Consider the following 143,777-nt stretch of genomic DNA (forward strand, 5'->3'; position numbering starts at 1 on the left):
TTCCTGCCGGAGATGCGAATAAAAGAGAAGCAGAGCAAAGTATCTGCATTTTTGTTTATATACATTTTTTTAATCTACACTAGTTCATCAGCACATTCTGAGGCATATTTACAGCCAAGATGGTCATATGGGCATGAAATATCGTGGCTCCCAAGGTGGTTTGATTTTTATTTAAAGGACTGGTTCTTCATAATATTTTGATTTCCAACCGCTAGATGAGCAACAGTATCTCTCAAAAAATTATGTCAAAACATATTTGTAAATCTGAAAACTTGGCCAGGTCTCCCAAGAGACTGGTGGAAGAGTGAATTGAAGCTAGCCCCAGCGCCGCTATGCCATGTGAGCAGCTGGATTAGTGAGCCAACATGGGACCCCCTCAAGAGACCTGGGGGTATTTTACACACTGACTGGAGCTGTGAGTGGTGGCGAAGTGTCATTTCACCTCTTAGTAGGGCGGTGCCCTTATTCATCATTCAAGTATATACAATCAAATGCAAAAGGTTTTGCACCAATGGTCACGTGACATGCTTTGATGAAAATGAGTGAACACATCCCTCCCAGAGGAGATTGTCTCAGTCTTAGATCTGAATATTAATGAAGGATGAAGAGTAGATCAACATCAGCATCTCACTGTGAGAAGTTCTGGTGATGAGGGAGAAAAGTGCGAGTTCTCCTTCTGCACTGACAGGCTGTTGAAAGGGTTCTGTGATCTAGAACAGAGCTGTATAAGAAAACAGTGAGATCTCACACTTTTCTTATGGACGTATTGTTCAGCTGAGACTGGGCTGAGACGTGTCAGACACACAAGAGTTGAGCCTCATGTGGGACTACATTTCGGTCATAGTCAGAAAAGCTGAGGCTTATTTCTCAGGAGTTTCAGAAACAGGAGAAAATGGCTTAAGTCTCCCTCTGATTTCAGACTGGACTTAACAAGGAGATGGACTTGAGATCAAGAGGAGATCTTGTTTAGGACATTTTTATTCCTCTATGTCAAGGGTGTACATCTCCGGTCCTGGAGGGCCGGTGTCCAGCACAGTTTGGAGGTTTCCCTACTCAAACACATCCACTTTACCTGGATCAGTATAATCAGGTGTGTTGGAGCAGGTAAATCACCAAACTGTGCTGGACACCAGCCCTCCAGGACCCGAGTTGTGGCCCCCTGCTCTAGGTTCACAGAGAGCACTCTTGTGCACAATTACTGTTTGCTGAATTCAACACATTGAGCCAATAATAAAACATGAAAAGTCTCTCTCTCTCTCTCTCTCTCTCTCTCTCTCTCTCTCTCTCTCTCTCTCTCATGTACACACAGGAATGTCTATAAGGACTACCGTCAGCTGGAGTTGGCCTGTGAGAGTCAGGAGGAAGTGGACGGCTGGAAGGCCTCTTTCCTGCGAGCTGGTGTTTACCCAGAGCGCGTGGTGGTGAGCTGTCTTCAGTGTGACATCTGCTGCATTCAGATGGAATATTTATAGGATATTTGTCTGCAATTCTTTAGGAAATTTAGGGAATTTTTATATGACTCATTTTTAATGGTTTAATAACACTCCGAATAAATGGAAATCAAATAGTAAAAATAACACTATAGCATCTGTGAAGTCACTGTTGTGATGTGGTTACTGATTAGGATTTAGCTAAACGAACCCAAAACAAATAAGCCCAGTTTTATTATAGTGCATGCATGCATAAATCTGTTATTCTTGCATCATTATGCACCAAATGACTTGCAAATATGTGGTTGTGGAAGCGCTTGTCTGTCTCTCTCACTTTGTACTGTGTTTCGTTTTCTTGGCGACCCACTAGGAGAAGGATAAGGTACGGTTTGATTAGCCTCTCACACTGTTGTTACATCTCATTTCACTGCTCAGCACTCGTTTTTTTATAATCCATCAGTGAGATCTGGCAACCCAAAGCTTTGGGTTCCCTTCACATCACAGTGCAATCTGGAAATTCTGAGCTGTAATGCCCCTACAGACTGCATCAATACAAACTGGCAACCCCGAGCTTTACTCTTCCTAAATATAGCAGTACAACATATCTGGCAACCCAAAGCTCTCATTTCTCTTAATATATTAATGCAGTCTGACAACAGTGGACACTCTTTGGTGTTAATGTGCTTTTCAGCTCTGAACTCTTATTTTCTGTTCTTTGGCAACAACATCTGGCAACCCCAAGCTGCCATTTCCCTTCAATACCTCAGTTCAATCTGGCAACCCTTAGGGCTGCTTTCCCATCGGCGTCTCAGTACACTCTGGCAACCCCAAGCTCTGTTTTTCATCAGCATATCAGTACAATCTGGCAACCTCCAGCACTCTTTTCCCTTAATATGCCAGTGCAATCTGGCAACTCTGATGTCTGCTTCCTCTTAAAATCAGTACAATATTTAGTTTGATTTACTAATTTCAGACTCATAACTGGCAGGTAAGAAACTCAACCAAGAGCGAATGAAATATTAAACATCCACTTGTACATAAAATTAATAATCATTAGCAATAATAAATTAATAATTTTCTACATCCGGTTTTAAATGATTACGTGGATATTTATTTCAGTTGTTGATATTCATTAATCAGGACCTACTGGAAAAATCCCAGCTGAACTTGATTAGGTATTTATAAATATTTTTAAACAATTTATTACTTGTTACTTTTTATTAAGTAATAATCGAGGAATATCATAATAAAGAGGATTAACCAAGCATTAATTACTACCTACTTCATTTAAAACATAACGTAGACATTTATTTTTCCAAATAATTGTAAATAAATGTATTTTGTAGCTATTGGTATCAAATAACTAAATAATTATTATCTACCTAAATCAAATAATTAAACAATTGTGACTATTATAAATAATAATTTTTGATTATTGAAACGTCACCAAGTGAATCGTTAGTCATTTAAATGGTAGGGTTTTTAAATTTTCCGACTTAAGGTGTGTAATTATTATCAAATTCTGAACAATTGGTACCAAATTATTAAATAACGATTGAGCTGCTGTTTATTTGGGGCTAATTAGGCAACATTAAAACTCTGAACAGTGAACTTTTCTCTCTTCTCTCCACGTTTAGAGCGACACCAGTGAAGAGAACGGCTCGGACGGCTTCATGCACTCCATGGACCCTCAGCTGGAGAGGCAGGTGGAAACCATCCGCAACCTGGTGGACTCCTACATGGGCATCGTCAACAAGACCATCCGCGACCTCATGCCCAAGACCATCATGCACCTCATGATCAACAATGTGAGTGGCAGACGGCTGTGGGTGAAGGTGGAGAGTGCAGTGTATACAGCAGGACCTCACGTGGGGCTGCTTTAGGGCCCGTCTGTGATGTGAGTCACGGCACTGCACGTTAATCACGCCGAGACAGAGTTGGTGTGAGTCGGGGTGAGCGGCTTCCTTCTCTCTAATCTTCTTAAACGATCTCAGCGGTCAGTGTGCAGCTTAACTACTGCCCCTGGGCTGCTTGTTGATAAACAGCGTACATGCACCAGAGCTACAGGGGGCGCGGGTGCCGTCCTGAGCTGTTTACGCAAGGCTCCCGCACATCCTGACAAAGTCTTGGAAAGTCTTAAAACTGTTGCGAGACACTACAAGCAGAAATGGTGATTTTGGTCGTGTCAGTCTTCACAGAAAACTCAAGTGTTTATTTCCGCCTGTGTGGCCAATTTGCATCCACACACATCTAAGATGCACTTTCCCAGGTAGTTTACTGAAGGCATAGCAGGGCCCCTCGGCACAATTTACGCCAGATATGAATAAAAAGACTCTTATTTCTATAAAAAGAATCTTATTTGAATATCCAAGTATGTCCATTTTCTTTGTACCACTGACAGCATTTAGACAAACGGTCTAGAGCCCGTTCTTATTTCCGTCCATCATCCATCCATTTTCTAAGCCGCTTCTCCATCTGGGTCGCAGGAGCCTATCCCAGCAGTCACCAGGCAGAAGGTAGGATACACCCTGGACAGGTCGCCAGTCCATCGCAGGGCAGACAGACAGACACAGACAGTCACTCACACACACACTCACCCAGGGGCAATTCAGCATGTCCGTTTGGCCTGACTGCATGTCTTTGGACTGTGGGAGGAAACCGGAGAACCCGGAGGAAACCCACGCAGACACGGGGAGAACATGCAAACTCCACACAGAGAAGACCCTGGTCGCCCGGCCGGGGAATCGAACCCAGGCCCTCCTCGCTGTGAGGCGACAGCCCTCCCCACCGCGCCGCCGTGCCTTTCAGTCCATCATATTTCTCAAAATCAACTTTTCTCTACATTCATCATCAAACATCTCAGTGTCTTCAACACCTGCTTTCATGATATCTTACATACTCATTCCTAAGCATATTCTGAAGGCATTTCCAGAAGGATTTCCTAATATTATGCTAGTATTTATGCCAGATTTTGAAGTTCTGATTGACCTGAAAGATGTTTTATAATAACAGTGTACAGTGTTTTTCTGGTTAAGCAATAGAACAATGAGATTTCTACAGAGCCCCACTGGTGACATTCTGTATAAATAAAAATAATACGTGGCCACAACTTAGTAAGGCGTGGGAACGAGATCGTAATGCATGGCCACAACTTAGTAAGACACGGGAACGAGATCCTAATGTGTGGCCATGACTTAGTAAGGCGTCGAAACGAGATCCTAATATGTGACCACAACTTAGTAAAGTGTGGGAACAAGATCCTAATGCGTGACCATGGCTTAGTAAAGCATGGAAACAAGATCCTAATGTGTGGCCATGACTCTCATTCCCACCCCTTACTAAGTCCTGGCCACAACTTAATTATTTCATTCCCAATAAGTCATGGCCACTCATTAGGATCTTGTTCCCATGCATTAATAAGGCATAGCCACGCATTATTTTTATTTATAAGAGATGTCACCGGTATAATCATCATAAAAAGCAGTTGTCTGATTATTCAAATGGTCATGTAAACACCGTATTCCGATCTGGAAATCCGACTAAGAAATCCGATAAAGAGAGCTGGATTTTAGCTCAGTAATCAGATTTCTCAGTCTGCGCATGTGTGGAAAAAACTGCTGTAATGGAAAAAAGTGAGCAGCAAAACACGTTTGGAGCGACTCTGAAACCAAATACATGCTTGATGATGAAGGAATGAAATATTCTTCATCTTCGAGATGATGCATGTTCAGATTTTCAGGTAAAGCGCCGCAATGTTTAAAAAAAGCCACAGCATGAAGTTTGAGTTTTACATTCTGTTTACGTCGCGTCGTCTTGTGTGAGTTTATCGGCTGGTTGTAAAGCAGGAATCTGATTACTGTCTGACTCGTGTGGACCTGGAGTTTCCCCAGCATCTCATTACTCAAGTTCATGTAATCGTGCTGATCTGATTACTGATGAAATCTGATTTTCTGCTGTTATCGGATTATGAAGTGCATGTAAACGCACTCAGTGATGTTGAGGTCTGGACTCCGGGATGGGCAGTTCGTCGTTCTCTAGCTTCTTTGTTTGATTTTCAAATGTTCCTCTTTCCTCAGTGAGGTTCTTCTTGACGGCCACTCTTCCTTTCAGACTCATAGCGCTGACTCGTCTTCTCACAGTGGAAGGATGGACAGAAGCATGTGTGGGTTTTTTCTCTCAAGGATGAAAGCTTTAAATGCTGTTCGTCTCACAGGGACAGTGTTGGTGGTCTTCCAGGCCTTGCGGGTGGTTGTTAGGACTCCCATTTTCTCTATATTTTAAATAATATTTTTAAATAAAACTCCAGTTTTAGAAACTTTAGAACTTTGACTTTCTCCTTCCTTGTGTAAGTGGATTATCTTATACATATTCTCATCAGACATATCTCCTGAACAATTAGTAGCTTGTACTTTCAGGGCATTTTGAGTGGAAATTGATTAAATAAAGGATGGTCTCTGACTTTTGCACATTAGTACATACACATATATCTCTTTCTCCCTCTTGACCCTCTAAACAGACTAAAGAGTTCATCAACGCAGAGTTGCTGGCTCAGCTGTATTCGTGTGGAGATCAGAACACTCTGATGGAGGAGTCGGCAGAGCAGGCCCAGCACAGGGATGAGATGCTGAGGATGTACCACGCGCTCAAAGAGGCGCTCAACATCATCGGAGACATCAGCACCACCACTGTCTCCACCTCCCTGCCACCACCTGTGGACGACTCCTGGCTACAGGTGCAGCGTACCGGCTCTGGAGGAAGGTATGAGATCGTGAGAGAGACATAAAGAGAGATTCTCAGCAGAATCGTGTTCAGTGCCTTACTGTGCCTTAAAACTGCAAAACACGATGAAGTGGCGCCACCTGCTGTTGAAAACTGACTAAAGCTCCTTCTTGAACTTTTAAAGGAAAACAAGTTGGCCAAAAACCAACTACCAGGCCTACAAGTGGTTGATCAGACATGTTTGGTGTCCAACGTTTACTTCTTTAGTTTTACACTGGAGCTGATACTATCTGTCCAAAAGTTTGTGGACATCTGCTTATTTAGTGTTTCTTCTAAAATGAATGGCATTAATAGGGAGTTTGTTCTTTGCTGCAATAACAGCCTCTGCTCTTCTGAAAAGGTTTTACACTAGATGTTGGAACATTGCTGCGAGGATTTAACTGCATTACTGATGTTGGATGGTCAGTTCTGGATCACTCCAACCCATTCCAAAAGTATTTGATGTTCTGCTATTCCACAGCCCAGTGCTGGGGGGGCTTTGAGACTCCCCTCGAGCCTGGGCTCACTCTAGCCTTTTGTGGTCTACACAAGATTAAAAATAAAAGCAGAAGCCATGCTAACACTACGCTACCACACTAACATACTAGGGCTGGGCGATAAAACGATAACGATAATTATTGTGATCTAACTTTTCCTCAGTAGAGCCATAAGAAAGGAGTGGCACAAGCTGGACTCCTGTGTCAGAAAAAGGAGCACCTCAAAGCAGCTGAAGTCACTAAATATAAGGGCTTCAGATTACTTTCAGGCATATATCATGTACATACCAAAATCTCCAATGTACACGCCTAAATCTAAAGACTCTCTCTCTCTCTCTCTCTCTCTCTCTCTCTCTCTCTCTCTCTCTCTCTCTCTCTCTCTCTCTTCCTCTTCCTCTTCCCACTAGATCTCCAGCCACCAGTCCCACTCCTCAGAGACGGGCCCCTCCTCCAGGACCTCCAGCTCGCCCCAGTTCTCGTGGCTCCGCCCCTGGGCCCCCTGCTGCAGGGGGGCCGCCTGTGCCCTCTCGCCCTGGGGCCTCTCCCGACCCATTCGGAGGTCCACCACCTCAGGTCCCATCCCGCCCTAACCGCGCACCCCCAAGCGTGCCCAGGTGAGAGAAACAACCCACAATGTCTTAGCGCAGCTAAGCTAAGGAAAGCTGTGAAACTTTGTGATGATGTTGTTGAGAGGAGGTGCTGAATAAACATGCAGATCACTGTTTACTGTCAGTGTAATTAGTCCTGCCTAACGAGAAACTCCATCTGCTCTCAGCCGAGGAGTGTGAGACACCTCCGAGTGGAGCGGTGTGGGTGAGTGATGATATAAATAGGGCTATTCACCGGTCACCATTTCAACGTTTAAACGATAAGAGTGAACTAGTAATCATTAACTAACCAGCTTCTACATACAGTAGCCAAAATCCTTCTTAACAGTCATTTATTAATGCTGTTTAAACTGAATTCATTGTCTGTTAGTCTTACTTTTGGTGCATTCAGACATTCTCCTTAAGCTTGTGAGTTTCCTTAAATGTTGCTTAAATGTCCAATTAAGTAATTAATACAGGCGGGAGTTGTTACGGGATGGCAGGTGGTGGACCCGAGTGCAGAGGGGAAACCTGTGAGAAAGTGTCTTAAATGAATTTATTGAAGTGATCGTGCCATTGGAGTTGAGGAGACCCAGAGCCAGGCACAAACTGCCGATGTAGTGATTGGCAGTCCAAGGAGTTAAAACGGCACCACCAGGAAGCGCAGGTGAAGGGAAAACGCTTCAACGAATGGGAAATAAAAAGGTAGGAAAAAGGCAAACAAAGGGGATGCTGAAAGGCTGAGATAGAAAAGTGAAATAAAAGAAAATCAAAACACAAAAATGACTTCCTCTGTGATTATGAGAGGAAGGTCGACTTCATGCTTCACCTGTTCGCTCTTAGTGGAGCAAACGCCTTTTGTAAAGCGTGGAGCCGTTTGTTGCTCAAGCCTTCTTTTTGGGTTTTAAGTAGTTTTGGGGCAATTTATCTCATATTTTTTCCAGCCCTCTTTTCTTTTTTTTTTCCTTCTCTTTTCTTTTCTTTTCTTTTTGTTTAAATACCCAGCAGGGCTACGTACCGTACCGGTCACTCCTCTATAGAGGTCTGACAAAGGGCTGCTGTTTGCCACAGCCTTAAGTAGAGGAGTCCATAGGTGGGCTTCTGGGAATTCGAGTTCCCTGAACTTATGGCACATCACTGACTTCTCCCTCTGCAACATGACTCCTTATCAATACACTGTAGCGGTCCGAAATTATGTTTGTGCTTCTTAAAGCGGCACATCCTGGTTATCAAAGTTAACCTCTATTTTAACAAGCACAAGACAAGATTTATTCAAAGCCCACTAAAAGCTCCATGAGGATACAGCTCATCCAACTATAATGACCTTCAGTTGGGAATAATGGAGATATTCTGGTTTAATCTGCTCTTTACCCAGGCCAAAGACAGAAGGACAGGGTAGCAAGTGTCCCTAGCATAGATGGTAGACATGATATTCCATATTACATGAGTTTATTAGGTATGCGCTTTTTCTGTTACCATAGCGATACAGTAGACCAAACAGGTAAACAATACCATTTTGGACTATTTCTACTGGTGAGTCATTCTATGGAAATGTCCATTTTTGTGTCCCTGGCGTTTACAGATATATTACAATTGGAAAACATGTTTGGGTTACAATTTATTAATGACCTAAAATAAACCAGTAAGTTATTTTAACAGTTTCACCTTCTTGAGCCTCAATTTAGCAATATTGGTTTATAAATCGATCATATTGAACTCCAAGCAGAACAGAAGAGCTCGTCATCACAGTCATGTGAAAGGCTGAGGCCATAATTTGAGGTACAAAACATCTTTTTCTGCTATTTTAACTGCAGTAATCTCTACATGACAATGAAATACATGATTTAAATGACATAAAGAAAATAAAAGCCAAATAAATATTAGAAAACATATAATAAAAGTTGTGGTCCCCAGGAGTCGCGTCACTGGTGTGACTGTGTAACAAAAAAAAACTCTTAGTTTGAAATAAAAGTCACACCGATGACGTCACTCGACTTCCTTTGACCTGTTTTCTGAGGATCTATGAAGAAAAGCTGGTGGTGAGTCCACCGTGTCTCTCCGTTCTCAGAGATTCTCTCGTTCAGCTCATGATCTCATATGAAGCTTTTAGCTGACGTCACCGGTGTGACCGACTTTATTATTAGGTAATTGTGCAGAATATAAATGGATTAAATCGCATATTTTAGTGGATGTTCCATGACTCACAACAGGTTTGATGCTCTGCAGCAGCCGCTTTGTAAAGTGCACTTTCCTTAAAAATGTCACGGGTGTTACCTTTATTGTGTGTAACACCAATGATGATCGGTAACACCAGTGACTCCATGGTTAGGTAAAAAGGACGTTTCCGTAGAATGACCCTGGTCCATTCACTATGAAACGATGAGATTACAATGATTAAAACTACTACAGCTTTCTGACAGCGAGGTGTGAATGACTCTCTGAATGCACCATTAGTCAAACTTCTTTTACGGCTGTCGTTATCGTTCAAACGTTTAACCGCTCAAGCGTTCGGCCGTTTAGTGTCTAGTTTGTTTTCAACGTCTCGAGTATGAATGACTGAACGAATGAACTCACATGAGCACAGGTGCCTGAGCACTCAGTGTAACACAGCAGAGGAAAACCTTCACTAAGTTCTAATTACTCTGCTGTTAGTACATCACCCACCGTCACATAGAACCACAGAGAATGGCACCTTGACCTACTGCATTAAAGGCTGACCAATGGCACGAAATGAGTGTATGCCCAGTTAAAGTCACAGGGAACTTATTTATACGTACTTTAATCTCAGCCTATGGATTTGGCCAAAATTGTCCTCTTTCCATGTAAACTGTGAGGTCCTAATACTTAAGCAGTATCCTGACCAATCACAAGGCTGATGTGGTTTGTTCCACCAGCCCAGCTTTAAAAAAATAGCAAAACAAATTTCCTCCCGTCTCCCCATCAGTGTGCTTACATGCACTCAATGATCCAATCATCATCTGATTTCTGCAGTTATCCGATTGTTCAAATGGTCATGTAAACGCCGTGCTCCGATCGTGAAATCCGATTAAATTTTAGCTCAGTAATCAGATTTCTCAGTGTTTCAGTCTCAGGGTTTCTCAGTCTACGCGTCTGTGAATACAGATGGCAGTACCAGGTAAAAGCGAGCAGCGTCGAGATGGAGCAGAACACTTTGGGAGTGCCACTGAAACCAAATACAAAATAAAGGATTTAAATATTCATATTCATAGAATATTCATAGAATATTCATCATATTCTAGATGATGTGTGTCCATAGTTTAAGGTAAAGTGGCACAATGTTTTTTTCAAAGAAAGCCGCCGGCATGAAGTTTGAGTTTTACTTCACGTCGTCTTCTGTGAGTTTATTGGCTGGTTGCAAAGCAGAAATCCGATTATGATTGGATCAGTGCACGTAAACTTGATCGGAATACTGACAAAATCTGATTTTTAGTGGATTATTGAGTGCATGTGTTTGAAAAAAAAAACATATTCGGTGAAAGCTAACAACCAAGCGAAAGCTAATGTAGCAAACAAACAAATCTGGACAATGTAGAGTCCATTTCACTCATTTCTCTCTGCTTTGAAAATGCTGGTTGTGTTTAGTTCTGCTTCAGTGGCATTGCGGGCAGAGAGTGTCGGACTGAGGGCTCTTAATTATGCACAGTCATCTGAATATTAGGCCACACCCACACAGTATGGAAGTCTGGAGAGGCCATGAACTGCTGTGACAATTTTCTGCATCGTCCGCATTGTATCTTGAGATAACAAGATGAGTAACTCATTATTTCAAGATAACAATTTTGTTATCTTGAGATCACAAGATAATTAACGTGTTATCTTAAGATAACAACTTTTGTTATCTCGAGATAACAAGATAAGTAACTTGCTATTTCAAGAGAATAATTTTGTTATTTTGACATAACAAGATAAATAACTCCTTCATAAAGTTGCTATACTTAACTTTAAATCCAGAAAACTCCAACTACCTCATGGCCTCTCTGGACTTCCATATTTAGGCCATTATATTTCAATCTTTTTTTTTTTTGCTGGATTTTTGAGTAGATGTTCGATCATTAGAACAGTTTTAATGCTTTAGGCTGAGTTCCCTGGGACTTTAAGCAGAGAGAGCGAGAGAAAGATAAAGAGACAGGCTGATAACGATTTACTTCTGCCCTGTGGCCCTGTGTTGTTGTGGTGAAGCGAACTGGTCTCACACTAGCAGGGAAGCTTTCCTCCTGAAGTCAACACACACCACACCATGCTGCGCTCTGTTTTACACACACACACACACACACACACACACACACACACACACTTTCAAATACGCGCTCTAACTCTCCCTTAACATCTGTAGCAAGTGGTGAATCCCTTGAAATTGAATCAATTTTAGTCTAAAGCTTTGTTTACTGAATTACTGTAATTTGAGTGATTACCAAGATCTTTTTATCAGTTTTTGTATTAGTTTTAACAGTCAGACCATAGCAGTTCTGGAGTGATTCTAATCCAGTATGAATCTGCAGTGTGTGTAGTTTTACAGTTTTGTTTTGTTTTGTTCCAATTCATAATAAAACCTGCAAACAGACACAGACACGTGGTTTGTTGTTATCAAGTTTAGGTCATTATTTAGAGAGTCTTGTGCTGTTAACGCTGTCTGAGCTATCTGTGGGAAAATAACACAGAAAACTGATCCGGTAAGAATCACCCACTCAAATTCCAACAAACTGCTTACTTGGTAAACGTAATCAAGCTCTAGTCGTGTTTGTAACTCCGTTTAGTCTCTGTAGAGAAAACTTGACCCATATTTCTTCATGATAACGTCAGATGAATGTGAGCATCTACGAGTTATTAAATGCACTGTATTCAATAAAGTGAAGCCTTTGAAAAGTTCCTTTCACCACTTGCTACAAACTTGCAACCTACTGATCGCCAATTCTTACCAACAAGCTTACTCTCCTGTCCTTTCTAATAATCCATTAGCTGAACTGCACAACCTCCAAGATGAAAGTCAGATAGTTCTGGAGTCAGTAATGAAGTCCTCTGATGCTATTTTAGATCAGATTCATTGGCGTTTACAGACTTCGACCTGGAGGTTTTGCAGTTCAGTCTTGTTATCAGCTGAGACTGGAGCAGTGTTAATGTGCCGTGGGTCTCTCCTCCATTTAAACCGTCTCTCTTGCACATTCCCTCCTTTTTCCCTGTCCTCCACCTCCTTCCCCTCCTCACTCTGCCTCCACCCTACCTGTTGATTATGATTGCTTTTCACAGAATTACAATCAGTGACCAGTGAGGACCACCGCGTCTGGTATGTGCGTGGTGCTTGGCCCCCTACTCCGTGGCCTCAGAACCTGCCACTCGCTCGCTTATCGCTGCATGGCCGTCTGCCTCTGAGCCTCTGAGCCTTCCCTGAAGATTCACACACAACCAATTAGAGAGTCCTTCACACTGTTCACACATGCCAACAAGTGCAGTTAGCATGTGCAGAGCTGGAGGACTTTCTAGGAGTGGGCAGTTTACGAAATCTCTGAGACACTGTGAGCTCCGTCAGTGTGCCGCGCTTCAGAGTCACGGACTCAGTCATGTTAACTGAAGCATCTGTGCCAAAGCAACAGATGTGCTGTTCCATAGCTACTGCTGTCTCTTCAAAGGTTGGGCCAAATGTTAGCAAAAATCCCATTCAACACACTAATCAATACCCAAATTTAGTTATTAATCGTTAATTTAGTGATTAATTATGTTATTCATTTCAAATTCTACTCATGTCGGTCATGCCAGTGCGATAGATCTGATGTAATCCACTTTTTCAAGTATAAACGTTTGATTGATAGGCTAACCCGAACGTTCACCAGCTGCAGCTGTCTTAACGTTGCCAGCCTGCAAATCCTCTCTTTGTGTCTCCTGTTGAATAGATTGACTTTTTCGATATGGTTCAATGTAAAAACTCATATTTTCTGTTTTCTTGTAAAGTCGGTGAAGCTATGATGAGGAACATAGCGTCAGCAAAGGCCTTACAGCAGCTTCAGCTCTGCCAGAGTTGTTGGTGAACTTTCTGCCCAAACGCCTCGAGAACACGGCAGAAAACTCCCAAACTGAGAATCTGATATGTGGATTTTAAATATGTGGCGTATATTAGCATATATGAACGTTCCTTATATTTGACTGATATGGACACATATGTGACATGTCGGCTTATTTTCATATATGGGACGTATATTTCAGCCAAATATCAATTTATACAAACATATATTTGTAACATATGTTTAAAACGTATGTGATAGAAAACACAATTCATATATGAATGGATTATGTTCCTCAAATATGCCAGCAAGAGGATACTGGACCACTGTTGGCCCACTGATAGCAGAGCTGGCGGTCTGCTGGCGTTTCGTTCAGCGTTTCCTGGACGGCCCACCGGTGGTTATAGTAACAGGCAATAGGCAAAATCTTACTCATCATCGCTCATTTTCCATTTACCGTCCAATTGATTTATTTTTCCTCTCTTCATTTCTTTAGTTATACTTGGTAAATTGGTTTAGTGAGTAATTTTAATCTAGCACAGCTTCAGCAACAACATTTACTGTAAAAACATTTTATATTAGGCCAGGTCATCATTTCTTTTTTGTTGGTCTAAGTTTATTTTCCAAAATAAAAGTCTCTGTGCATTTAAAATCTGATGAGGAGATTAAAAACTAGTTTTTACTAGAACTAGACCTTCTATGCAGGACAGTAATCTGGGTGGTCCGAGGGTGGACCAGCGGTGGAACACAATCAGTGGGGTGCCGAACATATTAAGCTAGCGGACCGATATATATGCTCGCTGTATTTCAAAAAACCATAAAGCATAATCCATATATTATGCACACAGGTCCAACGTGTGTGTGTGTGTGTGTGTGTGTGTGTGTATATATATATATATATATATATATATATATATATATATATATATATATATATTTAATAGATAGATAGATGTGATTGTCTGTCTCATACATACACAGCATTAAAACATATGCCTAACCCTTCATGATATGTGTGCATATAGGCCCATATATCAGATTTCCACATGGGCTGTCATAGGAATGCAAAATAAGTATCATTTTAAATGAATTTAGACCTAAACTGGCATATTTCGATGGATTTTGAGTATCTCATTAGGTTGAATGGGATTTGGGCCAAAATTTTGCAAAGCGTCTCCAGCCTAATAATAGTAATTTATAACAATAGTATCTATAAAAGAGTACACTTTTGGGTGGAGCACAGATAGAACCGTTTTGGTCCCAGAGGGCCAAAGATGAGCAGTATGTCATTATTTAATTGCTTAATTACTAAACTTAGTAACCAAAGGCCGGATTGAATTGGGTCTAATTTAAAAATCACAGAAAAGAGCTTTTCTTTTTGAATGGTTTAAAAAGCCTGTCACACTATTGGTGCTTGAAGGACAGCACTGTCACATTCAGTACCAAAAGGCTGGAGGTGGAGACGGATTGATTAGAGTGAACACTGAGGTGTTTGAAGTGTCTTCACTAAAATGTGCCTCTGAACACTGAACAGATGGTGTAAAGGAGTGGTCCAGCATTCTTCAACCTAATCTCTGACTGCTGCATCCGCATCACTTTGTCATTTACCACAGACACTAATTGTGATGTGTTTCCGTTCACTTGCAGCCTTATAATAGACACCAATGGGAATTGTTTGAAATACAGTACATTGTTTATTAAATTCCCTGTCAAAATGGCTATTAAGCATATCACTGTTGTCTGAAGAAAACCTCGAAATCTCCAAAATGGAAACTTTACAGGAGAAAGAAAAAACTGACTTTACTTTTAATGGAAGTCAATGGAACCAGACTTTTTTCCCAAGTCATTTTGGGCCGTTTCTTTTGGTCCATTCATTATGAAATTTACACACAATGTAAAGAGCAACAGGCGTTTTCAGATTATGTCAAAAACAAAAAAAATAGAGCTTACAGATTTTCTTCTGACAGCAGTGATATATAAGAAATATATGTGAGGAGTTAAGATGTAAATCCACTTGCATGAGGAAGGAGAAAGTCAAAGGAAAATAAGAGGGAGTTTCTGAAACAGGAGCTCAACAGTGGGGCTCCTAACAACCACCTGGGAGACCTGGTCGACACCAACACTGCCCCCATCAGATAAACAGCTCTTAAAGCTTTCATCTTTGAGAGAGAGGAGAAAATCAAGCTGCTTCAGATCTGAAAACGTCCACAGCCATCCTTCCACTGCGAGAAGACAGCCCAGCGCTGTGGGTCTGAAATGGATGTGTAGTTAAGAAGCCTCTTTGAGAAAAGAAGAAGGTTTTGCTGCTGTCAGAAGAAAACCTTGTATCTCCACTTTGCGGTTTGTGATGTAATATACAATGTGAGTAAATTTCATGATGAATGGACTAAAAGAAACGGCCAAAATGACTTGGAAAGACGTCCGGTTCTCTTGACTTCCGTTAAAAGTAAAGCAGGTTTTTTTCCTTCTCCTACCATTTTGGAGATACAAGGTTTTCTTCTGACAGCAGCGATTCGCTAATCAAACAAAGAAGCTGCAGGAGTTCTCAGAACAATGGACTGACCACCCTCAGTTTCTCAAGGAAATCTGCAGACACACCTCCAAAGTTCAGTCTTAGAAGTTGGTTGCACTTTCCGTCCCAGCACATTTAACAGCGTGGCACAAGTGTCTGTGGTGATCTGTCAGATGCTTCAGATGCAGCAGATAGAGATTAGGTTGAAACACGCTGGACGATTCCCACGGCGACCCACTGAACGCGCCACATGTCTCAGCCAGATTTGGAATAGGCCAGTGAGCCTATTGGGTGTGTGAGAGTGTGTGGCCTGCTGAACCTCTCTTTCCTTTGTTGTAGCGAGCTCAAGTTTAGATCTACCTGACATTTACATTCATTCAGTCAGAATAAGAGCAGTCAGTCGTTCATGCTGTTCATTTCAGGTGCTTTCCCTCAGCCTCACTGCTAATCTTGAGCACACAGCAGGTAGATACAAACACGTCTACATCTCACATGTTCTGTCAGGACAAAGTTCCACCAGGTGCCGACCGTGAAAGCGAACCTCGCCGAGGGTCGGCTCTGTTCCGTCGGTTGTCGCTTGTCTTGCCATCGCAAAATCATCTGCATTTTGGTTGCTGAATGTTAAAACATCGTCCTGTTGTGTGCGATGTGTCCAGTGAACATTTCAGATATTCAGCAACGTCCTCACTCGACGCCATGCGATTCCCTGTTGTTCAGTGTCACATGCTAAAGAACATGCAGGGTTCTTGTTAACCAGAATAGATTTTGATTTTGGGTAAAAATATGAATCATTATAATGGATCATACTAATATTCAGTAAAGGTAGTGGCAGTTGATGCAGTAGGGTTTTATATATACATCAGGCATGACATTCTGACCACCTACATCCATTGTCCAGTTTATCAGCTCCACTTACTGTATAGCTGCACTCTGTAGTTCTACAGTTACAGACTGTAGTCCATCTGTTTCTCTGATACTCTGTTACCCTGTTCTTCAGTGGTCAGGACCCCCATGGACACTCACAGAGCAGGTACTATTTGACGTGGTGGTGATGTGTTAGTGTGCGTTGCGCTGGTATGAGTGGATCAGACACAGCAGTGCTGCTGGAGTATATTTCCAAAAGTATTTGCTCGTCTGCTTTCACATGCCTATGAACTTGAATGATATCCTATTCTTAACCCAGGCTCGTCCACCGGATTTCCAGACGGAGAAGCGTGATTGGTCACTCCAGGGAACACGTCTCCACTGCTCGAGAGTCCAGTGGCGGCGCTTTACACCACTGCATTCCACACTTTGCGTTGCGATTGGTGATGTAAGGCTTGGATGCAGCTGCTCGGCCATGGAAACCCATTCCATGAAGCTCTGTACGCTGTTCTTGAGCTGATCTGAAGGCCACATGAAGTTTGGAGGTCTGTAGTGATTGACTCTGCAGAAAGTCGGTGACCTCTGTGCTCTATGCCCCTCAGCATCCGCTGACCCCGCTCTGTCATTTCACGTGGTCGACCACTTCGTGGCTGAGTTGCTGCCGTTCCCAATTGCTCCCACTTTGTTATAATCCCACTGACAGTTGACTGTGGAATATTTAGTAGTGAGGAAATTTCACGACTGGACTTGCTGCACAGGTGGCGTCCGATCACGGCACCACGCTGGAATTCACTGAGCTCCTGAGAGCGACCCATTCTTTCACTAATGTCTGTAGAAGCAGTCTGCAGGCCTGGGGGCTCGGCTTTATACACCTGTGGCCATGGAAGTGACTGGAACACCTGAATTCAATGATTTGGATGGGTGACTGAACACTTCTGGCAATATAGTGTATACAGTAAGTGGAGCTGATAAAATGGACAATGAGTGGAGAAACAAGGAGGTGGTCAGAATGTATGTATATATTTAAAGTTTAAGAAGACCAAGTCATTTATAGTGGTTTGGTGTGAAATGCTCCATTCTAGAGAAACCAGACTTGTTCACAGTGGTGGTGATAGGAACCAGACATCTGAAGAGTTTGATGCTTCTAAAAGTTCCTCACAGAAAGTTGTTACATGAAATGGTGAATTGAATACATGTATTTACAATAGAGAAGGTTCTGGTCTGTGGGATTCACTTTCAATGTTTATCAAAAGAAAAAAATTTTTATGTATCATTCTTTCAACCTCGGATTTTTGGCCTTTGCTCATTTTCTGTGTAGAAGATATAAAATAACCCATTTTCAGAGCTTCACTCTCTTCACCCCCCACACATTTATACTACATGTGGTGCTGGGCTGAACCCGCGGGGGGTAAAAGTGTGGAGGTGCTGTGTCCTTCACTCTGTTCTCCTCTACATGGCCTGCTGTTAGTGTGAGTGAGGGTGGACAACATGGTCAGGCTGCTGACTGGCTACAGCTGCTAAAGGAGAAAACTACGCTGTTTTTTTTCTGGTGTTTTTACATAAATTGTTGTGGCTGTATTTATTCAAGAACAATAATGTGGTGGGTCCACCAGACCATGGAGTAACATCAGTTCTTCAGAGGCACATGCAGGATGTTCTAAGGCAAAAATTCTCCAAAGAAAACTTCAGATTGGCCATGATTTTACTACCATCAGCATTACATATCATAACTGAGAATATGTGTACTTGTTCACTGCCAATTTTGGAGGGTAAATAAAATGTCTGTATGTGCATTGTGGACATTGTGACCCCTGGTTCCTATCACCACCACTGTGAAGAAATCAGGGTCTGTAAGTTTGTCTAGAATGGGGCATTTCACATCAAACCACATTGCAGGGAAAGAAATTTGAAAAATCAGTGGACTTCCCCTTTGGGTCTGCTGTAAATGTCCTTTACAAAAAGCTGTAGGTTGTGTCCAAATCCATTGTCTCACATGTTGTGAAATGTAAATTTGTCCTGCATAATGTCCCCCATGGTCATAAACATGTTATGCGTCCTTGACTCATTCCTGTCTTCTCTGTGTCTGTGTGTCCCTGTTTCCATGGCAGCCGACGACCCCCGGCCTCACCCACCCGACCAATCAGATCCGCAGACTCCTCCCTCTTAGACTATTAGCCCCTCCCACCACCGTGACAGGCAGAGGAGACAGGCATGCCCACCTGGTCAAAACCCACCCTCCTCCTCTTCTTCAGACTGACCCCATTCGCTGTACCGCACTGCTACAAACACCAGTCCACCTTCACGCACTACTGAGATACAGAAACACAAGAGACTTAAACCCTCTGTCAGAAACGCCACGCATATGAAAGATTACTGCCCGACTGGCACTCAGTCCGGCTGATATTTAGGTCCCGCACATTTATCAGAATCGACTTTTTGTTGATTTTCTAAGCGAAAAAAGTAACACGTCCTCTAAAAGTAACAAACACGGCACTTTTCTACAGACGTCAGGGCACAATGTTTATTTATTATTTGAGTTATACTGAAAAATATAGCAGAAAATATAACATGAGCACAGGCGACGTGATGTTTCATGTTTTCCCACTGTGTTCAGTTCAGTAAATTGTGTAATAGTGCATTAAAGTTGTATATCTAAACGCGCAGACGTGTGTTGTCTGCAGAGGATATGGCAACTTATTTACATAAGATTAAGAGAAAAATCTCACTTGATCAGGTGTCTTCAAACTTTTGCACTGGACCTCAAGAGGCTTTATTGGTGTCAGTCATATGCCAGGCATCGCGTTGGAAAATACTGCAACATTACTTTAGAAGATTTATACTTTACTAAGGTATTATTGAAAATGAAAACTACGTTTACAGTTATATTAAAAAAAGAATTGGTAAACGTTTTGATTTAGAGCTTCAAAAGCGCTGAAAAATATCAGATACAGAGCCACGCTGGTCACATCCTGTATGAATAAAAATAATGCACGGCCACGCCAGTAAGGAGTGGGAACAAGTTAATTAAGTCATGGCTATGACTTAGTAAGGCATGGGAACAAGATAATTAAGTCATGGCTACAACTTAGTAAGGCATGGGAATGAGATCCTAATGTGTTTCCATAATTTAGTAAGGCGTGAGAACAAAATCCTAATGCATTGCCACAACTTAGTAAGGTGTGGGAACAAGCTAATTAAGTCATAGTTATGATTTAGTAAGGCGTGGGAACGAGACCCTAATGCTTTCCCACAACTTTGTAAGGCACGCGAACAAGATAATTAAGTCATGGCTACAACTTAGTAAGGCATGGGGATGAGATCCTAATGCATTGCCACAACTTGGTAAGGCGTGGGAACAAGATAATTAAGTCGTAGTTACGACTTACTAAGGCATAGGAACGAGATCGTAATACATTCCCACAACTTAGTAAGGTGTGGGAACAACATAATTAAGTCGTGGCTACGACTTAGTATGGCTTGGGAATAATATAATTAACTCATGGTTACGACTTACTAAGGTGTGGGAATTAGATCCTAATGCATGGCCACAACTTTGTAAGGGATGATCTCATTCCCAGGCCTTACTAAGTCGTGGCCGTGCATTAGGATTTCGTTCCCACGAGTTAATAAGGTGTGGCCACGCATTAGTTTTATTTATATGTGATGTCACCAGCAGGGCTCTGTAAATACCACTTTTTTTTTTTCTACATCTTTTTCTGTTTCACACAACGCAGAGCAGACAGTGTCAAACTGGCCTGTGGCTTCCGGTTTAAGGCTGGCCTGCCAGTCAGTACCTTGCAGTTCTTCAGCCAAAGCCAGTAAATAGTTAGTGTCCTGTCATTTACTCACAAACACAACAAAACCCCCCAAAATTATACATTTTACTTTCATTTGAATAACCAATTATATCTTATATCATGTAAACACTTGAATACGAATATACTCAATAGTCCTTCAGACCAGTGGTGGACGAAGTACACAAGCCATGTACTCGAGTTACAGTAGGTAAAATATTCCTCCAGTAAAAGTAGAAGTTCCTCCCTTTAGACCTCCACTTGAGTAGAAGTACAAAAGTATTTACCTTCAAATGTACTTAAGTATAAAGTAAAAGTACTAAAAGAGTAATTCTGGCTCTGATGTCCTGTTATCATTTTTATAACCAGACTGGCTTCATGAACTCATTTCAGGTGAAAGTCCTCCAGCGTCTCTCTTGGTAAACCAGTCTTTTAATAGAACGTCATTAATTAGTGACGCTGACGTCTATTAAAATGATCAGAAGCACAAAACACTGAAGGTAAACAGTTTCCATCAGGGAGAACCGAGTGGCTCTGAAATCACTTTTTACACACAAGCAAAGTTTCAGTTTCAGATTTATTTACAACTTAGTTCCAAGTTTAAGTTGAATAAAAACTGGCTTTAAACTCAGGATCACAGATGAGCTCCTTTACTATGTTGATCTGTAGGCGTCTGTTCATAAACATAAACCAGCCCAAACTCATTTACTATAAAATGAAATGGTGTTTGTAGAAATTCAGAAAAAAGCCGCGTCAGTCTCGACTGCATATGTGGACATATTTCTATATTGAGCTCTATTTACACAAAGTTAGGTTAGTTCATCATTTATGTTGAACAGACTCTCCCAAAGTTTTACGCTGCTGCGCTGACGTTGAACCGCGTGCTGCACTGGGTCGGTATGACCGACAGGTCAAAACCAGCTCTAAACAAAGTGACCGCTGGGCCCTGATTGGTGCTCTGGCTTTGCGCTTCTTTCGTTTTGACATGTTACGTTTTTATACACACAGAAACCAAAAGGAACCACAGATTTCTCAAAATGTAGGAGGAAAAAGTCGGATATTAGACTCTGAAATGTAGTGGAGTGAAAGGAAAAAGTCGCCCAGAACGGAGAAACTTCAGTACAGATACACCAAAAATACTAAAGTACAGAAACTCATTACATTTACTCAGTTACTCAGTTACTGTCCACCACTGCTTCAGACTGAGGGGTTTTACATCATGAAAGGTTCACTATTAAATGAGATATCAGTGCTGGTCATTGCTCGGGCACTAGAGCCTTTTGACACAGGGTTTAAGTAAAGCTTGATAAGGTCAAATATTCCAAAATGACTCCAACGTTTTCATCTCTGCTCATTCTACACTCACTCTGTGATCCTTATTAGGCTTTATGAAAGGTGCTAGGCCAGGATGGCATAAGCATTTAAGTCAAAATCCATCTTTCTGTTTTCGTTTTCTATCTGTTCCTTTGCCTTATATATGAATATGTTTGCTGTCCTTCATTTCTTTCCTTCGCCATGCTTTTCTACTGCCACTGACCAGTCTTTACGTTCTGTAGTGACCTCTTTTTCTGCTGTATGAAACTGCGACTGCATCAGGGGCCTTTCCTGAAGCAGATGCATTATCTCTCCAAAGTGGCACCTGGAGAATGAAGGATAACTGCATCTCTGGTTTTGGAGTGTGCCTTTATTCCCATTTCTTTCTGTCATGTTCTTTTGCTTTGTTTTGTTTTTTTGTCCTTCTGTTTCTCGGGCAGCGGTCCTTGAAGTCACAGGCCGGAAGACGACATCCAGCTATCGTGAAGGGTAATGAGCTTTCTGATGGTTTTGGTTTGAAAATACGAGCTCCGTCTGCAGAGCTGCGGACGCTTTTCTCTCCTGCTGGCTGCGAACTGGAAGCTCATTGTCAGCAGGTCGAGGAGAAGAAACTGACTACATGTGGTTTCTTTTCTTTTTCTCCTTTTCTGGCATTAGTATGTCAAAAACATTCCCTCAGAATCTGGAAATATTGATTTATTTACTCAAAATATAGATTTTCTCACAAAAGTGACTTATTTTCTCAAAATAATGATTTGCTATCTCATAAGAATAACTTATTTTCTCAAATATGTACTTATTATATGAAAATAATGACTTATTTTCTCCAAACAATAAATGAATACATTTTTAAATACTTATTTTCTCAAAATATTGACATAGTACATAAATTATATTGAGATACTATCTTGTAATAATCACTTTTTTTCTCAAAATATTGACCAAGTATCTAAAAATAGTGGCTTATTGTGTCAAAAAATTGATTAGTATCTAACTTTTCTTTTCAAAATTGTACTTATTATCTAAAACAATGACTTCTTTTCTGAAAATATTGATGAATCAATATTGATGATCTCAAAATAATTACTCTTTTTCTCAAATGATTAATTTAGCCTTTTGAAATGACTTATTTGGTCAAAATATTGACATAGTATATCATTATTTTGGGATACCATCTTATTATAATGACTTTTTTCCTCAAAATATTGACCAAGTATTTCAAAAATAGTGGCTTACTGTGTCAAAAAATAGTTTACTATCTAACATTTTTTTTCAAAATTGTACTTATTATCTAAAATAATTACTTATTTTCTGGAAATATTGAGGAATATCTTGAAATACTTACTCTTTTTCTCAGAATATTGATTTAGCCTTTTGAAATGACTTATTTGCTCAAAATATTGACATAGTGCATCATTATTATGGGATACTATCATCACTTTTTTTCTCAAAATATTGATGAGGTTTCTCAAAAATAGGGACTTACTATGTCAAAAAGTGGTTATCTCACAACTTATTTTATCAAATATTTACTTAGTGTATGAAAATAAGGACTATCAAAATAATGACTCTTTTTCTCAAAATATTGACTTTATCTCTGGCTTACTTTGTCATTATTAATAAGTTTAGTATCTCATAAAAATAAATTCTTTTCTCAAATATTTACTCAGTATCTGAAAATGACATTCTCGGAAAATATTAACTTACTACCTCAAAATATTTACTCTTTTTCTCACAATATTGCCTCAGCGTCTCAAAGTTATGACTTGTTTTCTTAAAATATAAAATACCGCTGGCTGAAACGCTGAAAAAGAAAAAAAAAAAACAGGTGATTTTTTCTCCTCCATCTGGCAGGAATGAGCTTCCATAAGATGGCAGTTTTGCCTCTTTGTTACTTTTAACACCGCCTGATGCTTTCAGCATGATGTTTTTATATCGGTCAGAATTTAACGGAATTTTCCAGTATTTTTCACCATAATCTCCGTCAGCCGTAGTGATGCGTTAAAACCACAATCGCTTTGAAAAGTTTCTGTGAACTAAAGGTAAGAACAGCACTGGTCATCTAGAAAAACACTTATTACAGACGTCTTTGGGCAGAAGCTGAATTCTGTATAGATTTATTCTGTTATTTAATCTATAATCTGTTATTATCTGATGTTTCAGAGATAAGGCCAGTTTTTCAGAGGGAATATTGAGGGTTGAATTAGCTTTTTTCACTGTTGCAGACTTTTGTATGGCTGTTAAAAACAACTATAGCTGAGCTGCAAACAGAGCTGTCAGATATTAATTATTATATCTGTCACTCACAGTTCAAAACTCAACATAGCTTGTTGTTTTGCTTAGTTATAGTCAGTAATGACGAAAAGAAAGTATCACTGTATCTGTTTTGCAATCATTTTAACACGTTTTTACTGTATTATGGATGTGTGTTGACAGTGATTAATTGACCTTCCTTTTTCTTCTTAATTATCATCATATTTATCATTATTGGAGCATTTTGCTGAAATATTTACACCAAAATGAAGAATTTTAGTGACACAAAGGAAAGAAATGCCATAATAACAGGCAACAAAGCTAAATCTATACAATGAATATGTATATTATTTTAATCCCTTTTATTACTATAATAAATGTTTTAATATTGACATATACAGCATGAGATATCAACATAACTCTACACTTAAGTAAGATTATTTTACATCTATTCATTATACCTAATATTTTGAATTTTGAGACAGTTGTAGGAATATTACATGATTAAATCACTTATTTCTAGATATTTTTACTCGTTTGAAGTAAATTATCTCACTACATTGGCAGACAATTTTGCTTGATTTTAGAAATATGCTTGAAAATTAATTGCACACATAGTGAGATAATTTTACTTGATAAAATCAATTAAGGAAAAGTGTCTAAAAGGTAATCATAAAATGTTACTATAAGCATCTCAAATCTGAATTGACAAGATGCCATTCTTTGCAGTGTAACTGCAATTAAACATATTTTAAATCTATTTAATATAGATTTATAGATTAATATAGATCTAATATTTCACGTTTTGAGACAGTTGCAGGAATATTACATGATTATATAACTTATTTCTAGACATTTTTACTCGTTTCAAGTAAATTACCTCACTATATTGGCAGAAAATGTTGCTTGTTTTTAGAAATATCCTTGAAGAAGAGCTAATTTTTACTTGCTAAAAAGTTTAAAATGTATAGAAGTTAAATAATCATAAAAATCTGAAATATTAGCTATATCGTATAGATTTAACAGCATTTTAATTGACGATATAATTCTTTGTAGCATAACTGCAAATAAAATTACTTTAAATCTGTTCAATATATCAAAAATTTCAAGTATTGAGACAGTCGTAGGTATGCTACATGATTATATAACTTATTTCTAGCCATTTCTTACTTGTTCAAAGTAAACGAAATCTATATTGGCAGAAAATGTTGCTTGTTTTTAGAAATATGCTTGAAGAAGAGCTAAATTATGTAGTGAGAATTGTAACTAGATAAAAATGACAAGTTAAAAATGTCTATAAGTTAAACAATCATAAAAATATTCTTATAACTGTCTCATTTTAGTTGCAGTGTAACTGTAAACGTAACTTGTTTACCCAAATTCAATGTGCATGCAAGCATTAGCCCCCCCCCCCCCCCCCGACAAAATGATTCATATGTTTAATGTTTGGCCTAAAGGCTTCTATTATAGGTGTTTATATATAGGTGTCTATTATAGGTGTCAGTGGATTTTAGCTCTTGTCTAAGTGCAGTGACCTGCATCTCGGTCATCGTCTGTGGTGATTAACGATACGCTCCAGGTGCAGCAGACAGAGATTAGGTTGAAAACCGGTGGACTGTTCCTTTAAATTCATTTGTCTTTGATCTGCAAAGTAAGGCAAGCACAGATATTAGGCTTAAAGGTTTGTCTTCCAGCCTTGCTGACTTTGAGGACAGCTCAGTTCTTATCAGCAGACTTCTCGTTTGTTTCGATGTTTACGCTTCTCTCTCTTTCTCCCTCCCTCCTTCTTCCTTTCGTCGCTCAGCTGGCCAAACAAGGGCAGCCCTTCACGCCCTGAAAGCCCTCTTCCTCCATCCGAATCCTAACCGCCCCAATCCCTCCTTCCCATCTCCTCCTTCTTCTCTTTCTGTGACTTAACTCTTGGACCCCCTCCGTGTTCAGCAGCAAGCAAACCTAAACCAAACCCCACCAGCACAACCGACAGGACAGTGGGGAGGCAGAGAGAGAGAGAGAGAGAGAGAGAGAGAGAGAGAGAGAGAGAGAGATGGACACCCCTCCTGTATCTTCTCCTCTCTTCTGGACCTACTGAAGGAGAGATGCTTTCCTCTTGATGAGGAGGAGAAGGAAGACCACCAGTGCACAGTGGGAGATGTGTTTGTTGTGTTCGTCTCTGTCCCAAACCCAAACTGATGTAATGTGTGTCACCAACTTCTGAACAGTGTAGGTGTTTAATCCTCTGGTAGAAATAGACTGAGTGATGCAACTGAACCTCTGTAGCTCTGAATTTCCTCATATATTCATAAATTCATTTCCATCTTCACCACCAGTGAAAGGAATACTTCAGCGTTTTTCTACCACAGTGATGTTCCTCCATACCAGGGGTCGGCAACATGGAGCTCTGGAGCCACATGCGGCTCGTTTACTGCCCTGTCGTGGCTCCACAGCTGAATCAGATCAGTAGGTAATAATAAAATAATCCTCCTTTAAATAAAAATAGTAAAATAAAGCTCTGCTGATCCTTCAACACAGTTTAACAGTAAACGGTCTTAAACGCTGGACTTAATGTAGATCTGCTGATTCACCCTTTATCCCTGAAGATCAGCTCAGACCGATGGTCACCATAGCAACACAGACAACAGTCCCGCCCAGCTAGCAGCTAAAAAGATGGCAAAGAGAGAGATTTAAGACGAACAAAGTAATCTGGACACTAATGGACTCCAGCTGGTTACAAGGAGAAACTGTCTAACGCTAAAAAGTCACGAAGCTGAAGTCTCGTTCAAATTACCCCGTTCCACCTTAAACGGTGCTGCAGTTACATTCCAGCTTCTCAAACGCCATTTAAGGCGGAATTGAAAAATTCGAACAAGAAGCTGGCAATTGAGAAGCGACTTCAGCCTCGTATAAAGGTTTTTTTGTGGAAAGGTTTCCTGCTGGAGATGTGAGAAAAGTGGCTATAGCTGGGATGTAATATTTCAAGGTCTACTTCAAGTTGCTATATTTGTTTTGGCATATTTCGAATAAACAATGTCCAGTCCGATGTTTTAACGTGGCCCTTTTAGTGGTTGAGTTTTGACACCCCTGGCCTGAGGATGACCAACACAAACCGAGCAGCAACAGATGAGCTGATATCTCTGACTTTACAACTACAAGGTGGACCAAGAAGGTAGGAGTGTCTAACAGAGTGGACAGCGAGTCCTGTGAGGATTTTAGCATCACACCTAATTTTTCGCTGCTGTGGGAAGAAAACCTCGTATCTCCATTTTCAGTTTTTGTCGTGATTTGAAAATTTCTGTTGTTTTTAACTCTGTGTGAAAATTTAATGAAGAATGGTCCAAAAGAAACGGCCCAAAATGACTGGAACAAAACTCTGGTTCCATTGACTTCCATTCAAAGTAAAGGAGGTTTTTTCCTCCTCCTGTAAAGTTACAGTTTTGGACATATGAGGTTTTCTTCCGGCATCAATTGTAATCGACTGTACAGCAGACAGAGGTTATGGACAATGCTGAAGTATTCCTTAAGCAGCCATCTCTTCTCGCCTGAACATCATTGACCCATTGGTGGAGGTTTTAGCTGCGAATGTGCGTTTACCCTTCGGACACGTCTCCACATTTCCACGTAGTGAAAACAGTATCTTTAGCGAGGCGGGATCTATATAGAAAGTGCAATACGTCCAGAGGTCGGCCCTTTTATGGTCCGGCCACCTTTCACGCCATTTAACCCCCTGTAGGCCTGAAGTTTGTGAAGGTGAGCGTACGTCTAGTTTATGTGGCTCTTGCTGAATCCGGATCATCCAACACAGTGTTGGCTGTGCAAACAAAGCTGAAGACTGTTGAAAGTCATGTTGGCCATCTCCCCACATTAGACTCGTTTCTTTTGCGCCGCAATCAGGCTCAAGATGAGGTCATCAGCGTCCGTCATGGATGCTTAACTTAAGTCCAGTCTATATCGTGATGTTTATGCAAACTCGTCTCGAACCTTATTTTGCCTGTTTGTAATTTATAGTGAACTTCAGGTTTTCATGGAAGCCCTTTTCCACCACTTAAACGGAGTCATCATAACAATGAGAAGGTTTCTCTTAATTATGGATCTCATAAATACTACTTAGCATCTCATAACGAGGGCATTATCTCATAGTTATGAGTCGCTAAGTAATTAAGACATACTAAGTCGTAATTATGATTTAGTATCTCAAAAAGATCTAAGCTCATTATAAGTCATTATTATTATTATTAGGTGTTAAGTCATAATTGAGATAGTACCTCAGTTATGACCTTACTATCTCGTAGTTATGACGCAACGCAGTAAGTCAATTATGAGACGATCTCACTGAGACAGCAAGTTATAATAATGGGATACTAGGTCATAATTGTGAGACATAATTAGGAAAAAGGATATTTTTATGACATCACAATTATGTATCTCATTATTGTGAGATAGCAAGTAGTAATTATGAGATATTTATGAGATGGTACCTCTGTTATGAGATGCCGAGTCATTATTATGGGAAACGTCATTTTTATGACTATAAAAATAAGATTATAAGTCATAATTAGGAGAAAAGATTATGACATCACAATTGTGAACATGTATCTCATTATTGTGAGGTGCCAAGTCAAATTATGAGATACTAAGTCGTTATTATGGGAACCTTTTCATTTCTATGACTTTCTAAATGGCGATTTTTTTTCCCTGGTGGCAGAAATGGGCATTCATTGGTTTTAAGAAATGGGCTTATATATGAATATATAAATATGTATCACTTTTGGTCTATGCATAGAGATCATGATCGTTTGGTCCAACGTTATCAGCTCTGTTCTTAAATAAAACAATCAAAGCCCTTGATAAAAAGAGTGGGCCGTGCGTTTGTTTGTTTGTTGTTGTTATAATAAGCCTGTTTGTACTCGTACCTGTTGGGCATGCCAACACAACCCTCAGTGGGTACCACTGTGCCGTACCAAGGCAATAGTAACAGTAACGTTTTCCCAAATTGTCCTCATTTCTTGCCGCCCCAAACGCAGCACCTTTCACCTTTCCCTTCAAACTGAGTCTCTCAGAGTCTTAGAAAAGAATTTATTATTTCGGAGTAAATAGTTTATCATGGACATATCTTAAGTGTTACGTATCTTCGTGGTGCATTTATGGAAATTGTGCTTCCACTGTTTAGAGACTAGTGTAGTCCACATGTATGATGACTGAATATTAAATTATTATGGGTGAATATTAATCAAGCATCTGAAAACAAGGGAGAAAATATGATTGGGAGGGGAAACGGGACCTCTGTTGCTGAAATGTACGTATTCACAGAGAACGTGAGTATGTAGAGTGCGAGAAAGACGCCAATGTGTGCTTCGGTCCTGTAACTTCTACTGTTGGGTGAACGATTTCGGTCCAGCAGGACCTGCTTTTACTTCAAGACAATAAAATTCAGTGTACCAAAACCGCACCGCTGTGGTTCATCACTGTTGTGATTATTATTAAAACACATGATTTGTGTATGGTGTGTACATACGCACACACACACACACACACACACACACACACACACACAAACACACAGTTGTCGGAACAAAACCTCATATCACGAAAATGGTAAGTTAATGGAAGCTAATGTAAGTCAATGCAACCAGAATTTTTTCCAAGTAATTTTGGGCAGTTTATTTTAGTCCATTCATCATGAAATTTATACCCAGCGTAGAGGACAACAGGCACTTTTAAATTATGTCAAAAACTGAAAAAACGTCAAAAATGGAGATACGAGGCTTTGTTCCATCAGACAGATAGACTAATATATTATATATATATATATATATATATATATATATATATATATATATATATATATATATATACACACACACACACATATATACACACACACAGATTCAGCTCCATTTCAAACTCCCTTATTATTGTCATCACTACTAATACTTAATAATTTTTTTAATACTTAGTTACTTCTAATATAGTGATCATTTTAAAAATAAAAATTCCAGGGTTTATTTTTATTGCCAACATAAAAACTGGTTCTAAATAATTTCTTCAGTTACCAAGAGGAAAACTCTTCAGCTAAGTTAGGAATACCAATCCTGATCCACACATATTGCAACTCTTGCAGTCGTATGCAGCAGTTTAAGCTCCGCTAGTCAAATTATTTTGTCGATTTTTCCAACTGAACATAAGTAAAAACATCCTCTGGAGAGTTTCACATGCTGGAAAATAAGAAAACGGGTTGAAATTTAATAAATAAACAGCGACTCTGCGTTGAATGCATGTGCAGAAGTGTGTTAAAATCTCTGGAAGATTTACAAAATTTTCACTTAGACATTTTGACCCAAACTGGATTTAAAATGAACACAAAAAAGTGCACAAGAATAAAAACAGGCTCTTATTTTGCTCAGGTTTATTTAGGAGGAAACCAAAAAAAAAAAAAAAAAAAAAAAAAAAAAAAAAATCACACCAGAAATACTTCTGCTGAAACGACCTCTGCTGGTCTGGATTAGTCCTTCATTGTGTTGCTATAGAACCAAAACTGATTAGTGTGAGTATTTATTCCAAATAAATAGAATTTCAGATTTCATTCGCCTTTTGAATCGTATTAAATCACAGACACCTCGCACCCACCCGCTTCCACAGTTTTCAATCATCTCTTCAGTTATTCCTCTTTATTCTACAGTAGGCAAAGGGTAGTAGTATTAATTTATATCCATCTCCCACAAACCAGTTCAAATGAATATACAGTATGTTACACAGTTACACTATTTACACATCTGGTACAAGCAACAACTTTCATTTCTTTGTGTAGTATGTCATTTTTTTTTTGAGAAGTAAAAAAAAAAGAAACAAGCATTGCTTTAAACCCTCCCGAGACAAGAAAGTTTAAAAGAACCAAGTTAAATAACGGCCAAGACAACGAAAGGAAAAGGAAAGATACGCTGAGAGCCCAGAAATAACCCTTTCCATCTTCTACACATTCACTTCGGACTCACTCCAGGGGTCCGCTGATAAAAGTGCTCGGTTTTAGCACGAGTCCAGCCAAAGGTGGACGAACTTTAGACCGGACTCAGTGTTCGGATATCCACTGAGGTCATCTCTTCCCCAAGCCCATTCACAAGTGCAACACCTTCCAGTTATGATTATTTATGCAACCAGATTAGGTTTCCTTCCAAGCGCCGCCCACAAACGCGCTCTTCTGCTAGACTGAACAAGCTTCACAGAATATCAGCAAATATTTTTATTCAACCTGTAGAGAAACTAGCCAAACGGCTCGGCTTCGGTCAGAACACGGTACATTAGAGCTTGAAACGCTTGACTGCTCCACGCTCATTTCTCAAATACGGATCACGTTCAAATTTTAGCTTCGGGCTCTCACAGCCAGAAATTTGACCTGCTTCAGTTTTACTCCTTATTCCACGATGCTGTTTTAGGGCCACTGTTAAAAAACCAAACCAAAACAAAAAAACAAAACAATAATAAACAGAATAATTTTTCTGAAATCTGATTACTGTCTGACTCGTGAAGACCCGGCGTTTCCCCAGTATCTGATTACTCAAGGGCATGTAAATGCGTTGATCAGATTACTGAGAAAATCAGATTTTCTGCAGTTATCGGATTATTAAATGCATATAAATGCACTCGTTATTTTATTCTATTATTGAAGTAACTTAACTGCCACCGCCGCTGAAAACGTGATTTTCGTCACCACTTTAGTTTCGGACAGACTTTTGTAGAGCACGGGCCACTTCTGGGCTTGGGTCATTCAAGTTTTGCAGAAAATGTTTTTCAGCCCTGGATTTGACTCAAAACTTGATCGTGTGTGGAATTTTTGGGGCCACAGTGTCAGGCCTGCTTAACACACAATAGAGCAGGAGTTTGCAGTCATGTAAACGAGCCAACGCTGGCACGACGGCAATTAGCTGCTGTTGTTTCCGACCAAAAATCATGAGGCTAAAAAAAGGACTTCTGCCAAGTTTGTCCCACCCGGATACAGCGGCTAGGAAGAAAGCATCATCATGTGGGCAGGGCATGGAAAGCTCAATCTCAGCTGCTCTCCTCTTCCACCTTATAAGAGTATTAATAACAAATGTTGTTCAATGAGGACATCTGTAATATCAAATCACCACAATTTAAAGCCATCAATACTTGCAAGTGCCTGCGAACAACTGGAACTTTGCTCATCTCTGCATTGAAGGGGTTTTTGGGCTCGTGCTTTGCCCAAGTAACTGGAACTGTTAAGAAATAATTAACTTGTAATATATATACAACTTTTACAGCCTTGTGCATTCATCACTTACAACTGCTCTACTCCCTACAAAGCCAAACTCTCAGCCAATGTGGATCTAATCGAAACATAGTATTGTTGGCATCATAGAGTTCACCACTAATAAAACACAATTTCTATATATAAAAAAGCAGCCACCCTCTAGAGTCATTGTATTCTTCTAAGGGATTAGGAATGGGAAAACTCCACTGTAGTTCACGGACATAAAATCAGGGCATCTGGGTTAGTTCATGTTTCTCATAACATTCTGCATATGACTAAAATATGGACAGCCTTTTGCAAGGAATTCATAATGAGAGGTTTTTACTGACTAAAGGTTGATGCTTTTTTGGGACCACAGTAAATGAAGTCACTTCGGTTTAAGGAATACTCCATCGTTTTTGAATCCGATCTGTAAGACTGCGTTCACATTACAAGCCTCGTTGCTCAAATCCGACGGTTCTCACTCGTTTAGGTGATATAAATCAGTCATTAATGTGACGAACCGTCCTGAACTGACCCTCATGAGCTCCTCCCACTCAGTAACGTCACACGACTGAATCACTGCATCATCAGTACAAACTAACGAGCAGAACGAGCTTCGCTGAGAAGATCATTAACTCTGATCAGCTCTCCGCTTCGTTATTAGAGCCAGACGGAGGAGGAAAAGGTGAGATGAGCTGCTTTTCCACCGTTTACAGGCTTTAACGTCTGTTCGGTGCTGCTGCCATGGTAACGCTGAATGATGGTGCACATAAAAGTCAATGTTAAGCTGCTTAAGCACCTGCACATTGGCTTCTGTTAGAAGTATTAGGGATGCACCAATATGGGAGTTGTGGCCTGATGCCAATATCTGATATTTTTAATGTGCATATGTGCCGATGTTGCTATATAAACATTTACAAAATACTGAAATTGGGACTGAATCTACCTGGATTAGCCTCAGAGAGACACATAACGTTTATTTCTATGGAGATTCAAGCGCAGTCAAATGAACAAAATGCAGGTTTTTAAGCAGAGCAACCATGTGACACCTAAAATTTCTGCTCATCCAGAGTACAATAAATATGTAATCAAATATCAGACTGGAATACCAGTCAAACGTAAACATCTAGTGATATATAGCATCTATGCACCACCAACGATTTCCAGCTCTCGTGACTGACAACCAAGCTGGACAATTAAAACGTCCAAAACACGCGTTCTCACCTTTAAGATGCACAAAAGAGGACATCTATGACTCAGAATCTGCCTACTGCGTAATGTTAGTCCATGTCCTGATTAGCCCGGATATGCTGTCTGGCTTGAGAGCATTTTGTAGCAGCTTAAAGCTTAAACACTACGTTTTTACCTGTTACAGCCGTTATTTTAACAAGGCATACCTACAGTAACAGTAGCCTTCAGACCACTTCACATGGTTAAACTTTAGCCCTTTTGTTATTTGAACAAATTTAAGAAGTGATTTATAAGCTGTAAACAAACCAGAGGAACCAGTTAGCTTACAAGTTTCTGCCCATAAAGCATGTTTATTTTCTTCGGTGTAAGCAGACAAGGCAGGCAATGAGATGTTAACACATAACCTGCCATGCTGAACCAGGTGCCACAAATTCAATTAAGACCATCCTCGGTTTGTCAGTGTTTGTTTGTTTTTCCTCCACATTTATCCCCCACCCTGAACCCCCCCGTCCCATCCCATGATAGTAGCATCAATCGCTGTGGCTAAGGGGCGCAAAAGGACAATGCTGCATTACACAAGCCTGAGATCTTCATGCATCACGTATCAAGTATGTTTCCAGTAAAAGGGCTTTCTGTTCTTTTCCAACTATAGCGAGATGTGCTAAAATGGCTTTCCATGATAATTTATCTCGTGCCACAAATGCGGTTGACAGACCAGGTTGAAAAACGCTGGCATATTCCTTTGAGGTTGTTTCTGAAGGCTTTGGACAGAGACGCCTGACGTATATGGAGTAATAACTCTAATGCCTGTCCTTTCAGCTCAGATTTACTTTTGCTCTCCATTATTCTTTACAACTTGCTAGAGTCTACAGAGTCTGTGCTTACCTTACAATTTCATGAATCACTCCTTCAAACTCAATGCTCTTTTTTAAATATAAGATTCATACACTTCATGACCTCCACATAGATCTGAGATGCTTTTAATAGAGCCCTAAAGCTAGATCAAACTTTCCTCATCTCCAGCAAATGTGCACATTTCAACATTTTCAATATGACCTCAAAAACGTCCTGCTCTCTTCATCTAACAGACACATACCGATCCTAATACTTCAGATAAACAAAAAAAAAAAAGAGCTAGCTGGGAAGTTAATGGCCCTTTGTGTATATAGAGGGATCTGACTTACATACCCAAGCCAATTAATAACGTTTCGCCAGTGGACAGATGACTTTTCTATTGCACCTATTGTCAAGAGGATGGAAACTGTAGAGAGGAAAGCGCATGTAGGAATATCAATGACCAGCACAGCACCTAAGCCTCAGGAATATGTATGAAATATTCTTCTTGTATTATGATAAGATGCCCACATCAACTAGGGCTAAGAGCATGGGAAGGAACAGAAATAAAGAAGGGTTCATGCCCACCACCAAACAGAGGAAATAAGAGGTGAATGAAAAGGAACGCACACATACGTACACTCTCACAGTCCAACTCCAGTCACTGCGTGTCTGTATTAGAAAAGCTTCCACAACAGACTGGAGAGAAGAAAAGCAGGGAATTTTGGGCCCATCCGAGAGCCACGGAGAAAAGGAGGGAGAGACATGAAGGGAGGTGGGACATGGTGTACTTTAGACCACCATGATTTTGACTTCGTCGTTCTCATCGGGTCTGTAGAAGAAGGGGATGCAGGGCTTCTCTCCCAGGAAGGGAGCAGGACGGGCCTGAGGGTTTTGGATCTCCTGGAGGAGCTGCATGATCTGTCGGGCCGTGCCGTCCTCCCTGGGTCTAAGCGATGGGCCTACAGGGGGCTCCGTTCCCTCAGAAGGGGCCATGCCCCCCAACTCTGTCCTGGCCTGTGAGTCTGGAGCCAAATCTACAGCTGTGCTCATGTCCATAGAAGCTAGAGGGAGAGAGAAACAATCAAGACAGAGGAAATAATAACTTCCAGGAATTTTGTTATTTGTCTACATCAGCTTCATAGTCTGAGTAGTGTTTAAATGGTTTATCTGATGTGTGGTGAATGTGCATGTGGACCCAACCATCATGCAGGACTGATTATAATGAGATAAAAATTCCATTAGTTGATATCAGCTGATATAATATCACAATAGAGGGAATGCCGTAAGATAATAAGGAGTTTAGGTGACAAAGGTGGCAGGGACAGCTACAACGGCTGGACTTGGCATTGGCACTTTAATTTAGCCCAAGACTAGGCCTAATCCATGTCTAGCAAACCAGTACGGTATGTTCGTTTATTGTCCAAATTAACATTTGTGTGAGCATTTTGGATGATTCATCTGCTTTAACCTCTGATGCCAATAAATCCTTAACATATTAGTTCCTTAACACAGACTAATTTTAGCAACCAAACGACTTACTGGCTGGACTCTAGTTTGTATTTGCTTGTGGGCACGCATACCTGAGCTATCCACAGCATTCAGCTCCATTCGCCTCTCTGCTGGTTGGACAAAGTCCTCTTCAGCATGAAGAAAGTCCGGATTATGGATAGCACTCATGTACCGAGTATACCACTCATTCCTCTCCCCAACCAAACGCATCACCAGGTCCTGCAGCTCTGCCAACTTCGCCTACAAATGTTACAGGTGATAGAACAAGCTTCACCTTTGAGCTGGTTTTAGATTCATTTCTTGTATTACTACATCAAAAACAATGAGCTCAACTACGGATCACGGTTTCATAAAAGTCCGGTAACATTAAATAATAACAGTACCTTCATCTCCTCCTTGTCTTTGGCCAGCATGTTGATATACTGCTCCTTCTCTAGATGCTTCTGCTTCATAATGGCTCTCTGGTTTTGATAGAGAGCAATGTATTCACCTGAAGGCAGCGATGGAGGAAAAAAATTAATAGAAAGCAGACTTATATATGCATATCTCAACCTTAGAAATAAAACAATTTTTAAATCCTCACCGATGGTATCAGTCTCTCCAGACAGCTGAATGCAGCGGTGCTCCAGTTCATCCACTCTCTCTTTCAGGTCCGCCTTCTCTTGCATCAGTGCTGTGAAACGGTCCTGGAGTCTCTCCATGGCAAAATGCTGTGCCTCATGGACCTCAACTGGTACACCATCAGAGTTCCCTACATACAAATTTCTAGTCAGACAAATATACCTCACCCCTCCATAATGTCAAATCATTCAAATGAAGAGCTCCACTAAATATGAATTGTGGTGTTCCCCAAGGCTCTATGCAGGGTCCTTACCCATTTCTGAACATGTGCTATGGTGATGGTGCTCATGGCTCATAGCAGCCACCTGCTGTAGGGCAGCCTGGTGCAGCCTCCTCTCTTCTTCCAATCTGCGCATAACTTCATCTCTCTCTCCTTCCAGATGGGACAGAGCAGAGTGCAAGAACTCCTCCTGTTGCAGTAGCGACAATTGCTTATGTTCATTACATTCAAAAAAGACATAAGAAATGTTTATGCACACAACATCTGGAAATTTAGATGTGACAAAATGATAGTCTTACCATCTCCTCTCTGCTTTCAAAATCCTCTGGAATGGCTATAGATGACTTCTGAAAGCTTTCTGGAAGTGAATGGCTTTCCACTCCATCACCTTGACAAACAGTAAGGACCCAGTCAGTATTATAAAAGGTTACATACTTCAAAATGCTGATCAGTGCCTGAACTCTGAGCGACTAACCTTGATCCCTGAGTGATATATTCAAAGCAGAGCTGTTCAGAAGCTCCTGAACTTCAGTTTTGAGCTGCTCATTGTCCTTGACCAGTTGATCAAGCCTCTCCTGCAAATGACATGGTTTAAAGCGGAGATCTTTAAATGAAATTCAATAAGGCCCAGTTACAGAAAACGTCCTCAAGCAAAGGTCCAGAACATCATAACGTCTAACTTGCATCATGATTCAGTGCCATATAGTGTTTACTGAAGTAGCCTAGAAGGAATATCAGCATCTTATGTTGTTGACAACTGAACGTCAAAGCAAATAAAGTACAATTCAGTGATATTTCAAAAATATCGTCAGTCTTCTCTTTTTAGATCACGCCACGTGAAATAACTTCCCTCTGACTCACTTTCTCCAACTGCCTGTCTCGCCTCGTTCCTCCCCTGTGTGCGCATAACTCACTTGAGTCTCAGACCTCATCGTAATGCACAGGTCTGATTGGCTGAGTAGCATCACGTGATATTCACAACGCATGCTATTAGTCTCCGAGTTTCGCAGGTTATTGAACTGGTACCGTAAGGACTAGAAATTAATGACTGATTAAAATAGCACCACCCAGTTTTTCAGTCATAGGATAGCGTTGGGGTCCAGACTCGGACCGCAGTCCACCTATTAGTGACCTCTGCTTTAAAGAATATCAAACATTATATAGGTTCTTATACCTGAAGTGCTTTATATATCTGAAATATATATACACTCACCGGCCAACTTATTAGGTACACCTGTTCAATTACTTGTTAATACAAATAGCTAATCAGCCAATCGCATGGCTGCAGCTCAGTGCATTCAGGCATGTAGAGGTGGTCAAGACAACCTGCTGAAGTGCAGGCTGAGCATCAGAACGGGGAAGAAAGGGGATTTAAGGGACTTTGAATGTGGCGTGGTTGTTGGTGCCAGACGGGCTGGTCTGAGTATTTCAGAAACTGCTGATCTACTGGGATTTTCACACACAACCATCTCTAGGGTTTACAGAGAACGGTCCGAAAAAGAGGAAATATCCAGTGAGCGGTCAGTTGTGTGGACGAAAATGCCTGGTTGATGTGAGAGGTCAGAGGAGAATGGGCAGACTGGTTCCAGATGATAGAAAGGCAACAGGAACTCAAATAACCAACCAACATCTCTGAGGAACGTTTCCAACACCTTGTTGAAAGTATAAAAATTGAGGCAGTTCATATATATTTTTTTTTTGTCATTTTTTTGGACCTAAAAATACCACAGAAACAATTATTTAAACCACTACTCTCAACTACTACTCATAATAATTAAAGTCCACTATTGTGTGGCTGACCTGGGCCTCCTGCAGTTGCAACTGGCTCTGCTCAAGCTGCACTTTGCCCTGCACCTCGTCATGCTGTAGCCGGTCCATGAGCTGTGTCTGCTGTAGAAACTGCTTGTGAAGATGTTCCCGCTCTGTGGCTAACTGCTGATAGCCAGCCGAGTACTGTTGCAGGTGGGCTAGATACTGATCTCGCTGCTCCTGGACGGATGAACACTCCTGCGTTCGCTCCAGTAGCTGCAGAAGGAGGGAGCATTCAGTTACAAAGGAGAGGAAGACATCTGGAAACTTTCAGAATGAAAACTGTTACTTTGGAAAGAAGAATTATTTCCTTTGAGAATTCATTAAGCTGTTTTTGTGAATCTAAACTGGGCAAGTAGCGAGTGATGGGTAGTATGAGTAGGTGAAAATACCGAGAGGGTATGCCAGGAGGCTCTTACCTGTTCTTTGGCATTGTGAAGGTTCTCCTGCAGCTGGCCCATCTTGCGGGCTATCTCCTTTTTTATATGCTGCTCAGACTGCAGCGCACTAGTGAGCTCCATGTTCTCATTGGTCTACAAAAAAGTAAGGGCAGGAGGTCACAGTCAGTTGAGCAGGAAAGGTAGCTTGAACATAATAATACATGAATGTGTGCATGCAAGGGATGGGTCTGGACATTTGCAGATATAGGACTCTTTAGTATTTACTTAGTATACTCCTTGTAATTGTAGAACTACAAAGTGCAGCTATATGGTAACATACTATAAAGGTAGAGCAGACAAAATGGACAATGAGCATAGAAACAAGGAGGTGGTCATGATTTTATGTCTGATTGGTGTATTTCTTTTATACTGTCAGGACTGTCACTGACAGTAAAACCTTATTTGATTTATCCAGGCAGGTTATTATGAAATGCAGTAGGTAACATTAATGATACAGTTGGAAATGTTTTGATGTAGTTAGTTCTGTGTCTAACCAAACATGTTCTGGATCTCTCATGAGGGTGAAAAGATATTTTCTATATTATCAATACTGGATTCTTATGAACATGTAAAAACCCAAATGGTCTGATGATTGAACACAAAGAAGAGCCACAGAGGCCACAGGCGCTGCATTTTCATTGGTCAAAATGCAAAATGTTTCGGGCCAGACCATCAAACCATGTGTGCTTTTGTTTTTTAATTCAAAACAACACGTTTCCTTGCCATTTGTTCAAAAATGGGACAGACAAATAGCAAAAACAGTTGAAATGCCTTATCCCTGAAGAAACACTCACTACTTTCCAAGACAGAAATACATGCTCACCAACTTGACGAAGCCATTTTGCAGCTCGGCCAGCTGGTCTTTGAGCTCTCGGTTCTGAGTCAGGGCTCGGCTGATGGTGGCCTTGTCACTCTGAACGTCCTCCAGGATGCGCAGCTTATCTTGAGCCTCCTCGGACGCCCGGTCTGCCTGCCTCTCTAGCTCCTCTAGCCGGGTCTCCTGCTCTTGCACAAGCCGGCTCAGCTGCTCATTATCCCGCACCTGTAATACGAGAGCAGGTGGCACTAGCCTGGGCAACAGAGAGCGAGAACCTGGCCTGATAAAAATAAACAAATAAACAAACTTCCACTCTATTTTCTTAGTTTTATCAAACAAGCCACACGGAATTTGGAAAAAAAAAATTCCAGAAATACTTTTTTCACTGATTCTCTATCAAAGACACATACTGCACCATTCAGCTTGTGTCAACCCAGGAGCTAGTTTTCTTCAAGAGATATAAGAAGCACTAAAGCTACACAATCTATTGTTTGTTAATAGTAATTATAATATTCGCCTGTATATCATCACTAAGCTCACAATCTTCGATGTGCAAATGAGCCCCCAATGAATCAAGGTGTCCTGCAGTTAAGGTGTGCTGCCAGTCAGTTTCACGTGAGTGTTTCTCATTCATGTAGTCCAACAAAAGTACATTATTTTGGTCAAAATAAGGCAGGCCAGCATTTAACCACAGCACATTACTAACTCAAAATACTGCCAAGCATATTGCAATCATAAGATGCAGCAATATAAACACAGCACTGTTACTGTTATTCTGTCCATATCATGGACCCTACAGTGCAGAAAGTGTACAAAAATGCAGGTAACTAGGTCTAATTTGTGGGTAGGAGGTGCTAACCTGTGCTTGGTACTGCAGGCTGAGTGCCTCCCGCTCCTCCTGCAGACTGCAGAGATTCTCCTCCAGGATCAGTTCTCTTTCAGACGGCCCTGAAGACTGAGATACTGCCTGGGTCTCCTGCTCCTGAGACAGAGCTGAGGGTGAGAGAGACATGGACAAAGTCGGTTACTACTCACATGAAGCATTATTTGTTCTTAGATATGTCAGTATTAATATCTTAGTCTTGTTATTCTGTTATTAATCTCAAGACCTATTATTCGGTAATTACTAATAAACATCAGGTAAGAATAAAACTACCACGCATGTTATGCAGTTGCCACAGTCCCACATTCATGCCCTAGAACGCGTGTGGTTTAAACCGACTTTAAGGCAAAAGTAAACTACAGTTTACATAAGCTGATCATAAGCCAGTTATGGAGGGAATGATTAGTGGTATAGCTATTCGGTACTAATTTGATGAGGCAATATGAAAGTATTGTAAATCAAGTAATGAACACAATGCCTAAATAAGAGGGATTACACATAATAGCATGGCGAGTGAGTGAAGAACAGAAGTATTAAGAAGACCTGCAGCGTTCTTCAGCTCCATGATCTGCTCTTGTAGTTCTTGAATCTGAGCAGCGCTCCTGTCCCTCTCCTCTGACATCAGTGACACCTGTTGACCACAGCCAGAGTCAGTCACTTAGTACAACACCTTGATGTGTAAATTTTCAAGATAATTTTTTTACTACATAAGCAGGACATTTTAACACTTGACAGACACGAGAGAAAAGTCCTCAAAAAGTACAAGACAGCTAAACGTTGATCAGTTGGGGTCTCTGGTTTAATATTAACATTTAATATTAATGTTTATCTGCTGGAAAAAAAATGGATCATACCCAAGGTATATCTAGATTCAGAAGCTAAAGCTCTACCTGATGTACCTACTGCTACCCATCCTTGGCTTATATACTATATTAAGCCTGTTTTTGTTTTTTACAATAAACTGATCATATAATAAAATTACATATTCAAGAATTTTACCTTCAGGTAATAAACTATTTCACTTTCCATTCTGAAATATGTAACTCCAACCATAAGTGTATGCCTGTTTGTGTGGAATTTCTCATGCTTGAGAATGCAGAAAAAATTTTATATGGAAAAAAAAAATATTTTTTGAATATCACTAATCTGAATTATTATGAAGAAAATTTATTATCTGTACATTTCACAAAATAAACATTAAAATACACTGACTTTTTACACAGTTCAAATGACAACTTGTTCCACTTCTTGAGATACTACTGTAATACATTTTGGAAGTATTATGTTGTTTCAAAATGCACTACAATACTTGTGGGTTTTACAGCACCAGTGCTACCTGCTCAAAAAGTTGCCATACAGTCCTGCACAAATGGAAGGAAATCTCCAATCTCCAAAAAGGAAACTTCACAGGAGAAGAAAAAACAACTGTTCTATAACTAATAACTTGTACTGGAAGTTAATGTAACACAACTCTTAAGTTCAAGCTCAAAAGATAACCAGAGCTTTCAACTCACACCAAAACAGAAGAAAAGTTTGGGCACCTCCTGTCAAATGAGATGCTTTGTTGATTTTCCGAGTGAAAATAAAAGTTTTTCTCTGCAGAAACTTTTCTCTACACTTCTGAACATTCTGCATTTTACTGTACAGTTACTGTTTATTTGGTAAAATAAAAACCAATAGCAAATTTTAAACTTTACCCCCCCGCCCCCCCACAATATGTAACACTAGTAATAGTTTCTTCCTTGTAGAGAATGTATGAACTTGTGTTCACGTTCAAAATCAAAATGCATCTCATTTGACCAGGGCTATTCAAAAGGTATGAAAACATGCTGCGTGTGCACCTGAGAGAGAAGCTGCTCTGTCTTGTCCTTCCACACTCGGCCCTCCTCTTGAATCTGTTCTGCATACTGGTCTCGCTCTCTCTGCAGCTGTGCTATTGACTCCATGAGCTACAACACACAGCAAGCACACATCACAGTTTTGTCTAACTGCTTACACTGGAAGACTTAGAATAAGACTTTTGAAAGCCTGAAGTGCAACACTCTCACATCTAAAGACAAGGTCACAGGTTTCAGTCACAAGGTATGACTGGGGATCTTGCAGCATCACTATTTGCAATACTGCAACTAGATTTCTGAGATTAGTCCCCTTCATGCACCTGGTGGAACGGTTACAAGCAGATAAACACTCTACAGTGGTACAGATGGGAAGACACGTTGGCTGGGCATGTAAAGATCTGGGGCTCAGCCAGGTTCACAGGCAGATCACCACCCAGAATCTTTCTGATTAACCTGTAAAATGTGCAGGTACTTGTTTACGTAAAGATTTACACATCATCAACAAAACATGCAGTGAATTAGTGTGGATCAGGTGTTATGAACTAAACCACAACAAAACAAGAAACCACTGTAACAGGAAACAAAGAAAAATGATGATTCCTTAATTTTGCCTTTTTTTTTTTAAACAGAGATTTCAGGCACTCACACATACATTTTTTCTATTCTCGTCACTATTTGTATGAGCCAAGACTAAAAACTTACAATAATATTAAAACACGGTTGATTTTGTCGCAGCAACAAGACAAGAAAAAGACTAACCTTAGCCAGCCATCCTGACCACCTCACACTTAACGATCAAACGACACGAGTGCCACGCAATCTAGCAAGACCCTCATGATTTTATTCCAACATTGGAAACTGATTGAAAATCTTTTGGTGTAAGGCCGGCATATCACAGACAAACAAACCTCACTCACACATTACTAACTCTACATACACACACCTGGGCTGTATGAACCTCAAGTTGATGCTTCTCTTCCAGGAGGAGCTGAAGCTGCTGGTGCTCAGAGGAAGGATCTGACTGATTGGAGAACTAGATAAAAGGGAGAAATTTACAAATAAGAAAAAAGGGAAAAAAATGCATATTAATGTCTACTAAAAATTGTACATGCACATCTACTTTGGTGAAAACAATAACTGTAGGGATGGACACTGAACAGAATTCAAATGTCTCAAGAAGAAAATAAAAGCACAAAGGCAGGGGTAGACACTGCCTACTGCCCACAACACTTCAAATTATGGCTACTATTATGTGCTTGTGGTCCAAGCGGCCACTTACCACAGATTTATTGCATTCTCTTTCCCTTGTTTGGTCAGACACAGAAATACTCACACAAATCAGATTTTCTCATAATTCTTTAACTGTAACTGCTATGATAGCAAGTGACCACGGTAGTCCCGCCTGCTGTCACAGATGCTGCTACATTGGAAAAAAGTTAAATAAACTGGCATTATACTGAGAGACTTTCATGCTGTAGCTAAAGGCTTCGCCACAGCCTTATTGCTCATTGCTCAAATTAGATTTTTTGCTCAAATCCGATCTCTGACATGATTGTTCTCACTCGTTTAGGTGATATAAATCTGTCATCAATGTGATGAACCGGCTCCTGAAATGACCCTCATGAGCTCGTCCTCCTCAGTGACGTCACGTGACTGAATCACTGCATCATCAGCACAAACTAACGAGCAGAACGAGCTTCGCTGAGAAGATCATTAACTCTGATCAGCTCTCAGCTTCATTATTAGAGCCAGACGGAGGAGGAAAAGGTGAGATGAGCTGCTTTTCCACCGTTTACAGGCTTTAACGGTGCTATTGGGCGCTGTTGTCATGGTAACGCTGAATGATGGTGCGCGCGCAGTGGAAAAAAAAAGCAAACAAATTTCGATCTGAGCGTCACATTCAGGTCACATGGCCATGAATCGGATACGTATCCGATCTAGGACCACACAGAAAAGTGGTTCAGGTCGGATTTGAAAAGATCAGATGCGTGTCCACACAGCCCTGAAAGCATCATGACCTGAATTGTGCCACTTTAGCCTGGTAACGTGAAAGTAGCCTTAGCCAAGGGCGGACCAGATCAATCCAAGATTCACTGGCTGCCCGTCCAAATGTTTAGACTTGTCTACCCCTGAACACAAGATTGACCATTTGTACAGCTGATACACTGGCATACTGGGGCAAAGAGGAAAAGTCATACTGAGTTTAACAGAATCTGCTGGTTTCTCACTTGTTGCAGCATAACATCTGCCATTTCCAGTCGTTTGCGGAGGTCGTCCAGCTCCAGACTCAAGGTGCTGTTCTCATTCATTTTCAGCTTGAGCTGCTCAGCCAACTCGGAGCTCTGCTGCTTCATCTCCTCACTTACATTACTGAAGGAGGACGGGAGAGTAAGACAGAAGAACGAAGAGAACAGAAGAGAAAGAAACAGAGCAATAAAGAAAGAAAGAGGGCAAGACAGACGAAGAAACAGAAACAGAAAGAGAAAGTGAATGAACACAGGGTTACTGATGCAAAGCGCTGCTCTTACAAAGCACCAAAAAGCTTTATGACTTCTAATTTGGCGCCCACTTGTGGAGAATGTTTAGCCTGCTAAATGCAAATGAGGGAGTTACAATCAAGCTCTATTAGGAACTGTAAAAGGACACGCAAGTGATGGAAATAAGAAGCTGAGAAAAGCAAAGAAAAAAAAAAAAACAGATAAACCCTTACTTCAATCTGAAGACTTCCAGTCGCAGGCCGTCCCGCTCCTTCTCCAGATCTTTATTCTGCTACTCAAGAAAACATAAAAACAAAAGAAACAGGTTTGCTTCAGATTTACCAACCGGAGTCAGACCCTGTGCTTATATCAGGGATGCTCTAAAACCGAGTAAATGAACCATGGAAGTGGTTTGTTTCTTCATTCTGTACCTTCTCAAACTGTTTTTGCTGCGTAGACACAGTGGATAAAGTTCTCTCAAGCTCAGATACTCTCTGTTTGCTGGACTGCAGACGATTATTCAGCTCCTCTGCTTCTCCTGGGAATTAACAGCCACATGTTCCCAAGTCAATTCATATAAAAATAACATCTGACTCCAAAATAAGTCGGATATTTCTGACCTACGCAGTAAGCAATCTGCGAATCACTCTCCCTACACTGCAACAACCCATCTTAGCCATTGTGCAGTCTACAAAAGCCACAGAGGCTCTTAAAGGAACAGTACAGTGAAAAATCCAAGTCACATAATGCTCCACTCACCCCATATCGATCCGTCAAGACACGTTTAGAGTCCAAATGATCAAATTTCAGCTTCTTTAATAAACACTAGACATTAACAGTCTTGGCTGACTGACGCAGGCCGAGATCGATGCAGGCTATTTTTTTTTTTTTAACCTACAATTTGTCTTGGCTGAGCAACATCTGGGGTAAAGTGGAGCACTGCATAATTTTGACTTTTTGATGAACGATTCTTTTAAATACACACTAATTTAGCAAATATTCAACACCTGCCCACATACACAGACCTACCTGTTTTCTGCCGTGCTGCCTGCTGTGTGTACGACAAGGCAGTCTGCAGCTCAGATTTCTCAGACACCAGAATTCCAATAGTCTGGATATGGACCTGAAACATTCAGCACAGTGAGTCCGGACGCCCCCTCTCGGCACCCCAACAAATTATTCACTCCTCTTCCAATTCGGTTTCCCATACAAAGCCTTCAGCCTTTTGTTATGAATTGTGCAGCACAAATGGCCTACACTCTATAAAGGAATACAAAGTGCAGCAGTTCTGTGAAGTCAGAGACCACCCTTTTAATTTCCAAAGTTCAAGTTATTTACTTTTCAGTGTCAAAAAAAAAAAGCAGAAACATATATTTAACAGAAAACTACACAGAAGCGTCAACAACTAGATTCTTTTTTGTTTATTTTTTCAGTTTTTCAAGGATATTTGCAGGGATATTTTTCCACAACTCCAAAATTCTGTCTTTGAAGCTGGCTGCATTTCCTGTTACTCGCAATCTAAAAACACCAGCTTCTCCGTTTCATATGGTCCATTTTCTTGACTTGGTAAAGACTTTGACAGCTACACATCCTTTCAGACCCACAGCGCTGAGTTGTCTTCTCACAGTGGAAGGACGTCTGTGGACTTTTCCAGATCTGAAGCAGCTTGATTTTCTCCTCTTTCTCATAGAGGAAAGTCCTGTTTATCTCAGGGGTGTCAAACACAACTACTAAGAGGGCCATATCAATAAATCTCAAATAAATTTATTAATAAATAAATATTAAATAATTAATTTAATAAATCCAGAGTACACCTACCGGTTATTTAATTTTTAATTAACATTTTGTTATAATCTGAACTGACCATGGTTTATTTAAAATATGCCCAAAGTTCAATAACATAATACAGGGATTTGTAGTAAGCCGTGAAATATTAGATAAATACTTAAAATATTAAAAGTTTAAATGTGCCCAGCAGCTCGGACTTTTAAACCTACCTATTTGCTCGAACTGGGCACTGGGCATCCTTTCTTTGCTGCAAGCTCATCAAAGCTTGGGCTCAATTTCTGAGCAGCTGAGCTGACGGTAAGTGTTCATACTGGCTGAACTGCAGTCGTTTGGTGATATGACTGGTGTGCAACTGTGTAGAACTGAGGTGTCACCGCTGTCTCACTGATTGCTGCTGGAGTGCACATTACACTGCAGTGCATAATAAAACGAGCTAATATTAACAGAAAACTTTAATACTTTTGCAGGCCGGATATGATTGCGTCACAGGTCTTATCTGGCCTGCTGGCCTCGTGTTTAACACATGGGGTTCATCTGATGGGGGCAGTGTTGGTGGTCTACAAGTTCTTGTAGGTGATTGTTAGGAGCCCCATTTTCTCTGTAACTTTTAATCAATTTAAAAAAAAAAAAAAAAAATCTCCTGTTTTTTCCTTTGACTTTCTCCTTATTCATGCAAGTAGATTATCTTGTATCTAATCTCAGAAATATCTCATGAAAAATGAATAGCTTGGACATTTTGACAGGAAATTAAGGAAATGGAAGGCAGTCACTGTAGATATTATTAGTTATGTCCAAGGCTGAATACAACAATCACCTAAATATGAAAAACTGTAATTCACACCTGCAGTTGCTCCCTCATAGCTCCCTGTTCCTTCGCAAACTTCTGCTCAAACTCCTTCCGCTCCTGAAAAGGGGAAAAAAGGACAATTTCTTACTTCATACCAAAAGTGTATTTGTTCTTTTTAGAGCTAACTTGCCCGTTCCTAATTAAATCTGACGTACTTCTACTGAAAGTCGACCCATTTTTCCACAAATCTGAGCTATAAACTATAAACACATGGCGTCTCCTCAGTGATCTGCTCTGTAAAAATCTTTTTTTTATTAAAATAATACAAAACGTGTACGATTTTTTGGCTTTCAGCAGTAAATTGTAAGCGTAGAGCAATGTGTGATCATAAAACACTTCATTTTAGGGGAGATTTTACAATAAACAAAAATAAATAAATAAATAAATAAAAATAAAATTTACATTTCATGCAGTTACTGAATAATGTGCCTTACGATTTGGTCACGTAAATTCAGATGGAAAAACCAAAACATACCACGCTCACTTACCTTCTGCAGCTGGTCCGACAGCTCTTGCGACTGCTTCGTCTACACACACAAAACACAACACCTGTTAGCATGAAAAGCTGTTAAAACAGGTTCAGGTTAAGACCAGCAACAGATCGAAGGTGGGCTTTGGCAGCTGACCAGGACACCTCCAGTATGTTGAAACGATATGAGCAGACAGGGGGATTAGTAAGGATTAACCGTAAGGACAAGCAAAGAGACAAGTTTTTAAGTCCATTCTGCAACAGCACGAGTCCAGATCTCCTGGATTTGCCAGCCTGACAAGCAAGCCAGTCAAACGGGATGCGTTTTAGATTTGTTAATGGAAAGTGACGCACTGAGCTGCATTAACTCAGGAAAAATGAGCACAAAACAAAAGATAAAAACAGAAAAATAACACAAAAGTGCAACGGCAATGTGTGGCCAGGCTTGTCAGCTACTTTACCAAGCTGATAGCTGGAGCTGAATTGGTCTGAGTGTGCTGAGTGTGTACACATGCAGCTACAGCAGCAGTCATGACAGCAGTGGCACAGCCAGGACTTCGTTTTGGTGGGCCTAGTTACAGCACAAGGGGGCCGTTTAAGAAGCTTTTTGCTCCAGAAACACTCCTATAATGCACATAAACACAACCATCAACTAGACTATGTTACTGCAGCTGCCACAACCAGGAGATAAACACAACTGACTTTGCATTTAAGAGCCTGTTTACTAGAGACGAACGACTACAGTGTCATTTTCAAACTGCGAGAGCTGCAATTTCAATCATATCCCACTATAATTCAGCATTCAGCCTTATATTTTTCCTTCTTCTTATTTTTCTTTCCACTTCACACTTCATGTACTAAAAATAGCCATAATTCAATTTACATAGCCATTTAGCTCTTCATCTTAGAATTAAAGGCTGTAGACAAATGATCTGATTGTCTGCACTGTACTGTGCCTCAGTTAAAAAGCACATACTACTTCAGTAGCTACATTTACAAGCAGCCTAATAATCCGTTAATAATCTGACTAATAGTTCAATTGGAATAGAATACGTCCATGTAAGCATTCGGAATGCAATTTCTATCCGACTGATCAAGGTGGGTAATCCGGTTTGGGCATATTTTAAATAAACCATGGTCGGTTTGGTTTATAGCAAAATGTTAATTAAAAAACCCGTAGGTGTCCTCTGGATTTATTAAATTAATTATGTAATATGTATTTATTAATAAATTTATTTTAGATTTATTGATATGGCCCTCTTAGTAGTTGTGTTTGACACCCCTGAGATAAACAGGACTTTCCTCTTTGAGAATGAGGAGAAAATCAAGCTGCTTCAGATCTGGAAAAGTCCACAGACGTCCTTCCACTGTGAGAAGACAACTCAGCGCGGTGGGTCTGAAAGGATGTGTAGCTGTGGAAACGCCCGAATCTGATTACATTCCCTATCGGAATGTTTAAGTACATTCTGGACGTGCAGAGCCCAAGATTTCTCACTCTGCAGTTTTTTAAAAACACTTGATTTATTTAGATTTTTCACCTGTGTCGAAGTAGAAACCTGCCTGTATGTGGTAAAAAGACGCTTCGTGGAGCATCGATCGAAGTTCAAACCACATCAACCTTCTATGCCGTGGATTCTGACGTGGAGGCATGTCATTTACAGGATTACTCACCTCATTCAATCGGATAGAAACTGTATTCTGAATAGTTGGATATTAACGGATTATTAGGCTGCATGTAAACGTGACAACATATATAACAACAAGCATACAAGAATTCAGAGCCGTCGCGAGGTCGTCTTGTATGTGTAAGTTACATGTTTTAAATATTACATTTTCAGTGGCGTCTGAGGATTTTTTTTTTTTTGAGCAGTCAGAAACATAGAGGGCGTGGCTTTAAGAGAGGCTTAAGCCATTCAGCCCCCCTGGCTACACCCCTGTATGAAAGTGCTGTAAGGAAGTATTGAAAGCTGGGTGTTGCATAGCCTGAAAAGTCATTAACAAGCAACATGGGCAAGACCCCAACAGTACACACACTACTACTAGACACACTCTTTGGGACACCCTTACCAGTGTCTCTATCTTTGCAGCGAGCTGGGAATTTGTTAGAGTGCTGGAGTCCAGAGCGGCTGCCAGCTCCTGGTTTCGAGTCTAACGTGCAGGCATGCAGAGAGAGAGAGAGAGAGAGAGAGAGAGAGAGAGAGAGAGAGAGAGAGAGAGAGAGAGAGAGAGAGAGAGAGAGAGAGAGGATGTGAAAGATTAAACAGATGGAGAAAAATGAAACAAACAAAAATTGAAACAAAACATCTCTCAGAAAAATAAAGCTATGAAAGCTATGAAGCCTAATTTCAATGATGGTACACATAATACATATAATAATGTATCTATAATGGTACATCTGTACTGTATAACTGATTACCACAGACAATAGTTTCTCTGTATTTAGCAAAGAACTGATAAACCTGTTTACTTAAAAGACAATCTTTTAGAAAATGCTAACAGGCAGGTGCTGGATCGGTGCTGAATGTCCTCTATTATAAACGCCATTTAACTCAACAGGTCTTCTGTTCATACTTCATATATTGTCAGATCAAAATCTCATAACTCCAAAATGGTAACTTTACAGAGGAAATATATAGTTTACTTTTAATGCAAGTCAATGGAACCAGAATTTTTTTCTAAGTAATTCTGGGCCGTTTCTTTTGGTCCATCCATCATGAAATTTACACACGGGGTAAAGGACAACAGGCATCTTCAAATGATGCCAAAAACTGAAAAACAAGATACGAGGTTTTGTTCTGACAGAATCGATATTTTCAACTTGAATACCTGTTATCTAAAGTGGCTGCCTGCTGCTTTCAGCTACAAGCTATTTTTGCTTTTTTATAGCATACAGTATCTAATACTGTGTCCTATACCGCATCAAAGTCAGCGCAGCCTTAATGAAGAGCTGGATGGGATTTTAGCAGGCTGAGAGAAATTTTGGGGATGTATTTTTTTTAAATATACTTGGGTGACTATTGACTTCTAGTGTTTTGTTTGTAATGTTAGCCTTGTAGTTCCAGCTCATTTACATTTACATTTATGGCATTTGGCTGACTCTCTTATCCAGAGCGACTTACAATTTGATCATTTTACACAGGTAGGCCAAGGCGGTGTTGGGAGTCTTGCCCAAGGACTCTTATTGGTATAGTGTAGGGTGGTTACCCAGGTGGGGCATTGAACCCCAGTCTACAGTGTAGAAGGCAGAGGTGTTACCCACTACACTAACCAACCACAGCTCAAAACTAAAGAAGCAAAATTTGCTTTTTTTAACCAAACCAATTCCTGGCCTTAGGTCATTTGACTAAGAAATGCTTCTGTGAGATATCCCATAAGTGACCATGTTCACTTTTACTGTCTGCTTATAAACCAAATGATTGTTCCAAAAAATATCAATATATAAAATAACAGCCTTTGCACTGCAAACTATTCACAGCCCTTCTCAACTAATAATGTGGAAGGAAGCCAGAAAGCAAATGTGGTTCAACATATTTTGGACTGTGAATGTGTCTTCAGGCTGGTGTGGGAGCCGCAAGCTTAGCGGGAGAGATCATGTGAGCGCTGGTGGTCCGGCCAGCAGCATTCCTTTATCACGCTGGCTAATAACAGAAGAACCATGTGTGTGAGCAGGGAATGAGAGAAGTGTACAAGAGTACAGTCCAGACCATACTCATCTTAAGGAATACGTACTCATCTTAAGGAATATACGTATTCATCTCACAACATATTTACCATAAAGCGAGAATGTTTATGAAAGACGAGAGAACACAGAGAAAAGTTCTGAGAGAACTCTATTGTCTTCTTCTTCTTAACAAGGTCACTAAAAAGTTCACTGTATATCACACAGTGCCATGAAAAAGCATTTCATAAGACTCTCTTTAGCCACTACTACACTGTCCTCGAAAAGCATTCAGTCTCACAAATACTGCTGAAAACCCAGAAGGGGGCAAATATTTTTTCACAGCAGTCCAGTCTTAATCATAACACCATTATTTTGAATAAAATGTTGTCTTAGACATATATATCTTAAATTAAACTCTTCAATGGACCAAAGCACTATTTGGATATTGTTTGTTTGACATAAAGAGGCTGGGCCATGTAATCATCGTATTTATGTCCTGCTGGAATCTATCATATTATTCTAATATCATAATTTCTGTGTACTTCTGAGTTCCCGTGTCAGCAAAACTTTTTTGTTTACCTAAAATAAAACAAACTGGACAAATAACCTCAGGTTATATTAGTTCCATGCAATTTTTTAAGTATGAATTCCCTAGAAATAGCATTTACTTGCATTCTCTGGGGCAACAATTAAGCTGGTATATACGTCAAATACACGGCAAACGCCAAAACATGTCAGAAACTGACAGAAAACTGACAGAAAAAACAGTTGTGTTGATTTTGAGTGCTAGATGTAAATTCCCAAGCTAATGACAATGCTGACGACACAACTCTCTTAAGACAGCAAGGTAGATGGCTGGGGTAAACTAAACTGCTATTAAATTAAATGAATCCTTTTGCCAGAAAGTTCTTCTCTAATGATTATTCTTTCAGCACAGGCGCAGCCGCAGTTTATCAATGTGATTATTAAGAAGCATCGGTTCCATATCAGGAGCAGAACACTATGGGGTATCAGCAGGCTTAAGCAAGTTAAGATCAGATCAGTGATCCTGCATTGTTTTATGCACTTTATGGCACTTTATGACTTCCACTTGCACTACTCACTGGAAATGATGAATATAAAGCGCTTTAAAACAACTTTGAAACAGATAACCATGTAATTTAAACTGAGATCTAACATCCGTGTGAATCAGTCATAAACATTACCGACCGTCTTGCGGTAAAAATACACGAACCCACCTCCCCGTGTAAAACTAATCCTGTCCAAATAGTACTATGCAGTCCTAAAATAACTAGCAGACAACTTAAGACACTATTTGGCTTGTGTTTGCACACAGAATCCTCTCTGCCTCGCCTTGCAGCTATTTCCATCCCAAGAACATGAACTGTCCTGCGAATAAGGTTGTCTTTCTAAAGCAAGACTATCCAAAGCTCAGTAGAGAGGAGTTCCTTTACATCTAACAATCTGCAATGTGAGCACTTGTGTTCACGTGAACTTACCTCCAGCTCTCTCTCATTAATGGGCAACGGGCCACTGTCCCCATTAACATATGATGATGGTGACTGGAGCACATCCAGGAAAAACAGCGGGCGAGATTATCCGAGACGAGGCAAAAGATAAAGGAACATAATTAGAACAGGGCCATACCACCTTCAAACTGTTTGAGAGCCTTCTTTATGATCCAAACCTTTCTCCAGAGCAATTATTTGATTTTCTAGAGTTAGTAATTAACCTGCCAATAGCATAATAAATATAACTTGAAGCAGAGCGAGTGGTGGAGACATGGAGGACGGACAGTGGCAAGGGCAGTACACTCTGACCGGAATGCTCACCTCAGAGAGGAGGCCATTGAGCTGCTGAGAAAGTTGCCTCAGACTCTCAGTGGATGACAACGGCCTGGCAGATGAGACCAAAAACAGAAAAACTGAACATGAACTTTCACCAAATATACACATCACAACATAAAGCAACTTTGCTGTTAGTTATGAAAGCTCATTCCCACTACATGGAGGAGAAAAAATGGTTATTGTTTTTATTCCCTCCTTCTCTATTTCTCAAAATAATGACAATGTCTCATAATTGTAACTGAATATCTCAAAACTAATGACTTTTTTCCTTATCATTCCAACTTGCATCATAAAATAACGACTTGGTAGCAGCGTTACGAAGCCTGGGCTGCAGCCGAGATGCATTTTGCGGCCGCTACGTCAAAGAAGGCCGTTCCAAAGTGAAGGACCCTTCATATACAGCCTAGAAATGCAGCCTATGTTCTGAGTTATTTCAAGAACACATCAGATGTAGAATTCCAAGCCTTCGGTTATCCACAGTTTTTTGCTCACAAATGGTGCGAAGAGGCAAAATAAATAAATAAATAAATAAATAGTTTAAAAAAAAAAAAACAGCACAAAAACGATGGAAAACAAAGCCGTTGGAGCAGAGCTGGTTTTAAAACGCAAGTTGTTCACATCCTTGAATTCGTCTTCAAATTATAAAGTGTAAAATGACTGATTTATGTAAGCGTTCGCCCATATATAGCATATCGTCCATGTATTGTACTTTATTTAGAAGTATTTACATATATCGCTGTCGTCGGACCAAAACTTTAGAGGAGAAGGAAAAAACCTACTTTACTTTTAATGCAAGTCAATGGAACCAGACTTTCTTCCAAGTCATGTTGGGCCGTTTCTTTTAGTCCAATCATCATTAAATTTACACGCAATGTAAGGGGTGACAGATATGTTCTAAACACGATAAAAACTGAAAAACGTCAATGATGGAGATACAAGGTTTTCTTCTGACAACAGCGATATGCAGTTTATCGTACTACATAAGAACATCTCCTCAATTTCCGTGAAGCATTGAGTTTGTTGCTTTTTCATTTCAACGGGCTCCATGTTCACTTCACCAGTACCCTCACGAGCTTGGCGCCGCTCTGGTGATGTGACCACGCAGCCTCGTTAGGACGGTCCCATTTGTGTGACCAATAGGCTACTAAGCAGGGATCTGTCCTACCAGTCCTACCGAGGACCCGCACTACCTCAGCTGCAGCCTAGGCTTTGGAACGCAGCTAGGGTGTCAAAATCAACTTAGTATCCCAAAAAATAATGACGATTGTGTCAAAAATCTTGCTTATTATCTCAAAATGTGACTTTTTTCAAAACAATATGTTCTTTAGATTCTGTTTATTTTCTTGAAATTTATTAACCGACGGTTTCAACATCTGACAAGTCAACTGAGAAATATATTGAGAAGTCATTACTTTGAGATACTCAGTAAAGTTTTTGACATAATGCTGCCAAAAACATGGCAGTGGAAAAAAAAACTTTTTTTTTTTTTTATACTTGGCAAAAATAGCATGGGGGCTGTCTGCTCCTCATTCTTTATTCTCTTGTCTCTGCTACTTCATAGGTCGGTAAATCTCTGACATAGATTAGATCAGTGCTTCCAAACCCTGGTCCAGGAGGACCCCCTGTCCCGCACGTTCTTGTATTCTGCTTCCGAAAGACACCGACTTCACCTCAGAAAGTGTTTGTTAATAAGTTTAATAGTTGGATCAGGGAGTGTGTGTAGAAGTGCAGGGCAGGGGGTCCCCCCCCAGGACCAGAGTTGGGAACCACTAGATCACATTACTTTATTTAAGGAATTATTAAATCTGTAATGGAACCTCAAACTTAACCACAGATCAAATAGATTTGATGACATCCACTGGATGCAGATATTTTCCGAATATTTCGGATTACAGCGGATTCTGACCCATTCGAATCGGCACCTTGAGATTGATATTTTGCACCTCTGCCTAGACAGAGTGTTTTCAAACATTCAGCTGGACGTCAGGCAGCGAACGATAAAGAGGCCCAGGGAAAGAATCTGGATGACACCTCACCTGTTTTCTTCCAGACCGTGTTCATCGCCATTGGCATCTAGGTCACAATTCTGCTGAGGACAGACAGAGGAACAAGGAAAAAACTGGACAAGTTAAACATGAGGCAGACTGATGCAATGTCAGGCAGACTGAAGCGTGAGGAAAATAATGCACCAACAAGCTGAAAAAGCCGGAGAGATAACATTATCTGCAACAGATAAAGCAACAACCACAACAAGAGTGCAGTGAGTCACACTAAACACAAGCTACAAACAATAAGTAATGACAGCTGAGCTGAAGCTATACTGTGTTAATTACAATGAACATCTGGACATGTGGCCATGGAAAGCCATTAATGCTCGTTTTCCACAAAAATTAGGCAGGGAAATTTTATTTTTTTTGGATTCAGTCGTCTCCAATTCCACCCACTGGTTAGGACTCCCCCAATCACACGATACCATCAGCACTAGGAGGGCGAAGGCTGGGAGGCTTCCTCCGAGTCCTGTGAAGCATCACAGCATCTTTTTGAACTGCGGGTCACGCAACGTCACTGGACAGCCGAACGCGCTCGGAGGAAAGCGCCAACCACCAGGCCTGTCACGTCAGCTAACAGATGCCTGTGCTGACTAACATCGCATTGAGTGATGGGGGAGAAGAGGGGGTCCATCCTACCCACCCACCCAGAGAACGAGGCCAACTGTGCTCTCTTGTACTCTCGGCCACAGACGGCTACAGAAAATATGTTATTTTAACTGTGATGGTGTTTTGTGATTCCACTTACATAGTTACAGAAGAGTTTCCACATATCAGGACCCCCTCATTGATGATCTGATGATCTACTGGGGTCTACAATCTACAGTCTACAAGGGATGATCTACTAGCAGGAGTTATTATTAGTCACTGAGCTTAACCTTTAAGCCGGAGCTCAGGTCAGGGTGAGGATGCAAATAACGGATTAACTGGCAACTAAAAAAAAATTTACTTACACAATAAATGTATCTAAGCAGATTATTAATTTTTAATGTCACTGGTTAAAAAAATATTTAATTTAACTTCATTTTTCATTAAACAACAGTTCCTATTTGAACAGACAGGTTTATCTCTTAAGTTGAGGACTATTTTTGAGTTGTAAAAATGAGGGCGCAATATGCAACTGGTTCTGTTTGACGGATCCACTAAAACATGAAAGAGAGCAACAGCACAACTACAATGGTGCATCACTCCGAAAGCAAACGAAATCACAAGAGTGTGCACATTACTGAGAAGGACGTAGAGGACAGCAACAACTTAGAGCTACTGAACTACACTGAGCTAAAGATGCCCTAGTCTTGGCATCCATGGTTAATGTAAACCTGGGCTCATAAGTTGGTATAAATGAAGTATTTTAAAGCGGCTTTGAACGTAACTCAGCCAAACCGTTTAAAGCCGGGGTTAAACTTCACGACTTTTACCCCGATTTCAGCCTCGATTCTCAGTCTTTTTGGGTCAGTCGGAGTCAACAATCGGAGAGAGAGTCGTGTGCGAGGGGCACAGACTCCGATTTTAGGCCTCCTGATCCCGTTTATCAAACGATTGCTTTTTCGACCCGACTGAGCGAATTCTAGTGTTAACCGGTCAACGACTCAATCTGAACGGATTCCTGCAACAGCCAATCAAAAGAGAGCACGCAAAAGAAGAAAATACAGCAAATAAACAAAGAAAAGCGTCGAAACGTCTCACATGCGGAGCGAAGCTTTTTAATGAGCTGAGTTTAAGGCAGAATCGAGTTTATGTACATTTAAAACGCTTTTAAAAAAAAAAAAAAAAAAAAAAAAAAAAAAAAAAAAAAACACCGGTCACATTTATAAATCTATGATCCACTTAAAGAGGTTTACTCGCTGCTTCTTTACTGCATCAGCGCAAACAGCAGTGAAAACAGCCGCAGCTGCTCCACGTCTGTTTATTTGGGTCTCCTAGTAACGGAAAAACATGAGAATTCGTGAGACTTTGTGCGAGTTCTGTGAGCCCCGATCGGTTTAGCAGCATCTTAAACGTTTAGTGTGCGATCCCCAATTTTACAGTCGCCTGAAAAACCTGCAAAAAAACAGTGTGACAGTGTGAGACGCCCAGTCTTTTGATAATCTGTTCAGACTTCTAAAGTCGTGCACCCAAGATTTTGAAGTTTTAGATCTTGAAAATTTAGGTCTTGAAATTGTTCAACGACTGATATTTTGATGGGCTGTGGCTTTGATCTGGGGCTTGCCGTTCAATGAATAATTGCTGACTAATGAGTAAAGTTCAGAAGATTGTTCAGAAGTATTTGCCAAAATTTGCATCCCTACACTAAAAGGGGCTTGAGGGTTCAACTTAAAGAAATTACTTTGTGTAGTAACAAGCAACTGAACTAGTTTTATTTAACTCTTAAAATTACACTGACTGAAAAAAAAATTCAATAAAAAAGTATTTATATACGTTAAATAAAACTATTTTATGCCACATAAAATGATTTTTAGGTTGAACTGACAGGCCATTTGTTACAGTTGGAACAGAATCAGGCTGTACAGAAAGACCTCCTGCCAGATTCAAGATCAGATCAAAACTTCAAGTCTGATTAAAGCTTAACCTTAGGCTATGTCCAGGAAACTGAGGCATGAGACAGACCTGCAGGGCTGTGTTGTCAGCGACACACTCTGAGTTAGTAGCAGCGGAGGTGTTAGACACAGGCGAGCAGAGGGCAGGCTCTGCGCTGGGAGCGTCCTCCTGCATCTGAGAAAGCGGAGAGTCCTGCGCTCCCACATCGCCACGGTCCTGATTTGACACAGCAACAGACACAGTGCTCAAACTGTAAGTGGTTAGTGTGTTAACACGATCAAAGCCGTTTCACCTGCTGTCTGTTTAATGAGATATAATTCACCAAGCTCTTAAAATGACAGCCAAATGCACCACATACACTGCACGAAATCTCTGATCTAAGCTCGTTCTCACATTACAAGCCTTGCTGCTCAATTCTGACGTGGCTCTATCTGATCATCCTGCCTTGGCAGTTCACATTCAGGTGTGTAAGTGACACTTATCTGCCATCAGTGTGAACATACATCTGTCCTCAGTGGACCCACACATGCACATATCATCACTGGATGATGACACAGCGATATGCTCGTGCACTGCAAAATAAGCTGTAACAATGCAACCTATTATATTGTAATAAACAGTTTTGCAGTGCATCGTATTGTACTGTGACTAGTATGTTAGTTTGTGGTTATATTGGCTTGAGCCTGTGTGTTAGAATGAAATGTTGTACTTTTATACACCGATCAGGCACAACATCATGACCACCTCCTCGTTTCTGCGCTCATTGTCCACTTTATCAGCTCCACTTACTGTATAGCTGCACTCTGTAGTTCTACAGTTACAGACTGTAGTCCATCTGTTTCTCTGATACTCTGTTACCCTGTTCTTCAGTGGTCAGGACCCCCATGGACCCTCACAGAGCAGGTACTATTTGGGCGGTGGATCATTCTCAGCACTGCAGTAACACTGACGTGGTGGTGGTGTGTTAGTGTGTGTTGTGCTGGATCAAGCGGATCAGACACAGCAGTAAAAAACAAGAAAGCGGTCATAATGTTATGCCTGATCGGTTTCTTATACAGTATTTAACAGTATAGTATAGTATATTACTAATTGAGCTGTGAGAAAGAGCTAAAAATACACATTTTAAGTGCATTTTAGTCTTAAGCAAATGAAAAAAGCACAAAAATAAAATCACATATTTGGGCAAAGAAACATAAAGAGGCAAACTTCTTGCTTTTCCACAAAAAAGGACAGAATGAATGGAAAAGATTAAAGATAACTAAAACTTAATGTGGTACAAATGGCAGCATAAACAGCACCTGCTCAAACCCAGAAACATTCAATACAAACCAAACTGCAAATCAAAACCATTCAGGGAAATGCTACGTTCACATGCCCTTGAAAAAGCAGAGACGTATTGGAGGTTTACAACATGCAAAAAAAAAAAAAAAACCTGGTCCAGTTAACTAAATTCGACACTAATAACATTAGTTCTCTGATGAGAAGCCTACAGTCGCAGTACAGCATGAAGGAATGGAGGAAAAAAAGACTGGGAGGGGGAGGAGGAGTGTGAGAGAGCAGCTCACCTGACTGCTGACCAATGGAGGGAGAGCTACTCCATTAGTCAGACTAAGATCAGACACCATAACATTCAGAATATTCTCAATCTACAGGAGAAGGAAAAGGAGGAGTGAAAGAGAGGGATGCATCTTAGTGAGTGAATGAGTAAGAGAGAGGTACAGTGAGAAACGTTAATTACGAGAAGGCAGGAAAAGACTTCATACTCCAGCATTTTTCAACCTAATGTCCATCTTCAGCATCTGTGACGTACAGTCAGGGTACCGGTTTACGTCCCACCCAAAAATGCGTTCAGTGCTTGTTGTTAAGACGTTGGACAAACTTTACACAACAACATCAACAAACATTCAAATTAATGAAAAAAAAATCTTGACAAAGAAATTAGTTTTAGCTCAGTACAGATTTCTCAGCACATGTATACTCCGATTTCTCAGTCTGAGCACGTGTGAAAACAGACCGCGGCACCGGAAATAAAACAGCAGCTTTGCCTCGTTTCTAAGCTCATTGTCCACTTTATCAGCTCCACTTACTGTATAGCTGCACTTTGTAGTTCTACAGTTACAGACTGTAGTCCATCTGTTTCTCTGATACTCTGTTACCCTGTTCTTCAGTGGTCAGGACCCCCATGGACCCTCACAGAGCAGGTACTATTTGGGTGGTGGGCCATTCTCAGCAGTGCAGTAACACTGACGTGGTGGTGGTGTGTTAGTGTGTGTTGTGCTGGTCTGAGTGGATCAGACTCAGCAGTGCTGCTGGAGTTTTTAAACACCTCAGTGTCGCTGCTGGACTGAGAACAGTCCACCAACCAAAAATATCCAGCCAACAGCGTCCTGTGACCACTGATGAAGGACTAGAGGACGACCAACACAAACTGTGCAGCAGCAGATGAGCTGTCGTCTCTGACTTTACATCTACAAGGTGGACAGACAAGGTAGGAGTGTCTAATAGAGTGGACAGTGAGTGGACAGTGAGTGGACCTGCTCTGTAAGGGAGTAAATGGAGCTGAAAAAATGGTCAAGGAGCATAGACATTAATGCTAATGTTCATAATATTATGCCTGATCTCTAATTGAGCGTTTGCTATACATGCTGAAGACAGAAATTAGGTAAAAAAAAATGCTGCAGTGGCCCTTAAAGTCATTCCTGGTCGTGTATTTATTTCCTCATTGTAACTTGCTGACATTTAAACTATCAGATAGGAATCCAGCAGAGAATGTCTTGTTCGCACAGGCAGAACTAAACTAACAAGATGAGCTGGCCATTTGAAATCAGTAGCATGACGGAAGTTAAAAAGTAAACAAATAAAAAGAAAAAAAAAATTGTTTCATAACCAGACCAGAGAACCTCAAACAGCGCTGCAATTCACAAAACAGCTTTATATGAACACTAACGGTCAATACGGAGAGTCGCTGGCTGAGACGTACCTGGTCTGGCGAGTGTCTGTCGGTGGACGATACATCAGCCTGGCTCGCTCCTTTCACCTTCCTCTTCTTCTTCGGCCCAGCACTGACTGAGGACGGGGCGCTCTTCTGCTGAAACTCTTTCAGCTGTTAGCCGAGACAAAAGAAACTAGTAGTTAACAGACATAAACACAGTTATTGGACAACAGGAATAATATTTATATATACTTATATAATATTTATAATATTAATACAGACTGTAAACTGAGCACAGTTTATTTAAAAAAGGTAAATATTCCCAGCTTTACTCTGTTCTCCTCCTACATGGCCTGCTGTTAGTGCGTGTGTGTGGCTGGACAACATGGACAGGCTGCTGACTGGCTATAGCTGCTAAAGTAGAACCCTATGCTGGTTGGTTCTAGGGTGGTCTCTAACGTTTGAGCAGTGCTGTAAATCATTAATGCATCCTATCCCTCCCTCACACACCTTTTCACAAGCCTGCATGTCCAAGAAAAACAACTAAAGCCAAAAGGGTGTGGCTCCACTCATTCATTCAGTAAAGCACTTTTCCCCCTCAAACACTGTTCAAAGAAAAGAAAAGCGTACAAAAAAAGGTTGAAAAAGCATAGCGGCTTGAATCAGCTTGCATTTACTCTGTAATTATGAACGAATAAGAACAAATAAACAAAGAACTCAGACTGTAAGACATCTGCCACAGAGAAATGTGGCAGATGTTAATCTGGAATAAGAGAGACGTTAAAGGGCTGGTGTCGAGGATTAATCCTAGTCTTGGACTACGCAGCATTCTTAAGTAAATCTACTCCTGGACCAGGCTTTATCTGGGAAACAAACCCTATAAGTCAGCACATTAAGCACTTTTTTATGGATGCTTTCATGGCCAACCATTAGACCAAGAATGAAGAAAAACCCTGCGAATATTTCAGCCCTCGCCCACTTGGCCTAGTCATTTCCCCTCCGGAGAAAACACGCAATCTTAAGGGCCGTTCTACAGCTTAAGCTCAGGTGAAGTTCCCTAGATGAGGGACTGAGACAACTCCCCTACATTTCCCTTTCTAAACCATAAAAAGACCAGACACTGCAGTACGATATATTAATATTAAGCATTTTGAAGTACGTCATAATATCTGATTTGCTGTTTTCTGACGAGTTTTAGGTATCAAGCTACTTTATTATTGTTATACCGCTGCTGAAACACCACTACTCATACACTAAGAATAAAGGCAAAGCACCACCGTTATAGAGCAAAGCTTAAAGCCAGACAAACCAAATATTCATAAAATGTATGTACGTAAATGTTTAAACTGAAAAAACTTGCTGATCAGCAGGCTGATGATGATCTAGCCGAGGGCAAGTGCTCCTCACTGTCCACACCCCTTCCACTGCGAGTGGCCACTTGTGTAACGTACACAAGACGTATTTCCCAGCGTTGACTCAAAATTGGCGACGGCATGTAAAAACGGTATTGAAACGAGGCCAATGTGTCAGTACCAGCACAGAAAACCATATCCAGTCCAGTCACCTGTCATTTCTGTGGCTCTTGGGTGGACGTGCACTCTGGACAACTGCACGTTCGCACCAGACACGAACTGCGACAGCTGCCACAGGAGCAGCGGCAAAAGGAAGCCAACATCTGATAGAGCAGATCAGCTCCGTCATAACTTACATTCCTCAGCTGAATCCAAACAGGGTGGTTATCCAGTTTGCAGTGCAGCAACAGGCCAGACAGAGCAACTGATGAGTAGAGCGAGTACAATGCCTTTCCCTGATTCCATGAGATAATACCATGAGATAAACTCTGTTCGAGCACAAACGCCTGCGTCACCTGACTCACACTGAGCCGTGTCACAGGACAGGTTTGAAGTTTAAACAGTTTGACAATCGACCAGCAGCGGTTTTAAAAACAGCTTTATTTGCTCAGACACATCATAAACTAGCGCCAAGAACACACAGCATTGCATTTGATCAGTAAGATGCCAAACGATAACAGATGCAGCCACCAACCAGCCTTAGTGTGAGATGCACGCTGGCATTACTGGAAGTGGTAGTAATTACATTTATCCAGATAAAGGGATACTAATCCCTAGAGGTCACTAATAAGTGGACCTCGGTCTGAGTCCAGACCCAGATGCTGTCCTATGCAGACCTGGACCCATAACAGATCAACTATGGAGTATTATTTAATTCCGACAGGGTGGTCCTATTTCGATCGGCGTAACTTTTCTAGCCTTTACGGTACGGCTTTATCAGCCCAGGAGACCCACAGACCAATCGCATGCGTTGTACATATCACGCGTGGCGCTACTCAGTGACGCCACACAGGGGAGAAACAGCAGTCAGAGAAGAAAGTGAGTCAGAGGGAAGTTATTCCACATGTCGTGCTCTAAAGAAAGAAAACTGACAGTAAATGTTGCTGAAATATCACCGAATTGGACTTTATTTGATCTGATATTCAGTTTGACTGAATAAGATGTTGATATTCCTACTCGGCTACTTCAGTAAACAGTATAAGGCACTGAGTCATGATGCAGGCTAGACGTTATGATGTTCTGGACCCTCGCTTGAGGAAATTCTCTCTAACTGGACCTTACTGAACTTTACTTAAAAGACCCCTGCCCTAGAGGAAGATAAGGAAAACCCTCTACTGATGAAGCATCTTGAAGATTCAAATAACAAGAGCTTTTTTGTGGGGGGGTGGGGGGTGGGTGAGGTGGACAACAAGCTAAAAGATACTCAGCAAGACGCTTTAGACACTGTTGTGTTTTGCTGATGTCGGAAGAAAACCTCATATCTCCAAAATGGTAACTTCAAAGGAGAGGGAAAAAAAAAAAAAAAAAAAAAAAAACCTACTCTACTTTTAATGCAAGTCAACAGAACCAGTTACTTCCAAATCATTTTAGGTCATTTCTTTTAGTCCTTTCATCTTTTACAGAAAATGTAAAGGGTAACATGTATTTTCAAATCATGCCAAAAGCTGAAAAACGTCACAAACGGAGATACAAGGTGTTCTTCCAACAACAAGGGCCACAGAAAATCTCGACAAATCTGTGGGCCAGAGAACATCTATGTTTTACCTCATTTTTAATACCATGCCAAAAAAATCTACAGTAAAATACAAGCACTTGTAGTAGCCCTGGAAACATTACATGAATCCTTCAAATATAGGCAATTTAAATGTGGCCAGGAGCTCAGTCTTTAAAAGGCACCCATTTGCTTGAACGAGACACCTGGCATCATTTCTTTACTGCAAGCTCATTCATACCTGGGCTCAGTTTCTGAGTGTTTATACTGGCTGAAATGCAGTTAGTGCGTTTGGTGATATGACTGGGGTGGAGCTGTGTAGAATTGAGGTGTAACCGCTGTCCCATGTAGGGGTTGTTGGGGTAGAAGTGTCAGCGCACATTATGTCGCAGTGCATGCTGGGGACTGTAGTGCAGCGCACATTGTGAAAAAGGCTAATATTAAGAGAAAATTTAAATACTTTTGCCGGCTGGATAGGATTGTGTCAGGGCCCCGGGCCTTGCGTTTGACACATGGGGCCTACAGTATCAGTGGCTGGGCTAGCAGTTATGATTGGCTGACACCAGTTTTTCCAACGGTTGTCGGATTTTTTAACCTGAAATGCGAATAATATTTGGTGGGGGTTACAGAGCACTGCTGAGCTAAAACATGAAAATGATATTAAATTGTAAAACTTGTGAATCTGAATTGTCAAGCTGTTAAGCTGCCGCACTACAGAACACTGCATAACATGACCTACAGCACATTAAACTCTAGTTTCAGTCTGGAACGGCTCTTTAAATGTTCTCAGGTCAAATCTGAATGGATTTGTATGCCCTGAGTATTTATGAGAGGAACTGCTTTACACACCAGCCAAATAATCTTGAGCTGGCGCATTTTATTTCATATCAAACGTGCATTAAACCAAGACAAACACACCACTTCTTACAATGGTAGATGCTGGACGTACTAAGCAGTTCCACCTGTACGCGTTTAGACTTCTCTGGACGTTCCTACTGCTCAATAACAGACTCAACAGACTTGCTATTTCAAAAGCTTTGAGTGTTTTGCGTAGACTGTCAGACTGAGTCTCTGTGACCCATGGTTCTGCTTGGGTTCTTTAGTTTGGAGAACATGGCTTTGGTTCCTTCAAGTCCTTCGTCCAGACAGAGCCAAGACGAACAGCAGCTTGGTTGACAGCAACAGATCATTTCATTTCTCACAATAACAACACAAACAATAAAAACGACTGACTAAATCTCTGAGACGTCTCTCCTCTGCACCATTGGCCTCAAATTCAGCCGAGTCATCAATATTTCAGCTTTACCGAACCTGAGAATACTTACGGAAATGTGCTAAAGCAGTTCGATACCCAGCAGCAAACCAAATTAGTGACTTCCAGTGACCAACGTCTTGGAAAGAGGAGTCTGTAAATGGTGCTGTCAAGGACAGGACTTAACACTACAGGGGAATTCCACTAATATTTTAAAATTTCTGCACAACTAAGTGAATTTAATGTAATTAAAACATCTAAGCCAAGCCCTGCAGACTGGTTTGATGTGAAACGCTCCTCTCTAGAGAAACAGATTCGGAGCTGCTGACCAGACGCCTGAAAAGTCTGATGACCTCACAGACAGTTATTGCATGAAATGTGTATAAACACACTGAGACACTGCTTCACGATAGTTTTAAGACTGTATTTTGGCCTTAGACTTGTCGCTCTTCTGGTTCCTAACGCCATCACTATAAAGGAAAACAGAGCTGTTAACCTAGGTTTCTCTACACTGAGCCACATCACACCAAACCACTCGGAATGACTCTTTACTGAGTAGAAATTTGGAAAATCGGTGGAATTCCCCTTTCAGCCAGCAACCTGTCTCATGTAGCTACGTACAGCTACATACGGCTAGTATGGCTCACACCTGTCAACTGACTTAACCGTTAACTAAGTATATCAGGTAACGCTATAACTATGAAAAGTAACAAGATAGAGAGGACAATTAGCCGTTTGAGGACCTAAATTAATCCCTTCCAGTAAAATCTGCTCATCTGAAAACGCCGTATTCTTCGTGTTATTGGCTGAATTAGCTTGTAGGCTAAAGTAGCCGAATTAACGTAGCTCAATAAGCAAACCGAGCAAAGACACCGGTTAAGGCTGACACTTCACCACACTTTGCAGTTTAGCCTGCAAAACAGTCATTTCCCCTGTTTTCACTGACGTGCTGACATTTTCCAACGGACTTGACGCCAACGCTGTCATCAGCTAATGTGTCCTAAAGGCCAGGCTAAAGCGCCGGCGTCAGGTGGAACTGACAGCCGCGAAAGAGCGACGCGAAGCCGGCCGGGCGGTCAAGCAGATACCGGTAGACGTGGACGTGTCAGTGTCAGTGTCAGCGTACGAAAAAGCCACGGCCCGTTCACGAATTCGCAGCTGACCTTGCGGCGGACAGTTAAAGTAGGAAAAAAATACGCTTGTAGGAAATAAAGAAGCTGCACCAAATACCTTTTTCTTTGCCGCTGCGAGTTTAATTTGCCTGCTCTGGTCGGCCATCCTCTCCGTCCCCGGCGAGCCGATGGCACCACGTCATCAGTCCAGGATCCGGATCCGTGTACTTCGCTTTCCCCCCCTTTCCTTTAAACGAGCGTGTCCTTCTGTGGTTTTATTCAGTGTTTTTCTTCATTTATTTAATCTGTGCTGCACAATACGCATCTCAACCTTTCAGCAGTACCAAAACACACTTATATAAAGCATAAAACAGGCACAATAACTCAATAATAACGAAAACGCCACCTAGTTTACTGTAATGCGTCCTGCCAGAATACAGGGCCTCCCACTCCTGTCACTGGAGTTAATGAAGTTAAAGGGGAACTCCACCGATAGATCATTTTTTTAGTTTTTGACATAATTTGAAAATGCCTGTTGCTCTTTATATTGTGTGTGAATTTCATGATGCAGTGATGCACAACATGCATTTACAACCTAACATCTCATCATTTCTCATCATGAAACAACCACATAACGTTTTATCCACTTTGTTCAAGATGTCCTGATCTAGGTTTGGCTGACATTAAGTCCTCTTCTGGAATAATATCACTAGAACAGCCTTCCTGCATCTCCACAACATCGCTAAATTAAGAAATGCCTCATCTCTACAGGATCCAGAAAAGCTAGTTCATGCATTTATACGTCAAGGCTAGATCACTGTAATGCTCTGCTGGCTGGATGTCCCAGCAAAAGCCTCAACGAGCTTCAGCTAGTCCAGAAAAACTGCAGCCAGAGCCTCACAAGAACCAGAAAGTTTGACCATATCAGCCCAGTTTTATCAACTGGTTACCAGTTAAATTTCACATTGATATAAAGCTCTAAACGGACTCGCCCCTCAGTACCTGAGTGAGCTCCTCTCCCACTATGAACCATCACGCCTACTGAGATCACAAAGTGCTGGTTGACTACTGGAACCTAGAATTAATAAAGCTACATCAGGGGGGAGAGCGTTCTCATACAAAGCCCCCCAGCTCTGGAATAACCTTCCTGTTAATGTTCGGGACTCAGACACAGCCTCAGTCTTTCAGTCTAGGCTGAAAACTTGTATAGTCGAGGGTTTGGTGATCAGTCTTCCCTGTCAGATCTGGACCTGCCGGAGTCTCTGCTGCTCTGTTATACTGTAATCTGTGGTCAGTCACTCTTTACAGAACTGACTCTGTGTTTTTCTTTCCTTTCTCTGCCGAGCTGATCAGCTGCCCATCATGTGCGTCTGATGCTGTTGCCTCTTCTGTCTTGATCAGGTGCCACTGCTCACCAGCCTTCTGGACCAGCTTGACCACCACTGAGCTTCTTGCTGTACAACACTGTGCAGTCCTCACCCTCAGATGCTGCTGCTGATCATAATCTAATCTAATTAACCAGTGCCCACCTGTTTTTCCCGCTTTGTACTGTAACACTATAATACTTTATACCAGACTTTGCTGTCCGGTGTCGACCAGAGGACGACGGGTTCCCCTTCTGAGTCTTGGTTCCTCTCAAGGTTTCTTCCTCCTGCTCTTAGAGAGTTTTTCCTTGCCACCGTCGCCACTGGCGACGCTCATGGGGACCCGGACTTTCTCTTCTCTTTTCTTTCTGTAATGCTGATTGTTCTGTAAAGCTGCTTTATGACAACACCTGCTAAAAAACGCTAAATAAATCAACTTTGCAAATAAGAGAGCCAGAGCGAAAAGTGTGACAACCAGCCCCATGTTCCCTTGATTGTGCTGTGGAAATACTTTATACATAAAAGTCAATGGACTCACAGGTGTGATTCCCCAACTAAACACATAGAAGACGGAGCTTCATTTGTTGTACAACTCTCTGAGCTCTGAGCCTAATTCTTGTTGATTGCTGAAGACCCTAATATTGAGCTGCCCTTCTATTTTATTTATCTATTTTATTATTCTTTTATTATTTGTCTCCCTCTTTATGTTTTATTTTTTCTGCTCACCATGGTGCACTTTCAATGCTCTGTTGGCAACATGTGCCTTGTGTGTTTTTACACCGACTGACTAATTATACAATTACAAAAAACGATAATCTGTTATACCACTGGACTCTATGGAGCCTCTAAGGTGGCATAATTTATTTTTTTTTATTAACACATTAATACATTGATGCCACTAATTACAAATTATGGAGGCCATGACTCACGTGGCCTCAATATAGTAATATAGTAATTCATGGTCATGTTTTATTAAAAAACAATCATCGCATGGTCACACCTTAGGACCTCACTTCTAAGCCGCTTCTCCCTCTGGGTCATGGGGAGTCAATAAGATAAGATAAGATAAGATAAGATAAGATAAGATAAGATAAGATAAGATAAGATAAGATCATCCTTTATTAGTCCCACAGCGGGGAAATTCACAGTATTACAGCAGCAGCAGAATAACAGGAGTAAGGCACTCAGTAGTAGAAACGGGAAACAGTATAAACCTTATAAACATTATAAATAATAAAAATTAAAGCTAAATCTCTAGACTATTTACAACAAAATAAGGATAATAATAAAATAAAATAAAAGAGTTGCATAGAAATCTGTATTGCACTTACCATATTGCACAATGAAAAATGTTCGCATTCTGAATGTAAGTGAATATTGTATGTGTATGTGGTCTACTGGGAGCAGTGCTGGTTGTACAGTCTCACAGCAGCAGGAAGGAAGGACCTGCGATAGCGCTCCTTCACACACTTGGGATGAAGGAGCCGGTCACTAAAGGAACTGCCCAGTGCTACCAGAGTCTCACGCATGGGGTGGGAGTCGTTCTCCAGCATGGATGCTAGCTTGTTCAGCATCCTCCTTTCTCCCACCGCCTGCACTGGGTCTAGAGGAGTCCCTAGGACCGAGCCGGCCCTCCGGATCAGTTTGTCCAGTTTCTTCCAGTCTGCAGTGGAGATGCTGCCGCCCCAGCAGACCACTCCATAGACGATGGCTGATACCACCACTGTGTCGAAAAAGGTCCTCAGGAGGGGCCCCTGCACTCCAAATGACCTCAGTCTCCTGAGCAGGTAGAGTCTGCTCTGGCCCTTCCTGTAAAGTGCAGAACTACACTTAAAAATAGAAATAGAAAAAAATAGAAACTACACTTAAAAATAAAAGAAATGAAACTACTCAACTATCAATACAATAACAAAGAAAGTTTGCAAGGCACTGCAAAAACACACAAAGAAAAGAGAAAGAAAGATGAACAAGAGGGAATTATGAGGAGCCTGGCCGCTTCCTATTTCCCCCGTTATATCAACAACAGGACTGCTGAACAGCAGAGGGCGCCTGCGAGCGAGTCCTCAATGAATGGGAGTGAATGGAGCTCAAAGGTTAAAACACACACACACACACACACACACACACACACCCACTTTCCAAGCCGCTTCTCCCTCAGGGTCATGGGTGGTGGGGGTGTTGGAGCATATCCCAGCAGTCTTTGGGCAGAGGCAGGATACACCCTGGACAGGTCGCCAGTCCATCGCAGGGCGGACAGACAGACATACACAATCACACACATACACACTCACACCTAGGGGCAACGTAGCACGTCCAATTGGCCTAATTGCATGTTTTTGAACTGTGGGAGGAAACCCACCCAGACACGGGGAGAACATGCAAACTCCACACGGAGAGGACCCTGGTCAACCGGCCGGGGGGATAGAACCCAGGCCCTCCTCGCTGTGAGACGACAGCGCCACCCATAAGACTAAAAACGAGGAGTTAAAATAGTTTCTAATCACTCGCCCAAACGTTCCTTTAATTGTAGAAAGTAGAAGTATGCATTTCACTTAAAAAAAATCTTACTTATATTTTTCCTTTATTCTACAGCAAACGGGGTTAGGGCAGCAGGAGGCGGGCTTTACTGCTGCTGAGTGCTGATTGGCTGTTCGCGCTCACAGACGTCATGAATATACATGAGGTGCCGTTTTAAACTCCTATTGCTCGAGTTTAAAAGCTCTTAAAAAAATACCCGCAGCGTTAAAATGTTTTACGCTGCCCTGTGCTCAGGAAATGACTGTATTAAGCATTTATAAACTGTGATTTTGCTCAAATGCTCCACATCAACCCATTCATGTCAGACTCACCGGGGAGCGCCCTCTAGCGCGTTCTGGTGAAATGACGTTTAAGCCGAGGGGTGCGAGCGCGCATGCGCAGTGGGGCGGCGGTAAACACGAAAACAGCAACGTCCTCGCAACAGCGGAGATAAACAAAAGACAGATATAAGTTAGAAAGGCTGTTTATTTACAGCGACCACGCTTTCCACCTACTTTGAGAGTTGCAGTGGATGAGAAAAGGTCCTTTTAGACTAAACTGAGTATTAGGGTTACGTTTCTCTGTAGAGTAGCCCTTGTTAGTAGCAGCTAACGTTAGCTTAGCTTAGCGGCGCTGACAGCTGATCTAACGGTCTGTATTGGTTTGCGCAAATAGTTGTATTTTCCTCTATAATCATCTAATATCAGTATTTCGGTACGAATTTAGAAATCGCTTCCTAATTTATCTTTTTTGGTTCGAATTTTTCCCGTTCCACCTTAAATGGCACCGCAGTTATATTCTGGCGCTGCACCATTTAAGGTGGAACGGGAAAGTTCGAATCGAAAAGCTGACTTCAGCTTCGTATCGCTGAGGTTTTTGGTCTTTGGGGGAGGTAATAAATAATATCGCATATTATTAATATTCATGATAAACGATAGGCTACGTGTCAAAATATTTGAGGTTTGATAAGTTGAAAAAGAAAACAATTAGTGGCACATTTGGAAATAATGCCACCAGAAACTAGAGCTACGATGATTTCTGTGCCATACCGTGCCTCTGCAGATTCAGTTAAACAGGACTAGTTATTAATACCCTCACATTAAAACTGAAAGCCTGCTATTTGAGCTCGTAGTCATTGTTTAGTTTTAACTCCGGTAGTCTGTGGTAGACCGTTCAAGTAACAGTAACTTCATTGGCATCCAAGTATTTATAGACCATACAGACCTGACTGTCTGTATTTGAATGTGTATGTATTTGTAAACGTGTATTTTTGCTCTCTTGTGCTTTAGAATTTGAGATGTTACGCTGTCCGGACTCCGTTTGTAGCTCTGTGGGCAAAGGCGACAGCTTGCATCACCAAGGTGGGTCAAACAAAGACTCTCTAATAAACCAGCTTCCAGCTTCTGCATCATGACCACCTCCTTGTTTCTACGCTCACTGTCCACTTTATCAGCTCCACTTACTGTATAGCTGGACTTTGTAGTTCTACAGTTACAGACTGTAGTCCATCTGTTTCTCTGATACTCTGTTACCCTGTTCTTCAGTGGTCAGGACCCCATGGACCCTCACAGAGCAGGTACTATTGGAGGTTTTGGAGGTTTTAAACACTGTCCACTCACTGTCCACTCTATTAGACACTCCTACTTCGTGGGGCCACCTTGTAGATGTAAAGTCAGAGACGACAGCTCATCTGTTGGTCGTCCTCTAGTCCTTCATCAGTGGTCACAGGACGCTGTTGGCTGGATAAGTTAGGTTGGTGGACTATTCTCAGTCCAGCAGCGACACTGAGGTGTTTAAAATCTCCAGCAGCGCTGCTGTATCTGATCCACTCAGACCAGCGCAACACACACTAACACACCACCACCACGTCAGTGTTACTGCAGAGCTGAGAATGATCCATCACCCTAATAGTACCTGCTCTGTGAGGGTCCATGGGGGTCCTGACCACTGAAGAACAGGGTAACAGAGTATCAGAGAAACAGATGGACTACAGTCTGTAACTGTAGAACTACAGAGTGCAGCTATACAGGAAGTGGACGGTGAGGGTAGAAACAAGGAGGTGGTCAGAACGTTATGCCTGATCGGCATATATCTTCACACTTCTTACAGCAAAGCAGCATTTTTAGATTTCTGAGGTGGTTTAATGAATGAATATGTACACCAATAACCTTCAGAACTGGAGTTCTTGCATCTCTCTTAGCGTGTTTTGTCTTTAGTTTTAGCTGCATTTCCCCTGTGTCCACTGACGGAGGAGGACTTAACTGAGAATCCTCTGTTCTGCAAGCTTCTGGCCACGTTGTCACAGCATGTGGATCACACCGGACTCACTTTGCACTTAAGAAAAGAGCTAGAGAAGGTAATGTAATATATTAGATGGACCGATTGCCAGGAAGTTGTGTATTCGTGACAAGTGACACTAAAAGTTTACTTACGGCTGTGAAATCATGATTTATTGTGATTGTGTATCGTGATTTATTACAAGCATAGAACAGAGCGTATTAGACTGAAATCTCATTTGTGCAGACGGAAAAGGAGCTCCGGTCACAGAAGTTGTGTTGGCTGCGTTTGGAGAGTCTCCACAGGCTCCTGAAGGAGATGGTCCAGGAGCATCGCTGTAGCCAGCATCACTCCATTGTCTCAGCAGCAGATGACAAGGTATGATCAGTGCAGACCGGCAACAGCGGACCTCTGAAGTCATGGGTAATTCTGTTGTCTACATCATGTCTGTATTAGAAACTCCAGCTCTCTGTGAGGGGAAAAAGGCATTTTAGGAAATAGCTGCAATTGCACCCTATGGTGAACAGAAATCCCCCAGACCTGATAACATTTACCCTCCAAGTGTCACTGGATCTTCTGACTTGAGGTTGTTTAGCAGTCAGCAAGCTAATGTGCACTGAAATAACGTTGAATGAAAGTAAATCTACTATTAAACTTCTGCAGTGTAATACAGCGTGATTCAAAAAGATTAATCCGATTTCAAAGCGCCGGATTTTTACAAGTGTGAGGCGCCGAGGAACCAATCACAATCCAATTGAAAGAGCGGGTCATAGAATTTCTGACTGTCATGGGAAGACGGCTCACTTCAGTCTGAGAGGAGATGAGACCCCTGAGCAGAAAGCGTTCTGCGTTCTCCACGTCAATAAGAGCGAATCCGTCAGAACTGTGCAGCGTGATTTTCGTCAGCAGTGAAGCTCCAACAGCTCAGAGCGTTCGTCGTTGGTTCCACAGCACTGGATGATCTCAGAAATTGCACTGAAAGAGCCGTGAGAGCAGCGACACTCAACATGCTCAGGCTTGTCTAGGATCAATTTGACTATGGCGTTGATGTCTGTCAGGGGCTCGGTGAATTCCAGTCGTGAAATTTCCTCACTACTAAATATTCCACAGTCAACTGTCAGTGGGATAACAAAGTGGAAGCGATTGGGAACGATAGCAACTCGGCCACGAAGTGGTCGGCGGATGCTGAGGGGCGTAGTGCGCAGAGCTCGCCAACTCTGCAGAGTCAATTGCTACAGACCTCCAAACTTCATGTGGCCTACAGATCAGCTCAAGAACAGCGTAGAGAGCTTCATGGAATGGGTTTCCATGGCTGAGCAGCTGCATCCAAGCATTACATCACCAAGTGCAGTGCAAAGTGTGGAATGCAGTGGTGTAAAGAGCCACCACTGGACTCTAGAGCAGTGGAGACGTGTTCTCTGGAGTGACCAATCACGCTTCTCCGTCTGGGAATCCGATGCACGAGTCTGAGTTTGGCGGTTGCCAAGAAAACGGTACTTGTCTGACTGCACTGTGACCAAGTATAAAGTTTGGTGGAGGGGGGATCATGGTGTGGGGGTGTTTTTCAGGAGTTGGGCTCGGCCCCTTAGTTCCAGCGAAAGGAACTCTTAAAGCTTCAGCACCAAGAGATTTTGGACAATTTCACGCTCCCAACTTTGTGGGAACAGTTTGGGGACGGCCCCTTCCTGTTCCAACATGACTGAGCACCAGTGCACAAAGCAGGTCCATAAAGACACGGATGAGCCAGTTTGGTGTGGAAGAACTTGACTGGCCTGCACAGAGTCCTGACCTCAACCCCATAGAATACCTTTGGGATGAATTAGTGTGGAGACTGTGAGCCAGGCCTTCTCGTCCAACATCAGTGTCTGACCTCACAAATGCGCTTCTGGAAGAACGGTCAAAAATTCCCATAAACACACTCCTAAACCCTGTGGAAAGCCTTCCCAGAAGAGTTGAAGCTGTTATAGCTGCAAAGGGGGTCCAACATCATATTAAACCCTATGGATTAAGAATGGGATACTTAATACTTTTGGAAATATAGTGTATGTCGCACTAATGCAGCAAAGTGTCATAACAACCAAAAGTCAGAATAAATGCTCTGTTTAATGTGGATTTGGGATGCACAATGTTAGGATTGCAAATCGGTTATATTGCTGCACATGGCAGTTCCGATGTGCCTTGCAGTTTATTAAATGTCATTAGATATAAAACAGTATATTTGCATATGGAAGTAGAAAGATAAAGGCAAATATGTGTGGAAGAAAACAGGAGTTTCCAAAACTAGAGCTAAAAAAAATGAAAAGCTATAAAGAATATGGAAAAATCGGTGTTTCTGTCCATCCTTCCACTGTGAGAAGTCAGTTCAGCGCTGTGGCTCTGAAAGGATGTGTGGCTGATCAAGCAGAACCTCACTAAGCAAAGGAAATGGACCAATCAAACAAAGAAGCTGAACAGTGGACTGACCACCCCACAGTCCAGATCTCTGTATCTTTGAATGTGTCTGAGATTACTTGGAGAGTGAGAAACAGAAAATACAACCAACTTTGAACCAACTTGCAGATTTCTTGGAAAAACCAAAAGCAAGTCTCCGGAATGAATGGAAGTTGCGAAGTGGACACTAAACACTTAAAAATGTAATGTAATATTAGTTGTTGTTCAATTTTCTGTTACATGTGTTTTCTGTTTTTCCCCTCTGATGCTGAAAAATGGTTAACTTATACTTGATGGCCATTTAGATGGAAAATAAGTCACAATGAATTTTATTGCTTCAGCTGATTTGATCGGATCTTCTCCTTGCAGTTCTATGATACTCTGGAACAGTGTTTGATAGTGGCTCGGTGTGCCAAGCAGCTAGACCCCAGCGATACCATCAACCAGGATCAGTCCCTGATTCTGGGGCTCTCTGCTGAAAAAGTGCTGAATCAGATGCCTCCAAAGCAGGTATGCTTCCACTTCCACCACTGACCCTTCACCTTTGAACAACAGCGCAGTAGTGATGGAGTAAGATGAAAGGAGATGAATGATTTGGAAAGAAAAGGCTTAATATTTGAGGCATTTAACAAATCGTGTTATGATGAATGTACGAGAGAAGAAAGTTACATTTAACGTGAGTTAATTTAACTAGATAAGGACCATTTTTGTTGGTCTGTTAATCTTTCATATGCTGTTAAGGGGAGCTGGCACAATAAATCAGGCATAACATCATGACCACCTCCTTGTTTCTGCGCTCATTGTCCAGCTTCACTTACTGCATAGCTGGACTTTGTAGTTCTACAGTTACAGACTGTAGTCCATCTGTTTCTCTGATACTCTGTTACCCTGTTCTTCAGTGGTCAGGACCCCCATGGACCCTCACAGAGCAGGTGCTATTTGGGTGGTGGGTCATTCTCAGCACTGCAGTAACACTGACGTGGTGGTGGTGTGTTGTGCTGGTGCGAGTGGATCAGACACAGCAGTGCCTCTAGACACTCATACGTTGTCGGTCCACCTTGTAGATGTAAAGTCAGAGACGACAGCTCATCTGCTGCTGCACAGTTTGTGCTGGTGATCCTCTAGGCCTTCATCAGGGGTCACAGGACGCTGTTCGCTGGATATTTTTGGTTGGTGAACTGTTCTCAGTCCAGCAGCGACACTGAGGTGTTTGAAAACTCCAGCAGCACTGCTGTGTCTGATCCACTTGTATCAGCACAACACACACTAACACACCACCACCACCACATCAGTGCGACTGCAGTGCTGAGAATGACCCACCACCCAAATAATACCTGCTCTGTGAGGGTCCATGGGGGTCCTGACCACTGAAGAACAGGGTAACAGAGTATCAGAGAAACAGATGGACTACAGTCTGTAACTGTAGAACTACAAAGTGCAGCTATACAGTAAGTGGAGCTGATAAAGTGGACAATGAGCGCAGAAACGAGGAGGTGGTCATGATGTTCTGCCTGATAGGTGTATGTGTTTTGAGAGAAATCTTGACTTGTGATGTTGGTATTAAAGTAATCTAAAAAATTGTAATCCTAAATTATGTTTAATTCTCTCCCTACAGGATTTGTGGCAGATGAAACAGAGGTTGCCAACAGAATTGCAAAAGCACCTAAAGAAGAAGCTCTTCAGCCTCCTTTCCTACTACCAACCTGAGTGGGGTAAACAGCTTAACACTTTGTTCTGTGCTCCATCTCGTCACTTGGCAGCTGATGTGTAGTGTTTTAATTGCCACACTGTTTTCTGCTTTCTGTTGACTCCGTTTCAGAGAATGAAAGTGAGGGGCTCAAATGTGTGAAGCTGTCTAAGCTGCCAGCGCTCCTGGAGAGTGAACGTAACAGAGCGGAGAGCTTAACCGAGAGGAACCGAGAGAATGCCACCTTATTGCAGCGTCAAACTCATTCCTACCTTTCTGTGAGTTAACTGAGGAGCTGCATCCACCAAAGCAACAAAAACAAAAAATGCACAGTTGAAACTTTTTTGAGCTGGATTAGTTTTACAGGCGGAGGTACTGTTTATTAAGTTGCGACTAAGATCTGTGATTTTAATTTACTATGTAGTTTGACCGTAACAGCGCGTGTCCACTACATGCCAATTTGTCATTCCCAATCATTTTGATGTGGAAGTAGCAAGTCAATGGAAATTGATTGATGGAAATATTTACTAAAACATTCCCTGATTAATAATCAGTAAACTAAATATTGGCTAACTTAAGCATTTAGTGGTCTCCTAAACAAGGTAACATTGGGGAGCAGGCTATAGACATGCTTTTGGAAAATCATCTCTAAAGGGGATGAACTCAATGAACTCTTGAACTCCCAAAAAGAAACTACAAATTATAGCTGAAGGGAAGGGAGTCGTATTAGATGACTGTATAAATTATAGCTGAAGGGAATAAAATTTATTCTTGCAGAATAAATCACTCAAATGCATTGCTGTAGCTATGAGACGTGGCGCAAGGCAAGGCAACGGGTACTAGTAGACTAAGGACAAAATACAAACATTGATCTTAAAACACTTTTACCTTATAAAAGAAGAAAAAATAAAAGTGATGGACACTAAACAGATACGAGGTGCTTCCAGCTGATCCTGAGTCATTTTGTTATGACTGTTTTTTTTTGTTTTTTGTGCCTCTATTAGGTGAAGTACACACACATGAAACAAAACAGTAAAGCAAAGTTGTTCCATAAAAAAAAAAAAAAAGTATGTAAATTTGCTTCATATTTATCAGAAGTGTCACAAATGCCGTTTTATTCCCTTACTTAGCACTGGGACCAGGGTATATTTGGGTTTGTCCATCTGAATTTTCATGACCAAATAGTAAGGCAAATTATTCGGTAACTGCATGAAATAAATGCAAATTTTTAAATTGGTTAATTAATGAATTTATTTCTTTGTAGAAGGTCCTCTCAAATTAACAGAACGTGTGTTTTATGATCTCCACATTTCACTACATGCTTACAATTTACTGCTGAAAGCCAAAAATCTCCGACGCTCTTTGTGTTGTTTTCTAAAAGTGATGTTTCCAGAGCAGATCACTGAAGAGACGCCGTCTGTTTATAGTTTAGAGCCCAGATTTGGGGAAAAACGGGTCGACTTTCAGTAGAAAAACAAAGTTCAGCTTCTTTTATTATAAGGGTTTAAAATGACATCACCGTCTATTAGACTGGAGAGAAGAGCTACAGCCTCACACGACGCCCAGCTTCTGAAGAACAGGACAAAGTGTGGTTTGGAACCACCGGTGGTCTCAAGGAGTTTAAGAGGCTAAACAATATTTCTGTCATTCGCTTTCGTTTCATCTAGCTGGTTGGGATAGAAACCTGGCTACAGATGTGCGCACGAGGGCTCTGTGAATTTGTGTAAATGATACGGATTCTGTACAAGTCACACCGTCGGGTCCATTACAGACTAATTTACGAAACTAATCCAGCTGGAATAGTGCTTTACTTACAGCTTTCATCTTTTCCGATAGGAACTGCTTGAATGCATGCAGCTCCTACAGACTCTTGTCCTGGATCTCCGACTGAAAGTGCAGAAGGACCTCGACAGGAAGAAGATTGAGTACTTCGAGGCCAAGTGTGAAATTGGCATTCAGAAGATTAGGTATTGTAACTTCGGTGTCTTTCAGGTTGCATTGGAGCCTCTATGAACTCGGAGCTCAAGCATAATATTTGCAGTTTATTTGTAATTTATTAGTATTCATCACTAACATTCTGAAAAACAGTAGTGTTCTTACTTGTTTTCATCTTTTTGCTGTATTTGTTGCTAATGCCCAGAAAAATCACGGCCCATGCGTATGAGGTTTACATCAGTGAACTGTTGAGATTATAATGGCTTTATTATATATTTAGAATGGCCTAGTATACCTGGCCTGATAGATTTGTTGTAGCGCTAATCATTTTATTTTTCTCAGGGCAGAGATGCTTGAGGTCCAGCTTGACACCTACACGAGAGACAAGATCGCAGCTCATCGGAAGATAACGTGAGTGACTATTAGACGGCTGGTCTGTAATCCGGAATGAGAGACGGCATTGCTCTTTCTTTAGTGTTCACAATGAAGGCAGCACACGTCTTTACAAATGCAGGGTAATTCAAAAAGTTTCATTCGATTTCAAAGTGGCATATTTTTACAACCATGAGGCGCATAGGAGCCAATCACAATCCAATTGAAAGAGGGGGTCATAGAGTGTCTGACTGTGGAAGACGGCTTCCTTCAGTCTGAGAGGGGACGAGACCCCTGAGCAGAAAGCGTTCTGCGTTCTTCACGTCAATCAGAGCGAATCCGTCAGAACTGTGCGGTGTGATTTTCGTGGGCAGTGAAGCTCCAGCAGCTCAGAGCATTCGGCGCTGGTTCCACAGCACTGGATGATCTCCGAAATCGCACTGAAAGAGCCGTGAGAGCAGCGACGCCCGACACGCTCAGTCCAGTGGGGTGCTGATGTTGTCTGTATAGCTGGAGAAGATTCATATTGAGACCTTGTGAAATTATATAATAAACTTTATGCTCATTTAAACCTTTTACAGTTCACTGCATTGTTCTGTGATGATTTACTAGTGAAACACATCATTTTGGGAATCTGATTAATCTTTTTGACTCACCCTGTATTACTTTACATGGCTTTGTCCCTTAGTTTTGTAATACACTTGTACACTGCTTCGAGCAGCAAACAAGCTTAATGACGTGTGCTGGGTAAATATGTCTTTTTCCTCTCTGAAATGCTGGTTTTGAAAGACAGTCTTCATCCTACTTTTTATATATTTTTATTTTTCTCTTGCAGCATTTGTGTGGATTAACGTATCAAAGAGTTATGTCATTTTTACATGATCATTTTCCAGCCTCTCTTTATCTCTTATCCCTTACCTGTTGTGTCACCATGGCTTTAAGACTGGCAGATGTAAATGACCTGTCTTCTGATTGGCTACCCATTTTCAAAAAAACTGAGCTGAAATGCTCCTTGTAGCTTATATGGGAAGAGCTAAACTGTAATAGTTTTCATGACATCTCAGACAAAGTCACTTCAAACAGGCTGGGTGTTTTTTTTTAAAAATTTTTTTAATTAATTTTTTTTTTTTTTACCCGAGTTTATGTATATGGACTGTGTGGACAAGTGAAGGGATGGTTCATTTTGAAACAGTGTACATACTATAATCAGATTTTTAAAAAATAAAACAAAGTTTTATATATGTTTGCTTTTTTATGAATTTGCTTTGTTAAGATGAAGTTTTACTCACTCCAATGTTTTGTTTGTTCCTCATCTCAGGGAGAAGCTCAACACCGAACTGAAGGCAGCCCAGGTGGAGAAACAGTCGCTGGAGTCTAAACTGGCATCGTTTGAGATCTACGGCAGAGAGTTTGAAATCCTGGCTGAAGAATATTCCAGACTGCAACAGGAGATCGCCACCAAATCCTGGGCACTGAAAGAGTTCACGCCGTAGTCATTTACACTATACAAGGCTGCGACATATAGGAGCATTGCCGTAAGTCACAAGTCAGGCTGCTCCAATACAAGCTGAAATTGATGTGGGGAGGTCTTGAATTTGATCAGACAGTGCACTTAATAACCAGACAACTGCAGAAAATCTTTTGTCACTAATCAGATCAATGCGTTTACAAGTAATCAGATAATGGGGAAATTCTGGGTCTGTGTGATTCTGGCAGTAATCAGATTTCTGTTTTGCAATCAACCAATAAACTCACAGAAGACGTGACGTAAACAGAACATAAAATAAACTCAAACTTCACGCAGTGGCTGTTTTGTTTTTTGTTTTGTAAACATTGCACCACTTTACCTGAAAATATGAACGTACATTGTCTAGAAGTTGAATATTTTAATCCTTTGTTTCGTGTCTGGTTTCAACGTCACTCTAAGTGTTTTGCAGCAACGCTGCTCGTACTGCCGTCTGAGAAACCTGAAAGAAATCAGAGTAAGAGTTCACAGCGCTGAGAAATGTGAAAGAAATCAGAGTAAGAGCTCACAGCCCTGAGAAACCTGAAAGAAATCAGAGTAAGAGCTCACAGCGCTGAGAAATGTGAAAGAAATCAGAGTAAGAGCTCACAGCGCTGAGAAATGTGAAAGAAATCAGAGTAAGAGCTCACAGCACTGAGAAATCTGAAAGAAATCAGAGTAAGAGCTCACAGCGCTGAGAAATGTGAAAGAAATCAGAGTAAGAGCTCACAGCCCTGAGAAATGTGAAAGAAATCCGAGTAAGAGCTCACAGCCCTGAGAAATGTGAAAGAAATCCGAGTAAGAGCTCACAGCGCTGAGAAATCTGAAAGAAATCCGAGTAAGAGCTCACAGCGCTGAGAAATCTGAAAGAAATCAGAGTAAGAGCTCACAGCGCTGAGAAATGTGAAAGAAATCAGAGTAAGAGCTCACAGCCCTGAGAAATGTGAAAGAAATCCGAGTAAGAGCTCACAGCCCTGAGAAATGTGAAAGAAATCCGAGTAAGAGCTCACAGCCCTGAGAAAGCTGAAAGAAATCAGAGTAAGAGCTCACAGCGCTGAGAAATGTGAAAGAAATCAGAGTAAGAGCTCACAGCGCTGAGAAATGTGAAAGAAATCAGAGTAAGAGTTCACAGCGCTGAGAAATCTGAAAGAAATCAGAGTAAGAGCTCACAGCCCTGAGAAATGTGAAAGAAATCAGAGTAAGAGCTCACAGTCCTGAGAAATCTGAAAGAAATCAGAGTAAGAGTTCACAGCGCTGAGAAATCAGAAAGAAATCAGAGTAAGAGCTCACAGCACTGAGAAATGTGAAAGAAATCATAGTAAGAGCTCACAGCGCTGAGAAATGTGAAAGAAATCAGAGTAAGAGCTCACAGCGCTGAGAAATGTGAAAGAAATCAGAGTAAGAGCTCACAGCCCTGAGAAATGTGAAAGAAATCAGAGTAAGAGCTCACAGCACTGAGAAATGTGAAAGAAATCAGAGTAAGAGCTCACAGCACTGAGAAATGTGAAAGAAATCAGAGTAAGAGCTCACAGCGCTGAGAAATGTGAAAGAAATCAGAGTAAGAGTTCACAGTCCTGAGAAATGTGAAAGAAATCAGAGTAAGAGCTCACAGCACTGAGAAATGTGAAAGAAATCAGAGTAAGAGTTCACAGCGCTGAGAAATGTGAAAGAAATCAGAGTAAGAGTTCACAGCACTGAGAAATCAGAAAGAAATCAGAGTAAGAGTTCACAGCACTGAGAAATGTGAAAGAAATCAGAGTAAGAGTTCACAGCGCTGAGAAATGTGAAAGAAATCAGAGTAAGAGCTCACAGCGCTGAGAAATGTGAAAGAAATCAGAGTAAGAGTTCACAGCGCTGAGAAATGTGAAAGAAATCAGAGTAAGAGCTCACAGCGCTGAGAAATCAGAAAGAAATCAGAGTAAGAGCTCACAGCACTGAGAAATGTGAAAGAAATCAGAGTAAGAGCTCACAGCACTGAGAAATCTGAAAGAAATCAGAGTAAGAGCTCACAGCGCTGAGAAATGTGAAAGAAATCAGAGTAAGAGCTCACAGTCCTGAGAAATCTGAAAGAAATCAGAGTAAGAGTTCACAGCGCTGAGAAATCAGAAAGAAATCAGAGTAAGAGCTCACAGCACTGAGAAATGTGAAAGAAATCATAGTAAGAGCTCACAGCGCTGAGAAATCTGAAAGAAATCAGAGTAAGAGCTCACAGCGCTGAGAAATGTGAAAGAAATCAGAGTAAGAGCTCACAGCCCTGAGAAATGTGAAAGAAATCAGAGTAAGAGTTCACAGCGCTGAGAAATGTGAAAGAAATCAGAGTAAGAGTTCACAGCACTGAGAAATGTGAAAGAAATCAGAGTAAGAGTTCACAGTCCTGAGAAATGTGAAAGAAATCAGAGTAAGAGTTCACAGCACTGAGAAATGTGAAAGAAATCAGAGTAAGAGCTCACAGCACTGAGAAAGCTGAAAGAAATCAGAGTAAGAGCTCACAGCCCTGAGAAATGTGAAAGAAATCAGAGTAAGAGTTCACAGCACTGAGAAATGTGAAAGAAATCAGAGTAAGAGTTCACAGTCCTGAGAAATGTGAAAGAAATCAGAGTAAGAGCTCACAGCCCTGAGAAATGTGAAAGAAATCAGAGTAAGAGTTCACAGCACTGAGAAATCAGAAAGAAATCAGAGTAAGAGTTCACAGCACTGAGAAACCTGAAAGAAATCAGAGTAAGAGCTCACAGCCCTGAGAAATGTGAAAGAAATCAGAGTAAGAGTTCACAGTCCTGAGAAATGTGAAAGAAATCAGAGTAAGAGTTCACAGCGCTGAGAAATGTGAAAGAAATCAGAGTAAGAGCTCACAGCGCTGAGAAATGTGAAAGAAATCAGAGTAAGAGCTCACAGCGCTGAGAAATGTGAAAGAAATCAGAGTAAGAGTTCACAGCGCTGAGAAATGTGAAAGAAATCAGAGTAAGAGTTCACAGCACTGAGAAATCTGAAAGAAATCAGAGTAAGAGCTCACAGCGCTGAGAAATCAGAAAGAAATCAGAGTAAGAGCTCACAGCACTGAGAAATGTGAAAGAAATCAGAGTAAGAGTTCACAGTCCTGAGAAATGTGAAAGAAATCAGAGTAAGAGCTCACAGCGCTGAGAAATGTGAAAGAAATCAGAGTAAGAGTTCACAGCGCTGAGAAATGTGAAAGAAATCAGAGTAAGAGTTCACAGCGCTGAGAAATGTGAAAGAAATCAGAGTAAGAGTTCACAGCCCTGAGAAATGTGAAAGAAATCAGAGTAAGAGTTCACAGCCCTGAGAAACCTGAAAGAAATCAGAGTAAGAGCTCACAGCCCTGAGAAACCTGAAAGAAATCAGAGTAAGAGCTCACAACGCTGAGAAATCTGAAAGAAATCAGAGTAAGAGCTCACAGCCCTGAGAAATGTGAAAGAAATCAGAGTAAGAGCTCACAGCACTGAGAAATGTGAAAGAAATCAGAGTAAGAGCTCACAGCACTGAGAAATGTGAAAGAAATCAGAGTAAGAGTTCACAGCACTGAGAAACCTGAAAGAAATCAGAGTAAGAGCTCACAGCCCTGAGAAATGTGAAAGAAATCAGAGTAAGAGCTCACAGCACTGAGAAATGTGAAAGAAATCAGAGTAAGAGTTCACAGCACTGAGAAACCTGAAAGAAATCAGAGTAAGAGCTCACAGCACTGAGAAATCTGACCACTGAGCTAAAATCCAGCCTCTTTATCAGATTCCTTAATTGGATTTCTAGATCAGAGTACAATGTTTACATGACCATTTGAGTAATCAGATTTCTGCAGCTATCAGATTACGATCGGATTATTGAGCGCATGTAAACACTCGCCGGCGTTTTCCTCATAGAACTGTAATCATGTAAAACTGACCTGTGATCATTTTGTCTTGCCTTCTCTAATGTGACGTAAACAGCAAAGTCATTAACCTGTTATCATTATATTGGCTCACCTTTATTACAGAGCTCAAAAATAAAGGGAACACTCAAATAACATCCTAGATCTGAATGAATGAAATTCTCACTGAATACTTTGTTCTGTACAAAGTTGAATGTGCCGACAACAAAAATCAATGGAAATCAAATTTATTAACCAATGGATTTGGCCTGGATTTGGAGTCACACACAAAATTAAAGTGGAAAAACACACAACAGGCTGATCCAACTTTGATGTAATGTCCTTAAAACAAGTCAAAATGAGGCTCAGTGTTGTGTGTGGCCTCCACGTGCCTGTATGACCTCCCTACAACGCCTGGGCAGCTCCTGATGAGGTGGCGGATGGTCTCCTGAGGGATCTCCTCCCAGACCTGTCCCACTCCTGGACAGTCTGTGGTGCAACGTGGCGCTGGTGGATGGAGCGAGACATGATGTCCCAGATGTGCTTAATCGGATTCAGGTCTGGGGAACGGGCGGGCCGGTCCATAGCTTCAATTCCTTCATCTTGCAGGAACTGCTGACACACTCCAGCCACATGAGGTCTAGCATTGTCCTGCATTAGGAGGAACCCAGGGCCAACCGCACCAGCATATGGTCTCACAAGGGGTCTGAGGATCTCATCTCGGTACCTAATGGCAGTCAGGCTACCTCTGGCGAGCACATGGATGGCTGAGCGGCCCTCTAAAGAAATGCCACCCCACACCATTACTGACCCACTGCCAAACCGGTCATGCTGAAGGATGTTGCAGGCAGCAGATCGCTCTCCACGGCGTCTCCAGACTCTGTCACATGTGCTCAGTGTGAACCTGCTTTCATCTGTGAAGAGCACAGGGCGCCAGTGGTGAATTTGCCAATCCTGGTGTTCTCTGGCAAATGCCAAGCGTCCTGCACGGTGTTGGGCTGTGAGCACAACCCCCATCTGTGGACGTCGGGCTCTCATACCATCCTCATGGAGTCGGTTTCTTAACGTTTCTGCAGACACATGCACATTTGTGGCCTGCTGGAGGTCATTCTGCAGGGCTCTGGCAGTGCTCCTCCTGTTCCTCCTTGCACAAAGGCGGAGGTAGCGGTCCTGCTGCTGGGTTGTTGACCTCCTATGGCCTCCTCCACGTCTCCTGGTGTACTGGCCTGTCTCCTGGTAGCGCCTCCAGCCTCTGGACACTACGCTGACAGACACAGCAAACCTTCTTGCCACAGCTTGCATTGATGTGCCATCCTGGATGAGCTGCACTACCTGAGCCACTTGTGTGGGTTGTAGAGTCCGTCTCCTGCTACCACGAGTGTGAAAGACCACCAACATTCAAAAGTGACCAAAACATCAGCCAGAAAGCAGAAAGGTGCTGAGAAGTGGTCTGTGGTCCCACCTGCAGAACCTCTCCTTTATTGAGTGTGTCTTGCTAATTGCCAGTAATTTCCACCTGTTGTCTGTTCCATTTGCACAACAGCTGTGAAATTGACTGTCAGTGTTGCTTCCTAAGTGGACAGTTTGATTTCACAGAAGTTTGATTTACTTGGAGTTATATTGAGTTGTTTAAGTGTTCCCTTTATTCTTTTGAGCAGTGTATATCATATGTAACTCTTTTGCTATACTAGTTTGTATCATACCAGCGAGTTCTGAAAGCACGGTCCCGTTGGCTCAGAAGTGTTTTACCCATGTTGTTATTCCTGATGACAGCACGTATTTTTTCCCCACAATAACTGTGACAGTAAGAGCTTTTACTACAGCTTGTATAAGACCGACTGGAGCAAAACAGCGTTCAGGTTTATCTGGTACACATTGAGAAAGCTGAGCTGAACCTGAAACAGTTTTATGGCTCTTTCTGTAACACTTGGCAGAAGCGGTTGCCAACATTAAAGCACATTTGATGTAATCATTGGGGCGTCTTTGCTTAACCTTCTTTTAACACTACTTTGCGGAACCATAACAGTGATAGGGTATGTATTATATTCATAACCTGTAACTTAAATAATGCTTCAGACTATGTCAGTATTACTATGTAACTGCTTTATACAATCCATTCAGACCAGCACCACGTCAGTGTTACTGCAGTGCTGAGAATGATCCACCGAACAAATAGTACCTGCTCTGTGAGGGTCCATGGGGGTCCTGACCACTGAAGAACAGGGTAACAGAGTATCAGAGAAACAGATGGACTGCAGTCTGTAACTGTAGAACTACAGAGTGCAGCTATACAGTAAGTGGAGCTGATAAAGTGGTCATGTTGGGTAATGTTATGCCTCTACTAGCGGCTCCGGGCCGGTAGGTGGCGCACCGCTTCATAACGGAGGCAGAGGATGTTGGAGAGCGGCGTCATCTTTAGGCCCGTGTTTACACGCGTGTGTTGACAGCGTGTGTTCGTGTTTAAAGCATAAATACTTTATTTGATGATGGATATCGCTCTTTATCTTATAGCCGCAGCGATTCTGATAGTCCTGATCGTCTTCGCTGTGAAGGTCCGGGGGCGCGCAGAGGAAGGTAAGGGCGACTTTAACTCGTTACTGCGAGAAAACCTTAACGTGTTTGTCCCAGATGGGAAACACTGACGCTTCAGACCCTTCAGAGAGACCCTTAAAGCCTGTTTGGCTGAACGTGTTCGTGGTAGGAAGAGATAAGCTTGGGAAAGTCAGCTGGGCAGCTGTCAGTAACTTGGCCTCAACTGCCCTATTAACACTGCAGTACAGCCGGGGTTGCCAGATTGATAAAAACGCGCTCCACTTACTGTATAGCTGCATCAGACATCAGAGCCAGAATTACTCTTTTAGTACTTTTACTTTATACTTAAGTACATTTGAAGGTAAATACTTTAGTACTTTTACTCAAGTGGAGCTCTAAAGGGAGGAACTTCTACTTTTACTGGAGGAATATTTTACCTTGGGGGTCTCGACTTTACATGGTTTGTGTACTCCGCTTTTCTTTAGCAAAGAAAGTGGTTCTATGTGACCCTTTGTATGACTACGCTGTTCTTTGCATCATGTAAGGTTCTCTAGATTGATAGAAAATGTGCACAAATGTGTTATGGATGGTTCTATACAGAACCTTTTTGAAAAAGGTTCTCTATGGCACCCAAAAGGTTTTTCTATTGTTGAAAGTTTTGGCATTGTAACAGTAGAAGAACCCTTTTCTTAAAGGCTCTATATAGAACCATCTACAGCACATTCTCCCATCAATCCCTCACCAGCTGGCCGTGAAGATCGTCAGAATGTGGTTGCGCGAGCTGCAGCGGCCCCGCGAGTGGCGGAGGAGCGAGGGGCCGGCATGCCCCGCCGCCGCAGAGGTCTCGACAGGATGATGGCACAGAGACGCGCACAGCGGGACGCCACGGAAAACGGTGACACATCTGCCACATCCCACATCTGGGCATGCAGTCAGTTAGGATGAGCGGTCATGTCCCCATGGGCTTCTGTTATGAGTGTGTTTTGAGTTGTTTATCAGGTTGTTTTCATTTACAGAGCAGTGCTATCCGACCCTATACTACAGATACAGCAGTTAATTAGGGTGCAGTGCTCATTTAAAGAGAAATTTCACCGATTTTTAATGAAATTCAGGATAATTCGGTCATTAAAGTGTAAACACAGTAAACTTTTTTTTTTCCCCTCTACATGAAATTGTTCTTTGTAGAGAAGCTTACCAACTCAGATTTCTTCACAAATGTGGTGATGGGAACCAGGGGTCGCAAAAATATGAACATTTTTTACTATCTGTATGATGTACTGTCATTTTAAATGATGTTGTAAACCTTTCTTTGTAGAGTTTTAATATGTAATATATATTATACATCATGGGTCTTTAATTAAAATTCAATAAGGTCCAGTTAGAGAAAATATCCTCAAGCAAAGGTCCAGAACATCATAACGTCTAACCTGCATCATGACTCAGTGCCTTATACTGTTTACTGAAGTAGCCAAGTAGGAATATCAACATCTTATACAGTCAAACTGAATATCAGATCAAATAAAGTCCAGTTCAGTCAGATTTCAGCAACATTTACTGTCATTTTCTCTTTTTAGAGCACGACATGTGGAATAACTTCCCTCTGACTCACTTTCTTCTCTGACTGCTGTTTCTCTCCTGTGTGAGCGTCGCTCACTCGAGTCTCGGTGCTTATCGTGATACACAGATCTGATTGGAGTAGCATCACGTGATATTTACAACCCATGCGATTAGTCTGTGAGTCTCCGGCCGCTAAACTTCCCTCTGACTCACTTTCTTCTCTGACTGCTGTTTCTCCCCAGTGTGGCGTCACTGAGTAGCGTCACGTGTGATATGTACGACGCATGCGACTGGTCTGTGAGTGTCCCGGGCACTAAAGCTTCCGCAAAGGCTAGAAACATTACGCCAATTTAAACAGGACAACCTGCTGAAATTAAATCACTTTCCATAGTTTATCGGTTATAGATCCACGTCCGATATAGATAGCTGTAGATAGCATGGCGCCTGGTCTGGAATCTGACCTATTACTTCGCCTATTAGTGACCTCTGCTATATATACAATATAGTATATCGCTGTTGTTGGAAGAAAACCTTGTATCTCCATTTTTTGTCATTTTTCAGTTTTTGACATAATTTGAAAATTCCATTTGCTCTTTACATTGTATGTGAATTTCATGATCAATGGACCAAATGGAACGGCCCAAAATGACCTGGGAAAATGTCTGGTTCCATTGACTTACATTAAAAGTAAAGTAGGTTTTTCCTTCTCCTGTAAAGTTACCATTTTGGAGATACAAGGTTTTCTTCTGACAACAACGGTATGTAATATATGTAATATATATTTTATAACAGTAAAATAATGGTAATTATTTTTCTGTAGGGACTTAATTGGCCAAAAATGCACTACATGTACCTCATTGCCATTAATGGATACAAAAAAATTACATTTTAGAGCAAAACTTTGTGTCAAAACGATCATAAAACTTGTTTTATAACCATTTCATATACTAACTTTCTAGCATAAAGGCATTAAACTCTTCAGACGTCTGGTTCCTATCACCACTACTGTGAGGAATTCTGACATAGTAATTTTCTCTAGAAGGGAGCATTTCACAAAGTGGCTTAGTCAAAAATTTCTATAATCTGTTTATAGGTAAAATATATGAATTTAACCAGGTTGTAATATTATCCAGTTGTTTTTGGTATAATCATTCATGGAGACCCTTCATGACCAGATTAACGCTGCATGTTTTCATGTTGTGTTTTGTCGCCTCTTCCTCAGAGAATGTTGCTCTGGAGGAAGACGAGGATGAGGAAGATGAGCAGCTGCAGGCCGAGGAGCGCCCCCAGGCTGCAGGGAAAGTGGGCGCTAAGAAGCTGAGGAAGCTGGAAGAGAAACAGGCCAAGAGAGCACAGAGGGAGGTGAGAGCTTGGACCAGGATTTTGATGTTTTTTGAAAATTGAAGTTTTAATTTTGTTTAGTTTTTCGTTTTAGTGTTTGGCTTTTGATTTCAGTCATAAGACTGGATTAATAGATTCAATTCTGTTTTGTTTAGTTTCAGTTTTGGTTTTGACGAACATTGTTGATAGTAGGTATTTGACAGAACTCCTTAAAAACTAACCTTAAAAACAGTAAAACACACAAAAAGGTCCATTTCTAAACTTCTTCCATGCACAAAAAACTAAAACTAAAGGTTTTGTTCTCAGTATTTCTGTTAGGTATAGTTAGTTGTGCCTTCAACATTATAGGTTTGATTGTTTTTGCGTTTTTGAAAACATTTTATATTAAGATTCTAATGCTGTAGTTTTTTGTTAACAGGCATGTTTTTTCACTGCTGGTTTTAACTTTAGAAATAGTTCTTGTTAACGATAAAAACCTTTGTAAATACCAAGTAACCAATTGTCACACTTAGGCCGAGTCCCATTTCACCCCTCGCCCTGACCGCTGAGCCCTTAGCCCTCTGTTTTGCGCGGTCATGTCTAGGAGTAGGTTGTCCCAATTCTTGTTGAGATAGAGGGGCAGGGCGGAAAAAGAAAAAGCGGCAAGACGTTTTTAACAAGAGACCAAAGAAACCCACAGATTTGAGAATTTTCTCTGTTAAAAAAACGACGATAGTCACTGTATTATCTTGGTTTAGTGTTGTTTCAGTGTAGTTTGGTTGTTCTCTTGTAGCTAGCTGGCTAACTCTCCTGTTCCACCTTAAATAGTCCAGCAGTTCTGATGCCTGAAGCGCCAGAATGTAACTGCTGCTCCATTTAAGGTGGAACGGGAAAATTTGAGCAAGAATCTGGTGAATATCTGACCTCAGCTTCATATCACTGAAGAATTAGGGGGGGTGATAATAAATAATTGCCTCCTCTTTGAAGGCGTATGATCCCTAAATGTAACTAAAGCCCAGCAGTGAGGAGCTGAACTTTCCCCTCCTCTGTGGTCACTGAAGTCGGGCCGGGTCGCCTACAGAGCGGCGCTGGTAGCTGTTAATGAAGGTTTTTTGTTGTTGTTGTTGTTGTTGTTGTTTAAACTTGAGGGTCCCATTTCATAGGGCAAGACTTCAACCACTAGAGTGACACTCGAAAACAAGGGGTAGAGGTAGAAAGAAGAAATGGGATTGGGCCTTAGATGCTCTCAGATGCTCTCCCCACACATTCACTGCATTCTGATTGGCTCTGATCTAGCCCAAGACATCTCGGATGTACTGAATGTCTGTTAACATAAGGGTGGTCTTGTGTTCACTGAAACAGGCTGAACGGGAGGAGCGAGAGGAGAGGAAGCGCATACAGGAGCTGAAGGAGCAGGAGAGGAGGAAGGAGGAGGAGAAGGAGAGGCTGCTGGAACAGAAACAGGTCACTGCAAAGCGCAGTTATTCACAGTGGCCAGCAGGTGTCACTGCGTATATTTTCTGGGTTTGTTTATCTGGTACTAAATGTGATCAGTGTGTCATTTCATGCCCATTAACACAATCTGGCTGGCCACATTTTAAGGCAACCTTAGCGTGAGGGATACGGAGAAAACATAACATCCGATACTTGAAGATTTCTATTGCAAACAAGTTTGTGAGCAGAATAAAAAAGCCATTGTGTTTTTTATTTAATCCTTGCAAAAATGAACTATCTAAGAAGGAAGAAAAGGAAAAAATTAAAGAGTTTTTTTATATTATGCATACTGTTTTATGTTTAATTAATTGAGATTAAGTGACCCTTATTAGTCCCACAAACGGGGAAATTTCACCTCCACGTTTAACCCGTCCATGCAGTGAAACACCACATGCACACTAGTGAGCCCACACACACTAGGAGGCAGTGAGCACACTTGCCCGGAGAGGTGGGCAGCCCTATCCGCAGCGCCCAGGGAGCACTTGGGGGGGTTAGGTGTCTTGCTCAAGGGCACTTCAGTCATAGACTTTCGGCTCGGAGGATCAAACCGGCGACCTTCCTGTTGCAAGCCTAGTTCCCTAAACTCCAGCCCACGACTGCCTAGACTGTTCTAGAAGAACTGACGTTTCCCCCAATATACCCACCATGCTGTGACATAATTTATCAAAACAAGGATAAAATATTATCTTCTTACTCAGTTTAAGTAATTTAGCTGTCACAGTAGACTATGCTTATATATTATTCTGTTTCAGGAGGAGGAGCTGCAGCGTGCTAAAGAGGAGCAGGAGAGGAAGGAGGAGGAAGAGTACCAGCGACTCAAAGAGTCCTTCATCGTCGAGGAGCAAGGAGAGGCTGATGAGCTCACTGAACAGGAGGTATGGCCTTAATCTAAGTCGGCTTTTGAGCCATTGTTTGTTGAAAACAAAAATTAAACCCGCCCCCAGCAAAGGCACGTTAACGTCCAAAGCTTGCTTCTGTACGGCCCTGGGAAAAATTTTGGGTGTTGGTGAGAAAAAAATAAAAGATAAAATGTGGTGGCGGAAATGAGCCTCTTCACAGGGTGGCGGGCTACGCTCTATTCGATAGAGTGAGGAGCTCGGTCATCCAGGAGGAGCTCGGAGTAGAGCCGCTACTCCTCCGCGTTGAGAGGAGCCAGCTGAGGTGGTTCGGGCATCTGATCAGGATGCCCCCTGGATGCATCCCAGTGTGGGTGTACCAGGCACGGCCTACCGGGACAAGACCCCGGGGTCGTGCTAGGACGCGCTGGAGGGATTAAATCTCCAAGTTGGCCTGGGAGCGGCTTGGGATCTCCGGGAATGAGCTGGAGGAAGTTGCAGGGGAAAACAGGGTCGTCTGGGATTCTCTGCTCTCCCAACTGCTACCGCAACCCTATCTGGACTGATGAAGATGATGATGATGTGGCCTGTGCTACAATTATGGCTTATTTTATGTTTATTTTTTGCCCCCTATTCAGCATTTAAATAGAAATTACACTGTAAAATGTGAAGAAAATGCATATTTAATCTCCCCGTGCGGAAATCATCACACACCTGTGCTAACCTGAAGTAATTTAATGATCCCTACTAGACTTGCTTAAGTGGTTTCTGACCTTGCGTGGCGCACTGTTGTCTATATACGTGGGCAAACGTGTGGCTGAAAACAGTAGCAACCACCTTGTCCATCTTTATAGATAAGAGTGTGTTATACAGTGTCAAAAACAACACAACTACTGTAGGAACAAGGGAAGAATTGAGTAAATTAGTTGTTCTTTCGCTTGAAATTCGGCTCATCATTGATTTTACACCAAACATTGTGAGCAGAGTGAAAAGTGAATGGGATTTTTCCTGTAATCGCTGTAAGTGCAGTATTTGTGGCACTCACAAAATCAATCAGACTCTGTTCTGTGATTCATTTGGCTGATTTCTCCTTCCTGTTTTTTATTTCTTTCAGTCTCACAGCTTGCTTCAGGAGTTTATCCAGTACATTAAGGTGTGTAAGTGTCTTCACACGGCCCAATTGCCCCACAAGCCCCTCTTTGTTTGATGTATCACTATGTATTAAACTCTAGCTGTACCCATGTTGTTTAATTGGAAGTCTGCTGCTTTCACAGGACTCAAAGGTGGTGTTGTTAGAAGACTTGGCATCCCATTTTGGAATGCGCGCACAGGTAAGAAATATGTATTTAGAAATATTATGAATTACTGCCCCAAATGCAGCTCAAAGGTGCAATTTCAGTCCAGTGTAATTGCTCTTCTGAATCTTTTTAGGATGCTATTGCCAGACTGCAGGACTTGATAGCAGATGGTTCACTTACAGGTGAGTTACGCCGCAAAATGAACAGTCGTGATGAATGCTGACCTATTTAGTGAGAGTGTAAACATGTACATCTATAACAGTGTTTAATGTGACAGTTCAGCTGAAAATCGGATTTGAACTCAGAAAAAAAACCTCGTATCTCCAAAACTGTAACTTTACAGGAGAAGGAAAAAAAACAACTTTACTTTTAATGTAGGTCAATGGAGCCAGACACCAACAAATTATTTAGAAACAATTGTTAGCATGGTGCTGTAATAGGATGCCGCCGTTGCAACAAGTCAGTTTGCAAAATTTCTTCCTTCCTTGATATTCCACGATCAACCATGAGTGGTGTTCAAAGCCGCCTCTGGGCTCTGGAGCAGTGTAAACGTGTTCTGTGGAGTGATGAACCATGCTTCTCTATCTGTCCGTCTGATGGAGGAGTTTGGGTTTGGCAAATGCCAGGAGAACGTTACCTGGCTGACTGCGCTGTGCCAGCTGTAAAGTTTGGTGGAGGAGGGATAATGATATGGGGTTGTTTTTCAAGGGTTGGCCTAGAACCCTTAGTTCCAGTGAAGGGAACATCTTACTGCTTCAGCAGAACAAGACAATTTGGACAGTTCTATGTTTCTAACTATGTGGGAACAGTTTGGGGAAGAACCTTTTCAGTTCCAGCATGACTGAGCCACAGCGCACAAAGCAAGGTCCAAAAAGGGCTGGCTGGGTGAATTTGGTGTGGAAGAATCTGACTGGCCCTCACAAAGCTCTTACCTCAAAGATAAAAGATAAAATACATAATGAAATATGTTATATGGGCCCTTTAAAGTAAAAGGGTAAACATAGTTCCAAAAATTACTTAAAACATGCCAGATTATAGACAATAATCACAATTTATACAACAGTTAGTTCCGGCCAAGCAAGCTGATTGGTTAAGAGGCGTTCAAACTGTGATATTTCGCCATAACATCACAGCTTTTTCACAAACACTGTATCACTCTGCGAATTTTTACTTCTTACTATGCGCAGTAAAATTCTTTTAAGACCACATCTGACCGACAGCCGATTTGGTCCAACTCTGAAGACGCAACAACACTAAATTCCCAATCTGTCGTCACCACTGAGCAGCTTTTCAGTCGGCAGCTGTGACAGAAGAACAGCTGAACAACCTGGAATCAGCCAGAAATGAACCCAACACCATTCGCCAGACGTGTCTGATCTTCAGAGTTGGACCAAATCAGACTGAGCCATAAAACGGACCCAATATCAGGTTCAGCTCAGTTTGGTCAGTTTCTCCAGATCAGTATTAATGTTGTTTTGTTCCAGCCGGTCTGTAAAGCTTCTTACAGCCCGTTCAGTTTGGCAAATGGTGTTGGGTTCATTTCTGGCTGATTCCAGGTTGTTCAGCTGTTCTTCTGTCACAGCTGCCGACTGAAAAGCTGCTCAGTGGTGACGACAGTTTGGGAATTTAGTGTAAGGAGCTGGAGAACGAACTGCCAGCTGTGCAGCGAGTGGGCGGAGCTCGTTACTCTGACAAGCTGCTCGTTAAGGAGCTATAATTAGGAGGAAGGAACTGAACATTAAAACGTATTAAAGCCGCGTTCACGGCCAGTTTATTCATTTCTTACTGTATTTATTTAACTGTTGTATTAAAGCAGTAGAAACTCGAGGAGTGTCTTATTGCTATAACATCACGGCTGTGATGATCTGCAGAGATGAAATCACAGCCGTGATGTTATTTCAGCATAACACTCTCCCCCTCAGGTTCTGCTGCTTAATTACTTCACATTTACAATAATGATCAGAAATATTCTGATATGTTCCCCATATCATTCAGAATGTCATACCGTGTCAGAAACTACGAAAACAAGTTAGTTACAGTTTACTAGACAACAGTTTGAGGTGAATTTCTGATCATTTAGGCGGTCATTTATGCACAATGCTTAACCGGTGGCTATATACTTCCATTACTTGTTAGCCACATTAGCCTCGTAACTCCAGTACAAAACTAAAGAAGTGAACTTCAGACACCAAACATACTTGGTGGGTCGACTACATTTGGGTAAAGGAGAAAACTGTGTAAATTAGTTTTTTGGCCGAACTTTCTCTTTAACTCTTAATTCTATTTGTTTTTGGGGTTTTTTAAGGACTTTGATAATGTCTTTTAATTTAAATTCATTAAGGTCCAATTAAAGAATTTCCTCAAGCAAAGGTCCGGAACATCATAATGTCTATTGCATCATGATTCAGCGCCATATACTGTTTACTGAAGTAGCTGAGTAGGAATATCAACATCTTATACAGTAGCAACTGAATATCAGATCAAATAAAGTCCAGTTCAGTCAGATTTCAGCAACATTTACTGTCAGTTTTCTCTTTTTAGAGCACGACATGTGGAATAACTTCCCTCTGACTCACTTTCTTCTCTGACTGCTGTTTCTCTCCTGTGTGGCGTCACTCACTCGAGTCTCAGTGCTTATCGTGATACACAGATCTGATTGGCTGAGTAGCGTTACATGTGATGTTTACAACCCATGCGATTAGTCTGTGGGTCTCCGGCCGCTAAAGCCGTACTGTAAAGGCTAGAAAAATGAAATAATTCTCCATAGTTTATCGGTTATAGGCGCCGTCCTACACGGACCTGATTCTGGATCTGGACTCGGACCGCGGCCCGCTTACTAGTGACCTCTGTTTCTTACTCTGATGTTCACTCTTGCCCTGATTGTTCTCTCTGGTATTTCAGGAGTGATCGACGACAGGGGGAAGTTTATCTTCATCACTCCCAAAGAGATGAATGCTGTGGCTCAGTTCATCAAAAAGAGGGGAAGAGTGTCCATTTCAGAACTGGTCCAGGCCAGCAACACCCTCATCAACCTGACGCCTACGATTCAGAGCACGTCCTGATTTACTGTCCACCACCTGTGCAGATTCTAACTCGTGCTCAGAGACATCATGGAGCGCTTTTACCAAACAGATCACGAGTACTTTTTCTAAAAGAGTGCGAATAATAAAGGGAGCCTGGTCTGTTTGAGTGCTGCAATCAGCTGTTCGTGTCCGTATTGAGAAGTGTGAAGGCCGAGCTCTAAAGCTGACCACACGCTTGTAATCTTACTGGACTTCTTCTTTTTCTGTTTCTGCTTTTTTTTTCTTGTTTCTCAAACGCAGCTTCTTTAAAAACGACTAATTACACTGAGGAAAGAGCCGCTTAGCAAATACTGTGCGTGCTTTCTGTTGGCCTTTTTCTATAGAACAGTGAGAATCAACACCAAACCAGTTTCAGCCATTGTACAATGCAATGATACACGATGAACGTGACGCCTGAGACACTGTTTGACGATTGTTATGAAAAGATTTTGGCCTTAAAACGTCAAGAGATGCACATGCCGAGACAAAGCAGTACACGAAGAATATTTTTTTGTATATTTACGACCATTTCTAACCAACAAATGCTGAAAAAAGACGTGTAGGTTCACTGGTTGTCTTAGTAAATAAAATGGCTGTATTTGTGTTGCAGACATGGTGACCCCTGATTAGAAATCTCACCCATCTCACATCAGATTTCTCTGAATGACTTTGTTTACATCTCAACTGGAATATGCAGCAGGCTCATATCTATAGCTATTAGAACGGGGAGACCCAGGACGCCCCGGAGATTTTAATAGGGTGGCACAGTGTTAGGAAAGAAGTGTTTCTACATTAAAATGACATAAAAATTGTTTTTTTTCTCTCTGTGCATAATTAATCTGTCCATCATTTCCACATGAATAAAATATTACATCAGTACAGCTGATGGTATTTGTGGTTTGTATTCTAGTCGTTCTAGAGGAAATTCTGTGTTTGAACAGGTCAAATTAAATCACATTTCAGCGAAACACATTCCAGATAGATAGCTAGGGTGAGTTATGAGTGGCACGAATGAAGGGACCCAGTGCAGGATCATCCATCTGTTTGCTGTGGTGGACAGATGGGTGGCCATGCTTCATGCTGTAGTGGCACTGGCCAGGCCGTATCCATTGGCTGTGCTTTTGTTATGCTGAAATTTCGAAAAATCGGTGGAATTGCCCTTACCAGTGGTTGGTGTATCGGGGCTCGGCCACAGGGGGCGCTGAGCTTCCAACCGCTGTGTAATGATACCGCACGACCGAGTAATGAGAGCTGATCGAAGCCGCTTTTTTCCGGTGTTGTCATTACGTTTAATCGTCTTTTTACAGCTTTTCTGTCACGCTTATCTGCCTTTCGCGGGATGTGTCAGCCGTTCGGCTCCAATACGAAGACAGAAATAACAGAAATAAAAGCGTCGTTTGACTCGGCGAGCCGTCAGCTGACCGTACACAACGTCATTGGACATGTGGATCGCTCATTACTGAGGCGTTCAGTGAAGTAACGGTCGTTTTGACCGACGATGTGGGCGAAAAGAGGCGGTTTTTGACCCAAAAAACAGTCCAGGTGAGAGTATTTTACCCGAAAAATGGAGTGAAAGTTACGGTTGTTAGCTGTGAAGCTGAACTTGGCTTCCTATTCCAATTTCCCCGTTCCACCTTAAATAGCCCAGCGATTACATGCCGGCGCCTCAGGAGGTCTATATGTAACTGCGCAGTATTTAAGGTGGAACGGGGAAATTCGAACAAGAAGCTCGGGAGTAGGAAGCCAGTTTGTTTACGGTTGCTGTGTTTTGGAGGTTTCTTTGCTAACACGACTAATTTACACTATTTAAACTAATTAACATCGGTTTTTTTAAACTGCTGTACCAGGACGACCTCGTTACTGTTGAATTTCAGTAAACACAAGCAGCATAGGCCGCGTCCCAAATCCACTCCCTGCTCCCTACATAGTGCACTACAAGCAGGGCGTTTACTGTCCACACTTTGTTAAAAAAATACTTCAGGTTTGATGCTGAACAGCGTGAGATTTGGCCATTTATTCCTAAACGTGAAGTACGTGTTGATACTACTAATACTTTTTAATAGCAGACATTTCTGCATACAGCAGTCGTTGAGGTCTAAACAAAGGTATCCAGAGTGGTTTGGCTTAATGATGCATTCTAGATAAAGCTGCAGTGGGGGTTGTAGTGACCAAGGGTCCCAGTGTCTCATAAGCAAATATAACCATTGTGTTTACTCTCTGAAGCTACCAGCATAATTTAATGTCATGACTTTCTATGAGGTGTGGATTTTTGGATTCATTAATCTCTCCAGACGTCTGGTTCCTATCACCTGCACTGTGAATAATTCGGACGCGGTGCATTTCTCTAGAACGGAGCATTTCACCCCAAACCACTCTCAACGACTTTGTTTATATATTAACTATTAATTTTGGCAGAATTTCAGAAACAGTTGGTGGAATTCCCCTTTATGTTTCAACAGAATTAACTATTTTCAGTCACTGTAGCGGAGCCCCTGTACACAGCTGTTGTAATGTAATCATAGCATCGACTGATTTAATTAAAAAAAAACGTCTGAAGTGCAACTACACTGATTTATGGATCGCTTGGCTGGGGCTGTTTCCAGGGTCCTGCTACAGCCGTTTCCATGGTTACACTCCAGCTGTTTCCAGGGTAATGCTACAGCTGTTTCCATGGTTACACTCCAACTGTTTCCAGGGTCATGCTACAGCCGTTTCCATGGTTACACTCCAGCTGTTTCCAGGGTCATGCTACAGCTGTTTCCATGGTTACACTACAGCTGTTTCCATTGTTTGGCTACAGATTTCATGCTTATACTACAGCTGTTTCTGTGGTTACGCTATAGTCATTTCCATGGTTATTCTACAGCTGTTTCCATGGTTACACTCCAGCTGTTTCCAGGGTCATGCTACAGTCATTTACATGGTTACACTACAGCAGTTTCCATTGTTAGGCTACAGATTTCATGCTTATACTACAGCTGTTTCTGTGGTTATGCTACAGCTGTTTCCATGGTTGCACTACAGCTGTTTCCATTGTTAGGCCACAGATTTCATGGTTATGCTACAGCTGTTTCTGTGGTTACACTCCAGCTGTTTCCAGGGTCATGCTACAGCCATTTCGATGGTTACTCTACAGCCATTTCGATGGTTACACTACAGCCGTTTCCATGGTTACACTACAGCCGTTTCCGTGGTTATACTACAGTCATTTCCATGGTTATGCTAGTAAGACGTTTTGAGACATGCACCATTACTGGCTGAATGTTTCAGTGAAGTTTGGCAAAGAAATTGGATGGAAATCAAGCAGAAAAATAAAAGAGACGAGTGAACAGTCCATGCTGTCCGCACTAGCTCCATTAATGTTACAGTACTGTATAATCTCATAGTAACCCCTAACCCCACCCCCGTCCCCACCCCCGTCCACACCCTTCCCTCACTAAATATCTCAGAGTAATAATGAGAGTTAATGAAAGAAACTCGGGGCAAATTGAGAAAAGTTTGTTCTCTGCCAATTTCCTGTGCTGTGCCTCCGCAGTTTGGGCCTTCGCTCCGACCCAGCCATGACCCTGATTTTGACCCCCGCCGCCATGTGCCAGTGCTTCACTCTGGTGTCTCTGTGTACCTCCATCGCCGATCCCAACTGGATTCAGATAAACAACGGCTCAGACTCGAACAACAAGCTCATTTACGGAGTGGCGTTCACACTGCACGCTGCACAGAACCTCACACACACCGGTAGGAGCTGGACCGGCCGATAAAACAATGATTATCAAAATCAAAGATTGAAGCATTATTGATGAAGAGTTTCTCAATCTGATATTAGTGGCAAAGGCTTGTGCTGTAAACAGTCACTGCTTTGGAACACTAGGTGGCGATGTGAAAGCAGCACAGCTGTTGGGAGCATCAGCTGGTTAGCTGTTCTTAGTTTAAACATTCTGGAGAGTGAAAAAGGCCTTTCATACGTTCTGCGAGTGTAGAAATACTACACAGACTTAATATTAAACCAGGGCTGAAAGATTAAAGATTAATGTATTTATTCAAGTGCAATTTTTAAATGAGGAGCTACAGTTTTCATTTTAATTATAACCGACATGGTTTAACATGGCTTTAATAAGCTTTAGTGCTTGTGACCCGGCACATTACATTAAGCATTCAAGCCTGAAAAGAGCACCTGTGGGTCTTCTTAATATAATACACTGATCAAGTTACAGACTGTAGTCCATCTGTTTCTCTGATACTCTGTTACCCTGTTCTTCAGTGGTCAGGACCCCCATGGACCCTCACAGAGCAGGTACTGTTTGGGTGGTGGATCATTCTCAGCAGTGCAGTAACACTGACGTTGTGGTGGTGTGTTGTGCTGGTCTGAGTGGATCAGACACAGCACTGTCACTGCTGGACTGAGAACAGTCCAACAACCAAAAATGTCCAGCCAACAGCGTCCTGTGACCACTGATGAAGGACTAGAGGACGACCAACACAAACTGTGCAGCAGCAGATGAGCTGTCGTCTCTGACTTTACATCTACAAGGAGGACCGACGAGGTAGGAGCGTCTAATAGAGTGGACAGTGAGTGGACACAGTGTTTAAAAACTCCAGCAGCACTGCTGTGTCTGATCCACTCGCACCAGCACAACACACTAACACTCCACCACCACCACCATGTCAGTGTAACTGCTGTGCTGAGAATGACCCACCACCCAAATAGTACCTGCTCTGTGAGGGTCCATGGGGGTCCTGACCACTGAAGAACAGGGTAAAAGGGGGCTAATATAATATTTTGCATTTAAATGATCATTTTGGTCAGAATCCTTTGCAGTATCGTCAGTCATCTTTATTTTTTATTAGAGATATGACTTGTTATCCTTTGATATGAAGAAGAACTGTCACTCATATGGTTGTAGAGCTCCTGGTGAAGTTGTTACTGGCGCTGTTGTAGGTCTTCTGGGTGGAGTGAATGGACTTGGGATGAGGCTGCTCTACACACTGGCTGCAATGTGCTACTGCGCTGTGTTGCTCTCCAGCTCCTCCTTCCTCTTGGACTTCCTGGGCGCTGGGTTCAGCCACTCCAGACTGGTGTCGTCGCTTCACGTCTCCACAGGTGATCCCTGACCCGCATTCACAATAGCAGCGACAGGCGACTGGCCGTTGCCTTTGGAAGGAGGCGGTTTGTAGCAGCGACAAGCAAAAATTGACAAATGAAGTTGAGATTTTCCCAATTTAATGCAGATGAACTACGACCGAAATGAAGCACCTTCATGTGTAATAACTGCTTATTATTCAGTTCAGGCTCAAGTATATGTCGAAGCTGACTGATGGAGATTACTGAGTAAGATCAGTAACCAACCAGATCTGACCCTTAACAGTGTAGATGAATGTGTGCTCACTATTTGGCAAGCAAGAGGTCACCATGGCTCACTTCATTTGTGTGTTATAACTGCTTATGAACTTGTTTTGTAAAGTGTTCATGAGCCAATAAATAACCATTTATTAAACATTCTAAATCAGTTTTAAGGGCAATTTTATTGCAAAGTTGTACCATCTACAGTCCTTTGTGAAGGTTTTAGGCATCTTAAGCAAACCTCAGCTTAAACTGACCTCAGCAGTGAGTTTATCACAATATACATTAGAATAAAGTCGTATTCATAATTCAGATAAACAGAAAAACAATAAAAAGTAACAAGAATTTCTCGGGTCCTTATTTTTCCTGGACACCTTCACAGCCGCCACAGAGACTCGTTAATATCATCAATGACATCATTGAGCTCAATTTACTGAGCACTGATTGGTCAAACCAGGAGCTGCTTTTTAACTACATATAATACTGGGCTTCCTCGAGGAGGAGAGGCTTGGAGATGGGTAAACAAACACACCAACACACCGACATCCAGAAAATCACTATTGTTTTGTATATGTATCGTTGCTGCCGGAACAAAATCTTGTATCTCCAAAATAGTAACTTTACAGGAGAAGGAAAAAACATACATTCATTTCACTGTAAGTCAATGGAACCCGAGTTTTTTCCAAGTCATTTTTGGCCGTTTATTTTGGTCCATATTTCATGAAATCTACACACATTATAAAGTCCAATATGCATTTTCAGATTATGTCAAAGACTGAAAATCGACAAAAATGTTGATATGAGGTTTTGTTCTGGCAACAGCGATATATATATATATATATATATATATATATATATATAATTGTAAGTAATTAATATTCTATACATTTTGTTTATTCAAATAACACTTTTTCAGCAAATAAACACAAACTACACAAATAAATAGGTTTTGAAAATGTGTCTTGGGTGCCTCAGACTTTCTCACAGGACTGTATCCTATAAACTTCCACAATTCCACAATTCCACAATTGACATATTAAGAAAACAGTAGAACGCACACCCTTTTTAACAGTTTATGCCCTGCATGCAGCAGAAAGGGCAGCTTTACACAAACCCACAGGAGGCACATTTGGGGCATCTTTAGTTCCTCGTTGCCCCTGATGTGAGCGTATGGTTCCCATAATTTCTCTCTGTATTGTTAGCATATGATCATATTGCCCACCACTATGGCTGCGCGTTAAAGGGGTATTCCACCATTTTTCCAAAGTTTCTGCATAATTCAGTTGTTGAGATGTAAACAAAGTCATTCCGTGTGGTTTGATGCGAAATAGTTAAGTGCAGAGAAACTGACAGACTCCGATGTCTTTACGGTGGTGGTGATGGGAACCAGGGGTCGCCATGACGACAACACAAATATAGCCAGCGTTTTTATATGCGATGTTGATGATAAAATAAATAGTGATAGTTCTGAAATATTTGCAGACCATTTTGACACATGCTGCATGTACATTTCCGTCATTTAAAAAGTACCTTTTGGGCAAAATCTAATGAAACCAGGGTCTTAATTAAGCATTTTGTGCACTAACATTTCTGTGATGGAGCTTTAAGAAGCATCAAATACTTCAGACGTCTGGTGCAGAGAATTTAAGCTGGTGTAACTCCACAGCACTGGCGGTTAGGCTGTGTTGCCATCATGATTGTTCTTACATTCCTTCCTCCCTCCTTCTCTCCTCAGCCGTGCTGTGTTTGGTGGTCCTGGGGGTCAGCGGGGCATGTCTATACGTAATCCGGCAGAACGTGCAGAAGGAAGCACTAGGCCCGTCCACCCATACCAGTGGACTCTCCACCTTACCTGGAGAGAGCTTTTACATCGAGATCTTGGGCCTTTTCTTCTCCGTCACTGCTGCGGCCTTTAGCCTCTGCTGCCGTCTAGAGCCCATCGCTCCCAACCAGGACCTCTCTGAGGAGTCTGGAGACGGAGAGGGAGAGAGGGAGCCGCTGGTCGGAGGGACGGGAAAGGACGGAGAGGAGCCCAATACCCATTAGTCTTAACATATTTTTTAAAACATCGTTGCTGTTGTAGGAGCACCTCGCAGCCCAGACACGCTGACTTTACATGAGGAGGAGAAAAAAATACGCAACTTTTAAAGCCCGAGATTTTATTCCAAGTGAATTCCGACCATTCCTGTTGGTCCAGTCGTCATGAATACCTTGACACGTTCTCTCAAGAACACTGTGAAATGCTACTGGACAAATCCAACTGTTAAACTGGTTACTTGAGACATATTTTCTTTCCTTTTTTATGCAAATGGTATTGAAGCCTACACTCTTAAAACTAAAGATTCCTAAATGGCTGTTGGCATTTTACCAAAGACCTGGGATAGCGTAGCAACACCTTAGCAACCACGTGGAATTTTATAGCAAAGACTTTGGCCAACTTGAAGTTCCTTCACAAACTTTCCTCATCTGGTTGATCTAGAACATCGTTCTATGGAGAATCTTTTAACTTAAAGCAGATTTAAAAGGCTCTTCACACTTCCACATCGTTTAGAAAGGGAGTCATGATTGAAAGGCTCTTTAGGGAACCAGATTTGGTACTTCTATGGCACTGGCACTCCGGTCCTGGAGTACCAGTGTCCAGCACAGCTTGGAGGTTTCCCTGCTCAAACACACCCGCTTAACCTGGCCGTTAACAGGGGAGTGTGATCTGGTGTGTTGGAGCAGGAAAATCACCAAACTTTGCTGGACCTTTGCCGGCCCTCCAGGACCGGAGTTGTGCACCCCCTGTTCTATGGCATTGCTTAACGTAACCTGTCTTTATTTTTAAGAGTGTACACTGTAAACAGCTGTGGAATCACCTGTTCCAGTAGCATTTTTAACAAGCTCTCATCGCTTTTGCCCGTTGGGGGAAACCCTGACACTAGCAGGGATGATGGACGGTGTTTTGAGTTCATAGGGCAGCAGATTACGCCCTCTTCTTTAAATCACTGCAAACAGAGCTTCAATCCTTTACCCTGCCTGATTGCTAGTGCAACACCTATTGGCTACATGGCTGACAGGGACAAAAAGGTAGTGCTCTAAGGCTGTAAAGCAAAGCTCTTAACCAGACTAAGCAGTTATTCATAAAATTTCTGCATGTTATTCATCAAACTTTTGGAAGGCCAGCCCAGGCCGAGTGCGTGCGAATCTTATAATCGGCTCCTCGCGCTCCTCTCCTCCGTAACACGCTTCCGAGTGCCGAGTCAGAGGCTGCGTTCACACAGCAGGTTTTCTCACCTAATCAGATTTCTATTTTTGGCTGTTCACAATGTGAATGTGATCTGTATGCGACATCACTCTGATCAGATCAGCTCCGACCCGCACACGCAATAGATCAGTGCTTCACGCTGCTTCATCCAGAGGTAAACAATCACGACTGCCAGCGCGCGCTTCTTTGGGTTGTGTCCTCGGATCCTTTAAACTTTTCTTCGAACACGAAGGGGTTTGGATGAGTTTCTTCTGACGTTTTTTACAGAAACATCACTTCAGATTGCCTCGGCAGTGCAGAAGTCTGGGTTGAGTTAGATTTCCGTACAAGTTGCATGAATTCCGATCTGGCTGTTCAGACGGAGTCGCGTTGCCGCAGAACGGATACGGATAGGATTTCAGTTCCACGTATGAAATCGGAATTGAAACCGTCAGTGTGTTTATCTGTTCACAGGGGCACTCAGACACACATCTGTGTCCCATATGGAGAAAAAGATCCGATTTGGGCCACTTTTACCTGCTGTGTGACCAAAGCCATATAATGTTGAAAACTGGACTCTACTGTTCTTTTTCATTCTTGGAGCTTGACGCAGAACCGAGCAAGCAACCCAGTCAGGAACCAAAGACATGACCAAAAGAGTACAACCAAGGACCTCATAGGCCTCCGAACTCACACGTCATTCTGCAGTCAGTGTCATGCCCATATTCAGAGCTCCAGATCTAAGCTGGTTTTCTCTATGAGAAAATAGAGAAAATGATGTTTAAAATCTTTTTTTTTTTAATGCAGTGATGTCAAAGCGTTCCAGACTGAGTGTGTGTGTGCGTTTCCCTGTAGAGTGTCAACGAATCCTCTGAAGTGTGAGGTTGATTGGGTTAGTAGTCTAAATACTATGAAAGCTATTATATACATGCTACAAGCTGCACTCCTGCGCACTGAAATGACAGGAAAGAGAGAATACTATTAAACTTCAACACTATTATATACCAACACCAGCTGCTCAAACTATGCTCCATTACTGGCAAACTATCCTAACTTCCAGATTTGATGAAACAAGCTGGTTTGCATGAGTCTTACAATGTCAGTTCAGTGCATATACACAAATCAGGCGTAACGTTCTGACCACCTCCTTGTTTCTGCGCTCATTGTCCACTTTATCAGCTCCACTTACTGTATAGCTGCACTTTGTAGTTCTACAGTTACAGACTGTAGTCCATCTGTTTCTCTGATACTCTGTTACCTGTGTCTGATCCACTCAGACCAGCGCAACACACACTAACACACCACCACCAACATTGTCAGTGTTACTGCAGTGCTGAGAATGACCCACCACCCAAATATTACCTGTTCTGTGAGGGTTCATGGGGGTCCTGACCACTGAAGAACAGGGTAACAGAGTATCAGAGAAACAGATGGACTACAGCCTGTAACTGTAGAACTACAAAGTGCAGCTATACAGTAAGTGGATCTGACTATATTCACCTACCTGTGTAAAATGGTCAGGTTGTGAGTTGGTTTGGATAAGAACGTCTTCCAAATGCATTTTTTTGGACCCAGAGCTCCTCATGTTGGCACGATGCCGACTACAGGATGACGCACATCAGAGGTCTGTTGATCTCTTTCATGCGTTACATTCTCAGGCATGACTCTTAAGATCTTTGTGCCTTAAAATCTGTGGCAGACTACTGTTTTTAAATTTATGTTGTTTTTTTTTTTTTTATACTTTTCAATCTTTTTTAAGAAGAATAACACGATGAAAGTGATTTTAATGGCTGTATTAACAAATATTGCAAACTCTGATGTTTTTAACACCAAACTGAACACGACTTGCTGGGTTTGAAGTTCCGATTAAAACAGTGAAGGATTTTCCGTGTTAAAAGGTGAAAAATATAAGCGGAAATTCCACTGATTTTTCACCATTTCTACGTAATCAAACGTTTAAGATGTGAACAAAGTCATTCAGGCCGGTTTGATGTGAAAAGCTAGAGTCAGAGTTGCTCAGAGTGGTGGTGATGGGAACCAGACAGCAGAGTTTAATGCCCTAAAACCTCCCTCACAGAACGTTATTACACCTACCTGCTGTCTGAGATGTTGCTTTATGACAGTTTTGAGAAGGTTTTTGCCTAAAATGTATTTATTTTTTGTTTTACAGTCATGGTGGAGGGGCGTTGTGAGGCAAAGTAGTCCCCAAAGAAAGCTTATTGTTTCAGATGTGCGACGACTTTCCCCTCATTAACATTATATGTAAAACTCAAGAAGACTCGTGTGGGTTCGCTGGTGGTTTTGGATTGTAAATAAAATGGCTATATTTGTGTGGTAGACTTTATGACTCCTGGTTCCTGTCACCACCACTGTACAGAGATCAGAGTGTCTACAATGACCAGTTTCACACCAAACCGCTCTGAATGACTCTTTACATCTCAAAGATTAAATTATGCAGATGTCTTGGAAAATCAGCCAAATTCAAACCACTTGGAGAGAAAGCAGACTAAGGAGCCTCGCTGGTGTCATCGTATATAAATAAAAACAACTTGGTAGGGCGTGGCCATGACCTAGTAGGCTGTGGGAACGAGGTCGTGGTTTATTAACCTGTGGTCAAGGCTTAGATGTCTCATTCGCTTGCCTTACTAGGTCATGGCCATGATTTATTTTTATTTATATGACATGTCACCAGCAGGGCTTTGATGAGTTGCTTCACACACCGATCAGGCGTAACATCATGACCACCTCCTCGTTTCTACGCTCACTGTCCACTTTATCAGCTCCACTTACTGTATAGCTGCACTCTGTAGTTCTACAGTTACAGACTGTAGTCCATCTGTTTCTCTGATACTCTGTTACCCTGTTCTTCAGTGGTCAGGACCCCCATGGACCCTCACAGAGCAGGTACTATTTGGGTGGTGGATCATTCTCAGCACTGTAGTAACACAGACGTGGTGGTGGTGGTGTGTTAGTGTGTGTTGTGCTGGTATGAGTGGATCAGACAGCAGTGCTGCTGGGGTTTTAAACACTTTGTCCACTCACTGTCCACTCTATTAGACACTCCTACCTTGTCGGTCCACCTTGTAGATGTAAAGTCAGAGACGACAGCTCATCTGCTGCTGCACAGTTTGTGTGGGTCATCCTCTAGTCCTTCATCAGTGGTCACAGGACGCTGTTGGCTGGATATTTTTGGTTGGTGGACTGTTCTCAGTCCAGCAGTGACACTGAGGTGTTTAAAAACTCCAGCAGCACTGCTGTGTCTGATCCACTCGTACCAGCGCAACACACATTAACACACCACCACCAACATTGTCAGTGTTACTGCAGTGCTGAGAATGATCCACCACCCAAATAGTACCTGCTCTGTGAGGGTCCATGGGGGTCCTGACCACTGAAGAACAGGGTAACAGAGTATCAGAGAAACAGATGGACTACAGTCTGTAACTATAGAACTACAAAGTGCAGCTATACAGTAAGTGGAGCTGATAAACTGGACAATGAGCGTAGAAACGAGGAGGTGGTCATGATGTTACGCCTGCTTGGTGTATTTTAAACACAGGAAGTGTAATGATGAAGCAGGAAGCATAATATTTCTTTTTGCGTTAGGTGTTGATATGAAAGCTCATGGTGATGCTGGTCTTGAGAAAATGCCTTTTTAATGCAGTGAGCAGCACCAAGAATGTAATTTGTGGTTATCGTGTAACAAACAAGTGAAACAGAAACTCTTATTGCTCTGTAGTATGTGTGGCAGTTATCTCTGCTAAGGTAAACCAAACCACTGATATTGTGTGTTTGCTTGTGTTTGTATTTATTGCATGTTGTTGTTGCTGTGCTGCTGAATTATGTTAAGCCACTCAAAGCAATCTCTCAACTCAAACTCTTTAATGTTGTATTATAACATAAGAAATCCATGTTAGCAGTAAACCTTCATCCTGCAGAGGTCTTTTGACCCCAAGCGTGATGTTTACAGACTGTCTGTTGTCATTTCTCCTGGCTGTAGACAGCATTAGTGAGCAGTCCACAATATAGGACTAGTGCATATATCCACTTCATAATGTCTTGTGACTGTAACTATAACTACATGTGCATTTCCTGAAGGAACTGCAAGAGTGCTTGAAAAGAGCTGCACGTGTGTGTGAGTGTGTGTGTGTGTGTGTGTGTGTAGGTGAACAACACCTCCTTAGCTGTGTGTGTGTGTGGTGTGTGTCTTTGTGGTGTGTGTTTATGTGTAGTTGAACAACACCTCCTTAGCTGTGTGTGTGGTGTGTCTCTGTGGTGTGTATCTTTGTGGTGTGTGTGTGTCTGTGTGTGTTTGTGTGTAGGTGAACATCACCTCAGCTGTGTGTGTGTGTGTGTGTGTGTGTGTGTGTGTGTGTGTGAGAGAGAGGGAGAGATGTGTGTGTTTGAGGGGGGATGGGGAGAGTCATTCAAATAAACTGTCACTGTTTTTATGCAGCTCTTAGTGGGGAAGCCTTGTTTGTACCCTCTGAACAAACAGTCATAAATCAGGAAATATTCACCCTCTCACTAAACTGGATAGATGGTGTGAGATAAGACCCCTTGATGATTATTTTGGTATAATGTTGTGTGTATTGAGAAGAAAATGTCTGAGTTATTACGAGTTAAACACAGAGAAAATCTTGAAATAAGCAGATTCTGATTTTGAGAAGTTTGCATGGGAGTGAATGGGGCAGTTTTCTGTGTCTAGTGCCAAACAAACGCTCATAACTCTAAAGCTAATTGATAAAATGATGAGATATTTTGAGGTTTCAGAAAAGACAAGTGTCTCTACCATTTAAAACTGGAATGGAGTTTCTAGGTGAAAGTTTAAGGATGTTAAAGCAGATTCCCTGCGTGATCAGCTGCGTCCGTGAGACTGAGTGGCCTGCTGTGACGTCATCGATGTCAGTTAGAAGTTGAAGTTCTGAACATTCCGCCGTTCATTCTTATGGGAGGTTTTTAATTTTTAAACTTAATTTTATTAAAAACTACCAATCCGATCGACTCCAAACATACAGAGCACAAGTCACAGCGCCGAGACCTTCGAAACGCAGTTTGAACGGAGTCTGTACGTTACGCGGTTCGGGCTGTATTAATCGCAGAAAAGTGTGAAAGAAGAATAAGAAGAAGTATGAGGGATAACAATAGAGATAACAATAGAAATAACAATAGAGAAAACGATAGAGCGCTTTCTCAAGCTCTCTAAATATGAGCGGAAATATACAATATATAAAAAACGAATTAGCTTTTTGCAGCATTGTGGTTCAGTTTTGGCCCATTTCTCTTAGCAAAGGGTCTTCAAATCCTCAAGGTTAGGAGGGTCGCTCTGCTGGACTCACAATTCCTCCATAAATCCTCAAAGGCCTTGATTTCAGGAGATTGGCTAGGCCATGCAAGCACCTTCACCTTTTCTCAGAACCGGTCATGAGTTACTTTATATCACTCCGTTCATATTTACAGTAGTGTGCAGTGCCCCAGTACCATTTACAGTGAAGCAGCCCCATATCGTGATGCTCCCACCACCACGCTTTACTGTGGAAATGGTGTTCCTGGGTTTGAGATCATGTGTAGCGCCTGTCGTTCTCCAAAGATGACAAGCTGAATTATTGCCGAAGAGTTGTATAAAACGAAAGTGTCTGAATATGTTTCCCTTCTTTCTATGAGCCACACAAGTCCAAATATTGCAAGACCTAGGCCCATTTCTTTTAATCAACCCTACCCCTTGTTTTCGAGTGTCACCCTAACCCCTTGGAACAGAGTTATAAAGGGTAGTGGTTGAAATCTGGTCCTACAAGTGGTCATTGTCAATACTGCTGTTGGCAGATCTGTTGGCCCAGTCTGCGAGCTCTGATTTAGAACCTGACACAATATTTACTTTTTCTGAGATTTAATACGTTGGAACAGACAAGAGAAAACCTGCAGTGCCACATATTTAAAAATACTATAAAAGCCATAATAAACCTACTACTGCAGTGATGATATTCAGTGTTTTACAAGACGCTGAACACTTAATTCAATTAAACAGCACTAATTATACCTACTTCTTTTTTCTATCTGCTTAATTAACACTAGCATCTATTTACCATTTCCACTGGCAGTTACATGCAAAACCGATGTGTGAAATGTTTCCTGACTTCTTCTGTAAATGGTATGAAACCACATATTCTCACAACGTTATGTGCACATCTCTCAATGCTGTTTTTCTCTTTTTGGGAAATGCATAATATGAATAAATGAATGGGAACAATGTTAAGACATTGTGTTCCTCTAGTAAACAAGAACTCAGAACAGTGTAAATTAATTAAAGGGCTTTGTTTATCATTTCTTAGAGAAAGAAAACCAAATTTAGTGCCACACCATCAGAAATGGGCATGTTTTATAAGATCATTCCTGCAGTTCATTGTGCCGTGTTCTGTAGTGCAGCGCTGTGTTGCTCAGCCTTAGCAATTTGACAGAATTTACAGTTTTATATTATTTTCATGTCTTTGTTTATCAGTATTCTGTCACTACGATCCGCTGCATGCATTGCGCAAATACGTCACACAACCAGAGTCGGTTTATGAGGAGCCTGGCCACTTCTTATTTCTCGCATTATATTATATTAAACGGAACTGCAAACAGCAGAGGGCGCCTGCGAGCGAGTCCTCAACGAATGGGAGTGAATGGAAAAATGAATTAGTTAAAATAGTTTCTAATCACTTGCCCAGAGCTTTCCTTTGATTTTAGAAAGTAGAAGGATGTATTTCACTAAAAAAGCAAAGAAATCTTACTTGTATTTTTCCTTTTTTTCTACAGCAGACATCTGAGTGCTGATTGGTTGGCGAGCGGAGCAGCTCATTGGCTGTTCGCACTCACTGACGTCATGATTGTCCATGAGGCGCCGTTTTAAACTCCTATAACAAGTTTAAAAGCTCTTAAAATATAACAGCGGCGTTAAAATGTTTTACCCTGCTCTGTGTTCAGGATTTGATTTCTATTCTTTTACATTAAATTTGTTGAAGCATTTATAAACCAGGATTTTGCTCAAATGCTCCGTGTTGACACATTCATTTTGGCCTCGCGCAGGAGCGCCCTCTAGAGTTTGAGAACCTGGATGACATTACAGAGCAATGATTCTCCTCTCTACAAGTTCTCTGACGCAACCACTGGGAGTCCTTGTGGAGTCACTGATAATCACAACCAAACTAGCATCGGCGTAACTGTTGTTGGAAGTAAACCTCGTATCTCCAAAACGGGAAAAACCTGCTTTACTTTTGATGGAAGTCAATGGAACCAGACGTCTTTCCAAGTCATTTTGGGTCGTTTCTTTTAGTCCGTTCACCAGGAAATTTACGCACAATGTAAAGGGTGATAAGCACTTTCAAATTATGTCAAAAACTGAAAAATCGTAAAGACAAAACAATTCTGTCTTTGTTGAGCACAAAATGGACCTGAGCTGGAGAAAAGAGGCCAGACTGAGGCGTGAGCTGACCAGCCCGCTGCCTTCAGCTGTAGTAATGATTTAAAGACAGTTTCTATAGTTGCAGTAAGACATTTGGATTCTTAGCAGTGACCCCATGTGGAAAGAATAAATTCCAAATTTATTTATTAAGTAAAGTTTTGCAATATATGACATGGCCAAAAATGTGTATATATTCATTAGACATATTTTAAAAATGCATTCATTTGTATTTTAATATTTTAGTATTTATTTTAGTTAATTTTAGTTTTATTTTAGTTAATATATTTTTTAATCATGTAGTTTCAACAAAGGTTAAGGATATACCTAAACATACAGTAACTGAATGAACAGTACAGACTTCTGTGTTTGAAGTTGGGACGCTGTGCAGAATGTAAATAAAAATAAAATGCAATCATACGCAAATCATGTAAACCATATTTTTAAAGGAAAATATACTATGCTACAAAGACAGCACATCAAATGTTGAAACAGAGGAATTTGATTGTTTTTTGAAAAAATTACCCATTTTGAATTTGATGCCAACAACATGTTCCAAAAAAGTTGGGACGGGGGCGTGTTTACCGCTGTGTTTCAGTGTTTGGGAACTGAGGAGACACTGCTGTAGTTATTAAAAGTGAAATGTTTTCTGTTCTTGTTTGATACAGGATTTCAGCTGCTCATCACTTCAGCGCCTGGACTCTTTTAATACGCAGTAATGCTGTTGTAATACATGCAGAATGTGGTCTGACATTGTCCTGCTGAAATAATAAAGGCCTTCCCTGAAAAAGACGTCATCTGGAAGGCAGCAAATGTTGCCAAAACCTGTATATATTGCTCAGCATTAATGGGGTCTTCACAGATGAGCGGGTCACCCATGCCGTGTGCACTAATGCCCCCTTTATCCTTCATGAACACAGGCTTTTGAAGTGTGTTTGAACTTTTGGTTGTTTGTATCTGCACAGAGCCTTTATTTCTAACAGTGTAGGGGGCAAGTGCACATGCTGACACCAGATGTCGATGGTCACATTTTTAATTTAACTTGGACTTTTCTTTCAGACGGTCTGCATGATTTAAAATAGTCTTACGTTTCCCAAAGATTAAACACCAGAACCTCACAATCACAGCTCTCAACCACGCTGGCTGAAAGGAGAACGCAGACCTGTGAAAGGTTCGTTTTGATTAGTCGTAAACAGAAAATCTCCTCAGCAAATTAGGCGTGTGCTGAACAACTGAGATGAAAATGAAGCGCTTGGTCTCTCTCCCTCCCTCCCTCCCTCTCTCTGTTTCTCCCTCTCTCTCTCTTTCTCTCCCTCTCTCTCCCTCTCTCTCCTTTCTCCCTCTCTCTCTCCCTCCCTCTCTCTCTGCTTCCCTCTCTCTCCCTCCCTCTCTGTTTCTCCCTCTCTCCCTCTCTCTCTCCTTTCTCCCTCTCTCTCTTTCTCTCTCTCCCTCCCTCTCTCTTTCTCGTGCTCCCTCCCTCACCACCTTTTACTCACCCTTTCTCTCTCTCTCTCTCTCTCTCTCCCCACACCCTCTGTCATATGACACCATCGCCATAGTAACCTTGACAAATCGTTGATGTCACCAGTGAATTTGTGAATGGAGAGAGGAGAAGAGCCAGAGACGGTGATGAACCTGTTCTGTTCAGGTTGAACTCAGTTTGTTCACTGTTACTCCACATTATGAACTGACGGTTACTCTCCACACCTGAAAAACTAAGGGTTCTTTAGTAAAGACACTGGTTCTGTACACACTCAAAGAACCATTTGAATGCTGAAATGGTTCTTCAGATGGGCAGAGAATATGTTGTGTATGGTTTTATATCTGAAAAAGTTTCTAGATAGCACAAAATAGGGTTCTTCAATTATGATGCAAAACTTATATACAACAGAAGAACCTTTTTAAACACTGGGGTCCTGACCACCTATAAAACGGACAATGAGCGTAGAAACAAGGAGGTGGTCATAATGTTATGCCTGATCAGTGTAAGCTCTACTGTCTCCTATCTTTTGCCCCATGATGTGGATTTGTGACATGTTTGAGAGCTTTTAAGAAGAGCAGTGCCTTATTGTGTCTATTTTAAAACATTTTGGTCATTAATCAACATGAGCTTGCCTTATTCAATGGTACTAATACAGAAAACAACAGTCTAGCCTTGAAGGGGAATTCCACCAATTTTTCAAAATTTCTGCATAATGCATTCAGAGTCGTTCAGAGAGGTTTGATGTGACGGTTCAGTTCTGAGAAACTCACCAAGTCACATTTCTTGACAGGGGTAGTGATAGGAACCATGGGTCATGACAGCTAATGCAAATATAGTTATTTTATTTACTATCCAAACTGACCAATAACCTGCATGTGTCTTCTGAGTTGTTATGTGTAATGTTGATCATATTATATTTAAAAAAAAAACATTTAGTTTGAAGACTGTTTTGCCTCACAAGGCCTTGCATGTACCTCTCCACCATGAACAGATTAAAAAATAGTACATTGTACACCAGAACCCGTCTGAAAAATACCTCAAGAAGGTGCATATATCCACCTATTCAGCCAACTTTAGCTCCGCCCATTCATGCTGAAGTGATTAGGAGTGTGTTTCCAGAGAACTTGTAGAGAGGAGAATCACCGGTCTGTGATTGTGTTTCTCAAACACTAGAGGGCGCTCCCGACGAGTCCAAAATGAATGGGTCGCTATGGAGCATTTGAGTAAAATCATAGTTTATGAACCCTTAAACATTTTTAATATCAAAGAATACAATCACAAACATTTTAACACTGCTGTTATATTTTTAAGAGCTTTTAAACTCGAGTTATAGGACATTGATGACGTCTGTCAGCGCAAACAGCCAATGAGCTGCTCCGCTCGCCAACCAATCAGCACTCAGTAGCCTTAATGTTAGTGTCCTGCTGCCCAAAACCCGTTTGCTGTAGAATAAAGGAAACATACAGGTGAGTTTTCTTCGCTCCACTCACTCCCATTCATTGAGGACTCACTCGCTAGGCGCCCTCTGCTGCTTTGCAGTCTCGGTTTCGATATAATGCGGGACATAAGAAGTGGCCAGGCTCCGTATAAACCAGCTCTGGGGGTTTCAGTGCAGACTGCTTTTTGAATAAGGTGTGATGCACGGCAGCCAGTTAGAACACAGGGCATGTGCATAGATCAGTCTTAAAGGCATATTAACAGAGAACAGGCTAGTTTATTGACTTTGAAACATGTTTGCTTAGCAGAGGGAACAATAGCAGTAGGTCCTTGCGGTTCCTTGTATGGGTCTGCCGTCCACTGCAAAATCACAACACCTCTTCAGACGCCAGTCGGAGATTCGACCCTTTCATGTTTTCTGACTTGTTTCTTCATCCGTTTCCTCTGTTAAGGGAATAGTTTAATCCAAAACAAACGACATTAACATGGCCAGAAAAAATCATGGCCTGTTAAAGTTCTGACTGTTTCTTGACCCGGATTACTGTAAACCTGTCTCAGCAGAGCTGAAACAAACACAATCAGCGTTCTTTAACTCCCGTAGCGTGTTCTGAAATCATCCTCTGGCCCACAAACCCTGAGTTATGCAACACATTCCCCACCAATCTGAAGAACCGTTTCACCATACAAAGAACCCTTTAATTACTGCCTTTACTAGAGAACCCTTGAAGAACCATCTTTATTGTGAGTTTACCGCGCATGCGCAATGGGGCGTTCGTAAAAAAGGGGGGGCGTGGCCGAGGTGGGTGTGTGACACAGCTGACGCGCAGATCTCTCTCTATCTCTCTCTCCACCACTCTCTCTCTCTCTCTCTCTCTCTCTCTATCTCTCTCCACCACTCTCTCTCTCTCTCTATCTCTCTCTCCACCACTCTCTCTCTCTCTCTCTCTCTCTCTCTCTCTCTATCTCTCTCTCCACCACTCTCTCTCTCTCTCCCTCTCTCTCTCCACCACTCTCTATCTCTCTCCACCACTCTCTCTCTCTCTCTCTCTCTCCCTCTCTCTCTCTCCACCACTCTCTATCTCTCTCCACCACTCTCTCTCTCGCTTTCCCACTCTCTCTCTCTCTCTCGCTCTCCACCACTCTCTCTCTCTCTCTCTCTCTCTCTCTCTCTCCCACTCTCTCTCTGTCTCTCTCTCTCTCTCTCTCTCTCCCCACACTCTCTCTCTCTCTCTCTCTCTCTCTCTCTCCCTACACTCTCTCTCTCTCTCTCTCTGTGTTCTCCCTCCTCCGCCGCGCGAGAGACCGTACACGCGCACCGCCCGCGCGCTCCCGAGCTCCGCACCGCACCAAAACCACACGCCGAGCCGCCGCAGACAGTAAGTGCTTTAGAAAAACCGTCCGCGCCTGTTTTCCTCTCTTTTCTCTCCCTTCAGCGCGAACCTGCATGCTTTCCCCTCCCCAGCGCGCGAGAGAAGACGATGCTGTGTGTAGATGCGCGTGCGTGCGTGCGTGTTGTGGGGCTTGTATGGTGGAGAAAGAAGGGAAGAAGAAGAGGAGGAGGAGGAGGAGGTGGTGGTGGAGGTGGAGGTGGAAGTGGAGGTGGAGAGGGGGGGTGGCAGGGTGCAGAACACCGTGTTAAACGACGATTGCACGAATGTACCCCCCCTTCTCCCCCTCCGTGTCATTGCACGAGAAGCAAATTCGTTTTGCTCCCCGTTATGTAACGCAGAAAACGGGGCTCGCGCGGGCTTGTGCTGCCGCCGCCGTCGCCGCTGCCTGTGGTGCCCGGGTGTGTTGAAGCAAGCCCACCATTGGGGCTCCATTGTGCTGGATGGAGGCAAACAGCACTAACGCGAGCAGTGCTCCTATTCGCCAGGCTGCGTGCTCGAATTTCCCCGTTCCACCTTAAATGGTGCAGCAGTTACGCTCTGTCTCTGTCTGCACCGTTTAAGGTGGGACGGGGAAATTCGAGCGCGAAGCTGCTCAGATAGGAAGCTGCCTGGCTTACAAGCCACTCAGTGCACACACCTCAAATAGCCTGTTCTCCGGAAAACGTGTGAGCTTCATGGTGTTGGCCATTTGTGCCTGCTTGGGGATCAGGCTTGGGGTTCATATGCAAGGCCTGGGTGAAGGGATGAGTGCTGGAAAGCTTGTGGTGGGCTTCAAATACAGGCCTAAGCATCACACACGTTCTCTCTGTGCCTTTTTTGAGTGCTCTATATTTACGGCATGTCATTTGAGCATCTCAGGCTGCTGTAAATCAGGTTCACGTGATGGCTATGAGTGTCCAGGCTCATCTGCATCACTGTGGGTCTTTCACTGGTGGCCCAGCATCTCAGATTAATGACGCTCTGATGTCAGCGTGTGCCTTTTACATAGCATAGCATTGGAAAGGACTGCATGGAGGCCTGATCCTACACTGGGGCCAATGGAACGAGGCACTGATGCCAATTACAGGTCTAATATCCATGAGTGAGTGTGTATTGCAGGGGCAACGCCATCATCACAAAGTCTTCCGATCGTCTGGAGGAGGGAATTATAGAAGACAGCCCAAGCGTGGTGGTGTGTGTGCAAGCGTACAGGGCCTATATGAAGCATGGGAGTGATGATGTAATGCGTGTGAGTGAGCGACTGTAGCAGAAAGAGAGAGGTAGTGGAGGCACGTGCCACTGCCAATCCAGTCCAGCACCCCTGCTGGACACATTGCAGCGCTGCACACAAGCGCTGCTCCTGCTGCTTACCAAGATGGCACATGACTTGAAGGGATGGGGGACTTAAAGAAATTTACACAGTTCATACTAAATATATGAGGGAGGGGTTTCCATACGACTCTGTTGTGTGCATAAAAAAGTGGCAGGAATAAAAAAAAGAGTGTACAGCATTTTGCAGGACCCGAACGCTTGTCCTCATAATCTTTTTTTTTTTAAATACTAATATCTACCTTTCATAATTAGCCATCATTTTAAACATGCTTGTTACTGCAACTCCAAAACATGTCCAGTAGGCTCCGGCAGTGCATTAAAGGTGCGGTGTGTAAGATTTAAGAGGGTCTGTTCGCAGAAATGGAGTGTAGTATACAAAACCATGTTTTCATTAGTGTATAATCACCCGTAACTACGCATCCCTGTGTTTCTGTTAGCTTGGAATGAGCCCTTCATATCTACGCTGGGAGCGGATCCTCCAGAGAACCTCCTCCGGAGAGGAGAATCACCGCTCTGTAACGTCTTCTGGGTTTCTCAACAGCTAGAGGGCGCTCCCGAGCGGCTGCAAAAAGAATGAGTTGGAGCATTTGAGCAAAATCATAGTTTATAAATGCTTAAATATTTTTAGTGTAAAAGAAAGCCGTCATTACCTGGACACAGAACAGCGTAAAACATTTTAACACTGCTGTTATATTTTTAAGAGCTTTTAAACTATGGCATGAGCTTGTACGTTCATGACGTCAGCGAGCGCAAACAGCCGATGAGTTGCTCCGCTCGCCAGCCAATCAGCACTCAGTAGCAGTAATGTTAGGTCCTGCTGCCCAAAACTTGTTCGCTGTAGAAAAAAGGAAACAAACAGGTGAGTTTTCTTTGCGTTTTTAGTGCAACTTAACTTTTCGTTTTAATCCTCTGAGCTTCCTTTACTCCCATTCTTTGGGGACTCGCTCGCAGGCGCCCTCTGCTGTTTAGCGATCCTGATTTTGATATAACAGGGGAAATAGGAAGTGGCCACTTTTCTCATAAATCTGCTCTGGATTGTTGCCATGTTGCGCATGTGTTGTGAGAAGCTTTGAACCCAAAGTTTGAAATGTGGAGGATCATAGTTATTATTTAGCACAAGAAAAGCAAAGGAGGGTAAATCCTCTTCATGAAAGAAGCAAAAACATGAGGAAGCAAAACAAAATCAGGAAAGGTGTTGGCAGAAAACCTGACAGCCACCATAGGTTCTACTACACACCGGAAAAGGGGGGCAGTCGTGGGCTGGAGGTTAGGGAACTGGCCCTGTGACCGGAAGGTTGCTGGTTCGATCCCCAGTCCTTGAGCAAGACACCTAACCCCCAACTGCTCCCCGGGCGCCAGGATAGGGCTGCCCACCGCTCCGGGCAAGTGTGCTCACTGCCCCCTTAATGTGTGCGGAGGTGGAATTTCCCCAGAAAATTAAAAAAGTATCACTTACTTAAAAAAGGGAAACTCTGCAACCTCACCACTAGATGCCACTATATCTCACACACTGCACCTTTAATAGTCAGGCTAAAACCCAGCTGCAGCTCCTGTGCTATGACAGAATACAGTTTAATGAGCCACATCAGTGTTTGAGATGTTGTGTTTACTTATTTGCTTAATTAGTTTTTTATTATTGGAAAGCAGCACTGAGGGCCGGGTTGAGCTCTGTCATATGGCTCTCGGTCCACAGCCTAACGAGTCACTGGCTAGAGTGGGTACAGTTAGCTTCCCCTCCACACCAGACTCTCCTGGTTGAGAGCCCCCACGATGGCAGCAAGTCCTGTGTTCCCCTCTTAATGCACTGCCAGAACTCACCATAACAAACAGGTTTGAGACTCTGAGCTCCTAGGATTTAGCCCCCCTCACCAGACACCAGTGGAACTCGGAAGTGAAGCTCTGTTTACATATTTGAGATGATTCGTCGAGCTTTTCGTGCCTCTGTGGTTCACCAGCCTCGTACTCGTTCTAGTCGTCCAATAGTTTAATATCCACCCATGCTTTCTTAGGCATTAGAGAGCTGAATACTAATAAAAACGGATACTTTCAAATTATTTGGCCACCCCTACAAATAAGTGAGCTAAAAGCCACATTACTCTGCTGCTTCTGACGACAAGAAGCACAGCTGCAGATGAAAATGATTTGGCTGCGTCTCAAATTACGAATAGTCGCTGACACAACAGGTTTATTTCCAAAAAAAAGTTCAAAAGCCACGTTTACATGCAGCCTAATAATCCGACTAATATCTCAGTCGGAATACAGTGCGCCCATGTAAACACCTCAATCACGATGCATATCACAATATCGAACTTTTCTGAGATTAAATAAGCTGGAACACAGAAATTAGAGCCTGTAGGGCCAAATATAGACAATACTATAAGAATAATAAAGCAGCTGGTTGTTCAAACTGCACTGCATTAAGTCAAATTAAACATGGCAGATTTGTGCTCAGTTATGAAACGTCATTGAAAATAAGTGTAGAAGGTTTTGTTCTGAAACTGGCAACATATTGTACTAATAGTACAGCAAATGTAGAGCTGGGCGATATGTAAAACTTTGTGTCATCATATTTCATGAAGTTTTCCTGAAACATGATGTGTTGTGATCATTTTTTTTCTGATGTGATTAGTTGGAGCAGACCACTTTAATAAACACTGTCAAAGACTGTCAATCCAGTCGTTTGTAGTTAATTTGTTAATCCAGTCATTTGTAGTTTGCGCTAAATCCAATTAAACAGGACTAAGGATGCTCTCGTTTGAATCAAACAGGCAGCTAAGCAGTGTTGTTTAAGTACTAACGATATCCACAGCACACCCAGAGGAGCATATTGTGATATAATTCATCACAATAACGATAATTTCCGTCGTATTACTGCCAGTACTATTTTCAACATGCTATTTATGACGGTAGTATGCGAATTGAGGCACAGGCATCAACACTATATCTGGGGTGAAGGTTGCTGGGATACGATGGGCAACGAAAAAGTGGAAACAGTGAATCCAGCCCTCATTAAATGGGCACTGCCCGCTCTGCCTGGCATCTCCACTCTGTAACGTGAGACATTATCTTTCAGAATTTGCACATAAGATTGACCGAATTTCCAAATTTTAGGTAATTTGCTTCAGCTTTGCTAGACGTTTGAATGGAAACCTCGCTAAGGTCAGTCGGTCACGACAAGTTTGGTGTCCGAAGGTTCTGCACTGTAGCTATGGCGATAACGTAACTTAAATAAGAAATGTTTTACGTTAGCCTTGTAGGTCCATTACAAAAGTAAAGAAGCAACCCTTGGACACCAGACCTGCCGTGGCCGATCCACAACGTTTGGGCTAAGGAGGCAGTTGTGAGCATTCGATTTTTTTGGTGAAACATTCCTTTAAGGAGGAACTTCATTTAAAGTGGCGCAGAATTTGAGCTGGAACTCCAGTTAAGGTTAAGTTGGAACTGCATTTAAGAGAGCAATGAATTTAAAGTGGCACTGAATTTAAGGCGGCAGTAGATTTAAGCTAGCATTGAATTTAAGACGGCAGTGAACGTAATAGCATATTAATATACTTTGTGTGCTTCACATGTTACAAAGGTGTCATAAAGCATCCACAGCGGTAACAGATGTGCAGAGGTGGGTGATTAGACAACAGCTGTGTTCCAAAGCCCTGGGCTGCAGCAGAGATAGGCTGCATTTTGACCTGCCGTGTCGTAGACGGCTGCTCCAAAGTGAAGCACCCTTCATAATACAGCCTAGAAATGCAGCCTACGCTTTGAGTGACTTCGGGGACGCAACTGATGGATCCTTCCAGGACTTCGGTTACCTACAGTTCTCTGCGCATGAACAACACTAAGGAAAAGAAAGCATCACGAAAATGGTGAAATAGGAAGCCCTTGGAGATTTAGAGCTTTTTCTAAAAAGTAAGTTTGTTCACGTGCTTGAATTCGTCTTCGTTTCCTTATGAAGTGTAAAACGATTGATTCATTAAAGCGTTTGCCCATATATCGTATTTTAACCAGAGGTATTTGTATATGTGTAGTTTATTGTATGGCATGAGCTTGTGGCCGTACAGTGCAACGGGCTCACCAGCTCCCAGTTTCAAAGGCCGGATCTTTCTGGTGACGTCACCACACAGCCTCGTTAGGAATGTTCCACTTGTGTGACCAATGCGCTACTAAGGAGGAGTCTTCACAGGGCAGTCCTACCGAGGACCAGTCCTACCGAGGATCCGCCCAGCCTTGGCTGCAACCAAGGCTTTGGAACGTAGTGTAAGCTTTTCAGGAGCTTATCGTAGATGTACATATGAAACGTCTTTAAAGCAGTAGAATGAGCATAATTTGGCATGTTTTATTGGGTTTAGTGCAGTGCAGTTGGTTTATCATTCTTGTATGTATTGTTTACATTTGGTCCTAAAGGTTCTATTTCGTATATTTCAGCTAATTAAATCTCAGATAATACAATGGTAATTGTAATTTTTTAACATTTTTAAAACTGCTCATTTGTGGGCTTCTTTGGTCTCGTTTTCAGCCCGTTTCTGTTTCTTTTCTGTTTGGAGGGCTGTGTAGCTCTAAGGCTTCACCCTACCCCTCTATCTCAACAAAAATCAGGACACCCTACCGCTAGAAGTCAATGCCCAAAACGGAGGGCTCAGGGCTAAGTGGTAGGGGCGAGGGGTGAAATGGGGTTGGACTTTTAACTGGACAAGACTAATGTGGTTTTGTTAAATACAGGGTGTGAAACGCCTTTCGCTTTGCTCAAACCTGCATACCAACATATCAAAATATCAAATGTTGAAACTGAGAAATTTGATTGTTGAAATTTTGAAAAATATATGCCCATCTTGAATTTGATGCCAACAACATGTTTCAAAAAAGTTGGGACGGGGGCCTGTTTACCGCTGTGTTTCATCACCTCTTCTTTTAAACAGCACTCCGTAAGTGTTTGGGAACTAAGGAGACACTGCTGTTGCTTTGAAAGTGAAATGTTTTCCCGTTCTGCATCGGTGTAGGGATTCAGCTACTCATCACTTCGGGGTCTCCTTTGTCATATTTTTTATTTCATAATGTGCCAAATGTTATCAGTGTTGACAGGTCTGGACTGAAGGCAGGCCAGTTTAGCACCCAGACTCTTTTAATACAGAGCAGTGCTCAGTCCATTTTAACTTAACTCAGGCCCAGAGAAGGTGGCAGTGTTTCTGGGTCCTGTTTATATGTGGTTTCTTCTTTGCGTTTAAGAGTTTTAATTAGCACTTGTGGATGCAGCATCAGACTGTTTTCATAGGCAGTGTTTTTGAGAAGTGTTTCTGAGCCCATGCAGAGATTTCCACTACAGAATCATGTCTGTTTTTAAGCAGTGCTGCCTGATGGCCCAAAGATCACGGCCAGCAAATACAGTTTTTTGGCCTTGTCCCTTACATACAGAGATTTCTCCAGATTCTCTGAATCTTTGAAAGTTATTATGTACCATAGATGATGAAAAGGAAAAGTTCTTTGCTATGTTATTCTTGAATTGTTACATTATTTGCCCACTCAGTCGTTCACAGAGTGGTGAACCCATCATCATGTTTACTTCTCAAAGACCTAGCTTCTCTGAGATGCTCTTTTTATACCCAGGCATGTTACTGACCTGTTGCCAATTAACTACCAGGTGTTTCAAGCATTATACAACTTTCCCAGGCTTTTTTGCCCATCTCCAAACTTTTTTGGAATATGTTGCTGGCATCAAATTCAAAATGGCCATATATTTTTGAAAAAACAATAAAAATTTCTCAGTTTCAAATTTTGATTTGTTGTCTTTGAAGCATTTTAATGAAACACAGGGTGTAAATGGTTTGCACGTCATTGCATTTTGTTTTTATTTACATTTTTCACATTTTCATATGGGGTTGTACGTTGCAAGGCAGATAGATATCGCAGTCACAAAATTTTAAATCACAATGTTTTTTTTTTTCATATCATGCTGCCCTGGCAGCAGCCACAGCTGTTTACAGGAAACACAGAGAGAAATTCACTTACAGTAATCAGTAATATCAGAGATTTCATGGGTGAATATTTAACAGCTTCACTCCAGACATATCAAGGTCCAGCTGTCCCTGCCTTGAAGACAAGGCTCTGAAACAAAGAGGTTTTGGTGTTTGTTCTAATAGAAGTCTCACTGCTGATTGCGTGATGTCATGATCGTACAGCTCTTGGGTTAGCTCATGGAACTTTCTGGGAGGGTCCCACTCGGGCTGCAGGTACGTATGGGATGTTTCAGAACTATGTCAGTAGCGAGGAAGTCGGTCAGTTGTTGGCACTGCGTGGTGGCAGGGTTTAAACCATGACCAGTGGAAGATCAGGATGAGATCACTCCAGTCATGTGTTTCCTCTTCTCTATGTATCTTTTTTTTGACTGAGCGTTATACAGAATGGATGTATGTGCAGATATTTAATAATAAGTGATACTGCAATATTCAACAAACACAGTATTGTTATTGTAGACATATTGTAGACAGTTTCTGTGCATCCTAACCTGTCCAGGGTGTATCCTGCCTTCCGCCCAATGACCCCTGGGATAGGCTCCAACACCCCCCCACCACCCTGAGGGAGAAGCGGCTTAGAAAATGTGTGTATGTGTGTGCTTTCCCAAGTGATGAACGTGAAAGAAAGAAGTGGGTTCATGTGAGTTACAGCCATAATTTAATTTAAACAAAAGTAAACCGAGGAAGCTGTGAGGTACTGGAAAGCGGGAGAGCGCTATCTTTCCAGGCTAGCTGTTTTTAGCAGCCGGCTAACTTGAAACAGCGCTCAGTCACTCGTACAGCGTGGCTGAACTGATGTTAAAAACATCATTGATGTTAAAAACATCAAACAAGACACGAAAGCGCCGCTTTCAGTTCAAACGTAGCTAAAAGGAGGACACACTGCGGTTCACCCCTCAAGTTACCATAGAGAAATCCAGTCGTCTGCTAGCTGGTGTTTAAACACTGTGACATGCTCTGGCAGGGATGTGGTAGGACTGATGGCAGTGAGGCGGTGTGATCCATCTCTGATGTATCGAGTCAGCTCATATTTGCTGGTTGTACTAAGTTGACGTTGTTGAGAAACTAAACAATTTAGCTGTTGTGGCCACTTGTTTAGCGTTTGCAATGGGATAGCCGAGCGCTCGTCACCACACAGCTAAAAATAATCTTTTCTTTCTTTTATGACTAGAACAAAAACTGCAGCCGTGCTTTTAAGTGATACTTTTTTTTTTTATTCCACCTCTGCATTTAACCCATCCGTGAAGTGAAACACCACATACACACTAGTGAAGACACACACTAGGGGGCAGTGAGTGGTGGGCAGCCCTATCGACGGCGCCTGGGGAGCAGTTGGGGGTTAGGTGTCTTGCTCAAGGACACCTCAGTCATGGACTGTCAGTGCTGGGGATCGAACCGGCAACCTTCCGGTCACAGGGCCAGTTCTCTAACCTCCAGCCCACGACTGCCAGCAGATAAAAACATCTCACCAGACACTTTCTCCCACTGTCCCATGACAGATTTGAGAAATGATAAACGATAGTTTTAAACAGCAACAAATCGCCCATTTTTCGCGATACATATCGATATCGAACGATATGAATTTTGTTTATCGTGATAACATTTTTGGCAGTATCGCCCAGCTCTATGTATCCATTATAAATACTGTTACTGCATTGTAGTCAAGCAAGATTGACTTCAGAATTCATTTTTAGCGCATGTTTACGGTGCTGTTATTTCATACTCTGTCCTGTGTAGAGCAGCACCCAGTCTGAACGTCAATAATCTTAATAAAACTGTCCAAAAACGAGAAAGCCAGACAAAGACTGCTAAGCCGTTATACAAAGAGCCATTAAGTCAGATAATAATCTGCAAAATGTATAATCACCATCACATTATTGCTACTTAAAGTGACTTTCAGAATACCACATGTCAGAGGTGTGGACTCGAGTCATGTGACTCCGACTCGAGTCGGACTCGAGTCACCCAGTCAAGTCAGCGTTATTGTCAATACTCAGAGTTGAAATTGCGTTACTCTCAGACCCAGTGGTGTAGCGATAACTAAATAGACGGTAAACAGGAGAAGTGTGAATTTAAATAGACACTAAATAAACACTAATCATAAAATAAACACTAATTGCAGAAAAATAGAATAATAAAAAATAATATAAATATAAGAAAGTCCCTGAAGTGAACAGTAAAGTGACATAAGGCACATACAGATGAACATCTGTAGAATGAGCTTATGGAGCAGTTAAAGTGATGGGTGCGTAACAGAATGTCAGATTTGGACTCGACTTTGACATCAGCACCAGTGACTCAGACTCTGACTCTGACTCGGACTTCATCCTAGTGACTCGAAAAGGCTCGAGACTCAAAGTGGAAGAAACGTGGAGAGTCTGACTGCAGACGGGATCGACACAGTTGGTTCTTTTTCAGGTGAATGGATTCGTTTCCTGCCGTAAATTGAATAAACAGCGGCGTCGTCTGACGTCTGTCACTGTGTTTATGGGTTTAGTTTATGTCAGAAGACGAGAAGAGAAGCACCAGAGCTCAAGCTGAACTCCGTAAGCTGGAAACGAGTGAAGCCCCAACAGCCGAACGAGCGCAGCGTTCACCACGAGGCTGAAGTTGACTTTTTATTCGACAGACTCATATTAGAATTAGCCGTTCCACCTTAAATGCTGCAGCAGTGATGTGCCAGAACGTAACTGCACACCATTTAAGGTGGAACGGAAAATTCAGATAAGAAGCTGGTGAAGAAAAGTCAGCGTCAGCTTCGTACCTTCACCATCACTTCACTGTCTCTTCTGTACTTTGTTCGGCTCAGTCGCTTTGGCTTCTGTCGTCTAAATTCAGCTTAAACTAGTGAGTCCATTGTTTTATGTGTCGGTCTCATGTGCTGAGTGCTGTTTATCTGATGGGGCCTGTTTTGGAGTCTACCAGGTCTTCCAGGTGGTTGTTAGGAGCCCCACTTTCTGTGTGGCTTTTAATCCTTTTTCGATTTATTTTCCTTTGACTTTCTTCTTCTTTGTGCAGGTGGATTATCTTCTGATCTCCTTAGAAATATCTCCTGAAAAATTACTAACTTGTACTTAATGGCCCTTTTTTTGTCTCATCCTTTCAAGAGCATTCAAACCTTGAGCAGTCAAACCTGACATTACTGATTTATGGCCAGCAAGGTTACTTAATATGCGCTCTCTTTTCAGCGTCTGTGTTCCTGTTCTCATTTTTACATCCATCTCTAATAGATTTTAATTAGCTTCAGTTTGAAGGTGACAGCAGTGTCTGGACATGTTACAACACTGAATCGGAATCAACCAAGGCAGCTGTTTTTTTTTTCTTCTCATGAATTAGATACGTTAAGTGAGATGTATTATCTTCAGCATAGCCTTGCCCTAGTGTTTGTAGTGAGTATGGATGTTTGGTGATACCGCCAGACAATTTCTTCAAAATATGCTCAGCATCCGACAGACGTTTGGATTCGAACAGTATTTTAAACCAATATTTCATGATTTATTGTACCCCTGTGTTTATTGCACTCCAGAAGAGCTGAGTGTTTGAGGTGATGTTGGGTTACTGTGTCTAAACGTCTGCATTTTGTTCATTCTACTGCATTTGTATTATAAATCAATGTACATCATGTGCTACCCCAGGCACAAGGAACACGCTGGAGGCAGGATTCAGGGCTGCAGCAGCCGTTTAAGTTTTAATCACACGCCAAATAAACACAACAACCAAACAAAGCCCACTTTTCAGTGGCTTCTACCTTTTCAGCTCTTCACTCAGTCTCTCGTTAAGGGCAGCGTGAGCGCCCGAGCCGAGAGGGAACACCCCCCCCACTCACAGCTCGTCCACCTGGATTGAACATGAGGCTAATTAATGTGGCCTTACTGCGGGACTGGAGACGGCGCCCAGGAGACAGGGTTCAGGACTGTTCCTCTCCCCGCCGTCCACTCGGAGCTCGGGCCCTGCCTTCCTGCCGGTTCTCACAGCCGATATTGGGGCCCATGGATGGGCGCACGCCACAGTTTTCATTGATTTATTGCCGTTTATGTATCCGTATTGGCAGATATGTTCCCATATCAGTGCATCTTGAATTTCTTATTGAAATTGTACTGCATACAGAGACTCTTGTTGAACTCCAGACTCACTGGTAACAATATCAGCAGACATTTGCTTAAAATAATGTCATCTTCAGTCAGATTTGACTGATATTTCAAACCGATTCAAATTTGGTTCGTTTTGATGAGGTATTTATTTGATAATACCCTCACTGTGTGACCCAGATTGTTGGTGGGTTTGATATGTGGTCCCAGTTGGTCACAGTAAAGTCATTTCATCAGGTTCAGTCATTTGATTAGGTGTGCAATATGACGATATCAGATTATAACGTGTCCGTGATACGCCATCACAGGGAGATCTTTGGGTCCTGTTACAATGCAAAATATATCCGCTGCAGTGCTATGCACAGACAAGCGATGTGGGCTTTTATTTTCCCTCAGTCAAAGCCCACTGTTTGCTAGTCCCTTTCATGCCCACCCTAGAGGCATGCAGATAAACCAGTCGTAGCGTACCATCAGTGTGCTGAAAATCAAGCACTGAGGAGGTCCGTACACTGCAGCCAGCACAGGCTACCGATAACGTTACAGCAAGACCAAAACAAACAACGCTAACATGAGCATTTCAGGGAGGCGTTCCAAATGAGAAGACAAGCGAACGATGGAAAGAGGTAACAGAAGCAATAACATCTTATCTGGCAAAGGATACGGTTCCCATCAAAACAGTGGAAAACGAGGGGTTCCAAAGACTCCTCAAAGTAGTTGATCCGCAGTTTGAGTTTCCCAGCCACAAATACTTTTCCAACACCATCATTCCACGGATGTACGCTGAATGTCGTGCCAAGATGGAAAATAAAGTTCAAAACATAATTATTTTTGCAACAAGTGATTCTGGCTGTTACTGGTAGTGTTGTTTACCTCGTAAAACCAATTAAAATTGCACACACACAAAATCTGTTCAAAAAGGAACGTTGGCCAAAATGGTCTGTTTTTCCTTTTTTCTTTGAGTACTGTATTTTTAAATGGGGAGATTAGTTTGGTTGTACTGTTTAGTAACTTGCAAAATGTATTAAAAACCAGCATGAAAAAGAATCGGGATAAAGTTATGAAAAAAAAAGTTTAATCGTGAAATGATATTGTTGCCATATCGCCCACCCCTAGCTAAGCTTTCTGTATGCTGCCGTATCGTCTATCACTGTATAAAAGATGCGCAACGCTTCTTTTGTTGTTGGCTGTTGTGTTTTTGACTTGTTTATTCACGCCAACGATAAACCGAGATGGATATGGGATACTTCTGTTCTTATGGATGTGTTTGCTTGTTCAAACAGTTTTTGTGTGTGACCCAAACTAAATGAACTTTGAGAATGTTCAGCTTTTTAAATCACGTTCATTAGAAAATTAAAGGAACAGCAGCGCTGAGAAATCACACGATCAGCCGAGAGGAGCAGATTAAAGTACAGAAATAGACACTTTCTGGCTTTGGCCTGAAGAGGTTAATATGAGTCGTAATGAATCGTTGAGCGGCTCTAATGAAAAACAAATGTTAACGATTCCACCTTTTTTTTGTTTGTTTATCACATTTCGTTTCTATTAAAGTTTCTATTTTGTGTGGTTCTTTAAGGTTCAATAGAAAAAATGCTTTTTTACGATAAAACAAAGTCATACCACACAGATCGGGCGTAACATCATGACCACCTCCTTGTTTCTACACTCATTGTCCATTTTATCAGCCCCACTTACTGTATAGGGTCACTTTGTAGTTCTACAGTTCTTCAGTGGTCAGGACCCCCACGGACCCTCACGGAGCAGGTACTATTTGAGTGGTGGATCATTCTCAGCACTGCAGTAGCACTGATGTGGTGGTGGTGTGTTAGTGTGTGTGTTGTGCGAGTGGATCAGACACAGCAGTGCTGCTGAAGCTTCTAAACACTGTGTCCACTCACTGTCCACTCTATTAGACACTCCTACCTTGTCGGTCCACCTTGTAGATGTAAAGTCAGAGACGACAGCTCATCTGCTGCTGCACAGTTTGTGTTAGTCGTCCTCTAGTCCTTCATCAGTGGTCACAGGACACTGTTGGCTGGATGTTTCTGGTTGGTGGACTGTTCTCAGTCCAGCAGTGACACTGAGGTGTTTAAAAACTCCAGCAGCGCTGCTGTGTCTGATCCACTCAGACCAGCGCAACACACACTAACACACCACCACCACGTCAGTGTTACTGCAGTGCTGAGAATGATCCACCACCCAAATAGTACCTGCTCTGTGAGGGTCCATGGGTTTCCTGACCACTGAAGAACAGGGTAACGAAGTATCAGAGAAACAGATGGACTACAGTCTGTAACTGTAGAACTACAAAGAGCACCTGTAACAATAGAAGAACTTTTTTGGGTGCTATATAGAAACATTTTCAAAAAGGTGCTATACAGAACCGTCTACAGCACATTCTCCACTAATCTGAAGAACACTTTGATGATGCAAAGAGCCCTTTAATCATGCAAAGGATTCATTGAGTGTTCATGGTTCTTTATAGGATGTAGGAATTCTTTTCATAAAATTGTTAATATACTGTATTGATGTGATAATCAGGAGAACACTTTAACAGAACACTAACTCTGTCCTCTCCTGTGCAGTGTGTACACCTGCGGCCCACCCCGCACACCCCGCCCGCCCCAGCCTGCTGGTGCTGCGGGCGGCCGAGTGAGGGGCCCTGCGCTCCTGGCATGGGCAGCGTGGGAAGTGGAGCCTCCAGCCAGCGGGCCATCACCATGCGCAGCGTGGGCACACGCACCACCCCTAACGGCCCCCTGGTAGCCCGCCGCCGCCTGGATGACCGCAGCTTCAGCGCCGACCGCCTGCCACCGCCCGCCACCAAAACGGCCGGCGTGTTGGTACCGGACGAGCCCAGCGGCTACAGCGGCCAGAGGGAGTGCCACGGCAACAGCCGCGACCCTTCTCACAATGCCTCTTCCTCCAGCCGGCAGCACACCGCCAACGGGGAGCGACTGCCATCCAGCTCCTCGTTCTCCAACGGTGCGGCGAGGAGAGAAAGCCACAGGCGAGGGGAGAGCATGGACATGTGTGGAAACAGCATAGTCCTCACAAACGACAAGAACGGCAGCCACCAAGCGCCGCCGCAGCACAAGGACAAGAGCAAAGCCAAGACAGACAACCAGACCCCTCCCAACATCCTACCCGTCTCCGGCAAGCTGGAGCAAGCACAGGTACAGCACGGGGGTTGAGGTTGTTCTTTAGGCTATGTTCATATTTCCAGGCTGAAGTGGCACAAATCTGATTTTTCACCCTGATGTGACTCAGATCTGGTGTTTTCAGGGCTGTGTGGACGCAAATCTGATCTTTTCAAATCCGACCTGAGCCGCTTTCACACGTGGTCCTAGATCGCATACGTGTCCGATTCGTGGCCACGTGACCTGAATGTGACGCTCAGATCAGAATTCATGTGCTTTTTTTCCCACTGCGCGTGACCATCATCCAGCGTTACCATGGCAGCAGCGCCAAACAGATGTTAAAGCCTCTAAACGGTGGAAAAGCAGCTCATCTCACCTTCTTCTCCTTCGTCTGGCTCTAATAATGAAGCTGAGAGCTGATCAGAGTTAATGATCGTTCTGCTCGTTAGTTTGTGTTTGTACTGATGATGCAGTGATTCAGTCACGTGATGTTACTGAGTAGGAGGAGCTCATGAGGGTCAGTTCAGGAGCCGGTTCATCACATTAATGACTGATTTAAATCACTTACCTAAACGAATGAGAACCGTCATGTCAGAGAGATCGGATTTGAGCGAAAAATCGGATTTGAGCAACGAGGCTTGTAATGTGAACGTATCTTTAGCAGTTGCTGTATTAAGTGTCTGATGAACTGGTGGTCATTCAATTGATTGGTCATGAAGTACGCCATGGAAGTATGTTTCTCCATTTGAACGACATCAGCGTGGCGCTAGATGGAAGGAGAGGAGGAACGATTGTATGGCTGTCCAGCTTCTCCCTTTAAAGGGTTGCACTGTTACTGCTATTAGACATATCTACCATACCTTATGGCAGGGGTTGGCAATGTATGCATGCAGCTCTTTTATTGTCCTGTTATGAGAAACTGCCAAACACTAAAGTCACGAGGCTGAAGTTTCTCATTCGCTAGCTTCTTGTCCGAATTTTAAGTAAGTCTGCGTTTTCGTTTATATTATACGTTTAGCCTATTCTAGATCATTAACACATACCAAGACATATTTACAGCCGAATTGCTGTAGCTTCCAAGGTGCTTTGCTCGTCTGCCTGATGTCGGCTCGCCCTTTGCAGCTATAACAGCTTCAGCTCTTCTGGGAAGGCTTTCCACAAGGGTTAGGAGTGTGTTTAAGGGAATTTTTGACTGTTCTTCCAGAAGCACATTTGTGAGGTCAGACACTGATGTTGGACGAGCAGGCCTGGCTTGCACTCTCCGCTCCAATTCATCCTGTAGGTGTTCTGTCAGGTTGAGGTCAGGACCCAGTCAAGTTCTTCCACACCAAACTCACTCATCCATGTCTTTATAGACCTTGCTTTGTGCGCAAGGTGGTTAGATTTTTGTTGAAAGGACAAACAGGCTCTTCTTAACATTTGGGTTGTCGACCCCTCCCATATGGGTACATCTTGCTGTTGTACAGAAACTTTAACTTGTGTGTTTCCATGCACTGTTTGTGTTAGCCATCCTCTGGCCCTTCATCAGTGGTTAGTCTCTGGCAGTCTTGTCAGGGGCTTTTTGAGTGGTGAACCACTCTTAACCCAGCAGTGACAGTGAAGTGTGTAAAATCTCCAGCAACGCCGCTGTGCCACTCCTACGAGCACTGCTGCCATGTCAGTGACACTGCTGTGCTGAGTGTGGTTCACCTCCCAAATAATACCTGAACATCAGCAGTCCTTTTCATCTGATAAAGGCAGAGGACAGCTTACTAATTATGCTTAGCAATAAATGGGCTGTAGTCAGTAATTGTGTACCTGCAAAGGTGGACACACTGTTCAGGTGAATTAATCCTTCCCCCACACTTCCTCTTTAGGACCCTGACACACTGGTCCGTCCCTCTGCCTTCAAGCCTGTGGTCCCCAAGAGTTTCCACTCCATGCAGAACCTTGTGTGCCCCCTCCAGGCCAGTGCAGGTGCTGGAGGGGGTCCAGGCAGCAGTGGCAGTGGAGGCAGCGGAGGCGAGAGAACAGGGCACGCTGCCTCCGCGGCTCGCCGCGAACAGGACAGTCCAAACAGCCGGGGGGGGAATCACTCTGGTGGTGGTCGGGCTGGTCAGGGCAGCCTGTCGGACTCTGGGAGGAACTCGTTGACCAGTCTGCCCACCTACGCAGGCTCAGGCTACGGCCCCCCACCGGCCCTGGGACCTCTCAGTGCCTCTACCAGTCACATCAACCGGCTGGGCACGGCTGGCCTGGACAAGCCGGACAGACCTGGCTACCAGAACGGACTCAGCGCCTCAGACAGCGGCCACTCCTCTTCAGGCAAGAGCTCTTCGTCCTATCAACGGCTCAGCCACCTGAGCGATGCCCCTGCACCTCTCCGGCCCTCGCCTTCCTCGGACGACGTCATCCGTGACCTGGAGGATCGCCTGTGGGAGAGAGAGCAAGAGGTGAGGAGGAAGGATCTGTTTTTGTTTGTTAATTGAAATTTTCTTTTTACAGCAGTCTTCTCTTTATGTGAAATATATATAGAGCAAAAACCACAGTATGGCCAAAAGTATGTGGACTTGGAGTTGTGTACGCACATAGCCATAAACTAATACTGGCAGTAGAATGGGATGCATTGAAAAGCTCAGTGACTTTAAACATAGTCCTGTCAACAGATGCCAACAAGTCAGTTTGTTAAACTTCTGTCCTGCTAGGTCTGCCCCAGTCAACTGTAAGTGCTATTACTGAAAAATGGAAGTGTCTAGGAGTAACGACAGCTCAGCTATGAAGCTCTAGACCACGGAAAGTCACAACTGATGCAGGGGGTGGGTGGGTAATAAATTGTTATTTTTGCTTTGTAGATATTTTATTACATATACAGTACTAGGGCTGAAAGATGAATCGCATTTATATCAAAAATCACAATTTAAGTGGAATGTTCAGATCATAAGAGCTGCAGTTTTTTTTATAGCCTACAGTCTTCAAAAAGGTTCTTTAAAGAGTCTAGTTCTAAAAAGGGTTCCACTATTGTTATGATGTCAGAACATTTCGGTGCTGTATAGAACCATATACAACACCTTCTCCATCAATCTGAACAACTATTTCTTAGCATGCTAATGGATTATTGAGTGTTTCTTAACTAAAGAACCCTTGAAGAACCTAATAAGAGCTTATAAAATGCCTGTAGATGAGTTAGACCAATCAGAGGCAACCAAACGTCCATGTGTTATGACATCACAACCACAACTTACTTGCAGTTTGGCTCACTACATTCAGGGGTCAAGCCAGAAAAGGTGGATATTCTGGTCTATTCTGGAATTTAAATTGCAGCTGCAATATTAGTTGGATTAGATGCACGTAATTACAGTGGGGCAAAAAAGTATTTAGTCAGCCACTGGTTGTGCAAGTTCTCCTACTTAGAAAGATGAGAGAGGTCTGTAATTTTCATCATAGGTTCACTTCAACTATGAGAGACAAAATGAGAAAAAAATCCAGGAAATCACACTGTAGGATTAGATAATAGGATTAGATTAGATGCATTATATTTCCCAAAGTATTCGCTCGTCTGCCTTCACACGCATATGAACTTGAGTGACATCCCATTTTTAATCCATAGGGTTTAATATGATGTCGGCCCACCCTTTGCAGCTATAACAGCTTTAACTTTTCTAGGGAGGCTTTCCACAAGGGTTAGGAGTGTTTATGGGAATTTTTGACCGTTCTTCCAGAAGCGCATTTGTGAGGTCAGACACTGATGTTGGACTCATTGCTCCAACCTGATTTTCGCTCAAATCCGATCTCTCTGACACGACGGTTCACACTCGTTTAGATAAGTGACTCAGATCTGTCATTAATGTGATGAACCGGCTCCTGAAATGACCCTCATGAGCTCATCCTACTCAGTTACGTCACGTGACTGAATCACTGCATCATCAGCACAAACTAACGAGCAGAACGAGCTTCGCTGAGAAGATCGTTAACTCTGATCAGCTCTCAGCTTCGTTATTAGAGCCAGACGGAGGAGAAAAAGGTGAGATGAGCTGCTTTTCCACCGTTTACAGGCTTTAACGTCTGTTTGGCGCTGTTGACATGGTAACGCTGAATGATGGTCATGCGCGGTGGAAAAAAAATGAGCGATCCGATCTGAGCGTCACATTCAGGTCACATGGACACAAATCGGATACGCAGCCAATCTAGGACCACATGTGAAAGTGGCTCAGATTTGTGTCCACACAGCCCTGAAAACACCAGCTAACAAATTGGATTTGTGCCGCTTCAACCTGGTAATTTAAACGTAGCCTAAGAAGCTGCTGGTATTCTCAGAACAATGGACTGACTACCCCAGAGTCCAGACCTCAGCATCACTGAATGTGGGATTACTTAGATCATGAAAAGCAGAAAATGCAGCCAACTTCTAAGACTGAGCTTTGGAGGTGTAGAACTATCCCTGCAGATGCCTTGGAAAAGCTGAGAGTCTCCTGAAAAGAAAGCAAGCTGTAATAAAGGCAAAGCGGGAAACCCCTGAATTTAGTTGTTTATGCTCCTGTGTAATTTTTGTTAAATGCATCTTTTCTGATCTTTGCTTTTCTCCTAAAACTGAAAAATGAATGTCTGATTTTTTGTGCGTAATGGCTGTTTTGACTGTATTTGAAAAAATGGAAGCAGAGTTTCTCGCGTTGGCTTAGTATATAGTGCACGTTATTTTTGTGATGTTTGACACACTATGACAGAAATATAATGACATGCTGCTCTTAACTTGTCAACCTTGTTATCAGTGGTATTTTGTTTAGTGTGCGATGCAGTGCTCTGTCATAGGCCAAGAACAGGCCATATTAAAGCAACAGAATGTGTCATTATATTGCCCAGCCCTATTTTGTGCAGTCCAAGCTTCTGCGTGGTGATGTGTGACTGAGTACTCCAAGGAAGCTCTGCCACCTTCTACACGCTCTCTAACACGTTTACCTTGAAACCCTTTCAAGCGCAGTTTTCATTATTCTTGTCTTAGGTGCTCCACATGCGGCGGAACTTGGACCAGAGCGAGGCGGCCATCGCGCAGGTCTTTGAGGAGAAACAGCGGGTTTGGGAGCGTGAGATGGAGGAACTGAGGCAGAACTACGCTGGACGGCTGCAGCAGGTGACCCGCCGCGCACAGCGCTCGCAGCAGGCCCTTCAGGCCCAGATCACCCGCCTGCAGCAGGACAAGCGCCGGCTCCAGGACGAGATGACCCTGCTGCTGGCCCAGCGAGAGGAGCTGGAGAAGAAGTGCCTGGACTACAGGAAGGAGCAGGCTGACCTGCTGCCCAAACTGGAGGAGACCAAGTGGGAGGTGAGAGAGTGATGATCATTGGTTCCTCAAAAAGAGCCTAATCTGTGATTATCAGCCACAGGGAAAAATATGCTGTACTCTAGTTTAACAAAAAGTTAGGGGTCATCCTTCCACTCAAAATGTAATCGTACCAAAACCTTTTCTTCTATCCACAGGAGTCACTGGTGTAACTGATCATCATTGGTGTTACGTAATAAAGGTCACACCAGAGACATTTTAAATGAACAATGCATTTTACTAAATTACCGCTGCAGAGCATCAAACCGCACGCTGTCAATCACAGAACATCCACTAAAATATGTCATTTAGTCCATTTGTTTCACAGTCACCTCGGAATAAAGTCGGTCACACCAGTGACGTCGGCTAGAAGCTTCATATGAGATCATGAGCCGAACGAGAAAATCTCTGAGAACTGAGAGACACAGTGGACTCACCACCAGCTTTTCTTCATAGATCCTCAGAAAACAAGTCAAAGGAGGTCGAGTGACGTCATCGGTGTGACTTTTATTTCAGAATACGATTTTTGGTCACGTGGTAACACCAGTGACGCGAATCCTGGGGAACTTTCATTCTATATTTTATAACATTTATTTGCCATTTGTTTTCTTTACGTCATTTAAATCATATATTTCAAAATCATGTATAGATTTTTGCTGTAAAAATTGCAAAAAAAAACGTTTTTCCACCTCAAATTATGGCCTCACTGTTTATACATGACTGTGAGGATGAGCTCTTCTGTGGTGCTTGGAATTAAATATGGTTGATTTTATCAATTGCTGAATTGAGGCTCAGGGAGGTGTGATTGTTCAAATGACTTATTCAGTGATGACGTAAGATTACCTGGAGCATTTTTGTGTGGCTGTACGGATGTCACCCCCCTCACCTTGCTTTCCAGGTGTGTCAGAAGGCAGGTGAGATCTCCCTGCTGAAGCAGCAGCTTCGGGACAGTCAGGGCGAGGTGACTCAGCGGGCAGGTGAGATGGTGGCCCTGCGCAATCAACTGAAGGAGTTGAACGCCCAGCTGAGGGAGAGGGAGGAGGCCGAGATCAGCCTGAAGGAGTCCTTCTGCACCAAGACTCTGGAGCTGGAGCGCTGTGAGGCCGAGCTGCAGGCCATGCTGGCAGAGGTGCGGATTTAACCCTTAAAGCAGCTTATCAATATTTATCTGTTCAGTACATCATTACACTCAAAATTACGATGGCATTTTAGGGCCACTGGTAATAAAAATGAAAAATATTAGACTTAGAGAATTAAGTCGGAATATTTTGAGAATAAAGTCGTACTATTTCGAGGAAAAAGTCATAATATTTGGAGGATAAAGGAGACTGACTGTAGGAGGGCTGCCATAACATGTTGGGGTCTCAGTTGCTGTATTGGCCCCGGCGTTCCACTCACTCCTGTCTCCTTGTGGATCGATCAGTTTGATCAAAATTCTCATTATCTGTAAAACTTGAATGGTGCGGAGATGTAGCCCCCATTTCTTTATGGGTGGAATCGATATGAAAGTATAATCCCACCAACGCACCGCCCCTCATTTAACATGAGGAGGTGCTGCCTTCCCTTTGCAAAGCTCTTTCCTGGGATTAATGCCACTTTACTGTCATAATTCTACGACTTTTTTCTCAAAAATTTACAACTTTTCAACAATTCTCAGTCTACTGTTGTAGTTGTACAAAATACAGCCACTTCAGTGTTCATTGGCGAGGTAGTAGAAAGTAGCTGTGCCTGCTTATTGGTTGTTGTTCTCTTTTTCAGTTCTCATTTTTATGAGCGCAGTACTGGGGCAGTCATGTCATGTACATGTGGTTCGGTGCTTTACTTTGAATAATACTCCTCAATCAGCTCATCAGTTAATTATGATCTCTTTAACTTAATTTCTGTGGAACTTGACAGTTATATGAAGCAGTTCAGCATGCCACTGGCCACTGGTGTGCAGTCATGTTAGAACAGGAAGGGGTCGTCCCCAAACTGTTCCTACAAAGTTGGGAGCGTGAAATTGTCCAAAATCTCTTGGTGCTGAAGCTTTAAGAGTTCCTTTCACTGGAACTAAGGGGCCGAGCCCAACTCCTGAAAAACAACCCCACACCATGATCCCCCCTCCACCAAACTTTACACTTGGCACAATGCAGTCAGACAAGTACCGTCTCCTGGCAACCGCCCAACCCAGACTCGTCCATCGGATTGCCAGATGGAGAAGCGTGATTGGTCACTCCGGAGAACACGTCTCCACTGCTCTAGAGTCCAGTGGCGGCGCTTTACTCCACTGCATTCCACGCTTTGCATTGCGCTTGGTGATGTAAGGCTTGAATGCAGCTGCTCGGCCATGGAAACCCATTCCATGAAGCGCTCTACGCTGTTCTTGAGCTGATCTGAAGACCACATGAAGTTTGGAGGTCTGTAGTGATTGACTCTGCAGAAAGTCGGTGACCTCTGCACACTATGCCCCTCAGCATCCGCTGACCCCGCTCTGTCATTTCACGTGGCCGACCACTTCGTGGCTGAGTTGCTGCCGTTCCCAATTGCTCCCACTTTGCTATAATCCCACTGACAGTCGACTGTGGAATATTTAGTAGTGAGGAAATTTCACGACTGGACTTGTTGCACAGGTGGCGTCCGATCACGGTACCACGCTGGAATTCACTGAGCTCCTGAGAGCGACCCATTCTTTCACTAATGTCTGTAGAAGCAGTCTGCAGGCCTAGGGGCTCGGCTTTATACACCTGTGGCCATGGAAGTGATTGGAACACCTGAATTCAATGATTTGGCTGGGTGACTGAACACTTCTGGCAATGTAGTGTATGTGTGAATATATATAGCTGCTGTTGTATCTCCATTTTTGTCATGTTTCAGTTTTTGACATAACATGAAAATGCCTGTTGCCCTTTACATTGGGTGTAAATTTCATGACTTACATTAAAAGTAAAGAAGGTTTTTTCTTCTCCTGTAAAGTTACCATTTTGGAGATACGAGGTTTTCTTCTGACAACAGCGATATAATACATGTTAAATATATGTTATATGTTTGATATATCTCATCACCCTTCCATCTTTCTCTCACCCCCACAGGTGTCCGTGCTGAGAGACAAGCTGAGCGCATTCGAGATGGAGGTGGCTGGGCTGAAGAAAGCCCTGAGCGAGCTTAGCACCACCGCTAGTGCTCGCGCAGTTGAACCCAGCCTGGCCGATATGGGTCAGCTGGTGCTGTCCCGGAGTCGCGAGCGCCTCCTTTCCCCTCTGAGCCCCCCGGAGACCCCGACCTCTACTATGCCAGCCTCTCTCCCTCCCCTCCCGGCCCTTCCAGCCATCCCAGCCCTGCCCCCTCTCCCTGCTCCCGCCCCTTTGCCTGCGCCAGACCCACTGCTCAGCCTACAGAGCGACGACTCGAAGGCGCAGCGGCAGGAGGCAGGCGACCTGCGGCGGCAGCTGGAGCTTCTACAGGGTGAGCTGCGTCTGGAGCGGCAGCAGCGTGAGCGGCAGGCCCTCAGCTTCGCCCAGGAGCGCCAGACATGGCAGGGCGAGAAGGAGCGTGTGCTCAAGTACCAGGCGCAGTTGCAGCTCAGCTATGTGGAGATGCTGCAGAAGAACCAGGCGCTGGAGGAGCGCGTGGACCAGCTCGGATCACAGCTGTCCACTCCTGTCCTGGCTCTGCCCGCCTCCCCGGGGTCTCCGCCGCCGCCAGCGGCCAGCCCAGACCTCCAGACGCCGGCGTCCGTGGCCATATCGCTCACTTCCCCGACTCCGCCAGCAGAGGAGAAGAAGCTGCACCAGCTGGCGCCTCCTTGGCCCGTCCCGACTCGCCTGGAGAGGATCGAGTCGACGGAGATCTGATCTGCCGGCGGCGAATGTGACCTCTTCGATGCAGTAAAATTAACAGCTTAAAGCACCGATTACAATAGCGATTACAATTACAGTTGTACAAAAGTACGAATGAGTACAAAACCCCTGAAACAAAAACGAAAAAGGTCATGCCTACAGCTTCTGAGGACAGTCCAAGGATGCCCTGCTGAGTGAGGCAGAGGTCAGGGTTGAGGGGTATATATATGTTTGTGTGGCCTTATTGACTGACCTATAGGGAAAACAGCTCTGTGGCTTAGTTGGATTCGGTCTGGTTTGGTTGTAGAAAGAGCTGGCCCTGAGTCTGTAGCCAAGGGGAAGACAGAAGTACCTGGATTTAACACTCAGGGGACAAGGGATCAGGCATTAATAATCCAGACTTAAGGCTAGACTGTTGGAGCTTATTAGCCACGGTGCCCTCTTAGCTGGAGAGCGGCTACCTGATACCATTCGGTATTACATTCGCGATGACAAATTCACATATCGACAAGGTTAAATCTCTATAAAAATCGAATCAGTCTCAACAAATGGCAAAACCTATCAAAAAAACACTGTGGGTATTAGATAATCAGCATCTCTCTTAAATACCGCTCCTCAGACAAACTCCAAGCCCACAACGACAACGTAAACAAGATAGAATCCGAAATAACTGAAGAGACTCTTCTTTTGTTCTTTGTTTACTCCAATGAGAAGCTATGGGAAGACCCGATGTCTTCCCGTTTATGGTGCTTGTCCATACCACACAAGTGTTTTTTTTTGGTGAACAGAAGGACCAAATATTCCTGAGCTGGTGCCGGTCTCGAGTTCCCTTAGTAGCGGATGTAGTTGCAGTAATTATTACCAGCGGACTCCAAGGCCTGGTGTGCGTTTTCGCATAAGAGCGTGCCTCAACCCTCCTGCTCTGTTAGCGAAAGCAGTGGCGGAGGACTTATCACATGGTCATTTGACTCAGAACGTATTTACCAGAACATTTGTGTTTAATTTTGTTTTTTTTTTCTGGCCTTTTTTCGTTCCAACGTTTCCAAAAAACAATGTAGAGTATATTAGAAAGAGAGAGAAGTATTAAAAATAAAATAGGTCAACGCACTTTGGTTTCTTTTTAAGAGAGCGCTTGTTGGCGGGTTCTTAACAGTCAGCATCTGCTGAAAGCTTGACGTTTGGTTTATGAAGCTGCTAGTCAGTGGGAGGAGTCCAGCGGCTGAGCCAAAAAAGGGCAATCGGAGTAGTTTGCGGAGCCGGAAGCGCTTCTAAAGCGCGTTCCCTCCGCCGTTAACGCATTATATTTGAGCAGGACCTTACTTTCTTCCAAAAAAACACAAAAAAACAACAAAAAAAAAGAGAGGATATGTGTCAATGTATACTTTCTGAAAGTATCATTTAGAATATTTGACTTCAGAAAAAAAATATATATAATATGCAGTAGATTGAAGTGATGTTTTGAAGTAAGTACACCGTGTACACAGGCTATGTTGCCATATTTGAATGGGTTATAAAGACCGAGAAACGTCAGTCGTGTGGTTGTCGACGGGGATTAGGTAGTGAGGTTGTGTAGTGTGGATTGAGACTGAGGGAAAAAAATAAAAGGTTTAGATACATTTACAAAAGGTGGTGATGGGAAAGAGATGGTAGCATTAAAAAAATAAATAAAACTGAAAAAAAAAAGCGGAAACACTTGACTGTAGGTTTCTGCTCATAAGGCTACATGACACATAAGCTTGTCATAACAACCGACATAACCCTATGTAAATGCTTATGAATGCTGCAGTAACTGGCATAAAAGCTACTTTAGCCAACTTTGATCAAAGTTGGCGAATGTATCCTTTATAGCAAATGACTCTTGCTGGAAAAAGTATTTATAAAGAGTTATGTAGGGTTATGTCAGTTGTCTTAACAAGCTTATAGAGGTTATGAACAGTACCCTATAGTAAAGTGTTCCCCAAAAAACACCTTTTGTCACAAAGCCGACAGCTGTATCATAAGTTCTATTGTACCACTATCATGGATCCAACAGATTAGGTTAAAACGGTGTCCCTGGTCTTTGGCTAAGGCTTAATCTCCATCCCGTCTTGAATTGAGGCGCTTTTGTAACCCTTATAAGTCAAGTCATTACTTTCATTTCCTATACACTTTAAATGGAACATGTTATGTATTAATGTCATAGCGTGCAATTAATTACACTTTTGGTTCAAATCTGCGTGTAATTTTGGCTTTTTTCTGTTTGATTTGATATTAAGAAATGAAAAAATGTCAAAAATGAGCAAAAAAACACCAAAAAAAAACAAGCCTGTATGAACATCTATAACATGAAGTTCAGTTCAGACACTTTTTTTAAAATCTTCTGCTTACAAACGTACAAATGTGGTATGGATTGAAAGTAGTGATGCACCGAAATGACACTTCTTCCCCGAAACCGAAATTCAGACCAAAACCAAACCGATTTTTTAAATTGTTTTATTTATGCTGTTGAATTAACATAATAATGCTGACGTTGCTTCAAATGAGATAAAACTAAGTAAAAGTCAGTCATTTATTCAGCCTCAGTAAAAGGGTGGGCGAAAAATTGACTCTTAGACGCATCGCGATGCAGACAGGGACGATTCTGAATCGCACAACATCACAAATGCCAAAGTCTATTTTCTAAATATTTCATTTATAACGCAATGTTGATGGAACGCAAACGGCGGAACTTGGAAGTGCGGAGGTGCACAACAAAAACACAACCGGATGAGCGAGAAATCCGACCGGCTCCCTCTGCATTAAAATCCAGGTTAGGTCAGGAGTCACAACCCAAATGTTAAGAGAAATCTTGGGAGCCACAGCATTTAATGTCCAGTACGTCTCAGTGTGTGTTAACGTCCTACTATAGAGGCTTTAGCTACAGCCGCTTTCCTCCCGTCTCCGCCAGGACACTTTTCCTCAAGAGTTGAACAGTTTCTTGTAACATGTCTCTCAGTGGTCGACCTGTTTTACGAGGCTGAAGTCGCTTCTTATTCTCCAGCTTCTTGTTCGAATTTTCCCGTTCCACCTTAAATTCTGACTGAGGCAGCAGAACGTAAATGCGGCACCATTTAAGGTGGAACGGGAAAATTCGAAAGAGAAACTGAGTTCATCTGAGTGCAACTTTTTAGTGTTTGACAGTCTCTCAGATTTAACGTTCCAGGAAACCACCTGCAAGTCCATTCGTCTCCAAATGTTCATCTTAAATCTCTCTCTTTGCCTTTTCGTTACACTGCTAGCCAGGCGAGACTGTGTTGCTATGTGACCTGCAGTCTGTACTCCAGTTCTCAGTCGA

The 143,777-nt window shown here is 42.3% G+C and overlaps 6 protein-coding genes across 28 annotated transcripts in view; 5 read left to right on the top strand and 1 right to left on the bottom strand.

The window, feature by feature from the left end:
• Positions 1–29,466, top strand: part of dnm1a (dynamin 1a) — a 141,804-nt gene extending 112,338 nt beyond the window's left edge. For 4 of the 13 annotated variants that reach the window (XM_037533733.1, XM_037533734.1, XM_037533736.1 and 1 more), the window contains 6 exons: positions 1,310–1,421; positions 1,801–1,812; positions 3,068–3,238; positions 5,947–6,188; positions 7,093–7,299; positions 25,828–29,466. In XM_037533733.1, the coding sequence (XP_037389630.1) occupies positions 1,310–1,421; positions 1,801–1,812; positions 3,068–3,238; positions 5,947–6,188; positions 7,093–7,299; positions 25,828–25,888 (805 nt within the window). In that variant the 3' untranslated portion in view covers positions 25,889–29,466. Of the gene's footprint in view, positions 1–1,309; positions 1,422–1,800; positions 1,813–3,067; positions 3,239–5,946; positions 6,189–7,092; positions 7,300–7,460; positions 7,499–12,537; positions 12,575–22,210; positions 22,260–25,827 lie in introns of those variants that run through there. The other 9 variants (XM_037533738.1, XM_037533737.1, XR_005129521.1 and 6 more) reach the window with 8 other exon arrangements.
• Positions 29,467–33,774: 4,308 nt separating this feature from the next.
• golga2 (golgin A2) lies at positions 33,775–66,899 on the bottom strand. Of its 8 annotated transcripts, none has more exons than XM_017724297.2 (28): positions 66,583–66,899; positions 61,086–61,208; positions 59,671–59,751; positions 58,175–58,321; positions 55,556–55,605; positions 53,505–53,568; positions 53,172–53,234; positions 50,079–50,159; positions 48,031–48,069; positions 47,537–47,599; positions 45,937–46,030; positions 45,339–45,445; positions 45,141–45,199; positions 44,659–44,800; positions 43,374–43,463; positions 42,434–42,541; positions 41,136–41,223; positions 40,569–40,702; positions 39,716–39,934; positions 38,872–38,985; positions 38,444–38,668; positions 37,119–37,218; positions 36,943–37,031; positions 36,677–36,833; positions 36,386–36,553; positions 36,186–36,292; positions 35,874–36,042; positions 33,775–35,354 (listed from the first exon to the last, which is right to left on the bottom strand). In XM_017724297.2, the coding sequence occupies exons 1-28, from the start codon at positions 66,628–66,630 to the stop codon at positions 35,083–35,085; spliced, it is 3,201 nt and encodes a 1,066-aa protein (XP_017579786.2). In that variant the 5' UTR covers positions 66,631–66,899; the 3' UTR covers positions 33,775–35,082. The 8 variants fall into 8 exon arrangements, with proteins under 8 accessions (XP_017579786.2, XP_017579785.2, XP_037389292.1 ...); XM_017724296.2 differs by having other exon boundaries at positions 55,556–55,608; XM_037533395.1 differs by lacking the exon at positions 50,079–50,159 and having other exon boundaries at positions 55,556–55,608.
• Positions 66,900–70,751: 3,852 nt separating this feature from the next.
• Positions 70,752–80,840, top strand: haus4 (HAUS augmin-like complex, subunit 4). 3 transcript variants are annotated; one of them, XM_037533272.1, is made up of 10 exons: positions 70,752–70,887; positions 71,635–71,706; positions 72,562–72,701; positions 72,869–73,000; positions 75,422–75,562; positions 76,668–76,764; positions 76,872–77,017; positions 78,576–78,706; positions 79,017–79,085; positions 80,365–80,840. In XM_037533272.1, the coding sequence occupies exons 1-10, from the start codon at positions 70,878–70,880 to the stop codon at positions 80,537–80,539; spliced, it is 1,113 nt and encodes a 370-aa protein (XP_037389169.1). In that variant the 5' UTR covers positions 70,752–70,877; the 3' UTR covers positions 80,540–80,840. The 3 variants fall into 3 exon arrangements, with proteins under 3 accessions (XP_037389169.1, XP_037389171.1, XP_037389170.1); XM_037533274.1 differs by having other exon boundaries at positions 70,785–70,816; XM_037533273.1 differs by having other exon boundaries at positions 70,881–70,996.
• Positions 80,841–86,781: 5,941 nt separating this feature from the next.
• On the top strand, positions 86,782–97,317 carry ddrgk1 (DDRGK domain containing 1). Of its 2 annotated transcripts, XM_017720350.2 has the most exons (9): positions 86,784–86,980; positions 87,684–87,833; positions 89,718–89,857; positions 91,178–91,279; positions 92,062–92,184; positions 93,260–93,298; positions 93,420–93,476; positions 93,577–93,625; positions 96,345–97,317. In XM_017720350.2, the coding sequence occupies exons 1-9, from the start codon at positions 86,890–86,892 to the stop codon at positions 96,503–96,505; spliced, it is 912 nt and encodes a 303-aa protein (XP_017575839.1). In that variant the 5' UTR covers positions 86,784–86,889; the 3' UTR covers positions 96,506–97,317. The 2 variants fall into 2 exon arrangements, with proteins under 2 accessions (XP_037389032.1, XP_017575839.1); XM_037533135.1 differs by lacking the exon at positions 93,260–93,298 and having other exon boundaries at positions 86,782–86,980.
• Positions 97,318–97,717: 400 nt separating this feature from the next.
• Positions 97,718–106,309, top strand: LOC108441059 (transmembrane protein 127). Its single transcript, XM_017720349.2, has 4 exons — positions 97,718–98,047; positions 100,041–100,240; positions 101,442–101,603; positions 103,579–106,309. Exons 2-4 carry the CDS (start codon positions 100,066–100,068, stop codon positions 103,887–103,889), a joined length of 648 nt encoding a protein of 215 aa, XP_017575838.1. The 5' UTR covers positions 97,718–98,047; positions 100,041–100,065; the 3' UTR covers positions 103,890–106,309.
• A 10,439-nt stretch (positions 106,310–116,748) lies between these two features.
• Positions 116,749–142,770, top strand: LOC108441057 (leucine zipper putative tumor suppressor 3). Its single transcript, XM_017720348.2, has 6 exons — positions 116,749–116,803; positions 130,802–131,392; positions 133,213–133,788; positions 136,332–136,652; positions 137,548–137,778; positions 139,718–142,770. Exons 2-6 carry the CDS (start codon positions 130,892–130,894, stop codon positions 140,477–140,479), a joined length of 2,391 nt encoding a protein of 796 aa, XP_017575837.1. The 5' UTR covers positions 116,749–116,803; positions 130,802–130,891; the 3' UTR covers positions 140,480–142,770.
• Positions 142,771–143,777: the final 1,007 nt, after the last annotated feature.

This window comes from Pygocentrus nattereri, chromosome 23 (genome assembly GCF_015220715.1).
Source record: "Pygocentrus nattereri isolate fPygNat1 chromosome 23, fPygNat1.pri, whole genome shotgun sequence".
NCBI classification, from domain to species: domain Eukaryota; kingdom Metazoa; phylum Chordata; class Actinopteri; order Characiformes; family Serrasalmidae; genus Pygocentrus; species Pygocentrus nattereri.

Coding starts and splice junctions, on each gene's coding strand:
- golga2 (XM_017724296.2), bottom strand. CDS start 66,630: ATGGCCGACCAGAGCAGGCAAATTAAACTCGCAGCGGCAAAGAAAAAG. Junction 53,235..53,504: donor TCAATGGCCTCCTCTCTGAG/GTGAGCATTCCG, acceptor GATGTGCTCCAG/TCACCATCATCATATGTTAA. Junction 45,200..45,338: donor AGCAAAAACAGTTTGAGAAG/GTACAGAATGAA, acceptor TTTCTTGAGTAG/CAGAATAAAGATCTGGAGAA.
- haus4 (XM_037533272.1), top strand. Junction 75,563..76,667: donor ATCAGATGCCTCCAAAGCAG/GTATGCTTCCAC, acceptor CTCTCCCTACAG/GATTTGTGGCAGATGAAACA. Junction 76,765..76,871: donor CTACTACCAACCTGAGTGGG/GTAAACAGCTTA, acceptor ACTCCGTTTCAG/AGAATGAAAGTGAGGGGCTC.
- ddrgk1 (XM_017720350.2), top strand. CDS start 86,890: ATGATGGATATCGCTCTTTATCTTATAGCCGCAGCGATTCTGATAGTC. Junction 86,981..87,683: donor CCGGGGGCGCGCAGAGGAAG/GTAAGGGCGACT, acceptor ATCCCTCACCAG/CTGGCCGTGAAGATCGTCAG. Junction 93,626..96,344: donor AGCAGATGGTTCACTTACAG/GTGAGTTACGCC, acceptor CTGGTATTTCAG/GAGTGATCGACGACAGGGGG.
- LOC108441059 (XM_017720349.2), top strand. CDS start 100,066: ATGACCCTGATTTTGACCCCCGCCGCCATGTGCCAGTGCTTCACTCTG. Junction 100,241..101,441: donor ACAGAACCTCACACACACCG/GTAGGAGCTGGA, acceptor GCGCTGTTGTAG/GTCTTCTGGGTGGAGTGAAT. Junction 101,604..103,578: donor GTCGCTTCACGTCTCCACAG/GTGATCCCTGAC, acceptor TTCTCTCCTCAG/CCGTGCTGTGTTTGGTGGTC.
- LOC108441057 (XM_017720348.2), top strand. CDS start 130,892: ATGGGCAGCGTGGGAAGTGGAGCCTCCAGCCAGCGGGCCATCACCATG. Junction 131,393..133,212: donor GCAAGCTGGAGCAAGCACAG/GTACAGCACGGG, acceptor CTTCCTCTTTAG/GACCCTGACACACTGGTCCG. Junction 137,779..139,717: donor TGCAGGCCATGCTGGCAGAG/GTGCGGATTTAA, acceptor TCACCCCCACAG/GTGTCCGTGCTGAGAGACAA.